General features: G+C 39.0%; 3 protein-coding genes and 1 long non-coding RNA gene across 5 annotated transcripts; 1 reads left to right on the top strand and 3 right to left on the bottom strand.

Moving 5' to 3' along the window:
• Positions 1-75,437: 75,437 nt before the first annotated feature.
• Positions 75,438-98,298, bottom strand: HTR7 (5-hydroxytryptamine receptor 7). Its single transcript, XM_053949093.1, has 2 exons — positions 97,696-98,298; positions 75,438-76,562 (listed from the first exon to the last, which is right to left on the bottom strand). Exons 1-2 carry the CDS (start codon positions 98,220-98,222, stop codon positions 75,812-75,814), a joined length of 1,278 nt encoding a protein of 425 aa, XP_053805068.1. The 5' UTR covers positions 98,223-98,298; the 3' UTR covers positions 75,438-75,811.
• Positions 98,299-99,461: 1,163 nt separating this feature from the next.
• Positions 99,462-102,362, bottom strand: LOC128791431 (uncharacterized). Its single transcript, XR_008432047.1, has 3 exons — positions 102,227-102,362; positions 100,739-100,824; positions 99,462-100,584 (listed from the first exon to the last, which is right to left on the bottom strand). It is a non-coding gene; the product is annotated as an uncharacterized LOC128791431 (long non-coding RNA).
• A 1,811-nt stretch (positions 102,363-104,173) lies between these two features.
• On the top strand, positions 104,174-121,361 carry RPP30 (ribonuclease P/MRP subunit p30). Of its 2 annotated transcripts, none has more exons than XM_053949596.1 (11): positions 104,174-104,370; positions 105,694-105,749; positions 106,067-106,123; positions 106,820-106,894; positions 107,448-107,519; positions 112,112-112,201; positions 114,301-114,417; positions 117,875-117,904; positions 118,323-118,360; positions 119,488-119,567; positions 120,906-121,361. In XM_053949596.1, exons 1-11 carry the CDS (start codon positions 104,352-104,354, stop codon positions 121,013-121,015), a joined length of 744 nt encoding a protein of 247 aa, XP_053805571.1. In that variant the 5' UTR covers positions 104,174-104,351; the 3' UTR covers positions 121,016-121,361. The 2 variants fall into 2 exon arrangements, with proteins under 2 accessions (XP_053805571.1, XP_053805570.1); XM_053949595.1 differs by lacking the exon at positions 104,174-104,370 and adding an exon at positions 104,384-104,697.
• A 2,796-nt stretch (positions 121,362-124,157) lies between these two features.
• Positions 124,158-131,880, bottom strand: ANKRD1 (ankyrin repeat domain 1). The gene is made up of 9 exons (XM_053949187.1): positions 131,795-131,880; positions 130,397-130,576; positions 128,855-128,992; positions 128,658-128,765; positions 127,947-128,045; positions 126,749-126,847; positions 126,507-126,605; positions 126,305-126,403; positions 124,158-125,105 (listed from the first exon to the last, which is right to left on the bottom strand). The coding sequence occupies exons 1-9, from the start codon at positions 131,822-131,824 to the stop codon at positions 124,995-124,997; spliced, it is 963 nt and encodes a 320-aa protein (XP_053805162.1). The 5' UTR covers positions 131,825-131,880; the 3' UTR covers positions 124,158-124,994.
• Between the last annotated feature and the right edge of the window lie 12,299 nt (positions 131,881-144,179).

Raw genomic sequence — 144,179 nt, 5'->3', positions numbered from 1 at the left:
ATAATAAATTTGAATGATCCTTGTTTTCCAAGCAACAATTCCAACTGTTTTGAAAAAAAATCTGGAGATAATGCTTTGAGCTTAATTTATCTCATCTTTTTAAGCATATAATGTCCATGTGTGAAATACTACATGGTATTTATTTCCACTAGCATCTCTTAGTAATGTCAAGATGATCAGATAGATGTTCTCATCACTAATATTGACTGTTAAACTTCTTGCTTATGAAAAAACACCCAGTGAAATGCTGACTTCTGCAGACACTGCTTATACAAAGCTGGAACACTGATTTCCCAGCAGGAAATCACTTGGACAGTCTCACACAAAGTAAGTTTTCTCTTCTTTGTAGATTAAATTTCATAAACATAGTCAGACTCTAGTGATGCAAATAAGTAATAAAAAATTAAATAGCAAGTACAGTCAGTCTCTTTGATTCTCATGACAGCTTTTGAAAGAAAAATCCTGGAGTTGAATTTCCCTTAAGGAGTAACTCTTGTTTACTAACGCAATAAACATAACTGATGAAAGAAATATCTGTTATACAGATATTGCCAAAATACAAAGTTCTTCGTAACTTAAACATTTCAGTCTTGTGGGAGGTAGAAATCTATGTTCCAGTGAAAAATATGCAAGCCATACTTCATGCAAGCCGTATTTGCTTATCATTTGTGATTTACAGGCATTAGATGTCCTGCTTGATTCAAACACATTTATAATATTTAATCCCCAAAGATATTAAAATTTCATTTTTAGTTAGAAAGAAAGTTTCAAAAACCTGAATAAAGTGACCTTTCTCACCTCCTCATTGCTTAGCATTATAGCTACTAGGGAAAGTGTAAATTAAATTAAAGCTGCTACAGCATGGTCACACCTGAAGTTTTGCCAGGTGAACCTTTGGTTCCTGAGATCACAGGGCTGATTTTGGAGCATCAGAGAGGCCAGTCCCCATTCAGCCAGGCTATGGCTGCACTGCTGAGCTTGTGCCTCTAAGCAGTTCCTGCTGTCTGCTCTGAGTGGCAGCAGCGCCCTGGACCCCTGAGCCTGGCTGATCCAAATAACCGCGTGGCTGAGCTGAGCCTCCCCTCTGCCTGCTAGAGCTGTCCCGTGGATCAGCTGCAGGTGCCTCACCAGCACAGATCTCAGCCTGGGCTAATGTTTGCTGGGTGGCACCTGAAATTGCTGCAGAGGCTGACTCGCTCCATGCTGAGGTTCCTGCTCCTGTAGATGCCTGTGAAATGCTGAAGTTGTGCCATCCTGAGAGCACAGAAGTCTCAGTGGACATCTTCTCTACCCTTCCTTCTTTTCCTCTCTTGCTCGTTTTCTAATATGTCACAGCATTTGAAGTAGAAGCAGTGTTATTCTGCTGTTTATCTATTCTCTTATAAAGATTTATGTTCTTTATCAGTATTTTGGTTTTACAGTTCAATAAAGTATCATCTACAGTAAAACAGCACTTGAGGGTCCATTTTACTGCAGCTGGAATGGGATGAATATTCTTAGTTCCCTTTTGATCTAATGTTATTTCACTTCACTCATTTTCTCCCAGCCTATGTACAGAATCAAAATATCAATCTTGGTTTTGTTTTTAACTTTACTGAGAGAGATTTTATTGCTAAAGCTTAATAACACCTCTCACTTTTTTTAAACATCTAATGTTTGATATTTTGAAGATTCTGTTAGTTAACAAAATTATCTTATTGTTTAATTCAAAAACTAGGTTCCAGATTCCCTTAAACAGTATTTTTTAATGTCAACACACAAATTACTGAAAGCTGATTAATTTATTACCACATGCACAGCACTGAATTGAATTAAAAGAGTAGCCAGAGAATTTCAAAACTACATTTTACTTTTTCTTTCTTTAGACATATTTTTCTCTTGGTTGCTGTCAGGTTTTTTTTGCATTAACTAAAGGCACTTTACACAGGACACTTTACTAAAACTAAGAACAAATGCTTGGGAACAGATTATGATAGATGCAGTGTTAGACAACCACTAAAACTACATTCAGAACTGAGATTCTGGAGACCACTAGTCTAATGACAGAATGGATCAGGGTGGAAAGGACCACAGTGCGCCACCCATTGTGTCCAACCTCCCTGCTCAAGCAGGGTCATCCCAGAGCACAAGGAACAGGATTGTGTCCAGATGGTTCTTGAATATCTCCAGGGAGGGAGACACCACACCCTTTCTGGGCACTCTGTCACCTGCACAGTAAAAAAGTTCTTTTTCCTATTCAGGTGGAACAGCCTCATCAGTTTCTGCCTGTTGCCTCTTGTTCTGTGTACTTGGATATCCTAGGTACTTGGATGTCAGCCAAGCACCCTGGGTTGGCAGAGAATACTGATATGAGAATGTAGCAATTGTAAAACTTCAGATAATGAAATCATTCTTTCATACCTCACAACTTTGCTTTCCACTGCTGCCATTCATGTGAGCACACACTAAGGACTAAAGCAGAAAGAGGAGACCACATCATTGTGTTGGGAATATATATCCCTTCTTAGAAAATCCTATCCCAGCCTGGAAACTGATTTAATTTGTAAATCAAATTGGAACAATTTGCTTGTGTGGTAAATAAAATGTCTGTTTTAGCTGCTATATTATTCCAGCTGTTCTGACTGACTTCTCACAGTGTGCCAAAATCTGTCCTTTAGTGCAAGTTTATGTGATTGGTTTGGCTTCCATGGACATTTGCCTGCAAGTAGAATTTATCCCTGTGGTTTCATAAGGGATTGTAGTAAGAAGAAAATGCCTTAGGAGACACAGCCTATGAGTTCTGAATGGAAAGTAAAAAACGTGCAGCTTGGAGTATGCCAAAATAACAAAAAGTTACGGTTTCATGGATGCTGATCAAAAAACAGCTCCTGAAGTACTGAATTACTTGCTGGTGTTAGCAGAGATTCATTGGCAGGCAAGTGCTGACAAAGTGATTTTATTTAAATGGGGAGCTGGAGAAGCTGTTGGCAGCTGCTATGAAGAGCAGAGCCTCAAACCAGCAGAAGCATAAAGCTTAGACTACCTCAGTTTTTCATTGAAGATGCTTAGTCTCTGCAGTGCTTCTTTGTAGAACTCCAAACAATGAAGGGATGAAAACGAAACAAATTAAGCTAAACTGCCACATTTCTAGCCTTCTGCCCTTAATGAACATCACAAACCTTTGACAAAAAGCAGTTCTGCAAGTCTGTCTCCACAATTTAGCATCAACCTTCTCTTGCATACAGTTATGGTGTCAGTGCCTTTAGGACCAGAGAAACCTCACAGAGCTCCATTAGTAGCCAGTGAGAACAAAAACCACCATGGTAAAATTCTGAATTTCCACTTCTCCCCAGTTTGATCTGTCTGTATTCTGTCAAAAACATTCCCTGAAAGCTATGAATTTATCCATGAAGCTAGGAAAGATAAAAATGTGAGGCTATACATCTGAGAGGGTATTTATCTAAGTTGTCCACCAGCAAAAAGACTTTCTGGAGTTAGTGACGCAGTTTTCCTGTAATAGAGATTAGAGTGTCTGCAGGCTGTCAGGTGCTGTCTCTGGTAGAGGGGCACAACAAAAGCACGGAAGAATAACACATCTCTGGAAGGGATAGAGCTAATTCTCAATTTCAACAGTAGCTGCAGTCAACTTTTGTGGGAAACAGTCAGTCCTCAGAAAATGCCCTACATTGCATATCTCTGTGAGATTTATTTTTCCCTTTCAAACAACAAAAACTTCAGAAAATATTCAGGCATAAACATTTCACATTTGTTTTGATCTTGCTGACTTCAAATGCCTTTCATGTACTTTTTTTTTTTTTTTAAAATTTTGACTGTTTCAGTGAGATTTGCAACAGAAAATTAAAGGGGAAATAGGGTGGATTACCTCCATGAAAAGTTAGGGAAAGGATTAGTGAGTGGAATCAAAACGTCCTGAATAAAGGAAAAAAAAAAAAAAAAAAGCTATAGGAATAAGGGACTGGAATAGGGTTTTTCATTATTCAGGTCTCTCTGCTGCATCCATAACAGACAGTAGCCCAGTTTGGCATCAAAGCCCTTCAAAACTAGAGTCCTGACCCTTCTGGAAATCTAGTCCAAGAACTCTTTACCCTCTCGATCTCTTTGCTGCAATATCAGTTCATTATTCCCTTTATAATACTTCAATGCATTTAAAGATGGCCTTTTCTGTTCTATGATGTTCAGGCTTTCTTGAAATGCTGTATATTCTAGATGTCTGCTCATTCCCTGTGCTCTCCCTTTGTTATCCCCAGTGTGGGGGGTTCTCCTGGTCACCATCCTGCCCCAGCCCCACCTGCCTCGCCAGCTGCTGGCTGGCTCTGGCTGGAGGCTGATTTGGAGGTGGCTGCCAGCAGGTTTCTCCCCAGGCTGCTCTAACCCTGACACACTGGGCTAGGAAGGGTGAGGAGGGTCAGGGTCTTTGGCCCTGAGAAAATCCATGTCTTGCCCTGTGGTGCAACAGGGGCACTGCCCAAACCTGGAGGGCGTGAGAAGAATTGGCCACTTCACAGGGGACTGGGGTAGATGTCATTTAGCTTAGATGTCATTTTGGCTCTGTGTAGCTTCTCGCTTTAGTGGAGCTTTTATAATCTCAGGGGAGGTTTAAATCTGTTTTCTCTAGAGACAAATATTTGCTATATGTAATGAGATTTATGTGCTTGTAAGGAAAAAGCTAACAAAGTAATTTTCATCTGCTTTTAACTATGAGACTTCAGGCTCTCCAGGGATAAATAACAGTAAATAAAATACATAAATGAACATAAAAATTCTCTCTATCAAGAGATGGATTTTTACTTCGTGTAAACTGGAGCATAATTTTGCTCTGTAGAGAGAATAAAAAAGAATTGTTGCAAGATGTGCTCCACCTGTAGTTTTCCCGTGTTGGCACATAAAACTTAAGGTAAATTTTTTCATCAGAAAAAAAGATCAGTTGTCAGGAAATGCTGTCATCAGACTCCTCTAGGACAGAGCAAGGTTATTCTATTAATTATAATTCCAGTCACTTGTCTTACTAATGTCAGTCTTTATCCACAATATTCCACCTCAATGAACAGCAGAAGACAAGCGATGGAGCAGCATTACAAGCTTGTTGTTTCTGCTTTCCAGCACAGAACACAGAATGAGCTAACTATGGATGTGTGTCAGCAGCTGCAGTGTGTCCTCCAGAGCAAATCCTGGTTTGTCCCTGAGATTCAGGGGGTTTCATCTCAGGGCTCCTGGGGGCACTGCTGCAGGAGAGGGGGTCCTGCTGATTTAGGGAGCAGGCTCAGGTGGTGCAGGGCCCACAGGTGATGTGAGAACACAGGGGCACAACAGTGGGTGCAGGGATGGATGGATGGATGGATGGATGGATGGATGGATGGATGGATGGGAGGGAGGGAGGGAGGAAGGAAGTCTAGTGTCTGGTAGTAATGTGCTCTGCTTTTTGAACTAAGGCTGGAGTTTCACAGAGACCACTGTAGTCAGAGGCACATCCAGCCAAATTCATCCAGTCTGTTGGAGGAGCAAATGGTGTGAAATGCAAAGAGGATGAAAAAGCCAGAGGTGAGGAGGAATGTAGGGATCACCCTGTACCAGTCATGTTTTCAGTGAAATCTAACATGCCCCTCTAGTGTTACCAGACTTTTCTTAGCATGGTGTATCAAACATAGTGGGAAGAATATTGCCCAGAAAAGCTATTATAAGGCTGTCCCATTATGCCTGCCCTTTCACCTTTTGCTTAGCTTTATTTAAATTCCTGGATTTATTTTTCTGTCTGTATGTCTCTATCTCGATATCTGGCTTGACTCACACTAGAATTTCATTTTCATTTTCACATAAAAATGGCAATAAAATTTTTGGTCCTTATTTCTTGGTGGTAGATGGCTAGTTGTGCCCTTGGACCTTAGGTGTTATGGGAAGAGTTGGAACTATGGGAAAGAATCCTAACAGGATGTTAAAGTGCAGCAATGGTTAATAAATTAATGTTTCTGAAGAGCTAATGTGCTTGTGGTGTACTTGGAACTGTAATACCCTTTTGGAGGTGGAGGTACACAACAGCATGTGTACTCACAATCTTCAGGTAAACATTGATATATTGATAAGTTATAGAAACACCAGAAACACAGGAATGTAACTATGAAACAATGAGAACTAGATTTGTGGTAAAGGATGCCTCTGAATAGCTTCAGACAGTTTATTGTGTGAGTAGAGTGTTTGTACTGCCTTTATAACTCTGTTCTGGGGAGAAGTCTCACGAAACCTGTGGTTTGCTCAGTTCCTGCAGCATGCTGAAATCTCAGAATTCACACAGCTTAAGCTTCTGTCCCTCTCAGCCTCCCTATGGAGATAATCTGAGCAGTTCTGTGAAAACACAGCAAGCAGCAGCTGACAGGCTCTGAGAATTTATCAGTGCTGAAGGCACATGCTTGTCTCTAGGGTGAGTGAGAACTGCTAATCTCCTAATGTTCAGCAAACCCTTCTGGGGCTCCCAGACAAATCAGTTTCTGTGCAGCCTGTCATTGGTCCCTTCCTAGATTCACACTGGCCATAAATCAAGAGCTTTCTCTTGTGCTTCCTTCACCACAACAATGCAAACAGAGGGAGAAATTGCACTAAATTCTGCACTGAAAAGCCTTCCCTTCAAATGCAGTTTTTGTTTTAGATGAAGTATCTACAAGGCAAAGAAACTCTTGCTGATGCTGCCTGATAACTCGGGGCTGAGGAGTTGCTTTCTTACAGTGTTTGGGGATGGGATAGACACTCCTTTTTCTTCCTGGTTACAGGCTTTGCTTCTCCTGGTTTAGACAGAGAGCCAGACAATAAAATTGATTAAGTGCAATGATCATTCAAATAAGTTGATATGACCAGGTATAGGTCATATCAAGGTATGACCAATAGATATGAGACAAGTTTTTATCCATTTTTAATATCAATGGAATTATCTGGTTCCGTTTTCCACATAATTAGGGAGACTTTTCTAGAAGTTTAAGTAGTCAAACCTTTCTCTCACCTGGCTCCAAAAGCCTATACACTGTCCAATTAATATTCTTTTCAGAGTCACAAGCTGTTGTTTAAGACCAGGTTGCAAGTAGAAAAGGCAAAATTAACAGATGACAAAAACCTTCTGATTTTCATTTTCATTGTTGTCCATGGCAAGACAGCTGTCCTTACTGAACCTCACTGACTAACTCACCAAACGTAGTGAAGAATTATGTCCTCAGTGTCTTATATGATCCTATTAGCTCACCCTCATCTTTTGAGAAAATGATAGTCTGACTAATTCCTTTGTTTTTCTTGAGATTTTTACAAGTAATTTAACATCTTGTAAAGATTAATGTCTCAGAAATGTCATTTTATTCTTTGCTCCAATCTGATAACTTCTATTTTCATTTTGCAGCAAGAGCAAATTAGTGAATTTCAGTTAATGCAGCAATTTGTCTTCCTGGATACAAATTTGCCTTTGAGGTTTTTCTTTTTAGGCTGAAGGATTTTAACAGTAGTAAATATTAATGTTGAAGGAACCCAAATTAAATCATATTATTTCTCTGCCTGGAGTACCCCATTACACAAGTTACAAGAGGTGATTGATTTAACTCTTCCATTAACTCTGAAATATTTCAGTGCACACTCCATTGGATTTTTAAGCTGAATAGTCCCCATCAATTTGACAAGCTCCTCAATGCTCTCAACAGATTTTCATGATGTGCAAATTTGTTTCTTGTCTTGAGTTTTCTTTGTTTTCAGAGAAATCTAAAATGTTGACATGAATAAAACTCATTCACCAACTGGCTTTAGGTATACAAGACATAAATCATTAAAATGTTATTCACTGTCTTGAAATAATTGTGATGCCTATTTTGGCCCAGGCATTAATTTCAGGTGCCTTAAACATTTTGTCATTCTTAATACATGAAATATTTTTGAGGTTTTTAAAATCATATTTTCATGTATAAAATCTGACATTTTCCCCTTAAGACAACACCTTACTCATAGTCACTCTTATATTATGGCTTTAATTCAAGGGACCCAAATAATTTCTAAAAACTCTCATTTGTTTTTCCTGTCCCTGTACATGGATGAAATCCTAAACAGAAGAAGCAGATGTTGCCTAGGTAACTGCAGTACTCACCGCTCTGATTCTAAGAGATACTTGACCTTATTGTTTCTACTGAACATTTATACTTCTAATTGACTCCTAAAGTTAATGTTTCTGGTTTGGCTTGGGTTTGGATTTTTTTTAACATTGCAGTTAGCCTGAGCTCTCTGCCTATGTCCTTTCCTCTTCACCTGGATACCCATATGCATCTAAATGTGTGTGACAGGAGTGCTAAAACAACTGATGGGCTAAAGAAAGGTGTCTTCAAGTGTGCTGGTGAGGTGGAAGAAGACACAGAACTTTAACTTTCTGATTATCACAATGGATGTATTCAATATACGTATGATTTTGCTGGGGATTGTTAGCAAGAATTAAGCAGGTGCACTTTTAAAATATTACTACTAAACACAAAATTAATCTAATTAAGTTTAGGAAATGGAATTATATTGATTGCATTTCCTCTTGGGATGGAGTTGCTCACATCCATATCAGTAACCCCTTTCTTGAGTCTTTCTGCAAATTAGTACTGTGTAAGAGCACTCATTTTTCATCACTAGCACCATTTGCAATAAAGCTGGAGAAAAAGCTATAAAGCTTATCAGCTGTGTGAGGTACAGGGAGCTAGAATGCCAAGCAGCTAGTGGCCAGGTAGTAATGATCTAAAATGGAGCAAGTCTGAAACTTTCTAAATGGGGGAAGCAATGCAGAGGGGAATAGGGGGTTGCTTTGTTTCTCCTGCTTGTGTCTAACCATAATCTCCTGGTCTTCTCAAGATCAAAGATGAAGCCTATGTGCATTAGTCTGTGGAAGAACTTGTAGGTGTTCCACCAATGTGATTCTGCTCCTGTTTCTCCTGCAGCAGCACCTTTCTACTGAGAGACCTGGTGTGCCAACTTTTGAGGTGTGACAGCTCTATACTGCCCTGAAAACTTCCTCACTGGACCTTCGTTCTGCCCCTAAAATATAACTCTCAAAACTGAGTTTTATCAGCATGATATATTTCTGGTCCAGAGGTCCAGCAACAACTTCAGTTGTTCTTTGTGTTCTCTTCCTCCTAAGTAATGGTTTGTTCCCTAATGAATCTGGTGTAAGCAACACAGCTGGTTAATAAAATGTAATATAAAATAAAATGAAACCACCTTGTACTCAATGTGTAATAGTTTAACTAGTTATGAAAAAAATAATAATTTGGAGTGTATCATGAAAACTGCTGAAGTAAAAATAAAAGCTCCCAATGAAATTTGGAGTGTGGTTAAAATAGTTGGCAATTTTGCACAAGAGTGGTTTATGCAATGAATACTCTAGCATTAAACTCAATCACCTCAGATTTTCAACTGGGTCTTACTTGATTAATTCTTTATTAATTTTTATTAAACAAAGTGGACTCTTGGTCTTATTAAAGTGAATGATGAAATAAGATACTTTCTTTTTGTTTCACGCCAGGAATAGCTTTACCCCATATCCTTAGGGACTTCTGCTGAAGGTCCTGTGCACATCAGGAGAAAGTGATGAGGTGGTGAAAAGGGAAGAAGCTGAAGGGCTGAGGCTGTAGAGTCAGGTAAAATGATGACCCCATGTCACCTATCAGTGTCCAGAGCTTACTTCTTTGGATGTTTGTCTCACCAAAATTCTGCTCTGCTATTTCCAGGCATTCTTAAACTTAGGACCCCTGCATGTGATAGGAAGTGCTTCTTTGCCTGCCAGTAGCAAGTGTTTTCTTATATTCTTCTGGACTCCAGACACGTCATACCAAGGGACTCTGTAGTGATGTTCATCTCCTCTTCCTGTGAAGGGTGCTCTGTATAATTGTGTAACATATTACTTGACTCATGTCAAGCTTTCAATTAAGTAATTTCCTATCATAGCTCTGGATTTTAGCCCTCTTGAGTAAGAGCAGCTCTGTCAGCCAAGTAATACCAATTTATAACATGGTGGTTCAGTTTGCTTTTGGCCTGGAATTCTCCTGGTCTTCTCCAATTTATACCCAGTCTTTGCTGTATTGAACATTACTCACAATCCTGTGTTTATCAGTCCGAAACTCACCTTTAAATCCATTGCTCCAATGCCATGGCAAGGGGTGGGAATGTTAGCCCCAGTCAGGAGACTGTAAATGATGAGTTACTACTACTGTATGTAAATTTTATGCTATTTTTTTCAGATAGCAAATGCAACGATTTGTACCACTTTTAAGATGAAGCACTGGAGTCCTGTTGGTTTTTTTTCTTTAGTAATGACTCATGCCTTTGTCATGCCAATAAAATTGTTGCTGTTTACTTTACTCTGCAAGACCCACAAGCTGAAAAAGTAACACTGCAAACATAGTTCTGACTCAGCCTGAGGCTTTGTGTCCATTTTCAGCAGGCTGGTAGGTTTGTACATTTCTTGCTGAGCTTTGTTTTCAGCTTCTCTGAGAAAGAAAGGAACAGGGGAAGAAAAAAAAAAAAAAAAAAAACAACAGCCTAAAAATATCCTCTTCAAAGCTCTTTTACCTCAGAGTAATTTGATGCAGCACACTGCCCCACTTGAATGGGGCACGCTGCTCCCGTGCTGCCAATGCCCTGTCAAGAGACTACGGGGATGTGACGTTGTTGGCACCAAGATGTGACACACAGCAGGCAGAAATTTCAACATTTTGCCACTTTGTCAATGTTTTCCATTCTTAACCTTAACAGAAATTTCCACCACCTCTGTTTCATCTTTGTGTAGGAGATAATAGCAGAAAGAGCCAACTTGCATAATTACCATTAAATGTGAATACTCATTTATTTTGTTCTTTTAGCTTGTTCTAAAGCACTTATTAGAGGGGCTCTGTGACTCAATAAATAAGTCATAAAATCATAACCCAAAAACTTCCATTTTTGTGTGTACCTATAAAAAGTAGAAATGAAAATAAGTTGTTGTGTTACCTATTTTTAATAAGTTTTATGTATCAATTGCTCTAAGATGTTCTAAGCATTTGTCATATTGCTGTTCCAGACTCCCTCTTTTTTTCACCTCCCTCCTACACATCTCATTATTTTAAGTCTTAAATCCTGGTAGTGAGAGTTAACTCTTTGGTACAGCTCTATCACTTCAAGGACAAACAGACCACATCAATGAAAACTGGAAAATGAGTGCAAAATAATTAGGTAGAAGAATGCTATCAAAGATGAGTAAAGTAATAGGGCCAAAATTTGTGTGAGTAATCACTCTGAGATAATAGGAAGCTACTACAGAATTTTTTCAGCTGTAGACAAGTCCAGAGCCAGCTGGCTCTGTCTGGTAGGATTGTAATTGTAATATGAACCAGAATACTAATAATAACGGGAAAAAAATCTTTCTGGTGTAGTGGTCAAACCTCTAACTCTCTGATTCCCCTGAGAAATCAAAGGGAATGGTGTACCTCTTTGTGCTGCTTGAGTTCAGGGAAGTAATGTCTCTGTTGTGGGGAAAATGGACCTTTTTTTCCCAGGCACATGACACAGATATTAGGGTTGAGCTTTTATTAAGTTTTCTAGTTACAGAGACTATTTTTTAAAAAATCACATGATGAATGGAAAAATTAAACATGAGAAAGAAAACATTCAACCAATGGAGCTCCATATACAACAGGCAGTATTGGATGTCTCAGTATTCCATCTTAAAATAGAGGGTCTGATAATATTCTCCTGCCTGCCTTCAGCAAATTTGTGGAGCTCCTGTAAGGTGGAAAAGGTCATGCAATTGCCATTTGGGGTCAGTCTTATTGTTTCACCTCTGTGGCAGCCCTATTTTTCACATTATGTCTTTTTTTTTGCCTTCTCAGTGGCTGGGTTCTGTCGTCTGTTCTTCCACCTCTCTCCTCCTGTTCTCCTCCCTTTGTCTCTTTGTGAGGCTTGTCTCCCACCCAGAATATTCTGTGATTCTATGAAACAAGCTGCTTGTATTTTTGCCATTGCTAACTCTCCCTTGTTGCATTTTGGTAGGTCTGAGTGAGACATTATTTACCCGGACAGTTAGTTTTATGTTTCCTTGGAAACAATAGCTGAAAACACAGAAGAATGTGACAAACTTCCTAGTTTCACTTTTTCAGTATTTATATTTAAAGTAGGCCTGGAAATACACCTTTTCAGGAGGCAGTGAAAGTAAAATTATTTCTGCTCTAATCTCCTGATTTTGGTTGGCTGTATTAAGAACCTTTCCCAGGCATTCTCCTGGGGAAGGCTGTGAGAAGATCAGAATGGTAAATAATTCTTATCTTCACTTGCTACACATCTTGTTGTGAACATTTGGAATGCATTATGGAGATTTGTTTACCAAAGGGTGGTTTCTTAATTGGCCAGTGGTGATGGTGTTTTAATTGAAGGACCAATTAGGTAAAACTGTATCAGACTGTCTGTAAGGGTGATAGGTTTCTGACTAATATAATAAAGCAATTGAACAGCCCTCTGGAATCATAGAGTCAATGCTAATTATTACCTGGCCAAGGACACCATGCTACAACAAGAACCCAATAACAGGACCTTTCCAAGAGAACCTACTCAGAGTGAGTGCTAAAACCTGAAAGTTTAAGCCTTGCCTTAAATCTTTCTGCCTTCATCCTCTGTGACCAGTATAACAGGAGATCAAAGGTCTCTGAAGTTATTGTTCATGAAAAAATATAGAGAAGGTTGTGACTGCTGGTTTAGGTTGCCTACAATGAACTTCTCTTTCAAGAACAAAGAAGTATATCTCTCTACTTGGCTTGTGGTGGTGTGAGGTTTTTTGTGGTGAAATTTGGTTTCGCTTTTTTTATTGTTGGCTTTCTCTTCCATCAGTCATTCAGGAATAGAGTGGGATGCTCTCTGTCTTCCACGGGGTATAGAAAGCTGGGCCTGCTCTCAGTGTGAGCTAAGGTCTGTAGTTTATAGTCTCCAGGTGAGATGTCAGGTGTTCTGAGGTGTGCTGGGCCAGTGAATGCATATGTGCACTGCTATGGATGGCAGCAGTAAAGTCACCTCTGAGTCTCTTCTTACCTCCTTCACAGTGGAACCTATGGCTATTGGAGAGCAGGCTCTCAATGCTGTAAGGGAAAACTTTGCAGCTTTATGAATATAGAAAATTGCAACCTATTGCCCACTGAAATAATTTCCAAAGCTACTGTGATGTTATCCTGCTTTTAATAGCTGTTTTGACATAGGTATCTCTTTTGTCTTTAGCTCTGAATTTTCTAAACAATTTGTGCAGAAGTAGTATGTCACATTTACCTCAGATATCCCAGTGTCAGATTACTACAGTCATCTGGAAAGTGTCAGGATGTACCCTCTGATTAGTCAAACCTAATGGCTCAGAATGCTTTAGCAAATGAAGTTTTTCCTTTGGAAGTGAATGGGAAATACACTTAAGATTTTCATTATCTGTGATATTAGATGAAAGCTTAATGCTCAAGAGTTGGGAGGTGGAAAAAGATCATGCTATGCTTGTCATCATCTTGACAAATATTCTTTGCCAAACACTTCCCAGCCTCTTATCTGGAGGTATGAAGACAAACACAGAATATTTCTGTTGCTGAAAAGAACCAATGAAATACAATAGATTTGCACAGCTGAACTGAACAAATGGTTTCAAAATTATATCCCTTCCAACAATGCAGGAGAAAGTGCTTTGGAAACATAGTGTGAAAATGAGTCAAATCTACATGAAGAATTTGAAGAAAATAAAAGGGATTATAGCCTATAGACCATTTTTTTTTCCTGGGACCTGATTCACTGATGAACAGAAATCTTAGTTCCATGCAGGGGTATATTTTCTACCTTTGAATGTGAAGACTAATTATGTGTTTGTCCTGGGTAGACATTTTACAGTCAATTTTGGAACGCTTTTATTGGCTTTTCTGGTCACTGTGTATTTTAGTGTGGTGGTTTTGTTTTTATGTTGCTTCACTTCATTTTTATTAAACAAAAAAGCAGTCTACAATTGTGCTTCCTGATGTAAATAAAAGGAGTTTGTGCGGCTGGATGTGGCTTTTGCTTTTCCCTTGTTTGAGGACAAAAGCTGCCCATGTATATAAGGCTTTGCAATTTGCAAAATGAATATATAAAAAAAGTAATAACAGATGTTCATCAAGACAAAATTATAAGGAAAGCTTTGGGTTGAACACCAGAGCATCTAAAAATAGATATAATCAGTGGTAATACGTTTAAAAAACAAACCAATTAATTTGAATTTAATCTATCATAATTACTATATATTATAACTTTAGAATATTATCAACTTTTAAACACTTTCTAAGTAATTGGTCTGTGGCAAGGCAAGAATATGACAAATTATAAAATGGCTGACTTTAAACTTTCAAAAATAAAACTCAAAAATATTACAAACCTGAAAAATAGAATGAGATGTTTTAATTTCATAATCAACATTTTCAGTCATACAGTCCTGGAAAAATCTGCCATGAAGTATTTCACCCTGGTTTATAATAAGCCTTTCATTTGTTTGAATGAAAAATCATAAATGATGATGGATTATCAATTCACGGAGCAGAAGAAGGAAGGTTCTTGGGGGATTAATTAGTAGATAAAGTTAACCTGTGCTGCCTAAATAAGATTAACTTAGAATAAGTTATTTTCTGCTCTATTGGGATTGTCTCTAAGGAGATGGAATTATAATAGGAAATATCACTTGCTATCTTGCTTGGATATCTGGTCAGGATATGCACTGTTCTGCAACTCACTGGAAAATTATTCTTCCTTTTCTGGTTCAAGTTTTCTACTGAGTCTCACTGTGGAATTAATTGATAATCTCAAACTCTATTACACAGGACTATTACCAAATGAGTTTTTTTATTAAGTCAGATTCAGCTGAGGCATTTGGAACACCAACGCTTTTGGTTGTGAAGAAATTGGTAGTTGTAGTCTTAGAGGATTTTGACATGGATATATATCTTTGGTATTTTAGTGATACATAAATAATGCATATGTAAAAACAACAGCAGCAATAAAACCTAAACCAATCAAACAAAACAACCAAAGCAAACAGCAAAATAGTAACTCTGAAGGTTTCAGCCGAGTTTGTGCACCTTAGTAAGGTAAACCTGGGCAAGTCTAGTTTGTTAAAAGCAAGAGAAACAAGCTTCAGAGTCGGCTGTTGTAAACATGATCTTTCAAATTATTTCTTTGGTTCAAAAAGTAGCTTGTTACTTAGCTTTCTCTTTTGCTTCCTTGATTTATATTTCAGCTTTAGTGTGTTCTGCATGAGAATGATCTGGCCTTTTCCTCTTAGTCATTTTTGTGTGTGTGTGTGTGTGAAGAGCAGTTAACCTTGATGAGTTATAAAACTTCCCTCCTTTGAAAAGGTGGACAGTAACTTCATGTGGATGGCATTCCATTGAAATAGGAAGCACCAGACACAATGATTCGTGTATGAAGTAGGCAGAGCAAAACTTATGTCCTTAGATGACTTTTTCCTGACTTGTCTGCTAACTGTTATTTCTGAGGAAAGGCTAATGCAGGCAAGCAGGTCTTGCTCACAGATGTGAAACTAGTTGGATTATTCCAGTCCCTCCACCGGGAGCTGTAGAATAGCAGGTTGATTGCAGGAAGAATTTTTTACCATTCTCATTCAAGCTTTAAAATTGGCATAGAAAATACTTTAATCACCATTTCCATTCTCTAGCTCTTGTGCGTGTGTAGGGTTTTTAGTTTTCATTCTTTATTTTATTTTGTGTTTTTCTCAGCAAAGACAGCAAAACAATGTTTGGGGTTTCAGAATTTAGGCACAAATGATTCTTTGTCTCTAGTACCATAGGCTGTAACCTGTTTACAGTTCTACAGCTGTAACAGTGAGAGGCCAGCAGTTCACGTCAGATAAGAAAACAGTCTTCATAAGGGAAAAATCTGTGGAAACTCTAGCAAAAATAATTGCTAGATTGGTGTTTAAATTGGTTCTCAAAGATTCCTAGTTTGAACAAATTTACCAAGCAATCACAGATGCTGTGAATAAACATATCAGTGGACTCTCAGTGGCAGCTCAGCAGAGGTGGGCTTGCAGAGATGTGGAGTGAGAGGAGATTAATATGAACTCTGGACCAAATGAGATTTAGCTTCTGTATGCAATCAAGTTTTACAGCCACTATTTGCAGTTTTATTACCCATATGTTTATGAGCTGAAGAATTGCCAGGAGTTGAACATCTCACCTTGGCTTCCCTGGCTCCCCATTTCCACCCAGCTGTATTCATTTCCCATGACTATCATACCTCTCAGCCACATCTAGCCCCTAGCAAATTCCAGTCTTGCATGTGTCATTTTTCATTGTATTTGTTGCTCTGAGTTCCTTTCTTTCCATCCCATTTCTCCCATATGCTTCTTGTACTGGGAGCACTTAAATATTATTTGCTGTTCTGTCTGTGATACCTCACACCATAGAGTTCTGTTTGTGGTTGATGCCTTGCCACTCTTGGAGTAGAAATGAAAAGTAACAGAGGCAGCAAAAATGTAGTTGGACTTGAATAGAAGTTTATCTTTAAAGAGAACTACAGAGACAATGTAGTTAAGTGGATGTGAGAGGGGGAAAAATAGGATAAAATGTGTCTCTTTACTGTGCTGACCCCAATCATGCCCTTTCCCTCTAAACAGAATACACCAGACTCTTCCAAAATACTTTCACTTATCTCTTAGTTCTAAATTTTTAAACTACTTTTCGTAGCTAGGCTTTATCAGATCAGTGTTTTCTTATGAGCTTTTTAGTTTTCTAATGTTTTTGTTACTTTTCTGAGAATGTATTTTCTATGGTACTGTTCAAATACTTCCATTGAGACTGCAAAACTAAAGTATCTCTTGCTGCTTTTCCATTTTGAACTTTGGCCTGACATAACTGCAGATTATTTCTACTTTTTTTTGCTGGGAGATTTATTTCTGTTTTTCTACCCCAACTTCACACCTCTCCAAGGCTGCAGCTCTAAAATGTGCAGATTCAACCTGGAGAAAATTTTTGCAGAGCAAGAGCAGCCTTGGGTGTGAACAAAACAAATGGGCACACAAAATCAGAGAGATGCTCAAGCATTCATGTACACTTTGCCTATGTTTCTTTCTGTTTTAAGCAGCAGTGTCCCCAGTTACTTGGGCACAGTTTGCTGAGAGAGTGTTTGTCTGCTCTAGTGGCACTGATATTGACTTTTTTGTAATTCACTGCTTCAGAGGGAAGCAAAGGCAAGATACTTGATTAGACTATGAGTGTGCCTTTTTTTTTTCTTTTTTTTTAGCCTCCTCTGTGGAGGGGAGCTGCAAAGGGAAGCACAACAATAGGCAAGGGAGATTGCCAGCTGGCTTTCATCAGTGCCCCAGACAAATTCAGCCTGGCCTTGAAGCCTGAAATAACCTGCCTGCCTACTACCACTAGATTGGAACATGAATATTTGTATTAAATGTAGGTCAAGACCTCAGTGAGGACACGAGAGAAGCTCTGCTGGCTCTGTTAATCTATTAAGTAGGCTTATATTTCTGCTTAAATAATTTTGAAATTCTAAATTAATCATGGATGTTCTGAAATTTGATGAAATTTTGCCTTCCTCCTCTTGCTGTTTCTGTCATCAATTATGGAATCCCAGATCAGTGTCTGGACACCTCTCTGGGAACAAGCATAGGAGCTGCAGACAAGCTGTGCAGAGCTAATGACTCCTCACACAGGTGACATTCCCAAGGACCATTTCAATATGGTTTGTTTGACTCTGATAACAAGTCAGGATTTCCAGACTAGACAGATGAACCCCAGATTTCTTCTTTTCACCTGCCTTTTCAAGGGTCAGATTCATTTACCGTGGAACCTTTTCTTGTTTGGTCCATCCCTTGTTTTTGTCTGGAGATTCTGCCATAAATTGTTATGGTACAGAAGGTGTGTTGTTCTTACCTCCTTGGCTGCAGTGCTTTGACCCTGTGCTCAGCAGAGTCCATACCACTGGCCATGGTGCATTTTAGGATAGAATTAGGCTGTGATAGAATGGGGATCATGCACTAGGAGATGTGCAAACACATTCACTGAATTAAAAAGAAAATAAATTTTAAAAGTGTATCTCCTTATCATGCTAAACTAGTTCCCATGCCAAATAAACCTTGGTAATTATTCTGTAGTCATTTTGGTTTCAATCAAAGCTGTTATTCTGGGATAACTATTCTGATAAGATTCCAAGTGTAGACAAGTGTTAATAAATACAAGTCTGTCATTTTGTTCACAGAAGTTACACTTCCACAATCAGTGTTCTGTTTGCCTTCTTGGCTGCTTTGTTCCATGTCATTATTGGTGTCATCAAAAAGGCTTTTTGTACTTAATTTCCCATGGTCTTTTGCAGATCTGTTGTACAAATGTTATGAAAACTTTCCTCAATTTTTGGAAGGGAAAAGAGTTAAATGTTAATAGTGAAACTAAAAGCAAAGGAAACCAACAAAAAACCCAAACACAAATGAGTTCAGTGACATCTTCATTTCTGTTAGAATCCAGATATTCTGTGAAAATTAAAATACCATCTAGAATTTAACTTCCATGTAGCAAAACTATTCTGGAAGTGTTTTCTACAGCTTTAGTGATCACATAATGACAACAGATGGTTGAGATGGTTTATAAAAGCTCTTTTGAAACAAAAAATGTCATTTTAATTCTGTGACTAATTTCGTCAGTATCGTGTGTAATATTTCAAATTGCTGAGAAGGGACCATTTTTCTATTTTTCCCAGTTTTTTCTTAATTGGTTTTTCCTTACATGTGTGTATTTTCCCCTTTTGAATTGTCTCCTAGAATGTGACTTTCAAACTGCTGTATTTCTACCTCAAGTGTGGTGTGGCTGTGGTGCAGCAAATGAAGCATTTATAATGTGACTTTAAGCAGGTTACACAGGGAGAATTGATCTGAGTGTATATATATATATATATATATATATATATATATATATTTGATAGTGATCCATATTTTTGATATATTTGCCTGTGTTTGCTGGTATTTCCCACAAAAAAGGAAGTGGGGGGGAACCCTGAAATTTCTCCCGTGTTCGCTTTGCCTGCTTTTCAAGAAAGAGAGAACATAATTTGAAAACAATAGTTCTTCTAGATTAACACTCTCTCCCTTCTGAGAAGATCTGAGCCAAAAAGCCTCAGCTGAGCTTCAGAATCAGGCTGTGAGCAGAAGCAAGCATGGAGTGAAAATTTACTCTTCTTAAATAAAATCTTTCAGATGCTTTCCAAACTGTGAATGTGTTGCAGGAGTTGTCAGTCTCAATATGACCATGTTTCTTTTTAAACACAATCACATAAAACTTTTACTGATCTTGGACAACATTTGGGTTTTTTTAAAACTGGGTTTAAAGAAGAGAAATCACGGCAACCACGACAAAAGAAAAAGCTCCAGAATCTTTGTTAATGAAGATAAATATATGGATTTGCTAAAACAGGGGAGGTTGGCAAAGCTGAATTCCAATCAAGACAGTAATCATGGTATATAGAGGGCTCTTTTTCAGGAAGCTGATTAGTCAATCAAAATGCAAGTAATTTACAATCTGCATAATATTTTGAAGTATTCAGTTTATGGATAGTTCTAGCAAAGTTCCCCTAAAACATTCACTGTTTGCATTTGAAAGCATGTGGTTAGTAAAAGGATTAGTGAACCAAAGCAGTGTGACGTGATTTGTCTGGTAGAGGGCAAGCTGTTTCTTTGAGCCTTTGTGTAGCCTCTGTGTGGACAGAACTTTTTAGCTCACAGGCTTGTGCCTGTTCTTTCACATAAAATTGTATTCACTGTGCTTGGAGTCCTTGGCTCACAGCACTCCTGTGAGACCTCATCAGGCTCAACTGGGAAATCTTTTTAGGTCCTGTGAGTGCATCCATGGGAATAAATAAATTTATTTTCCAATCCTATCACCACCCCTAGGTCTGTTGTGGGGTGAAGAAAAAGGAATCAAAGGCAGTCACTCAAAATAGATTTTAATCAATCTATGCATGTGTCCAGAGCTGGTGTGAAAAACACATTTTATAGCATGTGGGACAATTTATGTTGTTGCATTTGCAAGAAAAGACAACTAAAATCTGTGTTTGTTATGCTGGAGGAATGGGCTGCTCTGTTTTATAATAATCTAGTAGTGAAAGTGACTACCTGCCAAGTGGGAGATTTGAAATCATGTTCTTCCACTGCCTGGGAGGATGCCCTACCTTCCTGTTAGACCTGTCCTATCTTGTAGAGAAAAAAACAATGCAGTCAGATGGAACAAGAAAAGAATAGCTCTCCAGCCTGCCGGCAAGGATGTGCTCTTCAGCTAGGACACAGAGCTTTTATTCTCTGCTCCAGTAATTTTATTACTTATTTCATTTTTTCTCTACAGACCTTGGCTTGTGTACAGGAGAAACATTTCTCATTAAACTATATTGTATATGTTTGGAGAAGGTAAGCAAGCATAAAGGCAAAGCTTTGATACTGAAAGGATACTTTGCCAGGACACCTCGCTGCATTCCTGCATTCAGGGCATTTCTAGGATAAGGAAGGTGTGGGACAAAATCCAGCCAAATGCAGGAAGGAACTGAGCTTGTGCCTCCATTGCTAATGCATGACTGCCTCACTCAATGACCTCCATGTACCTGGGGATAGCACTGTTCTGGTGTCCTCTTTGGAAAAAGCCACCCCATGTGTTTGGAAAGCTTGCCACTGGCAGTGATCAGTGCAGGACTATGGTGAGCAAGGGCTGTCTGCTCAAAACTGACCACTGCCTATTTGTCTGTGGAGCAGATGAATTTATCATACAATTATAACAGTACCAGCATAACCCCTTGTATGTTTTTCCCTGCTTGCTTTGTCTCACTGAATTAGGTGCACTTTGTCCCTGTGTTCTCCTACAAGGGTAGTGACTGTAAGTCACTGAAAGTCAGGGCTGTCAACAAAGCCCATTTGTTTGTCTTTTGTTCTGGGTTTGTGCATCCCTGCAGCACCCTTGTGACAGGAGATGAAGTTAAGCAAGCAACACAGACTGGATCGAGGCCATTATTTACCTGTATAGGCTTTGTGTTGATTAAAAAAAAAAAAAATTAAACTGGAGTTTAACTTTTTTAGCATGTCAGTAGTTGTAATACACAAGACAAGTTATCTCATGTGCATTTTGTGGTTTGAAGCACATAAGTTGGAAGGTAATGAAGGGTGTAAGTTGCCAGTTTAACAGGATGGACACTAAACAAGCCAGCCAGGCTGCCTCTGAGGAGCACTATCTACTCCTGAATGCTCTCCCAAGTCCTGTGCGTAGGCACCAAATGCTCTCCTTTATATCAGCTGTATTACTCACTAGGCAATAATTGAAATGATGCATAAGTGCATATGTATATAAAACAGAAGCAAAGCATGAAAAATAATAGAAAACTCTTCTTCAAAAATACCTCTAACATGAGCTAACTTCAGCCCTTTCAGAAGTGCCAGCTTCTCTTTATTCCATCTCATTGTACAGATCACTGCTTGAAGGCTTTTGAAAATTGACTCTGGTGGTTCATTCATTATGCTTTCTTCTCTCTTACAAACAATGTGTTCCCATAATGCTGGGAATTACTGCCAGTAAAGTACCTGAAACCCTTGCCTACTTCTGCTGGAAAGAGAACATGATCAGACTCCCCTATACTGTGGCAATATCAATAATTTCCTTGCTCTGCAGCATGTTATAATTATTTATTTGTGTTAGTATGGTGGAGAAGCCAAAGTTTGGGGAAACTTATATAATCCCACTAATGAATGCTGGCATCGTGAATCAAACCCCACATTTGCCTGAGTCACCTGGGAATTTTGCCATTGAGTTCTGTCAGGCTGGAATTTCTGTCAATACTTGAAATTAGAGAAAATTTGTTTGAGGCTTTGTTTTAGCAAAGGATCTCTTTTTATAAAAAAACAAACAAACCCTATTTTAAATTCTTCTTGGGAAGATTGGCTATTGTTATTCTAAATATAACTAATTGCTTAAACAGAAAGCGCAGTCTAATGAGCAGATAAATGAGCATGAACAGAACAGTTTGTTTGGACAGTGCCATCTAGTTGTTGTAAAATGTAGCGTGTTTTTCTTTAAAATTTAATTACTATTGCAAATTACAGCTCTATAAAAAAACCTTCAGTGTAATTTAAGGCTGTTCTCACCCATTATCCAAGTGCTTATTTCTCTGAAAAAAGGCTACTAATGTAAAGTAATGACTGTCTTAATTAATGGAATTTGTGGACCTGACTGTAATGTGATTTTCCTGTGGTCCTCTGCATTGGGAATACTTTATTTACAAGGAAAAAGGTAATCTATGAAAAGATCTAATGGCCTTCTGTTTTTTCCAGAGTGTCTCCCCACCTCTTTCTAAATCTCCCCAGTAATCTCTCCTCGCCACAGTTTTCAGTGATAAAAATTGACCAAACCTATCTTGGGTGGATATTCTTAATATATCTGTGTCCAGACCAGTCAAGGTCAATGAACAATGTAGATTTTTCAGTTGCAAAGTAAGAGGCCCAATATCAATGACTTCTAGGGAATTTCTTTAAAACTTCATTGGTATTTCATGCTTCTTTGACACTTGCTTTTTTATATACCTTATTCTTGATTTGAATATTTAGCAAATATTTAATATAGTGCTTACTTGCTGCCAAAGACTGCAGTCCTCTCTATTAATAACTGAGCATTTTATTATTTTTTAATAACTGAGCATTCTTGCTTGTCTGAATATGGTGCCAAAGAAAGATTAGGAACACAACAGCTATTTATTGGGAAAGTATGCCCTGTGCTGGTGGAACAAATATTAAGGAAAATGTCAATATTATTGAATGTATTGGAAGACTGAGGCCTCTAAATTTTACTCACTGTTTATTTTCTATCACACTGTAACCGGATGCTTTCTGAACAGTGCCTTATGGTTGAGACTTTTACATAGAGTAAGCCTGAAATCAAGAGGTTGGTATTTAGCAACATCATTAGATCATCCTCACGTTCCCCACTTTCTAAAGTATCCACCTCATGCTTCTATAATCCCCTTAATTAAAAAAAAGCAAAGAATAATCACCATATATTCATCCATTACAGTTGTCCTTTTCCCCTTTACACTATAGATTGAACAATTTTTCTTGGAGTAAAAACTTCAGGTTAAAAAGTTTCAGCCATAACCTTTAGTATTCAAGGGAGTAATTGAGCAGAAAGATTTCTGGGATAATAACTGCTCAAATGAAAACTTCTTGCTCTTAAAAGAAGCTCTTGGTGTACCACTGTGGGCTTGGAGCAGAGGACCCTGCAGCTCCCTAGGGCTGTCTCCAAGAGCACTCAGGCATGGATATGTCAGGCAGAATGTACTGCAGTCATCAGCTCGCTTCCAGCAGGTTATAAAAGTTATGATTTGAGTATGAGTATGATAGAAGGCAGACTGAAAAATGGGACTGGTAGTGAGATGAGTCCAATCCTGAGTTGGAAGGAACAGCAAAGGTCACAGAATTCCAGCTCCTGGCCCTGCACAGGACAGCCCCCAGAATCACACCATACACCTGAGTGTTGTCCAAAAGCTCCTTCAACTCTGGCAGACCTGGTGCTGCTCTTCCCTGTGGACCCTGTTCCAGTGTCCAACCATGCTCTGGGAAAAGAAATTTGTCACAGCATCTAATCTAAACCTCCCTTGACACAGCTCACTGCTTTTATATAATGTGGGTTTGTTTGGGTATTTTGGGGGTGGTGCTTTTTTGTTGGGTTTTTTAAGGAACTTGAATCACAGTAGCATGCTGGGAAAGGAAATCCATATGCTAAGAAATTAAATCATTTTGCAACAATTTTATTCACACAGCTTTGTTAAGGTTGAAATATTCTTCCCTGAAAACAGTGCAATCTGTTTTGCAGGGCTGTTGTGTAGAAGAGATATAGGTTTCATCTCTTGCTTGGCCTTGGGGTCTTAGAGCTCAGGGCTGAAAAGGTTCTTAGGACGTCCCATTGAGAATCAGAGGGGAGTGCAAGAGTCAGCAGACATCCTTGCATGAAACTGCTGCAGTGAGTTCTGCAGCAACAGTTATCCCTTCAGCCAAAAGAGCTGTCTGCACATGTGAATGACACTGGGAGAATAATGATGCTCTAATCTTTAATTTCTGCTCCCAAGGGGAAACAGTAAATCATGAGCAATACTGTTGTGCTCACAGAACTCCTAATGAAGCTGCAAGTATGCAGACAAAACTGTTATTACCATAGCTTGGGTCTTTTTGATGGTTTATTTTTACAAGCCTCTGCAGCTTCCTTTATATTCCCCTCAATTTAATTGAGGGGACACTATTCCTGTCCCAGTATAGAACTCTCTCTGTAATGTAATTCCAGCCTTCCTGGTTCTGAAATATTGCTTTTACAGGCACTTAATTTGTAGTGATAGGTCCTGGAATTTGTTTAAGCTTCATGGTCAGAATTGAGATGTTTTGCAGGCTTTTAGAAGAGCCTAGAAATTACCGGGATGAATAAAAGAATTAGTCTGTAGTAAAGCTTGAAAATAAGACTAGTTTTATTGATGCTAATCATTTGGAAGAAGTCTGGGACAAAGAATCATTGTGCATAACTTTTTTATAAGTACAAACAGTACTTCTTTAGTACAGATAGAAATTGTAAAGGTATAGGAGCAGTTACGGTTTGAACTAAGTCACTTTGGTGGCTCCAAGATGAATTTATTACAGTATTCAGTCTTCAGTGTTTAAGAAGGTGATTGTTCCTATGCTGTAATGGCTTTTAGATAGAGCATAAATCTCCAGTGGCATTGCCCAGGAGTGTCATAACAGATTTCTCAGCTTGCTCTGATGAGATACAGTCATAGCATCATTAAAAAAAAAAATCTGAAGTATAAATTTTGTTGTGAACTAAGGGCAACCTAAGGTTGAACAATGTTTTTTTTCACACATCAGAGAATTTGCCAGCTGAAAGCTATTCACAGTATAATATTTTGTAGTCTTATGCAGAACTTGTATAGGAGAACATAAAAAAGAAGCTATGTTGTCATAGCTGAAGCATATGCAGAGAAATCTAGTTGCTTTACCAGAACATGCATAAGAACAGCTGATGCTGCAGAGTGCATGGGTTCCACAGAGGCATCAGTTGATAAATTCTGAATCTGATTTTGTATTTTTAGTTACTAATTGATTTGTCCTACTGCGAAGTAGCTATGATGATAATTTTTCTTGAGGTTATTAAAAATACAGAAGTGTCAAACTGTCTTACAGCAGGATTGAAAACTTCTCAGGATTGAAAACTTCTCAGACATTAATTTTTGGTTATTGACATGAAGATTGCCGAGCTGGGAAAGGATTCAAGGTAGGGCATAACTTTTTTAATGCATTATTCTTTCCCAGAACTGTTTTTGATAAGGAACATGATAACCCAAAATATATAATCGTTCCAGGCTCTGTGTGCCTATTTCAGTTTCAGATTGAAGTTTCTGTTTCTAAATCATTCAGGTAATTTCAAAAATCTTATTTTCCATGAGGAATACCAAAAGAATAACTACATACAAGGCCGTGTTTCACTTGGGAGTTGAGGCTGCTTCTAACCATTTGAGATGAGAAAAGACAAAGTGTCTGGAAAAAGGAATGTTCGAAGTATGAATAATTAATTTCTTGTTTCAAATGAATGATCATTCATCGTTCTATTGTAATTGACAAAATTTGTTTTCAATAGAAGGCACTAAGAATGTGCTTGACAAAATTTGTTCTTGGCTTCTGGGCTGCGAGGTGAGCGAGCCGTGCAGCCGGGGCTCGGTTTCTGCTGGTCCCAGGTGACCGTGCTGTCAGCTGGCCCTGCAGATGGCACAGCGCTCCAGATGATGACAGCCTGCCTTGTGGAGTGGAAAGTGTAATTGCTGTGTTAACAATGCATAATGTTGGATTTACTGTTGGTACTAAAGCAAGGGAAGTGGAATTCTACTTCACTAAAATCTCTCTCAAGGAAAGGCAAGTTTTTAATGCCGGGAGAATGGCTTCACTGTCATCCTGAAAAACTTTCAAGTGTTTCCAAAAGTGTATTTTCTTCTTACTTCCTATCCATCAGCACAAGCAATCATGCCCAATGGACAGAAGCAGATTCTCATCAATTCTCCAACCTTGTCATTAGCTGTTTTAAGTGTCAGTTTTGCACACAGCCATCTGAATGGCTGCTGAAGGAATAAAGGTGGCAAGAATGTGAAGCATGGTTCCAACTGATACACATCCAAAACCACTTTAAACCATTCTGAGGTACTGACAGCATGACCCAAGACTGCAAAGGTGACCCATGACTACTTAGCTTAGGTCACCCAAAGAATTTCTAAATTCTTTCCTAATCTCCTGAGCAATTTTTTAAAGTTTTTACATGTAAAGCAATGCATTTCTAAGGTAGTGCAGTATTTTATAACTATTTAATTTATATATAATAAAAATATAGACTATATAACTTATTTATTACTGTAATTTCTATCTTACATGTGCATATGATGAACATACATATATCAATACATCTAAATTTCAAAATCTCATGGACCTGTTTCATAAAAAAACCTAAATGTTCCTCTGAAACAGTTTTCAAATCACTATATGTTATTAAGAGTATCCTCACTGGAAAAGTTTAGCAAGGTTTTTGAAAGTAAGAACTGCCCTAGATTGCTTGGATTTTGAAGTCTTAAAAAATTTCAATGAAGTGCATATTGTGCACATGGAAAAACAAATGTATTTTGGGAAGCCTCTTGGTTTATGACATCATGTCTACATATTTTGATATTTAGGGCTTAAATAGGACAAATATTGAAAATAATAATAATTGTCTGTCTAAGGCAGTAGTGTCTATAGCTTAGTGAAGAGAATAGTGGACCTCAGGTGGCAACATCTCTTCAGTACTAATGGAAGTGTGTAGTCCAGGCTATTCTTGGTTATCAATTTGTACCACTTGTTGCCTATTAGAAAAGCTGAATGCATTTTTATATTCCTCCTCTACAGAGAAAGGCAGGCAGGTACCTTTGAATTTACTGAAGTAGAAGGAAGATGGGCAATAATTTAAATTTCATCTAGGTACTGAAAGCTCTTAACTAATGCAAATGTATGCTAAGTTAATGTGGCATGTTGACTACATTAATAATGACTGTGATGATGAATATGGTTATGGAGATGGGTTTCAATAGTCAGGGCTCAGCCTGATTCATGTCTTCATATCTGTATTTGCTTGTTTTTTTGCACACACCAATGAGACATGGCTGCACAGCTGGTAACAGGACCAGTTGTGTGCCTACAGGTGTATGCAGGACTGTTGCCTGAGAGCCAGCACCAAACTGTGTTATCACTGGAGTTACATTTCCAAATACATGGAGTTTTTGCAGACTTTGTGGACTCGTTCTTTGAAGTCATGGTCCTTCTTGGACTACCTGTCCTGGAGTCCAGAAGACACAGATTTTGAAAATGACTGCACCATATGAATAACCAGGGTCAAAGTGATGCTTCTCTTGTTTTGCCTTCAGGCAGCTGAAATTGTGTGCACCGTTTTGTTCCTACAATACAACTTGGTGTAAATTATAAGTAATGAATCTTTGCTACAGTTGTATTTTCAAGTACATAAATTCTTTACACTGACATATGGGAACTATGCCTCTCATGGTTATGAACTTGTCTTCAACTAGACCTTGTTGGTCAGATATGTTTATCTTTCAGTGTGTTGCCTGTGCTTGTACTGAAATGGAGAAAGCTGCCTGTTTTCAGGAATATCCTTAAGATTCTCTTCTTACAGCTCCTCAGTTTTATTGATTTGTGTTTGCTTTCTGAATATTTTCTCACTGCAGCACCTTCCACAACTGTCACTATGCAATGTGCAGGGTAAACTGAGTAGAGAGAAGTAAAATTCTGGGCAGGAGGTGATGAGCACAAGTGACCTTCTGCTTACCAGACAATTTTACAGCACTTTACTTTTTCATATGGGTTTTGGTTTAAAGCATTTTGGAAATGCTTTTGGAGATTATTTTCAAGCTGAAATAGCAGAATAAGAAAAAACATAAAACAATTCTGAATATTGTATGTCTGGTAGAGTTTTATGGCCAATTTCAAGCTGTAGCTGCTCAGTGCCAGGAGCTCTATGCCTCAGCATATTGTCTATTATCTGAACTTACCACTGCCTGTAGATGCACAAAAAATAGTGAGCTGTAAAGCAACCCAGTGGAAATTCATAAATCATTAACAACATGTGTATGAAGAAGATAGTTTAAAATTATTATTTTGAAATGCAATGAGTGTGAACTTGGCACATCGAGGGTAACCTAACATGGGCAGCCTGATGTATCCCACTGTTGGGGAAACACTGATTAGTTTAAACTTTGAACATGCTTGGTATGTGAAAACATTTCCTCCTTTTGTCATTACTCTCTTCTTCCTCCTAATGGCCTTTCAAACAAACCATAACCTTAAATACATTCAGAAAAAAAAAAGAAATCTGCAAGTAGGGAGTTTGTATAGAAGTTTCTATGTAACTACCTAGAAGTATCTAGGTAGTATAAAAGGACTAGTTTAGGTTGCAGGAATAAAAATCAGTAATCATGGAAATATTTAATAACCAGTGTAGTTAAAAATACTTTATAATCCTTTTTAGTTGATTGAACAGATAAGTTTGCATTGATCCACATAATTTTTTTCTCCCTTGTCCTTCTCTCAAAAGAAAAAGTATTAGGGGCTGCACTTAGGAGGTTTGAAGTAAGAAGGCATACTTGTGCTTTAAGTAGGAAGCGAATTGCATTTTCAAGCCAGGCTATAAATCTTGAAACCTCAGTATTAAAGCATTTATGATGTATCCATGGGGCAGAACAGATGTTGCCTTATGAAGCATGTATTGAATATCTCTGGCAGTGAGGCAGTGGCAGCATCACTCCAGCAAATGCTGCATAGCCTCAGGAGTTAATAACTATTATCAGTGCAAAGCTGAAACCCTGTACAAAGGGGCATTTTAACTTTTACCTAATTTTCAGCACAGTTTCTAGCACAATATGAGAATGCAAAGGATAAATTCCCAAAGCCTGGCTCACTGATATGTATCTCAGGGTAATTCAGTGTTTGACTAAACAAAAGGCTACAGGCATTAGTGACTTTTCTCTCCTCTGGGTGACATCTGACAGGCTTGGGCATCATTTGCATTTAACATAGCTTCTGCAGTTGACTGAAAAACAAAACTGAAAAGAATGCCTGTGCTAGTTAGTGCAATACATTTAAACCATGCTGTGTTTCCTTAGCTCCACTACACTTGAGCAAATGCATTTGGGATGCTTGTTTGTCATGATCTATCCTGACTGTGTGCCTATAAAATAGGAAGAAATGAAGATCACTCTTTTCTTTGGCCAGAAAAATAATCTCTTTACAATGTTTCTCTCTTATGTCCTTGTGCTCCATGTGTCAAGATCTGCAAAAATTATTGTTGCATTTTGATTAATTATACTGAGATACTTTTGTAAATTCACCTCGATACATTTACTTCAACATTTTCAGTATTTCCAATTTGCACAAAGCTCCTATTCAGATCAATTCAATAGAAACTCCTGCTGATCAGTTCAATACAAATCAGCATTTCCTTACTCATGAGAGAACTACCTATTTTTTATTTGGAATTGAATATTTGTGTGCTTATGTATATGCATTTTTCCCCAGCTGCTGCTTTGCTACTAAAGCCTCTGATTTATGAGAGCCTCGTAATGGCTCTGTTTTCCCTACATAAAACAGAAAATGCTGTTTACTTATTGAAATAAACACATATAGACATTGCCGGAGACAAGGGAAAATGATGTTCTGTAAATAGCAGTGACCCCAATAATTGCCCTAGGAGCTGACAGGCAGACACAGCCGTGGCAGGCACAGTATGCAGGAAGCAGAATATGCCCTTGAATGTAATAATAACATATATTGCTAACATATTTTGAGGCTGAGTTCAAAGATGCAGTTGACCTCCAACTTTCCACTGGGTCCCATGCTGACTAGAACAGTGCTGTAAAATCCAGCACAGATGTAATGATATTCCATGTTTTCTTTGTAGAATAGGCCCTGTTCCACCTTGAATATCTGGGAAGTTCAATCATAACAGAATGTGACCTTAAGGACTAGCAGGACTTCTGGCAGATGCTGCTGCAAGCTGTGGAGTGTCAGAGAAAGCTAAATGTGCACTCTTTTTCAAAGGCTAAGAAGTGCATCAACTATGGAAGTGCAGACTTAAAGCTCCAGAATACACTTCTTTTTCCAAGGCCTGCACTGGGCAAAACTTTCTTTCATGAAGTAGTTAAAGATTCTTTTTTTTCCTCAACCAGTGAATTTTCCATTAATCTGGTTTTCATGCGAAAATACTAAGAAATTGTTGATTTCAATAACACAAAGCACAGATAGTTTCCATTAAGTCTGATGAAAAACAGTTTCTAAGATCATATGATTCAGTGTGCTGTCAGATTAGAAGTAAAAAATGTTTTTTTCCCAGGCTGCATCTTCTAGAAATGGTTGTTGGCTAAACTTATCTGGAGTTAGATTTTTCCAGATGCTTAATGTCTGTTAGAACTGTGTGTGCATGCTCTTTTCCAAGATCTTCATTATTTAGAATTTTATAAGGAAGCTGAGTTCTCTGGATTTCAGATCTGATTCACTTCTAAACTGATCTGTAAACTTCTCCATGCATTCTTGAGCAAGTTACTTCATCCCTGTGTTTTGATTGTGGAGAAGGAAGTGATACGTGTTTGATTCAGAAAAGTCTAGATGTCCATGACAGACACTGGTAGAGAAGTTGCAATTTTATTTTTTTCCACAGCTGAAATTGTCCTGTAGTCACGGACTCTGAAGATTTCAGTCTCTCTAATTAATATCTAATTAATATTGCATTACCCTTTAGTCTTTTTCTGAAATCATACTTACACCATGCATTTTCAAAAAAAAAATTCTTTATTACTACATATTCTGTTCTAAGGCAAAATATCTCAATGCTGTTTTTCACTTCAATATCACTGATTTATTTTGTGTGTGTACAAAGTGTACTGCATATTGTTTAGAACACCCAGCTGTTGTTGCAGTCTATAGATGTGTACTTTGGCTACCCCATACTATCGATACCTTAAAATGAAGCTGTGTCTCCTGGACAATGCTGTGTACAAACTGGCTAAGCAGAGCTGTGCTAAGAGCATGGTCTGGAGAGATCACCTAATATGTTGCAAAAATCCATATATGTGCAGCTGTTTTGATAGGGAAGTGATTTCATAAAGTGTTCTGCTTAGCCTCTTTAGTTTCACCTCCCTGAGATGAAGCAGGGGTTGTCTGGTTGTGCAGAGGGACTGAGATTTACAGTGGATGAAAGGTTGAAAAGGAACCCACAACATTGTGCTGTTGAGAAAGACAAAGGCTACATAGAACTTCTAGAAAATGTCTTATGAAGAAAGGTTGCAGGAATTGATGGCAAATTTGTCCAGGGACAAAAAGACAATTTTGGTCTATGGCAGTACAGTTTTTAGACAAGTGAAAGGTGAGAAGGGATTAAACCTCTCTCTCTCTGTCTGTGTACAAATAATGAGTAGGTGTTTGAATTACAACAGGAGTAATTTTATTAGGCCCTGAGAAAAGCTCTAAGGAACAAAAGGAAAGTGCTTCATTTACCAGCCAAGGGAGACTCAAATCACAATGTCTAAGACATTCTTGAAGAACAACATCGTGCATCCATCTGGAATGGCATGGTGCTATTGATTTCTGCCTTATGACAGAGAGACAGTTATCTTCTGTCTCCTATGGAGGTGGAAAAAACTCAGCAGGTTAAAATTTCAAAGTGAAAATAGCTGCAGTATGGTGAAAGTGGAAGAAAGCAGTTATGAAGAAATGGGCAAATCTGCAAATGTGTGATGTGCTAAATCAGTAAGCCCTTGTAGCATCTGTTTTTTGTAAACCACGCACCAGATCTGCTACTGAGGCAACAAAGCAGTGAACAGAGTATTCCTGTGGACATGCACAATGAAACCAGGTCAAAATGCCCCAGATGTTGCAGTTATGCCAAGTAGCACACATCCTGGATTTATATTCTAGAAAAAACCCTGCAGAGTTCCATCAGATGCCTGAAAACTTGAATGCTGAAAAGGTGGCAGTTTGATAATCTGCTGCAGAGCTGATTAATTAGTGTCTTAGCACCAAAGCTGTGCGGGGGGAAAGGCTCAGACACCTGGACCCTGGTGCAGCAGGCAGAGAAGAGCTGGCTGAGAATGGCCACCGAGTGTTGGTCTGACAGTGACTGCAGCACACTGGGCAGGCCTTTGACCAAACTGCCAGTGTGCTGAGAAGGCTGGGAATTCAAAGTGCTCAGGGAGCTGTGCTAATTACTGTGTTACATTTACTGCTACAATGATGGACATTAATAAGGATATCCTCGGCATGCAGGCTCTTCCCTAAATACAAAAGGAAACCAGCCCCCATTTTCAGGATTTCATTCCACTAGTATTCAAAAAGCAAATGATTTCTCAACTTTCAACAGCTAAATTCTTCTAAGAGAGATCAAATGCTTTGGCAGAAATGGGCCTTAAAATTAGCAGATTTTAGTATTCTCCCCGTTGATTAAATCCTGCATATGCTGTTGAAAAGGGACTTCCATAGCATAACTCTTTAACCATGTATATTTACTGCATCTTGAGATAAATACAGAATCTGTTTATCTATATAATAATACGGGATGAATATAAAAAAAAGGATCTTTCTCTAAGTCCCCTGCTCAAAAATGCTGAACAGGGGCTAAACATTCTAACAAGGATTTCATGCTGTCAATAACAAAATCAAGAGATTTAGATTTTGGATAAGGACAGCCTTTCATAAAAGAACCTATTTGGCACTGGAGCTGTATCTGGAACTGGTGGGGAAGAACTGAGCAGCACAGTCCGCAGAATTTCACATATTAAAAGGCCAAAATACAGATTAGACTGGGAAAGCTACTAATTATTTTACTTTGCTTCAGGTGAGATTTGATCTGTGAATATTTGCAACACAGTTGTTTCCCTGGAATTATTGCACTTTTGTGCAAGTATTATTGACCAGCTAAATATACAATGTTCACAAGAGTGAATTAAGAATGTCCCAAAGAATCTTTAAATCCTTACTTAAAACAGAGAGTGAACAATGGTACATCTCTATAGTTACCATTATCAGTAGTTATTTTTTTTCACACTTTCACTACTCATTTCCTATGATAAATCAGGAGGAAATGCACTCCAGTAACCCCCTGATGTTAATAATTGCAATGCCAGTGACAAGTTTTTATATTTGGAAAAAATTGCTGCAAGAAGAAAATGGTAATTACTGCAGAAAATCCAGAAATGCTTATATTTGATGGGCACTCTGATTTGTGAGATAACTAATTTGCTAACCACACGCAATACAGCTACAGCAACTTTCTAAAATTGTTTTGTCATTGTAATTATACCTTGTGCCAGCAGTTCTAAGCAAAACTTGCTATTAGCTTAATTGAGGAAAGAAATGAAGTGAAAAAATATCTGATTTAGTGGTCCAAAAACTACTGCAGGTGCACAGCAAACCCAGGAAATAGGTCCCTGGAGAACACAGGCATCAAGTCTTGATCCTGGAGCACTAAAGATAAATACTGCCAGTTACTCCAAAGGCAGCTCAGGAATGGATGTACTCAATGTGTTTGCCTACTTTTGAAACAGTGGAGTGAATTCAGCTGTATAATATGTTACTGAATCTTTTACCAAGTAGGTGTCCTTGTTCAGGCTTAGCTGGGAGTTGTGAAGTGCATTTACTTTCTTATCTGCCAGAAGAGAAGGACTGAAGACCTGAGGAGCTGAGTGACAGACACAGGAGGACAGGGCTGTGGGCTGACCATCATGTCAGTAGAGCACATTCTGGCAAGCTTCCCTCATAACCCTGCAAGTTAGAGCTGGAGTTTGCTGGCAGAGAGCAGCAGTGCTGATGAGAACCCACTCCTTTCCATCCTGAATCCCTTCTGGAGAAAAGGCCAATACCTGAATTTGGTGACGTTATTCCTGACAGGGTAGCTGCTGTCATACAGAGCATGACTGGACCATACTGATTTATAGAATTCAAGAAAGGGAATTTTTTTTTTTTTTTTTTTCAGATGTAAGCTCTGGCCAGTGAGCAGAACCCCACATGATTTTACAGCAGTGCCTTCTGCACAAAATACTTCTGTCAGACTTCACCAGCAGCATCTTCTAGAGTAGCACAGTTACAGTGCTGAAGGTCCCTCTTGTGAGTAAAGATGCCTTCTCAGCAAGGCTTGTCTGGCTTGCTTTAGGCAAAAAGAATTCCTGCACTTTATGTAGCATTATTTATAAGTTGTGGTGGGGGCAAAAGAGACTCTGCTTTTTTTGACACCATAAACTCTGGGGGTTTTATTTAATTATTTTGCTGCTTATTCTTCAGTGTCTATGGTAAAGCTGATTCTCTTGGCTTCCAGTCTGCCTGCTTATCTACTCTCACTTGAAAATTAATGGGAGGTATCTTTGAAGCTATGTGAAGTGATCTGAGAGTCAGCAACTCAAATTTAAAATATTTGCTTCGTCTTGAAAGTCATTCATTTCTCCTAGAATGCTGTCAGGATTTTTAAGCTAATGAAAAGTATTATATTGTCCTGGTAAATACTATTTTGTCTATTGAGGGAAGAAAGTGGTGATTTTTTCCCAATTTGATTGGTTTTTGTTATTAATTTACATTATTATTAGAAAATTACAGAATAGAAGGTGAATATCCACATAGGATGAGACCTTCATCTCACTGGAAAATGTTCAGATGCATTTTGCAGTTCTTGCTCCAGGAATTTATCAGCAGTTACCAAAATATGAAGTATGTAAAACCTTATATATGCCTGAGGGAAAGTAATTTAATCATAAACACATGGTTTTAAGCTTAGCCCCGCTGATATCTGTGACCAGGTTAAAATTAATGATGTAATCTGGCCTCAGGTAATCTGCATTTTAAATAGCATGCTGAAACAAAATTTCCAAGGTCAAAGATGTAATGCCAGTTTCACTCACATGATTTGTCATTACAGTGCTACTAGAGTAAGGCTTAAAATGCTTATTAACAGTCATTATTCAGTGTGTTTAGCCACGAGTGTGTTTACCACTTGTAGCAGTAAATTTATATTTACAGACACTTTTGGGGACAGCTTTCAGTCCCAGTGCTCTCAGAAAATAATGTCTCCTATTTCAGTTGGTGGTAATAGCAAGGACCATTTCTAATAAAATACTTTTCCTTCCCAAAGTTTTAGTCATTGTGACTTTAAGGGACTTAAATCCTTGATAGAACTTATTTTTAACTGGGAAAATGCCATCTCTTCTTCTAACCTTTTAGTTTGACAGCTAATGTCAAAATGATGCCATAAGTAGGATTTTGGGTGAAACCATGGCCCATTCCTTGCATGAAATTGCAGGGTTTTTATCAAGAGCAGCCTTTGGAAAGTCAAAGGGAATAGTTAATTCAGAAGAGTGGTTCTACCTGATTCTTAAGGATTATAGGACATGGTTCTTTCTGGGCCAAACTGATAGCCTTGCCCCTTACTGATGTGTGCCTTTGCTCAAACAAAAGCAGATGTTTAAATAACTGTGAACATACTGAAGTACTCACAGTCTTATTCCATTAGTCATTAAGGGTATAAAACAGAAACTTTAATTTATCTTGATTTTTTAAAAAGAAAAACTAATTAAATTTGTATTTTAATAAATCTTAAAATACTGTCATGCACAAAGAAATCTCTAACTACTGCTTAGCAATAAGGGGTTCTGTGTACTAAGATTTGGGCTGACCAATGTTAAAGGCATTAAAACACTGGATTTTATTTTTTCTTATATCCTTATTAGAATAGACTATTATCTACTGCTGAGTGCTAATACCTATTTCAGATAATTTATTGATCTGATTTCATTATTGACACGTTAGGATGGGAATTTTTTTCATGCTGTGTGACTCAGCAAAATAATTTTATTTCTTCTGGAGAGCAAAACTTAAAAGAACTTAGATTTACAATGGTGCAGAACTCATTCCATCTTGAAATTGTCAAGATTTATAGTGTTGTTGTTGTTTGGTTGGTGGGTTTTTTTTTTCTTTTTACTAATTGCTGAAAGGAGTAAGTGATTGGTTGGTTTCGTTTTTTTCTAAAAGGTTTCAAACTATTTTAAAGATTAATTTGAATTGAGTAGCATCTATTTAAAAAGGGTGTCTCAGCTTTTTAAAGCAGCTGTGGCTATAAATGCATCTATAGTTCTTGAAGGTCCTGGGAATCTGTTTTGAAGCAAAGCTGTTCTCTGCACAGCCATGAAAGCTCTGAAATTTGGAAAATATTTATAAAAGTCTCATTCAACCTCTGAATGATAAATCTATTTCTAATTGTACTTCTTCTGCTATAAAGATACTAAATTCTCCTTTGCTTTATTATGCATATTTATAAGCCTTGTTTAAAAAAGAAATCATAAATCAGGGATAAAGCTCCCTTTAGAATAACAGGATGAGTGGATTAAATCTTCCACAGATGTTCAGTATGTTAATAACTGTTCAACACGAGTTTCTCTATAAAATAAATATATTTTATTTTAGTAGTAATATTCTTTTCAATTTCATCATCTACCTGGGGCCTACATGTTATCCAGACTGCATGTTCTCACACTGTGAATATACAGAGCAGTGGCATGAAAGCCAAAGATCAAGAAGCAAAAAGTAAACATATAATGGTGTATAATCCTATGAAATTGGTGATTAAATGAGTATTGGTCTAGGATACAGCATCCCAACTAATAGTGAATTTTCTTTTTTATATGTTCATTTTTGAAAGCAGTAGTTTCCAAAAGCTGTTTAATGTTCTGTTTAAGAAGAATGACACTATTTCATCTTGAAAATGAGGTGGTTAAATAGATGTTAAGAAATTGATTGAACTCAATTAACAGATGGAACATGGTAGGTTAAATGGGCAGTATTTGGACTTGCAGATATGCAAGTCTTCATTATCTGACAAGGAATGCAAGGCATTAATTTCCTTTTTTTTTTTTTTTTTTTTTGGATGATCAATAAAAGGTATACACACACTACACACACATATTAATAATTGCAGATAGTACATAAAAGTATGGTTGATTTAGCTTTGAGTTTGCTTGTTTGCTTTGGTGAGAGCCACAAAACTAAGAAGGAAATCTCAGGCAGATATTTGTTTACTTGAATATCTCTTTTACTCTCTGTGGAGATTTTGTCTAGCAATGCTAAAGAGGAAAATTTTCTCTGCCATGCCAGTGAGATTTCTACTGAAAGCCTTGAATTAATGAGAAGTTAATATCTCTTCCTTAGCCTTAGTAAACAGAGGTGCAAATTGAATATTCTGTATAAGCAGTTTAATTTAGTTAAACATTTGAAGTTGAGGTATAGCAGAATCAACAAAACATTTACTGAAACTGACCCCACTTCTAGAATTGTTTTTTAGCACTTGTGTTTTCTAGTGTTAGATTTTTCCTGATATTTTCCCAGTGGTCTTCCATCTGGGTATAATACATTATGCAAAGCCTGGTATTCAGTGTGAATTCTTCTATAATAATAGTTTTCAGCATATTGGTCTAGATCTTCCTGTTTTGATGCCAGTGGAAGAGTTCCATTAATTTAACTAAGATAAAATATGCCCATTTAGAAAACAACCATGTACTGGCTTTTGAAAGCTTTGGTGTAAAATTATATTAAAAAAAAAAAAAGTTAAAAATTACTTCCATAACCAATAATACATCACCACAATTCTCATATTTTTGTGGCATTAAGAATTGAATGGCCAGAACAGCTGGGCCAATTTTTTTTATTTTAGCTAATCTCCCACTTTCCCTTTTGTCTTGGGGGATGAGTTGGCAGTGGTGGTGTAGGTGTTTGGATATTGTTTATTGAATCATTATCAGTATTATCAGTTTATGTTGGTCCCAGGTTATATATCTCCACCTGGGCATTTAAATGAGTCTTTTATAAGTACATTTCAATGGTGATCAGAGTTGCTAGCAGCATTGGTTATCCATGTTTACAAACTGCAAAGGAGCTGTGTATTAGGCAGTTTAAATGTTTGCCAGCCAAGGATGCCCAAGCGCACACCTGGCAGCTCAGGAGAAGTGGAACACAACACGCTTTTGCCCTGCATGGCAGAGATGGATGAGAAAGGAGCTGAACTTTTGAAACTCCACACTGTTACTAACCCTGAGCAGCGTCACCTCTTAGCTACTGCTCAAAATAGAGCTTTCAAACCTTGGCCATTTTGGCCTTGGGTCATCCCCTCCAGCCTGGAGAGCTGCCAAGAAAATGTCTATTTTGCTTTGAGCCTGTTGATAACTTCTAGTGAAAATATAAAATATTTACCTTTTCCTTTTAAAAACTTAATTGCTGTTTGAGAAAAAATCACTTTGTATCTGCTAGTGGTACTTGCTGATGTTGCCAGCTTTTGTGAACAGTCTTCTAGAATTAGAACAGATTTGATAAAACCTTTAAACGGAATATAAATTGGATTCCATTGGAATCTAATTGCTCAGATTAGGAAACAAAATGGTGAAATCCTTTGCTTCTAATCTGGCTGAATATCTGTGTAAAAGTAGACATAATATTCTGTTGGATATGCACACACATGTGTGGTAATGCAAGCATATATACACTATTTATATAAAATCTGTATGTGCATACATAGTCTGTGTTTGTCCATTTAGGTGTGCATATGCATTCACTTTTTTGCCAGTATCCTTACACCTTCAATGTGCCATTATAATTTTATTTGTATTGATGAACACAGATATGATGATAAGCTTATGTGTAAATTAGTTTTGGCTTTTAAAAGTTTATTGAATTTATTTAATTTATTCAAATACTGTGTAAAAATATTTCCAGTGCATGATAAGCAATCATTACTCTTATCTCCCCATAACACAGGCATTGATGGATTTTTGATTTATGAGAAAACTTAATCCTTACTAAAATCCTTATCAGAAGCCATACTGAGTATGCAATATAATTGTGTGTGGGTTTAATCTGTAGTTGTGTAATACATATTATTACATTGCTAAAATTCAAGTTTCTCTGTGTGACTCCACTACTTGGGAGTTTGAGCCCATGAGTCCATGTATGTCTCTGTTATGCATGGCAAATAATTGAAGAGTGCTGGCAGGGGAGTAAGTACAAACATCAAATTACACCACTTCATCTTTATGTTACTCCATAAAAGCAGATCTCATGTTATGCAGTGGATGCTGTAAATGTCTCCCAGTAGCCTCCTCCACTTCCCCTCATTTACTTATCCCCTTTGGCCTCTAGATGTTGTAAAACTGCCCATGTAAGGCCTCAGCGTTTTCTGGAGGTGGCAGATTCGATCTACGCAGTGTGCAGATGGAGAACCTGCAAAGAATGGCAGGCTCCTGCTGCTGTGGGCAGGGACAGGACCTGGACCACCCTGATCTGACCCCCTAACTGGGAAAGTGCCTCAACTCTATCTGCAGTCTGTCCACTGCAAAATAACAACAGGAATGACAGTTTTCTGTATGCTCTGCAATAGAAGGGTTCAGCAGAAATACTTGTCTTTTTAGTAGGGGTCCTAACTAAAGTTCCTCTGAAAAGGAGAGTTAAGAGGAGCGTGAGTCATAAGCACTGTCACTAAGACCAAAGGTTAATTCATTGCATTGAAGAGATTCCTTCATAAACAGGAAAAAAAGAGACACATCATTCCCCTAGATTAAGCCTGCATATACAATTCCTGTTCAACATTAAGGTTTCCACTGTCACTTTCTAATGCTTTATTAACAATGCTGCACCCTTAAAGACTGTAAAGTTTCTTAAAAAATTGGAAGAAAATATCTGAAAATTCTTGTGCAGTATCAACTGTCTTATAAGGTCATCTTCTTGGATTCTGAAGAGTTACAAATTTTTGAATTCCTCATACATGTTTCTGGAGTCCTTTTTGTTTTCTATACTTAATAACAATTTATCATGTGTCAGAACCTGAATGTTTCCTTGCTTGGCTTTGTGACTGAATTCTGCACCATAAAAAAAGCCTTCCATCTGTTTGTGTTGCTCCTGGTTAGATTTTGTCCTTTGCAACTCAGGTGACAAACTGCAGTTATCACCTGATCCTAAAATTCTTGTTAGTCCGCTCAGCTCCAGCAGAGCAGGCTTAAACTCTGTTCTGGGCAAGGCTTGTCAGAAGGGGCATTTTGCCAAAATACTCCAAGCTTCTTGGAGTATTGCTCCTGTACTTCAGGAGAAATGTTTGCAAGGAATGCCCTTGCACACTGGTGACTGCAAAGGGTTGTTCAAGATCTCATTCCTGCAGCTGCTTGTTCTGCTAATCGTTGTGGTTCTCCTTGTGCCTGGATGCGAAATGGAAAATGCCAAGTGCTTCTGGACACATCTTTGTGCTGCTGCCTGCATCCTGCTTGCTGGCCACAAAGCCTCACCTTTCTCTCTTTCTTTTTTTCTTCCACTGACAAAGCTTCTCATTAGAAGTTGTTTCCTGAGCTTCACAAATAGCATTGAAATCAGAGTTTCTATTAAAACAGTTCTTTCACTCCCTTTTCATGTCTTATAATTACTTTCTTCTTTGTTACTCCTTCTGTTTTAGTAATGTACATTAGTGTTTCTGTTTCATAAGGGAAATAGGTCAAAAGAACTGTGTTAAACAGGCACTCTAAGCTTAATTTTTTAGAAGTAGATCTGCCTCTACCACAAATTGGCTTTTTCATTCTTCAGCTGAAAACAATATTTTTCAGTAGAAAAATAACTTCATGCTTCAGCACAGATAACTCGTTCAACCTATGGTATCAGACAGCCAATGGATTATTACCTTAGGCTGAAAACCTACTAATCTTGCTGAAGAACTGAGACTGTAGATAAGACCTGTTCTTTTCTCTTCACAAAGCTATTTCAGCTTGTTTCAAGCTAAATGAAAACAGCTGCATGTCTCAAATTATGCATTCCAAGAGAATTTTGACATGATACTCTTCAAAACACAATTAATTTTAATCTCACGCAATTTTCTGTCAAAAAAAGATTGATGGTGCTTTGTTTCTCCTCTTTTCGCTGTAATTTTGACAGTGAAATATCAGTGTATATTGAGTCCATTAGATACCTGATTTGAAAGTATGTAATTCTTATTCAGACTATGGCCAGGGAAGATGTAGCCTATCTAGTTCACATTAAATGTTTCATGAAGCAAATCCAAAATGTGATAATGTGACAGATATAGCTAAAAAAAGAAAAGGAACCCCAATATGCTGCCATGATACGTTTCTTTAAACAAAGGTCCTTAAGTATCTGTGCATTATTACAATGCCGTTCATAAGGCAACAGCTCAATTTAGACCTTTAAGTGATATTTCTAAAGGTTTTCTTATTTGGATCTCTGCTGATTAACTCTGGAGCAGAGGTAACACTCAACAGCAGTGCTGACTGCCTGAAGTGTGTGCTACAAAGCGTGTGTCTAAGAGCCATCATTGCATCAAATCCTCAGCATTTATTAATTATCAATAATGATATTAATAAATCAAAAGGAAAAATAATTGAACAGCAGTTGTTGTGAATGCATTCTTTTCCCTTCTCATTTTTCCTAATGCAGTGTTTGAAATCCACCAAGACTATTTGTTCAAGCTCCTCTTCAGATGTGGTATATCCTTCCCACTTTGTTCTTTGCTTGAATATGAGTGTATCAGCAGCAAAATTTTCTGTTTACTGTTGCCACTAGTAACCTTAGAGATTTGCAAAGCTTTGTTTTCCTAGTGCCTGCTCTGTCACTACAGCAAAAACCCAAGGATGTTTTTGCTGTGGAGATGACAACATAATCCTTGACATGGCAAAAGATGTAGGGGGCCTAAGCTATTGGACAGTCTTGACCCATCCCTGAATCTTAGTATCTGCTCATCCAATTAACACAGGTTTTTGTCATGATCAGTGAAAATTGTCTAGACTTCAAGAGCATTCTTGCTCAAACCTGCCAAAAAACACATGTTGTAAAGAGTTTTCTCAAAACTGAAATTTCATGTCAATAAGGGAAGGAGTTCAGTCCTGTTAGTATTTCCTTCAATAAAAAGGAAGTCTTGCTTGCACTGGTTTCCAGGTTAAGGACTAAGATCCATTAATTGAGAAACAAAAAGCTGCTCATTTTCACAGTAGGGATGGAGAGTGCCCTAAATCCCTTTTATTGGCTTTATGTTGGCCCTGGAGCCCCAAGAGAACTCCCAGCTGGGTGACTCGTGGTGGCTGCAGTCTGTAACTCCCTGCTGTGGAAAGGAACTGGGGGTGTGCTTTTAAGCAGCTGTACCACAGTTATTAAGAAGTGCAGAAATGAGATAGGAGATGCTTTTCACTTTTTGAAAGATGCACAAAGGACATGTCCAACTCTTGAAATCCTGGAAATGTTTCTTAGGCAGAAGAGTTGCACAGCAGTAGGTAGAAAAAGTCACTCTTAATTCAGTAGGCATCTTTAAAGCCAGATGTGTATTTCTAAACTATAATTTTACTTCCAGTTATTAAATGCAATAAAATTCTAATGATAAAGCAAAAACTCTGATAAAATCTTACATGAATTTGCAAAATTAAACCTTGTGATTCCTTTTCCTTTGATTGTGAAATTAAGACATTCTTCCCATACATCTTGTAAATTCTGTAAAATTACTTTTAATCATTGAGTTTTGCAGCTATTTTCTACCAGGTTTGCCCTCCTGATTTTTGCAATATGATAAGGGAGTGGCTTGCATTAAAGAAAAATTTAAACACTTTAATGGTACCAAGTAAAAAAAATTCAATAAAATTGTTATAGCCTAACAGTATTTCAGCTGATTTTCAAACTGTTCAGCATTTCTGAGCTAAGTGTTCTTCTTAATTTAAAAATTATATAGACTTATAAAATGTGTCTTCCCTGCACGTTATTGGAATAATGTGAAATGTGCTCATGGAAAAAATAAACTGAAAAAAATTAAATCATTTTCCTCAAAAATTACCTATCCAGAGGCACTATAAGGTGTCTGATGAGGTATAGTGGAACAATGTCAGAAAATGTACATCTTGAACAGGATTTATGAAAAACTGAGAGTGTTTTGTAAGAGATATATGAAATTTAATAAATTATTCTTCCCTATGGGCCCAGTATCATCTCTATTGGCATCCTATTATTATTCAGAATTGCTTGCAGTAATACCTCTGGCAAATAGATTTCCTGATGCAGCTGCAGCCTGTGTTATGTGGATAAATGGCATTTTGTTTTGTTTGCAACCCCTCAGGTCATTTGACACGGTCCCTGAAATTTTAACAGGCAGTTGAGCAGTGGTAATAGAATAATATTTACAAATTCAGCAAGTAAACATTGTCTCTCATTACATTTGATCTGTTCCTCTGTCCCAGCTCAGTATTCACTGGCATTGTGACTGGAAAGCAAAGAGCCTGTCATTCTGGCAGATGGAATGCTGCATGCCCCCTGAGCCTTGCTTCAAAATCACTGTTTGGGTTACACTTAAAGCATCTGTTGGACAGTGATGATTGTTGCATTTGTTGTTTCTCATGTGACTGACACATAAACTATGTTTAATGTAGAAGAGACAAATCTCAAGAGACTGTAACTTGACACTTACCAAAATTGTAGTTATTCCAGATAACACGATATTAGCAATTCTGAGGCTCACAGGAAGTTTTACCTGACTACAAACAGCGAAGTTCTTTGACACATCCTCTGCCCATTTCATTACTAATTCTATTTTATCTCATTATAGATATAATTATATATTTTTTATCTAATTATCTATATAATTAGATTATATATTGTTTTATCTAATTCTATTTTTATCTAATTATATTTTTCTTACAGTTATGCCTATACTGTCAGGAACAGATTTTTTTTGTCTTTGCCTTGTACATATTTGGTTTTCTTTCAGTTTTTACCTTCACCCAAGTTTCCAGTGCGTGCATTTCATGTAATGCCTAGGAAACTGAGAAACTGCACATGCTGTATTTGTAGAAAGAGGAATCAGTTGAACAGAATTTAGAAGGATTCCTCTCTCAATGTTTTGAAAGCAAGAACTCTTTTTTTTAACATATGCTTTAATTTCAACAGAGTTTTCTGTTTAATCCTATAGAATTTAGCATATTTGCAATTGATCTTATTTTGCTGATTGCATCCTAATTTTGCCTCAAACATTGGCTGACACTGAAAGTCTCTCTGCAGCCTTTAGCACCACAACAGAGGTTTGTGTTTGGCATGTCTGAGACAGCAGCACCCTGTTGGTCCCCTCTGTGTTTCTACCAAATTCTGAGAGATGCCATTTTACACTGTAAAGGTCGATAGCAAGAGATAATCACAGATTTCTGAGGTTTCTTATTTTCTGATATTTTCACCTAGAAATAGGGTAATGCATGGGAGACTATGGAGTTTTGAGAAAATTTCTGATGGATAAATTTTCTACTACAGCTAAATTGTGCTGCTTCTCTGCTAATGTTACTCTGTTAATAAAATGCAGAAAAAATTGCTATAAGCTATTTAATGAAAGATTTTTTTCCTTCACTTTGCACTGCAATCTTTTTTAAAGTAACAAGTTCACAATAAAATAGCTTTGTGGTTTCTTATGAATGATTTACCACAAAATGCATATTCATAGACTGGCACTCATATCAGTACCTTCATGTAGTACAGGAGTGCAGGAAGAAACTGTTGAAGGAGAGGTAATCAAAAACCAGGCTACTGTTCTTGTTACTGACTCATGATAAGACAATATATATTTATAGTATTTAAAAATTATTGTCAACTGTTAAAAACTAAAGTTTTGATAGAAATATTTTGTCTTCCATCTACTTGGGCTGCAATGAAATTCTGTGATACTGCTCTATGAGTGATATGGAAATACCTAAAGGAAGCTTAATTTCCAGAAAGAGTCTAATTGCAGCAGGATAGCAATTCAGACTGTTTCTCCACCAAAGGAGTCCTTTCAGCATGAATCCAAGCTGTGAGCTATGAAGATTGCCTGTAGAGTAGATCAAATTTCTGTCACACATCTTAGAACATTTCTGCCCTTTTCTATTTTTACTCCAGAAATAGGAATATTTTACATGGTAGGTCTCCCTGTAAAGCTAAAAGGAGAGGGAGGAATTTTCTGAACATCCTATTTGTTCCCTAGGATGTATAACTTTGCTGTACCGTGTCACTGGAGGCTCAGTTGCCTTTGTTTGGTGGGAGTTGCTGAGCTGGCCCAGATGTTGTGTGCCAAGTTTCAGGTGTAAGAGCAGTAGAGAACTCCCCTTTGTGTACCCGTGCAGCTCTCTGTACTACTGCCATTAAATTTACTCAGTAGTGTTCCAAAGGCAACCAGAGACAGATTTTAGTACAAGCTATTAGATCTCTTTCAGACAGAAGGCCAGGAAAAGAAGCTGCTGAAGCTGAAGCAGAGAAATTATGGCTTACTTAGGACAAAACAGGTTTCAGGAGGAAAAAATTAACATAATTGAACTCTACGAAGAGAAGCCAGGCATAAATGCCTGGACTAGCAGTGTAGAAACAATGCAAAGAACCCAGTCCTAACAGGAGCCAGTGGAAAAGGAAGGCTTTGTGGATGTTTTGGCCCTAAGACCAACCTTTTCTCATCTGAAATCAGCAAGAACAACTCTGAAAAGGATACTGATTCTTCTGTGTCGCAGAGTGTGTGTATCCTCCCCCCGGGCTTCTTAGAGCACTCTGCTGTGAAATGCTGAAATCAGAGGGAAGGTTCTCTAAGGCATTGCCTCATGAGAATGGGAATGCTAATAGCTGGGCATCTTTTTTAACTGTGAGGTGCTATAATATTTGCATCAGAGTTGAATTTCTATACACAAAATAATAAAACAAGCCAAAACATCTAAAGTTGACAGTTTCTATGTTTTTGGTAGTTTTAGTGGCTATAAATACTGTTTTGGAAAATATTATTGGGAACATGAGTGACTAATTCTGAAACGAGTTATTCTACCAATGTGGCATTTGTTCTGGTCTTTTCTGGAGAAATCTGTGTATAAAACTAGAAAGGAAAAAAAAAGCTGTGGAAAGGGAAAAGATGAAAATTAATTTCAAATGTGGATGAAGCTGACCCTGTGGAATAAAAAAGTAAGCCGTAAGTAAAATGTTTAGGTAAGCTTTTCAGAGCTCATTACTTGCCTAAAGACACTCAAGCACCTGAAAATCACCCTAGTTAGCTGTCAACATCTTCAGGCAGATAATGACCCTGAAAAAGCAAAGCTTTTCCCACCCATACTTCTACTGCACAGTCAGCATGTGCAAAGTGCATGTGGAAAATAAGTGAGATGTTCTAATTTTTTTCAGAGTAAGTTGTGATTGACCACATTTCCTAGCAAGAAAACCTAGCATGATATATTCTACTCAAGACCTTATTTAAGACAATGTTTTAGTGATAGATATTTGGTTTAGTATGGTTACTGAATGCACATTGCACTGTGCATAACTTCAGAAGTAAATGCTTGTAAAAACCACATTTAGGAAGTTAAATAATCTTTGTCTCTTGTGAAACTTTTTGAACAGTGGTGAGGGAACAAACTCCTATTTGCTGCCCATAAGTTCCTGCTGTCATAACAACTTCATGGTAGCTGCTTTGTAGCATTCTTTCTTGCATTTCAGCATTTCTAACACTCAAATTTATTCTGTAGTAAGAGTAGCTCTATATCTAGGCATTTGACAGAATGATCTGCTTTTAATTCATCCCTCTGTCATTTTCAGTAGTTTAATTAATATTTTAAAAATCTGAATGGGCTTTGAATTCTGATTTAAATAGAAAAGCTTGTCTTCTTTGATAAGGAAAAAACCCCAAATATTTAAATACCCACAGAATTACTATTGTTATATAAACCAGTAATATTTGTCTACAAATAACACCATGACTGTTTCCAGAAAGAAAACAAATGCTAGCTCTAGGTGTTATTACTCCCAGTTTCCACTTTTCTGGTTTTCAGACAGTTATGGAACAACAGAAACATGGAGTATTCTGGCACAATGGGCATTTTTGTTACCTCTGTTTCAGCATATGCAAAATATTACTGAACTGAATGTGCTACTATAGAGCAAGTGGGGAAAAGAAATAACTGACATCAGAAATGTAACAACAAGCCTAGGTTGCTCTGTAGGGTTTGTGTTTACAAAAAAATAGCAGTAAATGCCCAGAGCAGATCTGTCAAATGTTATTAAGCATCTTTTATTTACTCTGTTTTCCCATGCTTGGTCTTTCCAGAGCAGCTGGCAAATGATTGATGTCTGTGCATTGCTCATTTAGTTCAGAAGATCCAGATACACCAAAGCTCCTTGAAGTCTCATTCAAAGTTTAAGAAGAAAGCAGAACTCTCCTGCATGAGCTTTTTAAATAGCTTTTTTTTTCATGTCATTCATGTGTCATTTTCTCTTTGTTATTTATTCCAAATTCCCATGCTGGGACCAGTCCTCAGCTTAGTAAATACCAGTCAGTCATGGCACCTGACATCTCTTAAAACATCTTCTGTTAAAAGGTAGAATCTGAGTGTCCTTATTCACCAAAGCTGCCTTTCTGCTGCCCAAAGGATTCTCCTGTTTAGTGTCAGCTAGTGGTGGAATCCTCAGTGCAGCTTTCCTGCATGGCCACAGTTTAACCCAGGGATTCTACAGATATAAACCTTAGCTATGGTAGGAAGCTTTTAAATAGGCAGCACTATAAATTTCTTGGGAAGGTGCAGGCAGAAATGGAGCACAGAAATATCTGAAATGAGCCGAAGAAGTTATCAAGGTTTGCTGGGCAGGATGTTTAGCCGATGTAACAACCTTTCTGACTTGTGTTCACTGGTGTTTCAAGAGAGACTACTTTTGCCCTGATTTTCAGTAGCAAAAATGTAGGGAACCTTGAGCTGGAAGAGATTTACAATTGTGCTGACACAGGCCTTTTTTCATCCAGTTGATTAATAAATATAACACATCTCATGCATTTTTCTTGCACCCAGAAATACTTGTTTTTCAGGTGAAGAATGAGCAGTCATATAGCAAGTACATTCTTGATATTTTCAATGTCAGATGCTGTCCTAAGGTGACTTGGGAAGAATGTATTCTAAAATACTTGATGCCAGCTCATAAAATGTCATTAGGAGAACAATATGCTCATGTTACTGCAAGGTTTTCTGAGAATTTTATTCCAGTAATGAATACTTTAAAGTATATTAAGAGTTGTGGAACAAAAGTGTTTGAAAATTCAATTAAGTGGAATACTGGTCTCTAATTAGTATTTAATTAGAAACTGAATGCAGATTAGGAAAAGAATGTCCTTGTTTTACTGATTACCAAACAATATTTGCTGCTTCCAGTTAGCCTGGTGGTTTGTGAGCTCCTTGCACATGAAGGCAGTGAAATAAAATTGTGTGCATCCCATGCAACATGTTTGGTTTATCTCCTGACTTACCTACTGTGATGTTTATTTTTGGTCATGTGAGTGGTGGCCTTTTGTAGCCAAAAATGTATGCATGTAATACTTGAGAGGAGAACAGGTAGCATTTAATGTGTAAGTTTGCTTGCAAAAATGTAAAAATGTATTAGTGATATAAGTATTTAACACAATTTCTTAAAAGGTATTCACTAAAACAAAAAAAAAAAACCCCTGAATAATTACTTTTACCTTTCACCTGCTAAATAAAAAAGCTCAGGTATAATTTATAACTATAGAGGGGGAAAATAAAACTAAATTTGAAGGCCCCCTTTCCAATTTTTTTTTTAAATCATAGTTTTGACTAATTCAGGACAATCCCATGACTTTTAGTAAGTAATACCTGTAATCTAAGGGTTATATTTTTGCCCAGAATCCAGTTAGAACTCAATAGTCAAACTTCCTATTCCTTTAGCGATATTAACCTGTTCTTGCCAGTTTCCCATTAAAGAAATGTCTGTGCCTCAAAATGATTGGTGGTCAATTCATGTCAGGAAATTGTCATGAGTATAGGAAGAGATTAAAAATCTGTAGTACATTTTTAAATTTTATGCTATTCTAAGATTGTTTCTACAGACGATGTGATAAGCTGATCTCACCTGTAAAACCAGTACTTCTGGAGAGCATATTGTGCATATTGAAGCTGAACTGAAGGAGGGGAAATACTTGCTTATTTGAAATCTTTCATCGTTTTCCAAGGAAATGAATACTGTTCAATATCTGCTTCATCTAGGGCAATGATTGAGTGAAGCTTTCTAGTTGGTAAGGAGAGAAATTTTAACTTCATTTTGGAATCTAGGCACCTTTTTTTTTTTTTTTTTCTAAACACTTATACAATTCTTCAAGTGACCAATATTTTGGCCAAGTATTTCCAGTAGGAATTGGGAACTTGACATAAAGAGGTGGATTAGAACAAATGGTGCTTCAGCAGATCCAACGGTAGCTGCAACAGTGGGCAAATATAATCTCCAATTCAATTCCTTTAAAAGATTTGCTGTTTTAATATCATGCTGAAGGAATAATCTGAGTGAGTTGTTGAGGTGTTTTAAATCAATGTGTACTTCTGAGCTCTACTGCATTCTCTTACCTTGGAGTTCTGTTTAATTATGCATTTCCTTGATTTATGCTCTTGACTTCTGTAAATAGCTGCTCGACAGCTACACTGCTATTAAGCAACCTGCACATCTTGTAAAACCCAGCTTGTTTGCAGTTAGTTTGTTTTTGCAAATTATGATGTGTAATGGTAAAACTTATCACTTTGGTAATAGGAGGGGTTTTGTTTCTTAAGAGAGAGAAACAACTGATTACCTGAATTTTTGCAATCAGATTCTTTTTAGTAACCTTCACCTTGTTAAACAACTAATGAAGGGAACCAGACAGAAATGACAATGTAAATATAACATGTTTTTTCTATGGCTCTATGTGCAATTAGGCATAGGGATACCTTGCCTAAGAAAGATAGAGAAAGCTCATAATTAGGGGCTTTAAAAAACAAGATGAACAAAAATCTGTTGGGAGCAAGACAAGTAGAACTCATGCAACAGTTTCTTACTGTTGCCTGCAATTCCATAATTCTGTGATTAAATGGCTAATAGATCAATGGGAGTAACTGAAAATCTAGTTCTTCAATAAAAGTAAAAGTTTTTGCTTTGCATAAAGACAAGGATACATTTTTTTTCTATAAATTATAGTGAAATAAAGTATACTTTACTTGCAATATTGATAACTAGGTTTTTTTCTTCTTACTGCAAAGAGTACTGTAGTTCTTCATTTCTTCAAATGCTGAGCCCTAGGTTTTATGCTCTAATCAGAAGTAATAGGGGTATTTGCAATTTCCTGTGAAAAAAAGTCTCTTCTGTAATAGTCTGTTCTGCTGACATTTTGGTGGAAAATATCCTGGCTTTGTCAGATTTGCAATGCATGAAAGACATGAATTGATGCAGTTCATAACAGACAGCACGGAAAACTGCAGGAAAGAGCAGTGTCTGATACAGTTAATGTGTCTGATAGAATTCATGAGAGCCTTTTTGGGAGTGTGTCCTCAAGGGATTGTTTTCTCCCCTCCCTTTTGGCATCATGCAAAACTGTCCTGGTGTTCTGGCTGTGCTTAGACCAGCTCACTCAGGAGGATCTGTGGATTAGTGGCTGCTCCACTGTGCCCCACTGCCTGGGACTACTGATCAAAAGCAGGAGAATTTCATGAGTGGATCAAAAGGTCTGAGTAATGTGCTTGTTTAGCAGTTAAACTCTGCCCTTCAGTGTCCCTCTGCTGTGCAGTGCTAAATGCTGTGACTCCTGCTATGCAAAAACTAGAAGAAATGGTCAGTCAGAAATGGTCTCCTTCAGTGTGTTTCTTACGTGAGGAAATTAGCAACTCTTCTTTTTTAGTGCACTGAACCACTCATTCAGAACAGCATTTACTGAAAATCTATTTGAGTCATACCTTAACACCCTTTAACTAATGTAAGTAACCAAAGGTATTGTTAGCAACCATATAAAAATGCACAGCTCAGTTGTTATGTAGGAATTGAGAAAAACTGAACCAATGTAGGAACGTTATAATATATAACCTTATTGTAATCCAGAGGTGACAGGGAGATACAGATCTCTCTATTATATGTAATATGAACTCTATGGAGGGAGGAAGGAAGGAAGGAAATGGCTTCTACTGTCTTTTAAAATACAATAGGCAGTAAACCTGGATGCTGGGAATGATTCAGTGCATGTGTTAGAGTGTGTGTGTGGGAAGTCTGAAATTATGAGCAGATTGACAGTTGTATGCACAGTAATTCCCTTCTGACAGATAGCCAGAATGCTAATAGTGACAGGCATGCACAAAGAAATACATGAAGAATGGGCCAAGAAAATGTTCTTTTCCTGGATCTGATCCCTGTAACCAGGCAAGCCTTGTGAGTTACTTCCTATAATTAAAGCATTCACCGATTCAAATTTTTCTCCAACAGCTCTGGAATATTTTCATTTCTTTTAAAATTAGTCTTTTTCAACATCAATTTTATGATTATTTTTTAATACATACCCTATAAAATATATCTGGGTATGAACTTTCAAGGCTCGTGAATTGCTGGGCCAGAATTGGCAACACTGAAATAATGTTCTTTCATTTGGCCACAAAATCTTTATATCCTAGTTGTCACCAGTTTAGAGAGATGATTTAAAAGCAGTCAATTGGCCTTTAAATGCCTTCAGAGATCCCACATAATTACATAGATGCCAAGCTCTACCCACAGGCAATCTGCAAAATTTCCTAGCACTCATAAATTGCCTTCATCTAGACTAAAAAAGAAACTATTATCCTTGTTAATGGATCTGATTTCATAATGACCTGGATCTCGTGATAAATAAGTATTAACTTCCCTTCCTTGCTAATATTTAAAATGAGAAAAATTTTTAAATATTTAAGATCTTAGTAGAATTTATCTGTTAAGGTAATTTATTTGAAATGGATGCCAACTTTACATTATAAATGGCTCTTTATCATTTGAGAAGGAATTCTTGGGCAATGAGGAGGGCAGTAAGGACATATTATGCCAAGTGATTTCATTAGCTTTGTATGGAGCAGATGGGCTTTTCTATTACAGGAATATCTGTGGAGAATGTTTTGAAACCTCCTGCAAGAAGACTTGCTCTAAATTTCCTATTTCTTCTTGCTTGCTTTTTTGGATTAATGGGTGAGATGTTGCCAAATTTACTGTTATTTTAGAAATCTCTTCTCTTTTATCTGCAGGGTGGATGAATGATGGTTATCACTAACAGTTTAAAGGATGCACATTTATTGCTGATTAGTAAGGAGTAAAGCTCAGTCCTCATTCCCAAAGTGAGCAGGACTGAAAGAGGGAGCAGAGAAGGTATTTGGCACAGTGCCTAAGATGTGCAGAAAAGTCTTCTGCACTGGTTTGTTAATATAAAGGCACTTAAACATATGTGCATTTGCAAAACCTAGATATTTTAAATCATGGCTATGGAAGGAAAGACTTCAGCTAAGACCCCTATAGGTACATTTTCCAAATGTTTGTGTATCTTGCTAGGAAACTCCGTGTTGTATAGAAAAAGCACGAATCATACCTCACCTCTCTGGTTTGTCATTGCTAAACAAATGCATTAGAGGACTGCATATTGCCAACTGTGCCTTGGGGTTTGAGTTTTTGTTCCCAAATGATGTGGGGAATCTGGATAGTTGGTTGGGTATTTTTACAAAAAAAAAAAAAAGTAAGAGAACAGAAAGGAAAAACAGTCACTATATGTTTGTTTAGTTGAAAGTTTCAAGTTATTGAAAGGAATGATACAGTTAGTACATTCTTCCATAAAAGCAAACCAGGATAAGATTTTTCTCAGACCTTCAGTATTTTTTAAATATCCTTTCCTAATAATTTTTAAACATTCTCTTGTAATACTTCCACACTGTAGGAATTATTTAGTCACCTATTCATGTGTAAGGTTAAAAGACCAGTGAATTATATACCCAAGATATCAGTCAGTAACCCCTGGATTATGACTTTTTTTTGTAACTTTTTTCCCAAGAGCTGGGTTCTCTTTGGATGTAGAGCTGTCAAACAGGCATTTCATATTTTTCAACATATTCTGGTTGGTTCTCAAGAGCTGTGTTAGGGCTCTGCTGATTCACAGGTGTTTGAAGAGTTCAGATCTTGGGAGCTGCTCCTAAGATTTCAGGGGTTTGCCTTTGTTTGGCAAAGTGGTGTTTTGGTTTTTTTTATGAATATGTGCTCACCCTTCCCAATAAGCAGATAACAATATTCAATTCAACCACGTGGCACATTCCAGAGCAAGACTTTTTTCTGCTTATTCACCTCAAGTTGCCTAAACTGATCTTGGCATTAAGCTAAAGATCAGTCTTTCACATAAGAGCTCCAGTCTTTCACATAAGAGCAAGAATTTGAGACTCGTGATAAACCATGATTTCAGCCATGAATCTCAATGTCCTGTGTTACCAGGCCAAAACAAAAACTTTTTTTTCTTTTCCTCCTTGGCTATCTGCATAAGCCTTTGTATAGAGATTGACATAACTTGTGGTTTTGGAAGAAATACACATAATTTAATTGCAACATTTCTATAGTTTGTAGGAAGTAAAGCTTGGATATGTACCCTACTTTCCACATCCCCAACCCCAGAATAAATAGAGACAATAAACATATTGTGTTTTCTGAAACTCAAGGCTACTAATCTCCATTCCTTCAGAAACAGAGGCATCCAGGACACACAGATAAGCTCCAAGTCTTTTTCTGAGTTCACGAGGTCTGATGAGTTCCTGTAATAAAACAGTGCATATGGAATTCAAGCAGGTTAAATTGTCTCCTTCTGGAGTAGCTCTGTTCATTTCCCTGGGTCGCTGTGGCATGAGGGCACTCCTGTTTTCTGGTCCTATGGGTGCTGAAGGGTTGAGGCTGCTGTAGGGATGGTCACCCATCGACTGGTGTTACCTGCAGGCTCCCTGGCAGCCACAGGCAGCACAGGAGAACTGATAGAACTTCTAACAGTTTTGGGTGAGTTAACATAGGAAACAGAGAATTGTGTGATTTAGGATTGTTTTGAAGGACTTGGATGTGGATGATGTGTAATATAGTTACAGAGTATCCTTTCTGCTGTTGTCTCCCACGTGGATCAATTGCTTGAGCTTATTCTTGCAAATAGTTCTTGAAGTTCAGCTTAAAATAACACTTTTGTCATTTCTTACATAAATTTATAGTTTTCTCTTTGGTTGCTGCCCCCAAGAACATCTGATTACCAGTGTTCACTGCAATCTCTGTGGGAATAAAATCACAACCAGCATTGTGCTCTGACTGACTTTGTTTTCTTGATTACTGTCTTTGACTTCTGATTGCAAATGAGCTTTTAACAATAAAACCATGCAAAAGAAATTAGAAAAATGTCAGGGCCAGATCTACTAGTCTCTCCTGAGGACTGCAGGATTGACAGAAATACACAGTACAGCTGATGAAGTGAGGAAAATAATAGCTCATCTTTGACCTCTGAGCTATAAACCTTCAGCAGAGCTCACATTTACTAGAGTTGTTTGTTAAAGCATCTCTTATCTCTGATCTGTGTCTCAAATGCAGTTTAATCACATTTATCTATTTAATATTTTAGGAAGAGAAGTTCTGAACCTTAGGGAAAAGTGATGCACTGACTTTATTTGGCAGTTCAGTATATTGCAAAGGACATTGCATTTCATGGAAAGCCGACCCAGGGACATCAACAAGTGACTCTGAGTGCTAATTTAATGCTTCGGAGCTTCTCTGTAAGTGAAACTTTTCTAGCACAGTGTTTTGATTAATTAACAGCAATTCCATGCATGTCTCATCGAACTCCCCCTTCCCAAATTAAATTGCCTTGCAAGTCATTAACATTTTTACTTGATTTTTTTAGTGTTTTAAATGTATAGTGTGGTTTTCAGGTCTTGCAAATCTCTCTACGCATCGTTCTCAGAAAATACATTAAAGTCTGCTGACAGAACTGGGCTTCTCTCAAAACAGTATGAAATAGCATCCCCCTCCTTGCCTCCTATCATAAAATCCATTTTGTCCAGACATTCCTGAAGTTTCTAACTCTCATTCTGACCATTAATGTTTTATCCTGATAATGTCTGTTATTTTGGTTTGCCCTGAGACTAAAGCTGAATTACTATTGCCTGGGCAAATTCCTCTGGGGATGATTTAGAAATCTTCACAAAATCAAACTAATTTCAGAATGATCAATTAATTAAGCTCCTCAACATTTATTCACTTGGAATAATTCCCAGATAATAAAATATAGTAAAACAAATAATTTTGCTAGAATATTTTTCTTTTCTGAGTGTAAAAATATGAGTGTAGCTTCTAATTACTGGAGTATCTCTAACATAATAGTGTAGATCACTGTAAATGAGCTTTGTTTTGAAAGTTCAGTGATTTACAAGCAATATTTGAGGTCAGACTTTCTGTGGAGAGCAGAGGTCTCTAAGATAAGCAGCCTGTGAAAAATATGTTCAAACTGCATATGGCTCACTGTGGGTGTGTATGGGATCTGTAGGCCATGTAGTGATTCACGCTTTATATACAAGTACTAGTCATAATAACAAAGCACAAAAGGAAAACAAATTATTCAATTGCAGCCTTTGCGTATTAACTTCAGTTGCTACTGTTAACAAATTATTCAGTCTAGCAATATATATGCAAATAGAGGTGGGATTAAGGAACACCTGTTGAGAAGGACTACGCTTGTTTAAGGAATTAGACTTCAGCTGAATTTCCCAAGCATGAAGGAGATGAAGTCCAAATGATTCAGCTCCTCTCAAGTCCAGGACCTCTTGGTTAAACACACGCCAGAGTGGATGGCAGCCTCCCTGAAAGACACCGGGATCTGACTCTGCACTTTCCAAGCAAGAGAGAAACCAGCTGCCCCTCCCTTGCTGTAGATTCTTGTGTGGGAGGCAGGGGACCACCAGCAAGGGGGCAGCCCTTTCTGTGTAGTGCTGGAGAAACTGTAATTTTCTGACTATTTTATTCCCCAGCAACTGTTGCTTCTTGTGCATGCAAAAGGCTCCTCTGATTCTGCAAGCGGAGTGTGCTTTGTAGGAGCTGTATTCTACTTTCCTCACCTCTCCGGGGTTTTTGTGGCCCACGTAGCTGACAAATGCTCAGAGAGGCATTCCCAGATGTGTCTCGCTTCCTTTGCCATGTGCATGGAAACATAATGTGCATAAAGACTTGGCACACTCAGGATAAGATCCGAAGGCAGCCAGCTGTATTACTCAGGAGGGATCACACAACATTGCTGAATTCAAATGTTTGAAAGAGCAGGAGTAATATTAAGGAATCATGGAGAAGAGAAAAAGGTAGCTCTTGTTCCTTCCTGTCAGGCTTAGCACATATGAGTTCTTCTTACACCCAGAATATGGAAAGGAATCGAGGGGATACGTGGAGCAGAGCTGCTCGTGCTGCTGTGCCTGGCAGGTGCTGGTGGCTCTGCTGGTTTGCACCAGTCCAGTCTGGGACTGGGCTGGCCAGAAAGGAGAGTGTGCTTTGCTCTGTCCTCTGCTGGGCTAAAGGGGCTTGGGGCATCGGAGCATTTGGCCTGGTTTTCAGAATGAGCTTCTGGGAAAAGGGTGTAAAAGAGAAATCTTTGCACTTGTAGACTGTTGTAACTTTGTGACATTCTTAAATTTATGTGTGTTCTCTAATTTTTCCTTATGGAACAAGCAGTAAGTGCAAAGTTAGTTACTCTTACCTCTGTAAATTTCTGCCATGAGCCATTCTCTCGATTTTTGCCTCTCATTTCCAGGAGTACATTATTTTGCAACTGGTTGGAGTTTTTTCCAGTTGTGTTTCTTTGCATGATCTATCCTAGCTTTGCAGTGAAGCTCTAATATATTAAACAAATGTATGCTCTCAGTATTGTGTGAATTTGATGTGAGTGCCTGACAAATAACCAACCATGTCTTGCATGGATTTAAGACAGGGACAATCATGTAATACTCTGTCACTGGCTCTGCCAACCACTCACATTTTTTTACTTTCCAAAGCAGCAGTTAGTAAGGTTGTCTGAACAGAGCAGGACAGAAATAGTGCTTGGTATGTCTCAAATTTCCCAACATTTTAATCTATACCAGAAAAAATTGAGTTGGAAGCAGAAGTGTTCCTCTATTTTCTAAATCAAAGCTGTAGAATGTTGCATACTTGCTGTTTTAGGAGTGCACCTTCTTCAGGTGGAAGCCAGCAATGTGTTCTGTGCTGAAAAACCATGCCTTATTCACCTTAATCACATTGCAGCAGGTTCAGATTGCGCCTGAAAATATTTTCCAATCAAAAGAGCCAGGATGATTTTTAAAAAATGCTGATATTCTTCTGAAAGCTGTCAGCATCAGAATAGTAACAGTTGGGCCCTTTCCATCTGTACTTTTTTGTTTGCTGGATTAATTTTAGATGTGCTGCATATGGATTATGCATAAAATGTTGCCTCCCTGCTTTTGTTGTTGCTGCAATTAACTCCACAGGAAGTAACTCTTCTGGGGATTTCATGGTCCAGCACGTGAGCCTCTCTGCCAGGGCTGTTGGCTCTGGGAACAGACACGTACTGAAACCTAAGAAGCAGTTATAGGTGCTCTGAAAAAGGGTTCTCGTGGTTCTAGAGTTCCCTGTGGCAGGGAGCTGGAGAGGCAGAGCCCCCAGCACAGATTCCATCCGCTGTGGGCTCTGTGCAGAGCTGGGCGTTATTGGTGATGCGCTGGGCATCCCTTCCTCCACTTGTGGAGCTCTTGAAATTATCACACTCTGGAACTCAAATTAATTCAGATGCAAATAGCACATCTAGTTTGATTTGTTATATTTTTTCCCCATCAAATATTTTCTACTGGCATCAGGGAAATAGAAACTGATGGTTGTATGATAAAAATATGTCCTCTGGTGACTGTCGTCTAGTTTTTCAATGTAGATTTCCTCTGTTTTACAGCTGCTGATTGTTTAATTAATAATGGGGGGTCAATTGCCATTTGCATTAGTCAGTAATTCCTGAAAATAGGTAGTACAAGGAAACAGGGTGTTTGTGTTCTTTTGATTGAAAAAGTTGAAATCCTGCTTTAGAAAGAAAAGTACCCCTTGGTGATAATATTCATGTAAAGTCATGTAAGTGAAGCCAAAGAACCAAATGTAGCCTTTTTAATCTTGGAACCTTTTCTAGAACTGCACTATCCTTGTAAAATGTGTACCAGAATAAATATTACTGCTTTTTTTAAAAGCTCTTAATTAAACTTCTAATTTCTTAAATGCTGCCTTTTTTTTTTTTTTAATGGTTTTTACTGAATGTGACAAGAATAAATGGTTTTAAATGGTTAGTGGACTCACATTAGTGTTAGAGTTTCTCTTCTGGACTGTTCTCTATTCAGCATCACATCCACTTCAAGTACATTATTTTTCTCCCTGTTCTGCTTGTCAGTATTCTGGTGCTGCCAGTGAGCATTGGCATTTCAGCATAGATCAGTACAGCACAGAAGAATCACAAGCAAGAGTTAAGTTTTAGTACCATGGATAAAATGTTTATTCTGTGCAGCTTTTTCTATGTAACTAAATTTTTTATTTCAAATCTAAATTCTATTTAAACATTGTAAATAGGAACTTAAAGCCTCCTTTGCAAGGTAGCTCTGCACTAAGCTGAATGATGATTAGAGGAGATACACATTAAAGTAATCTTTCTGTAGTGTTTCCTGTTAATTAATGCCAATGTGTCTCTTCAGACACTGTAGCATTACAGTTCCATTTATTTGCCTTTTGGGAAATCAGAACAGGAATTAGATGGTGCAGCAAAGAGGATCTACAAAAATTTTTTCAGTGGCATTGTATTGAATAGAGAGAAAAAAAATTGGTAGAGTCAAGGTTTAGAAAAGAGAAATTTAAACATAATACATTGATGTCTTGGAGGTGTGGGTGGAATGACAGAAAGATGACACGGTCTGAATACTAGGTAAAGGAAATCAGCAGAATCTCAAAAACAGCCTAAAAGTGGGGTATTGCCCACAGAGGGCTTGTTGAAATTATTGAGTGGAGAGTAATTTTGAAATTCCAGAATATTATAAAATATTTGTGACAATAGTGAGACTTTTCTTCATCTGAACTAGTGCCCTTGGTCACAAAATGCCCAGAGTTGATCGTTCATTAGATGTATTCTCATAATCAGAAGATTTTTTTTTTGTCTAAATCAACGTTCTTGACATATAAATTAGTTTATTTCAAAGATCTAAAGGCAGGTCTTTTATCTGAACTTATTACTTACCAGTGAAAATAACACTAAAATTTCTGTGAGAAGAGCAGATTGTACCTGCAATTCACAAAATCAAATAAAAAAGTAGTTTATCTGAAATACTTTGAGACCATTTAATTTCAGTGCATGCAAGCTGCCTTCAAATACATCTAATAGTGAAACCTTTTTGGGAATGTGCTAATAGTAATACACCAGCTTGTCACCTTGATTAGAAACTGTTTCTTTACAGAAAACTTTCCTAGGAGAAATGCAAAAATCAAATTCCCAGTCATGGCTCTGGCTCCTCCTGACAGCCAGCACTATCACTACCAAATAATGTAATTTCATAGTCATTCCTGCCTAAATAGCTACATGAAAAATGGGCTTTCTGATTTTCTTTACATCTTCCTGCTTCTATATCCATTCTCAAATATTCACAAAATATTTCAGACTATCTCTTCCATAATTCTGCTGTTAGGATTCATGTATATTAATAAGTTCACTTTTTAATATTGGATTTTATTTAAGTTAATAATTAAAATTATTTCAATGCTAGTTAAATTACATCGAAGACTTCAGGTTAAATGAAAAACCTGAATAACACTTTAAACTACAAATGGAAGGTTTTCTGAAGTGAACTGGTACATGCAAAAAGGTCACAAAGAAAGAAAAATATTATGAAAAAAACTAAAGACAAAATATTTGCCGACTTTTTTTTTTTTTTTTTTCAGAGTTGCTTCTTAAAAATCCATTGATCAAGGATCAAAGCTTGAAGGGTCATACTATTGAGTTGGTTCAAACCACAAATCTGACTCCAGTGTGGTTTTAACTGCCAGGCCAGCTTTTAGTAAATATGATCTCAGATAAGATGACCTGGTTTTAGTGTTCTCAGCTGAATTCTCTGTAAAATTCTCTGTAAAAGAAAGCTTTTCTTCTTTGAATACATACATGAAATGTGCAATTATTTGTTACTAATCACTTCTGAAACACTGAGGAATAGAGGGACCGAGAAAATTTTCATTCAGCTCATTCAAATACTGGTCCTGTTACCATAGGTTATTAAAAGTTTTATTGTTGAATAAAAGTTTTTGAAGTGCAAAACACTCCAAATCCCTTTTCCTTTGTGTTGCTTAACAAATCAATTATAAAAGGTTGTTTTTCTTCAAATCCATTAAATTTCAGTTGCCATTCTAAAAACAACTGGATACATACCACTAGTTAAAACAGCTTTAATCTGTAGCTTGGATCTGCTAATATTTAATTAGAAATGTCATTCACCAGTTACAACATTTCAATTTTAAGATTCTGAGTACATGTGCATTAAATTATTTAACTTCTTGAACATCTGCATCATATCCTTTTGGTCAGCAAAGGCAAGTATCAAATTTACTGTAAAGGCTTAAAGTAAATTTATCTGTGAATCTGTATATATCAATAATTTCTAATTAATGAGAATTAGTTCTTTTCAAAGACAGCAGGAAGTATAAATGTAAAAACTAAAACTGGTCTGTTAACTTTGGGTTTATATTTTGCTGGCTTAAATGTTGAGTAAAAAGACTTTGAAACTTTCAGTTTCCCAGTATTGCACCACAGCTAAGAATTGGTCTAACTGCTGATTTTTAAAATAACTCAAAAGAGAAAGTGAACTTATGAGAGTATAATTTTTTTTGTGCCGAATAATCATCATGGAAGACTATGGAAGTATAGGAAAAGAAACTTTTCTGACCTTTGTGACCCTTCTGTAAGAATATACTAAAATTTACTAACTACTGGCCTGGTGTACAGAACACAGGGAGGCAGGGAGGTGCACCCAGACTCAACCATGCAGCCCACAGGATGCTTTATTAATCACAGACTCATCAACTTGAGCTGGCTGTGGGCTGGCGGAAAATCCATATTAAAAAAAAAAAAAAAATATATATATATATATATATATATATATATTCTGGCTTATTTTCCTATAGGGAAAAAATTAATCCTTCATTTTCTAATAAACAACAAATGGAAAAAATTTGCTTCATGGGCCCTCATGGATCCAAATTAGCCAGCCAGCAATGATCTTTGTTTGGCACCAGCAAGAGGCAGAGCTGCTTGTTTCCACTATAATCCACAAAGGGTCAATGTCTTCCAGTGCCTTTAAAAGCCAAAAAAGCAAAATCTGTACTACAAATTAGAAAGGCTGAATTATTATCAAATGTCAGTTGGAGGACAGAGATACCCATATGAGTTTGTGTCCCAAGTAATCTCAGGACCATTTTCTCCAATAAAGCCTTAATCTTTCTCTGTGTTTTATCACAACTAGTCAGTCTTTTCTACTACTTTGTTCACTAAATCACAGTTTAGGCTCTACAGACTGGAACATGAAGATAAGAGTTGGAAGTCTAAATGGAAAAATATTTATCTATGTGAGCTGCAGTTTATGGAACTATAGCAGATAAAGAGAAATATATTTCTGGAGCTCATTCAGGCTATTTTTCTTCTGCAATCTGCTGTGCCGCTTAACCAGTAAATTAGGTAGGCCAATTCATAGAAATAGAGGAAATTATAATCTATTCACCACCTCTTCTCGGCGATAATTTAACAAACAACAATTTTGCCCTGCCAATTATCTGGGATTGTTCTAAAGGGAACATTATAAAGACTAGAATGTACCTTCGTAGCAACAGAATAATTTTGAATAACATTTTAAAACTTGCTTTGATACAAAAGCTTTTATGCTCAATGATCTGAAGAACTTTCACTCAGAAAAGTCATATTGGATCAGAGGAATAAGAGACTGTACGTTATAAAAGTCATGTTAAATTCTCAGGTTTTCAATGTGGCATTTTGAGGGTTTTTTGAGAGTTACATAGGCTTCCCCTGCCAAATCCAAACTTATAGTATATAAAATATTAGTTTATTATATACAACAGGTACTTTTTTAGCTTCAGTTGTAAAAGTGAAAGTATTTCTGTCATCTAAACTTTTGTGGATAGCTAGGAATCAGGGGTAAATTCACTAGGACAAATCCAAATAATGGAGCTTGCCCAATTTCTCACAAATTCCAGCTGCCAAGTGTTAGGATGTCAAATGTCCTCCATAAGGCCTCACTGAGGCAGGTAATATCACATCAGTATGTTATGGCTGAAGAAGTGCCTCTGGTCTGAAGCCCTCCCTAGGGGAGCAGTAAGTTATATTTTCAGGATTTTCTGATTATGATTCTGTAGGATGATATAAAGCTCATATATGTGGATATAAAACTTTACCAAGAAACAGTAAACTTGAGTCTTCTTTTCTGCTCCAGGAATTTTATCCACAGTTTTGACTGTACTTCTACAATACATTCACTGGATAAAGAACTCCTTAAATGTAAATTAGCATCTGAAGTGGTAGGCTATGGAGTCATGCATTCCTTCAGTTCCCTTTTGATCTGATGAATATTGAATTGCTTTCTGCAAAGGCTCTTCCCAGAAGGGCCAGGCAGTGCTTCTGTCACTTGGAACAGCCTGCTAATACTCTCCAAGTATTAGTATCAGCCTGCTAATACTCTCAGTCTCCAAGTAAGGGGCTGTGGATCTGGTGTCAGCCTTGGTCATAGCTTTTCCATGTGCTGAGTAAGTGGTCTGAGCACTTTATAAGAAACATAGATACTGCCACAACATCTCTCAAAGCAGATGATGAGTGGCACGCAGAGCTCTGGTTCTGCTGGATGCACAGTCCACATTCCCAGGCTGTGCTGGATTGGTGACCTGCACAGCTGATCATATGGGCTGCCTCTGGCTCTGCAGACCTCTGTGCCTTGCAGGAGCTCAGAGAAGTGGCAGTTCAGAGGGACTCATACTGTGATGGCAGGTAGGTCGGGCTTTATTGGATCATAATTCCAGAAATATTTCATTCAATCCCACAAAACTTTTGCCTCAGGATAATTTTTTATTAGATATACCATATTTCTGCTCAAAATTTACTATTTTTGGTCATATATACATCAAAACAAGAGCTTTGTTTCACTTTGTTATCACATGCAAATTTGAAAACAAGCTTTAGCAGCATCAGGGCTCTTAGTGATTTGAAACTGGCAACAAATTTTCTACCATTTTTCTCTTTGCTTGCTTCTTGCTTTTGCTGTCCTTTTCAAGAAAATGATCATTCATCACATCTTTGCTTTCATAATGTTTTAGATGAGAGATAAGGTTTTTGTTGGGGGTCTGTCTCTAATGATTCATCTATAAATAATGATAATAAAATAATTCTATTTAGTTAATTGCCAACTTGTTGTAAGTTGCTATTAAAATTTAGTTTCCTACCAGCAATAACTCCTCAGAAATCATATTTTATTCACTCTGTAAATCTATTGCACTGTTCATAGTGCTATTATACCTGTGACATTGTAATAGCAACAGTGAAAATCAAGTCATCTTTCTGCTGACAGAATAAAAGCAGTAAATGTCAAACTAATGAATATAGAGTGGGCATATGTAAATGACCTAGGAGAGCAGAGAGGTTCTTAACATTTCTCATTTTAAGCATAGATCAACCTGAGTTTCACTGTGTGAAAGACTCTTACGTGGTTAATCGGCACTGGCTGTAACTTGATCAGAAATAATTTTTAAAAGGGCTTCATATTTTTGCTATAAACTAAGTAATGTTCAATAGATCTCCAGCTCGAGAAGAAAGCGTACCGAGCTCTTCCTCCTCGTCAGTCTGAGCTCTGGGGGCAGCCGTGCCCGCTGGTGTGCCCAGAGCAGGGATGTGCTGGTGTGTGCCACAGCTCACCCGGGCACTCTGCTCCTTCCCCACGGGCACAGCGGTGCTGCTGGGAGGGAGCTGCCTTGGGGCACACTCCCCATGTGCACATCTGCATTCAGGCACTGGGAAGTAGTGTATTAAATTACAAGTCCTCCGGGCTTCACCCGGGTGCCCAGCCAGTCCGGGGGAAAACCTTCGGCTGGCCAGTCTGCGGGGAGGAGGTGGCGGGACCCGGATAGCTCCACCGTAAGAACGAGAGGGCTCCAGAGTGGCTTTATTCCTAGAGGCTTTATTACAGGAGCTCTAGGAGCTTTATTACAAGCGCTCTAGAAGGGATTGAACGCCAGGAGCCTCGAGGCGAGGCGGGACCGGGTATTAAGGGCAAAGGAGTAGGCGTGGTTAGGGTACAAAACAACCAATGGGCAACGGGTAAAGGGGGGAGACAGAGTGGGGTGACATACAGAGAACCAATCGGGGTACAGAGGAGGAGTGGTATTCTAACAGTAGCCAATGGGGGTAACAGAATAATTGAACTTTCTGGAACTGGGGAGAGTACCAAGCATTGATGGACAGCTCTTCTGGGGCGGAGAGCAGCAGTTGATTTGCAACCTTTTCTAGACTGTTGCTGCCTCCCAGGGGAGAGCAGGAACCCCTCCCACAAAGTAGCCCCAGACTGAGGACACAGCTGGAACCTGCTTGTGTGCTTTGCCTTTGCTCCGGAGAACTGCACGTACACGCTCAGTGTCTCAAATACAGCTTTTCTCTGATGTGATTTCCCATCACGGCTCGTGCTGCTGTTTGTGCCTTTCATCTTTCCTGGATCTGGTAATTTAAACCAGAAGAGATGAGATTTGCTCAGAACAACTGAGATGTTACATGAAAAACTGATTTTTTGAGAGCAGTTTCAAAACACTCTGTCTCCTAAAAATCTCTTTTATAATATGTTTAAAAATAAATCAAAATATAATATCTGGCTTTCTTACAAATTAAAGAGCATTATTGGCTTTTTGATTCAGCTGCAAATAATTTCTGTTTATTTGGCCAAATACCAAATTTAGGTAAGTGATATTTTTAACAAAATAGTTCATATAGGTAGTCAACCATAGGAAAAGATTCTGCCTAAAGAAATAAGGATTGATTTAACAGATTTAAAAATAAAATAATAATTAAAAAAAACACACTAGCATGAATAAGTTACAAAACACCTGAATGTAATTTTCTGAGGATGTCCCAAGATGGATGCCCTCTGTGCATTGAAAAGCTTATCACAGACAAGGGGTTAGATTATATAATTCAAGAAATTGGACAAAATATGCTGGCTACTCTGAGCAGTCTTCTCTGGACTAAAATGCCAATAAAATCTTTTCACATTCACCCTTCCCTGAAAAGGCTTGAACAGATGAAATCAGCTTTTGTTTAGGAGCAGTCTCGACCTGCTCCATATGGCTCCTGCCAGTGCTCTTTGTAGCAGCATTTGTGCTGAGCAACCAAACCATGCTTTCTTCAGGAGAGTCATTAAAAATCCCTCATTCTTTCAGTTCACCACTCTCCAACAAGTATAGGTACTTTCTTCAACATTGAATTTAATACAGTAAGGATTTTCCATTAGTTGAGCTGAAAAAACGCAGACAGTTTTGTAGATGATAATGTCTTCCATATATCTAAATTAAAATCACTTAAACAAATGGATTCTCTATTTAATGTAGCATTAGTTCAAAAAAGCACATGAAACAGGGATTAGTATTCAGTTGACTTATTTTATTGTATAAAAGTAATTACCTTTTAAATACTATCCAAATTAACATTTTAATATTCCTCTAGGCTTATACATTTTAAAAGCATAATATAACTTGGTACCTAATACAGAAGAACCCTATTTCCTTTTCTGCTAAATTAGTCTGCTGTATAAATTTGAATAATTTGCAATGTAAGCGGCAGCAATCCTTTTTCTTACAAATAAAACTCATATTACAACAAAAGATGCTCAATGTTTTCAGCACAGGCTAATTAGAATGTGAAGAGCTTAATTTCATCGTATTTGGATTTCTTGGTAAGCTACCTGGGGAAAAGAATCTCTTATGTTACCCATCTTTATGTTTTACCAGACCTTTTCAAGCTAAAATATATGACCTAAAATGGAGTTCCATCTCAATCCTCTGGTGAATTTTGCATATTAAAAGTCCCAGCTGGCTGAAATAATACATAGAATTCACATTTATCTTTTAAAATTGAGACCATCTGACTGTTTACATAGTATATGTAGTTATGATTTTTGTGCTTCCACATAACTTTTTTATCAGTGTATATTGTGATAATAAAAAAAACTTTTTTCTTTTATCACTGAATTTATTTATTGCTCATGTTTGAAGCAAATGAACCACTTTGTCATATTGGTAAAGCCACATAATTTAGTAAGATCTTTACAGTAGAATCAAGGGGACAGCTAGGAAAAGGCTTTAAGTTTGTAGACTAGAAGATTAATCTGGAAAAAAAGGACGATAAGGGAAGTGCAGGAGAGCTATAATAAAGGTGTAGTAGGCTTGTCCACCAAATAGATCAGTGGTCTGTTAACCACTATGTATATGGGGGAAAGACAGGATCAGGTGGATAGTGAAAGATCAAGGGGTATGCAATTTTTTAAAGTCATTTATTTTATTAAATGACAATGGCAACTGATAAATGAAATGGTACCTACCATAAGGCAGACCTGTGAAAATGCAAACTGCTCACTGTCACATCCCAGAACAGGTTTTAGTGACAGAGTTACAGAAGCATCCTCTGCAGATCCAGGACAGTGGTTCTGAGCCTTGCTTCTGGCATCATCCACTCTGCTGGCATTACATCCACAGCCTGGGGACTGGGATTATCTCAGTGTGAGGCAGGTCTGTGTCCTGCCCTTGTAGTGGGGGCTAGAGGAACTATGGAAAGCTCCGCTTCTTATCCCACCAGGCTGTCTCATCTCCTGACCTCTATTGATCAGCCCTATTTCTTTCCTAATCCTATAAAATGTGTGCATTATTTGCTGGTATTGGGCATGCACTTAGCCTTGGGTCTCTCTCCTAGCTGCTGTGTGAGTTTGTGCATTGGTGTGAAAGGTGAGAGACCTGACAGTTACATCAGGAAAAAAAAAATGAGCTTCAACTCCTATTGCAAAGAATCAGAACTGTGTAGTTCCTAATGTTCTCTGTGTTGTTTATGTGTCTGAAAGATCCTGGGTGAAAAACTTTTTCTGGAAAAACAGGTAGAACTGCAACTTTATAGGTCTGCAATGCCACAGCCTGTCCTAAGATAGCCTCATAATTTCTGTGAGATTCTGGGAATGTAATAGGTAGCAAAACAAACAAATGTTTATCAGGTAATAATAGATTCACTACCTTCTTTTCATGAGGAAGTACCATCCTAAAATACAAGGGACATAAGTGTGTGTGTTATATATATGTATAGATCTGCCTGGAACTGTAGCTCCCTAGCAACTTAAAGCTCTTTCTGACTCTTTTGCCCTCTATTAAGTTCCTCTTAAAACACACATTTTCCCTTACACTTGAAATAATGACATTAAAAACCTTATAAATTTTCACAGAAAAATTTTACTGGTAGCTATTTTTTATTTGGATTTTTAAAAAATCCTTTAAAATATTAATATAATGTATAATTTTTCCATTTCACTTCAAGTTAAGGTTTTGACACAGCATCATGAACAAGGAAAATGACAGTCTAATTCATCAAAGTAAAATTGCTTCATTACCTTTGTGAAGTGGACATGCAACTGAGACCATAAAGCTTGAAAATGAGTTTCAGAGTATGGCCACTGCCCTTCATTTTAAGGCTTGTTTTTTTTTAAAAAAAGTAAACCCCTCCCCCCCTTTTTCCCCTTTTTTTCTTGTTGCATTTGTGAAACTATCATCTCCCTTTCTCACTAGGTTCAGTTATAATATTATCTGCCAATGTAGTTTTGCCTTCAGCTGAGTTCCTCTGAATGTATTCTCATAAAATGCAACCAGAACTGGTCCACTGGCCATTGCCAATAACTGTCCATTTTCCTGTTAAATAATTCACGCTAACCAAGTAAAAACCATTTCTGTCATTCCCTTTGGAAAATAAAATAAACTGTAAGACTAATTTTGTTTCAGATGTAGAGTTCACAGTGAGTAGTTATATCAGTAAAATACTGAAATGAGCCTTGCTGCCCTAGTGAAATGAAAATCTTCCCCTCTGGTGCTCTCATGTAACCACAGGAGTTATCTTAGAATGTCAGGATCGTGTGTAGAAGAAGGATTAGGCTCTCTGTTCTAGGTTTTACATAGGCTTAACATAGGTTTGATTTGCTTCATCTGCTGATTCCTCGCCAATAAGAAATTCATTGGCCTGTTCTGGTACGTCTGACTCCTTATTTAGGCAGCTGTGGTGAACTTTTACATTGATATAAACAAAGGAAGTTAAAGCCCCCATGACACATGTAGCCACTGGATGATTTACCAGCAGCATTTTGGTTAAACTGCAAGTAAGGGATTAAATTATCACAAATCCCACAGCTAGGGAAATAAGGCAAGTGCTCATCGAGGAGTACCTTTAGAGAAGACAGATTTTGGGAATGGGATATGCTTCTGCATTTTGCATTGTATAACTGTGCATAGTTTAGAAACCCTAAACATAGTTTAGAAGGGAAATGAATATGTGAGAAGCTCAAAAAAAATCAAACAAAAAATATTAAAAGCTATGCTTAAGGAACAATGCCTTGAATCCATTTTCCCTGGGAAAAATGGTCATTTATACTCACCTATTTAGTTTTTGTCAAGCCAAAGGGATCTGTTTTAATTGTAACAAACCATTGGCAGAAATAACACTTCTTAAACACATTGCAAAAAAAAAAAAAAATTAATTCTCTCTCTAGCTAGCCAGTAAGACAAAAAGCCAAGTGCTGTGGAAATTCTCCAGCCTTTCATACATATTTGAATTGAAATGACAGAAATTTATAAATTGGCAGGTCATGAAAATTACATTAAAGCAAAGCAATCATATTTGTAAATTAGCTGTGGTGTAATACATGTGCATTCTAATTTTGCCCCTTAACTTTCGTCACTGTGTAACTGAAAGCAGATTTTTACAGAAGTTTGGGAGAACCAACGACATATATGCTAACTAGTAACAGACATTTACTTAATACAACAGAAATCTTTAACAAAAATTGGTCTTTTATTGTCATTCTCAATCCCATTGCAGGTGTACAGCATCTCTTTAACACAAGCTCTGAAAGCATCCACAGAGACAGCATTTGCCTGAAAACCTCTTTTTTTAGTACAGCAAAATACATTCAGTATCACTGACAATCCCTGAATATGAATACCAGTGTTGGGATCCACAAGCATGGTAAACATACGAATGTTCTTCTACATAGTTAAATGTGGTGGAAATCTGTACAATGCTTTATCTTTGAGTTTTAGTGGCATTCCTTCCACCCCATGTCAAACTTATTGCTGAAATTATTTGGCTTTCTCAGGCAGAAGACTATTTTCATTTGTATGTAACAGCATTTTCCTCCATAACAAACAAGATGTGAGTACTTCCAACAGAAATATTTCTAATGTAATGTATTGAGCTCATGGAATATTTTTAGCACACTCCCATCAAAGGAAGATGAAGTACATTTTATAAATCTATCCAGTTCTTCGGAAGCCAACTCTTCATTTTTCTTCTTCCTGGTCTGGCTTGACTTTTTCTGGCTGCTTTGAAGCACATTTGGTCATGACTCTTTTTCCCTGGAGAAATCAGAACTCCTCCTGTTGTTAAAAAAGTGGATGAATTAGATGAGAAATATCCTTCAGCAACTAAAAGTTCTGACCAAATATACCATTGAAATAAATGGAAACATTTCTCAAGAGGCAATTAGATCATGTCTATTGAGATAACTCTCAAAAATACCATACAAATGAGGAAGTGGAGCATTCTGGGGGCTTTCAGTCCTTTGTACTCATCATGTTTTGGGTTGTTGTGAGAACTGAGGAAGTTCTCCGTCTGTTTTACACAATTCAGTGGCAAAAGCCCTAAATTCCTTTATTAAATACAGGTAACTTTTTTGAGAGCCCTGCATTGTGCAGCCTTCCAGCCTCTGGTGGCAGCACAAACCTCCACGTGCCACTGCTCATGTGAGAGAGAGAGAGAGAAAGGAGCCAGAGCAGTAATGAAGACTTCTTCCTTGCTTCCATCAAATTGTCTGTAGACTAAGAATTACTGCAAAGTCTTTGCATGGAATATACAAATTCCTGCCTCTCTCCTCAAGCTGGGTGAAGGGAAGAGCCACTCTTGTACTGCAACCAAATGCTGTAACACAAACACCTGCAAGGTTACAAGACAGGGTGTCAGGGCATCCCTCTCCAGTCTTGCAGCAAGGTTTTGTTCCATCTTGTTTTAGCCTCCCTGTTCAAACCATGGAATTATTCATATCTCTAATTGTAGCAGGAGCAGGCATTTTTACAGACAAACCTGCATTCTCACTTACTTCAAATATTTTATTACATGAAAACACATCCTGGTAAAAAATTATCCAAATTAAATGAAGGCTGGTAATCATATCCAAGTTCAAATAGATATGAACGAAAGATAAAGATACTTTAAATTCTATGTTTTATGCCACTCTAGACTTTCTTTTACTGCCAGAATAAAATTCTGGATTTTATATAATTTGCCCTAGAGAACGTTGTTTGTTGTTTCTCTCTTTTCTGGGCTGATAGGAGATTATTTCAGAAAAAGCATACTAATATTTATTAAAAAATGTTATTTTGCAGCATTAACTTTATGTGCATAATTGAACTTCTGATTTTTTTTTTTCTTGTAATGACAAATGAAAGGTCCTTAGCATGATTTTCACTTGCTGCATTTACTGCTTTCTTTGAAGACAGAAATAAAATTTATGGATTTGTCAGATTTGCAACTATTGTTGGGAAGTAAATGTTCATTTAATTTGCCTAATTTTGTATTTGCCTTGCAACCATCTTCAGGATGGTAGATTTGACTGAGAAATCCCTGTTGTTTTTACACAGACCTGGTTAGTTTAGCAAAAGATGCCAAGTTTTCTGAGGTAATAATGAGTTTATCCAGATGCATTCTTTTGTATTTTTCCATGCTTCAAAAGAGATTTTTCAAAAGGGCTGAACTAAGTATACTTCAGTGGCTTGCTTTCTCTTCTCTTGCAAAAGGTAAAAATAAATATACTGTCAACACAATTTCCTGGAACTAGCAAGACCACACAACTACTGAATTAATGAAATATCGTTGATTTTGACTCAGTAGATAGAAAATGAAAGGCAAAATATTTATTCTGTCTGGTATGTTGGTTTATAAAACTGGATGAACTCTTCTGGAAACTTTGATACTTTGATATGTTTGTACGCGATTTCTTTCTGAAGTAACTTGACTAGCTCTATGTGAAAGATTGCAAAAGAAGAAAGTATCATTTCAATCAGTAAAGTCACAAAGCTACACAAATCATCAAAATATTATCCTCAGCAATCACCATATATTAATATCTTTTAGAAGTAGCTCAATGGGGTTTTTTTAGCTTGCAGCACTGAGAAATGAATCTGGGAAGCATCTTTTCAGTTTTCAGCAAATAAAAGCCATTCTCTCCTTTTGCAATTATCCCTATGTGAGAAGGCATTGAGCACAAGAGCACAAGAGCAGAGCAGCTGAATTTTGGGTGTGGGGAATGACAGGCCCATTGGCAAAAGTTTAGAAAGTGGATATAGAAAATACAATTCACTTCAGACTCATGCTGAACCCACTCTTTAGTGGCAATAACAACCTTAGAAGATTTAAAACCATTAGGAGGGACCTAAGTTAGCATTTCTTACAAATTGTAAAGATTACTCTTCTGATTCAATTTTTCTTAAGCTATTTTTAAATTTACTTGCTTGAGCCCTTCTCTTAAAAAAAAAAAAATCTAGTCCTCACAATACCTCGTCAGCATTTGAAATAAGAGGTGTCTTCTATTCCAGGATATTAATAATATTGCATATTAAAACCATTCCCCAAATCTCTTAATTTTCTCCTTTCTCTTTCCCTGTGTCTTCCCGAGAACATTTTAAAATACAAGAATTACTTCTTAAGCAAACTGTGAAGAGGATTTGATGACACATTGATCTTGCACTTTTTTTGAGAATGCTGTAATTTAAACAGGTTTTTTTCCTGAAAGATTAGAAAACTTATATGAAAATTTAATAGCTAGGAAAAGCACAAAAATCAATGGCATTGCTTCCAACACCTTCCAGTTCTGTAACTGCAGCATCTTGGTCAGTAATCCAAAAACTTAACTCAATAATGTTATTTTAATAATGCTGTACTTTTTGGAGCAATGGCTGCCTGTAAATCTGTTTTTCTGCCAGGTATCAGGGACAAAAGAGTGAGAGGATTTTGCCTGCATTATTTATAGTATTAATTTGGTAAATAATTCCTTTCTTTGTCTCATTGCAGTAGATTTATTTGCCACTCTTTGACACATCTTTCTGCAGCTGGTGCTAGCTCTGAACAGAGCACGAAAAACAATGTTTTTCTTTTTATGAAACTGAAATGTGAAGCAATAGAGGCATAATAATAAGATATTATCATCAAGTCACATGTTTTACTACTCTGCTGTTTCTATTACTCCCCAGTAAGGCTGTTGCTAAACAGAGGAGTTTGGCAGGGGCCAATAGTTTGTTACAGTATTAGATCTACAGGCTGGTAGGTGGTGGGAGCTGGAGAAAGTGCTAGGAATCAGGTTCCTACCACAGACAGCCTCCTTCTTAAAAACTGTGCTAAGTGGGCAGGGGGAGTACAAATCTCACTTTTTCCCTCTTCACTTAGTCAGTGTTATGCCGGCCTGCCTGTGCTCCAGCTGGTTCCTGGAGTCTTTTATTTCCATTTTTTTCACAACCCCATCTATTTGATTCACCCTTCTGGCTTTCCTCGGGAAACATGGAGGAACACACAGACCAAGAGTGCAGTCTCTTCTTGGATTTGCTACAAGCACATGTTGACATAGATTTCTCATACACCCATTTTTGTATTATCCCCTTGTCAAATCCGTAGTGAATTATCTAAGTGAAAAATGTGCTATTGCTGCAGTTAGATATTGTGATGCAGTTCAATTTATTTATCTTTTTAAAAAATTGAAAGGTCCTGTTCACAAAACCAAACAATTATGTCTTTCTTATTCTTTTTAAATCCTCTTTCCATTAGAATTCTGTCTGCAAACTTTCTCTTCTTCTCAACTTCTTTGTGTGCTTGGGCAATGGGACATTCTTCTAATCTTCTCAACTTTTTTACTTTTCCCCTCAAATACAGCTCCATCTAGAAACACCTTCCATTTGTCTATATTTTGATTTCAGTGTATGAAGAAACTTTGCAGTGTTTTGGTTTTTGGAGTTTTTTTCCTTTGGTTTTTCTTTTTTTTCCAAACACATCCAGAAGTCAAATATGGCTGTTTATCTCCAAAAACTTCAAGAATTGGTATAAACACCATAACAACTCTTATTCCTTCCTGGGATCTCATTACCTGAAACAGATGGTAGAGGAAAGCTGGACTCCTGCAGGATGTTTTCCCAGAGGATAGCAATTGCCTTTAGTGACAGCTGGGCAAATGTCAATCTCTGACTCACAAGACACATGTTCCATTTAAAAAAAAAATCATCTTATTTGGAGGAAACACAGCTTCTCAGGCTTTCCTGCAGAATAAAAATACTGCAACTTCTGTCCAGAATTCTAAAATCACCTTCAGAGTTTTATAGTCCCACTTGGAGTCTCCCCAGATACACCTATTTGTATATTCCCATGTATGTCCTTATACAGGAAAAAAAACTTACAGAAGGCCTTGAAAACTTCTAATTTATGCTGGAAACAAACAAACAAACAAACAAACAAAGCTACTCTGATAAGTAATAAAGAAACAGCAATAATTCCAAGATTACTATTGAAAATATGTTTGAGTTAACATGAGCTCTTCTCCATACTTCAGAGCCTGTGGATCTTCTGGACCCAAATCTCTTCTTGTCCCTGTGCATAATATTGGAACATTTAAAAGAAATAGAACTGTCCCAAATCAATGTGAAACTGCTTTAGAAAACTGTTTTGAAGCTGGAATACAGCCTCTTATGCTACAATTCTGTTCTGAAAATGAGGCCAAAATGTACTCCCTACTGTCGTGTATGAATGCATCTAAAATGAGTTAAGCACGTTTCAGTACAGATGGCTCAGCACATCAGTCCAGCTCTTGGCTTTGTGCCAGTTAGAGGGTCCAGTGTTTGCAGCTCTGTCTGTATGCTGGGAACAAGGGGTCTGGCACAGACTGCTCCCTGCTTAGCCCAAATGAACATCACTGAACTCATTGAAGTCATTTTGCCTTCAGACTTGAGAAAGCAGGGACAGAAGTTAGCCTAAAGTGGGATTTGATGCTGAGGCAATTTGATAATGAACATGTCTCCTCACTGATGTCCCAATATCTGAAAAAGTAGATCAAGCTCTGAAGTTTGAAGTTTTTGTTCAGTAATGTAGCCTCGCTCTCTGCTTCAGCTGGAACATGGTGTGCAGTGCAGACTTGGGCCAAAGAAGTCATCTTGATTTTATGAGTTGTTTTATTATTATTTTAAGTTATTATAATAGTATCTTACAAAATTGCTGCATGTTGTATTAATACATTACTAGGAATATATTCATATAATCAATATGTTTATTATTAATTTTTAATTTAAAAATTGTTATACTATTTGGCCCTGCTACACTGACAGAAGAGGTCTGTTACCAAAGTCAGGAGAAGTAGGATCACATGCTTGGACAAACTGCAGTGATGGTAGAAAAAGCTAGAACCAGAAAAAGTAAATTATCTTTATTCGTACACAAGGCAAGACTTTAAATCACTTTAAGCACAAGTGATGATTAAAATCAGTTTTTAAGGATAAAGTCCAGATGTCTGTGAAGTCATAAGGTCTTATGTTTGTTTTTTCCTTACTGACTTCAGAAGAGAAAGAAGTCCCAAAAAGTAGAAGAGGTTTCAAATAGACAGTAAATTAACTACTGAAGTGGCACAAGGACTAGCCATACATCACAGAAATGACTTGTGCGCAGACAGCCTCCATCTAGATTAGAGAAGTGCTCAGCTGAGAAAGCCAAGAGAATTGAAAAAGGAAGAGATGGACAAAGACCAGACAGATCCTGAAATAAAGTGTAATCAGAGGCATTTGTTTTGTTAGAAATACAGTACCAGATTACCTGGTGTGATTTGCACAGCAGCACTGCAGCTAGCTTTGCTGCATGGCTGTATCAAGCAGCAGATGCTGGTCCGTATGACTTTACTCAAACTTTTAATCACATTGGAAGTGTTACATATTCTCTCAGTGCCAGAGTTGCTGTGCAAAGGCAATATTGAATTTCACAACATGGTTCATTTCCAGGCAATCCAGTAAATTAATGTTTAATGAACATATGGGGTTTTATAATAAAGAATATTTCTAAGGAATAGAAGTTCTTTGATTCAGCTTCGTCTTTAATGATTTATTTTTGTAAAACTGAAGTGGAAGGAAATTAACTTTTCACTATTCTCAGGTCTTTATTACAGCAAAGAAACTCTGGGACAATAAGCGGCATCCAACATTCAGAACTACTAAACATTTTTTGGGCCAAACAAACGGATTAGACCAACTATGCCTTTTCCTCACTAACAGCTCAAATATCCTGCACTACATTCCATTTCCATCCTTGCTTATATTCCTCTTACACCCAAATTCTTTAGATGGTGGTCTTGCTTTTCCAGGCTGATTAGGACTGGTGGGCTCTTGTTTCCTGATGACTGCATTAACAGTGCTCAACTGGTTCTTCCTACACTTCTTTCAAACCTGTGGGGAAAATGCCAATGTGATAAAACAACAAATGATCACAGGAGAGGATGAGTGACCTTACAGAACGAATTCTGGCTTTTCTGCAAGCTTCAGAGCCTCGTGCATCCCTGCGGCCGAGAGTTTGCGGTTGATATTCCTGTATCTGCACTGCAGCAGGTTGCGATAGGTTGTCCTCAAGTCCCGGTTGAAGAAGGCATATATAAAAGGGTTAATGAGAGAGTTTGCATAGCCCAGCCATAGAAATGTTCTCTCCACCCAGAGTGGGATGCAGCTGCACGCTGTACCACAGATGAAGGGCCTTGCAGTTGAGAGGAGGAAAAAAGGCAGCCAGCAGACTGTGAAAGCCCCAACAATAATCCCAAGGGTGGTGGCAGCTTTCTGTTCTCTTTTAAAGATGGAAATGTTTTTCTTGTCGTGCTTTAGGAGTCGTGAAAAATTAGTACATTCTTCAGATTCCTTGTGCAGTTTTACAAGTCCATTCACAGAAATCCCTTCCATTTCTTCCAGACGGGGAAAACCAGTAAACTTGTGTTTAGCAGCACTCCTCCTGGCAGCTTTATAAATCTGATAGTACATGAAAAGCATCACTGACATTGGAATATAAAATGCAACTGCTGTGGAGTAAATGGTGTAGCCAAAGTCTTGACTGATGAGACAAACCTTTTCGTCATTTACGTTCTGGGCCCAGCCGAAGAGCGGGGGGATGGTGATAGAGGCAGATAAAAGCCAGACACACAGGATCATTTTGGCCATACACTTCCCGTTCTGCCTTACAGGGTACGTAAGAGGTCTTGTTATTCCCAGGTACCTGGAAGGATAACACAGAGTTACTACAGAGGGCAGGGCTTAACTGCTAAAAGTTATTTCACTTACTCTGCCCTAGAGCAAAATCTTTGGCTAAGTTTTCCATTTCATAATTTTCAGTCTTCTCTTTGCGTGTACTTCCAATTTGTAATTCCTGTGTCTTTCATGTTAAAATTTATAGTGTTAGTATTCTATATAAAAGGTCTTTTATTCCAGAAGGAAATATCCCATTGGCCATAACAAGCTGTGATTTCTATGAATTTGTTCAATCTTCATGCACATAAAGCATATTTCGGCTTTTAAGGAAATTTTGAAACCTAAATTTTATTTTCCTACCTTAAGAAATCTTGGAGTATAGAAGAATGCTCATTCCACAAAGTCTACCACTTTTTGTATTGAGTGGATGGTTATAACTAGCAAGCATTCATCTTCACTCTTCTTATGTATTCAACAATTAGGAAGAGCCCTGCCACTAAGCTGAGATGATGAGTTGTCTTTCTTTCCTTCATGTTTCAGGCAGGAACAACAAACTGCGAACTTATACCACGAGTAGACTGTTTCAGTACTAAAATAATTCTTTTTATCATCGCTTAATTAGAAAGAAAATACATGTATTCAATGTCCAAACTTTTACTGAACAAAGTAAAAATCTGTCCCAGTTTAAGAAGACCTGGGGAAGAAAACACAGTTTTACAGAAAAGAAAAATGCTTATAATTTTTTCATAGAAAAAAAAATTAGGTCTGTTGACAACTTTTCTATTTCCTAACTTGTGGTATTTTAAATTAAGTATCTTTTACTTACAGAAGTATTACTATGGCTCTACATAGCTGGGTAAGAATATCCTAAATTTGAATTTACTTTCAACTATAGAAAATTTCTGTATTTCCTCTCTAACAATGGGAATTTTCTCTTATATGGAATCATATGCCTTTATTTAGACCTAAAATTTTTAGTTCCAGTTTTGGCTTCTGCTCAACTGGAACTTATCTATGAGTTACTGTTAACTTCTCAAATTGTTCTTTTTCACTTCCTCCAAAAAAAATGTAGAGAAAATCAGTGTGATTTGTTTTGTTACTTGTAAAAGAAATTATTTCTAACCAAGTTCCTGATTAATGTTTTGGTTTCAAGAGCTACCGGTGTTTAGTGAAAGTTCTGGAGTGTTACAAACAAGTGGCTCTGTGGAATGCATTGTTGATTTTACTGCAGTGCAGGAAATCATGGCCAGTGCTCTTGCTTTCTACAAGCTTTCTAGAAGCACCTGGATATGCTAGAGTTATGGAAGTAAAAGAAACATCATTTATTGATCTGTTCTGATGAGTACCAACAATCCTGTTCAATGATGTCGTTGGTTTTATATCGCTGTTGTGGCAAGTGTTGCACAAAGGACAGACTGGTTTATTGTGCCCTATTCTTGACAGGATGCAAAAGTAAATCACAGTATGTCAGCATTTAGCCAGTGAATCTGTGCCTGGAGGGACCATGAACTAAGAATTCTTACTGGAATTGTCTGGGATCAGATCAGTGCAATCCATGGACCATGCTGCTAGAATAGGCTGCTTCTTGTGCCCCCCACCATCAGCATTAGAATACAGTCACTGGCCCAGCAGCCCTGGGCATCATGCAGAGACCATGGAGATTTCTGTGTTACAGCACCATGGCCAAAACCATTTTCACTCCCAAGGGGCTCCAAGATAAGAAAAAGAGGAATTAGTGCAGTGAAACTTCAGTTTAACAAATTAAAATACATATCACACTGCTTTAAGCAATGCAACTGAAGCAAGAGTAAGCTCTCAGCTGCAGACTTTAGGGGACAAGAGTGGCCTACCCTAAAAATTTGTCTAAGAACAGTCTCATTCTTGTCATTTACAATGTGTTGTTTTTTAAAAAAATCCTTATCTGCCTTCCTGAAGTATGCACTCCTATAGCTGTTACCCAACTGGTCACTAAAAATAACACACTTTTAGGTTGAACTTTATTATGTAGCTAAAAAAGTTAAGCTGGATTTCTGTAAAAATTAAATCTGTGGGCTGCATATTCTGAGTGCCTACTGATGCTTTCTCATGCACCAGAATATAACAAAAAGAATTCATGAAAGCATGAGTATACTGAAAAGAATGAAAATTCATTAGTTTTGCCCTGGCATCACTTTTTTGGAGTGTATCTTTTCTTCAGAAATGCTATTTGAAATTAAAATATGTTAATTAGCATAAAAATACACCAGCATTGCTTCTGCCTTATTCATTTTGCTAAATGTGGTATGATGGGGGAAAGAAGTCAGCAGGCACAAATGAAGGAATGTTATCTTTTAATCTCTCTATATTAAATCCATTACCCTTGAAAACTCATTTACAACGTCAAAATAATGTAAATCACCACTTTTGTCTAATACACTAGAGAGTGCTCAGGGCTTAATAGATTCATGAACTTCAAAAATATTATGTCAAATTCAGTAGGAAAATATACTTTTTAATGCTTAATCTTAAACTAGTACTTTAATAAAAAAATACTTAAGGTAAATCAGCTGAACTTAACATATTCAAGTGTAAGTAACACCTTGAGGTCTTATTACTGGGAAAGAATGAAGTCAGAGTCCCTAAAACACCCATTTCATGTTTCTCAGCTATCCCCCACATGAAAGAAGTGTCTCAGACTTGTTATTCTGAGATTTGTTTCTTTCACATGCCACAGATGTTCATTTTGATCTTGATGGAGAAAAAACTGTGCCTGGGTTCTCACTTTTAAAAGAAGGGCAATACTATTTTGTATTCTTCCTGCTCTGAATTTCTTGACTCAGTGGTTCTGCCAGACAGGGCATCTCTCCATGTCACACCCAGCACAGTGAGGGCTGTATCTAGGTTACTCCCCAAAGGCAGATGAATGGTCTTTATTTCTTCTAAATTGGTCATGGCATTTTCCATTCAGCACTGCCTGATGCTGCATGCAGAACACTGAAGTGCAGGATGCTGTTCCAGCCCTACAAGAGGCACAACACACACAGCAGTCACGTTCTGCTGCCACTCCAAGGATGCTGGGTGAGTGCAAAACACTGAGAAGGAAAAATATGACACTACTGTCTAATGGATACAGCAAAAAACAATGATGTGAACACTTTTCAACTGCATCACATATGTGGAAAACAGACCCTTGCTTGGAGAGCTCAAAGTAAACAGTAGAGACCAAAAAGATGGCAAATGGTGAAGGGCAGAGTAACCTTGTTAAATGTGTGTGTATAAACACATGAGCACATCCCTGCTCTGGACTGGTGTCTTATTATTTCCTCAGTGTCTCTTAGTCCCCACTGTGGGTTCTGCTGCAGTCCCATTCAGGTGTGAGGCATACACAGTGTGCCCAGCTCTGGGGAGGAAAAATCCTTTTTCTGGAGCTCTGTTCAAACCTGGGAGGGGTAGAGGATTCCCTCCTTTCACCAGCCATTGTACACAATTGCCATTTGCCACACACGATGAACACCAACAATGGAAAAGGTAAACGAACAAATCCTTTCCTTTTGCTTTAGAGAAATCTGATTCCCTGTGACATAGAATTCTTCCCCAGTATCTCTAAATGCATTTAGAGACATTTAATGCCAATAAATTGTCATACACAATTTAATGTAAAACCATTATAACCATATAGGTCTGCTCCTGAGACAATTCAGTTTGTGGGCTTTTCCATGCTGGCTTTTCTGCTATCAATTCATTACAATGACCACATAGAATAGTTTTTATCCTACAGGGCTAAAAAAATCCCCATGATCACATAGGCAGATGGCTCTAATCCTCACACCTTTTGAAAATATCCAGGAAACAACCTGAGACTTAACAGCTACACTGACTTAAACAATAGAAGAAAAATAGTAACAGGATGGTCCAATTTGTGACTGTGTGTCCTAAATCTTTCTTTCCTAGCTCCATTATATGGCTAAAAGAAAAAGAGTAAAAGGACTTGCCTGTCACCATGAGCAAAGTCATAGAGCAATAGAAAAGCATACAGTTAAAAGAATTAAAATAATTTTGAAGCTTCCTGCCCAATTCAATAATAAATTGAATGCATCATTACACCAACATCATTTATGCAACTGTTGTACTCACATGTAATTCCTTTGTTTCTGGTCTCCATGAACTTTATAGGCAGATAGAATTCCATTCTAGTTAGTGCACATTTATGTCTCAGAATTCACTGACTTGATCTAACAGATTCCAGAATCAAATCAGATCTGTCACTGTCTGACTATGCTTTTGTGAAGCAGATTGGATTGCAATGGAGTAAGACTAGAAACATTTTACTGGAAATGATACAGATGTGTATTACAGCTGTTTCTGCCAGGAATTACAAGACATTTTGTTATCACTTACCATTTGATTAAAAGTTGTGCTTAATATGAGGTTCTGTCAGTTCTCCTACTGTTGTATTTTAAGACTCATAAAACTGCTTTATTCCAAAGACACAACAATGCTTCCTCCTTCGCTGCTCTGTTTCTCTAGCACAGAAGCTTTCTGTCTTCAGTATGTATCTCCATGCATGATTTCTTTGCAAACCCACACCTGTAGAAGCCCATCCTGTATTTCACCTGCAATAATAACTTATGCTGAAGAATTGTGCTGATCTACTGACATTTCTTCCTTGGCTATGGTTCTCTCATCATTTTTAATGATTTTTTTCTATTTGGTTCAGCTCAACATTAAGAGACACTTCACAAGAACAGGAGCAAAATGCCATTCCTAAAATCTATCCAGCATTGAAAAATATTCTCCCTAGTATAGTAATGTATCTCGATAACTTTTTTCCTTTCCTTCAAATGTAAATGTAGTAAGTTGAAACAAATACCACATCTATTCTTTCTGTTATGGCTATGTCAAAACACCTAGCAAATAGTGTTTTCTTTTCAAAGATGATGTGTTTACACAATGCAAGAGATGCCCTGTCCCTCAGACTTTCTTTTAAATAAAACAAGGTATACAAACATACAAACTGATCAGGGAAATACAATTCCCACCACATACTTAAGTAATTGAGACAGAAGTAAAAGAACAGAAGCATAGAAAGGCCTAAATGGGGGACACGAGTATTGCAGTGCACAGCTATGGTGCTATAATGTGACAATTACCTTGTTAATTATTCTACGACAGTACATTACCTTTCTGCAAGACAAACTGGGCTCATAATCACATCATGATCACTGCCAGTTTATTTCCTGGGAAGAGGAGAATATTTCAGAGGCAGTAAAATACTCTTCTCCTTAGCAGAATTGCTCAAAATTACTAATTTCAATGCATATATGAAGCCTTTCAGAATATGAATTGGGTCACTTTAAAACCTAAACAAAACATCATGCAATGATGATTGAGACAGCAGAACTAACAAAATTAAAATACTACTCAGTGGAGACAAGATCAAAACACTACTCAGTGAACAGTGGAGAGAGTACAAAGATAAATACTTTGATTAGTTCTGTGTTCTATGTAGTTAAATGTTGCATCTTTCCTGTGCTGTGAATTAGTACACAGTTTATAAAAGTCTTAGCACAGTGGTCAGCTTCCACATCTTAATTGCTAGAAATCCTAGAAAGCTCTACTTCATCCTTCTCAGCTGATGGTGAATAAACAAATATAAAAGATCTTAAACGTATGTTTTGATATCTATTCTTCTAGATGCTTATGCTTCGCATTTCATAAAATTTCAACATTATTATAATTGAAATGGTGATGTGTTAATTTTACTATTTGAAAGAATGGGAATGAAATATTTGTTTTGCTTTCAGTAAGGTTAACACTTTACATTATTCCCCTTTTTCTTCTTAATTCTCCTTTTTCTTCTCCCTTCTTACATTATTCTTCTTTTTCTTCTCAAGGTTAACACTTTAAATTATTCCCCTTTTTCATCTTATTTTCTTCTTAATGAAATGTATTTTCTTAATTTTTTTTCAATAATAGGATGACCTTCATTTCCACTGCTATAGTGGGCACATATTTAATTTATTCTACATAGTAAATGTTCTGACTTGATTTTTCTTTTTCTCAGAAGTCATTGTAGGGGGTTATTTTTGATGAATTCAAGAAGTGTAGGCTTTCCTGGCAGTGGGGGGAGGATTAAGTCAATCAAAATTAAATATCTTGATTCTAAAGGAATGTAATTTGCATAGTAGAGGGTTGTTTTCTCCTCTCTTACATTTCTTTTCATTTCTCTGTACTTTCCTGGGCTTTCTTCCTTTCATATTGTATAGCTTTACAGCTTCATATTTTTCTTATTTATTTTAGCTCATTTTTTGTACTTTTATTTCACTCATTTTTATTTCACCTTCTTGCTGTCTTATTTCTCTTTCTCTGTTAGCTCTGTATTTTTCCTTCTTCATTTTTGCCTACTAATCTTAGACATCCACCCCATAGATAGGGGGATGCATTCTGTACTCTTTCTAAGAAATACATAATACCATACTGCCAGAACATCTTTCCGTTCAACTTCTACTACCTTGCAATTCTGAAACCATATTACTCTTTATTTTCAGACCTTGGCAAATTTCTTTCACCTGCCCTCACCATTTGCCTTTCATTTGCACCTTGCATGTCTGTCAAAGCATTTATCACCTGTCACATCTTGTTCTCGACTTCATGACAAACCAGTTCTTTAGCCTTTCATTTTCCACTGCAAATTATATATTGCTTGGAAGGAAAGGTTCCAAAATGTAGTTGCTGATGTTTACCTTGCTGCACTGCCTGAATGTTAGATAGTATGTATTTTCTACTCAATACTTTGCAATTACCCTTATAAATATTCTAAATTATAGACTAAATGCTTTTATTAACTCTCTTTGAAGAAAACTGTACCTGTATATTTTCCTTTTTCTACCATCACAGTGACATTAATGTAGGAGTTATAAGGAGGGAGGTGGATTTCAGCCTGTTTAATCTTTCACCAGCCTCCTAGAAACCAGATACATTTGAAAACTGGAAAGGTTTTGGACACAAATTATTTAGAATTAAGTTGCATTCTGTAATGGAAGAGTTACTATTTTTAAATTTTTTCAAAATGTCTGAACTCCAGCTTTGTGGGTTTCATCATCACTTGTTTCCTGTATACAAGTGTGGATTGCTTACTGAGTGCAACAGGATTAATGATATACAGAGCTCAAAAGTGCTTTTCACCCCACTTCTTGATAGATAATTTGTAACACTTCAAAAGCTCTCCAAATCCGGGCAAGTCACACATAGGAAGAATAATTTTTCTTTACACTGTTCAACAATGTGGAAGGATGAGGGGAAAAAAATAACTTCATGCTTTTCTAAAAGAAAATGTGGAACTGTGTCAGGGACATACTACCCACTTCTGCCTTTTCACACACACACACCCCCTCCCAGATTTGCAAGCTCCTTTATTTAACACAGATATATTTATTTTTGTGGAAGAAGTGAGAAGAGAGTCAAAATGTTTTTCCTAATTTTTTTTCTTCTAAGCAAAAACTTATATTAATCACAATCTAGAATAAAGTATGATTTACAATGCATACTAGTAACACTTTAGGAATATTTCCTAGAGAAAGACTTCTCAGGATTTTTAAGAAATATCTAATTTGCTGAAAATTTCTTCATGAAATTCATCATAGTATACACATGAGCTGCTTCACAAGTGCAGAAGCTTGTGAATATAGGTTCATACCCTGAGGTACCATTCAGAGTAGTTGTTAATTCATTTTATCAATCAGGGAGAAAAAGGAAAATTGAAACATCTTCAAAGATGGCAGTTTTTTGCTATCTTTAATAAGGGGATTTATATCAGAAAACACTACTTCTATCACAATTCACATTTCAACTTATTCCACATTGAGACCCTCTTTATTATCCCAAAATATTGTAGATCCATAGAAACAAATGCAGTGCATTTGCATCATGTCAGCTACTATACCTGAGTATCTAATTACATGGGGTTTTACAATAATTTTTTTTCCTTTTGTGTATGATGCGGTATTTCATTTTATTAAGTTATTACAACATGCCTGGCCTCTTTTTGAGAGGGCAGAAAAGATATTTAATTAACCTTCTGGTATGATCTGGGAGACTAAGATAGGAAAAAACTCTTTTCTAGAAAAAGAATCAAAGAGGTATTGCATTCTTGTTTGTTTCTGTCTGGTTGTGATACAATAGTCATTAGCAATTGAATTGAATACGCAGGAAAATGGGTTGGAAAAAGCTAGAAAAGATGTTTTATCTCATATGGCCTTTTGTATGTTAGAGGAGATCTGGGTAATTCTGGAAAGGGAAAATGAATCTGAGTAAATGATGTGGCATGGCTGGAGGGAGGTTGTGCTGTCAGTGAGCTTGAAGAGCAGCAGAGTCCAAAAGCTACTGGGGAAGGATGAGGCTGGACTTGAAATTTTGCTTAATAGTGTTACAGGGGACTTAAAAGTTCTCTTTAAGGTTTCTTGGAAGACCAGCTCAGATGAAATCCCTCCTCTTTTCAACAGAGGCAGTTTCTGAACAAATAAAAATGGAAAAGAATATGTTTTGCAGATAGGAACTGGAAAATTGTCATTTTCCTTTTGTGTTCTCCCCATCTCAACCCTCTTGTCCCTCACACCCAGGGGAATTGTCAGAGAATGTGGAGGCTCGATTTCAGAGCTATGAAAAACTCTTTTGTTTTTTAATCAATCAGACTACCATAAAGCAGAAATGGCTAAGGTGATTTTCTCCAACTTCACTACATGAGTCATGCTTGGATTGATACCAAACATCAGCTTAAAAGGAATTATTTTGAAAGTTATAATAGTGTTTCAAAATGAAAGCCTCCCACAGCTTTAACTAGAAAATCATGACTGATGTCTTCAGTACAATTAAATTAAACATTTCAGACATTTCCATAGTATAAGTGATGAATGAAATGAAAAACCACAGCCTACTGAACTGCTAGTACCACTGTATTAAAACAAAGTATCCTCAGGGAATAGCTATTTCAATGTGCTGAAATTACGTCCCTTCTCTTCCTTCCTTGAATACAAACAGTTTAAACATAATATCTCCAGATAAAGCACTTAAGGAACAACCCCCTCTAGAATACTTCTTCCCTCCTCCCCCTTCTTTCTTTTCCTCTCTCTGAAGAGACAGGAAAAATGCTGGAAAGACCAGGTCCAAATTCTCCTCTTTGCTTCTTCATGACACTAATTTTGCAAGAGCCCTAAGGAACACTTGTACAGTCATTATGGGTGAATCTCAGTACAAACCCAGCCTACCTGGACATTTTTGGTTTTGTCCATAGTTGTATTGGCCTGAAGACAGATCTGATTTTTTTTTTAATCATACAAAAATTTTGCTGTGTTCCACTGGATCAGGTATGTGAAAATTATAAATGTTGACCTCAAGCTTTACTTGTTTGCCCAAGCTTGACCATATAAAAAAAATGTTTTAGATACACAGGAAAATCCAAGTCTAAAGCAGGTTTAATTAAGAATATTCTTTCAAAAAATTTGGGATATACAAAGTGTCTTGTATAGTGTTTATCTGTCTGTTTTTAAAGATGCACACTGGAGTTGCTTCCCCTACTGTTGTAAAATCATTTCTCTCTTCCTAGTACAAATAAGTTTTAACACAGGAACAATCATATCCAGGTTTGGAAGCAGAGGCTGTGGGCTGGGGAGAGCACAGCATGAGGGGAAGCTATCAAGGAAGGAAGGCAGGAGGTTAGATCAAATTGTGAGTCTACAATTCAAGAACATTTTAGAAAACTGCTGCTCACAGTCCTTTCCAGTGACTTATCATTAATAAGATGATTCCTCCCCTGTAACTTATATAAACAGTGATTTTGTGTAATGTCTTGATATTTGAGCACTATATTTTCTGCTCAGTGTGTGGTACAGAATAAGGTTATCATGTCTTACCATCTTTCACGCCAATGAATGTAAGGCTTACTCTAGCTACCATGCTTCTCAACCACATGTCATTTATTTCCTTAGCACTCATTTTAACTAACATATTCACTTACAGCATGCTTAAACACCCAGGCTCGAGTTCTCCCTTCACATGTAATTCTCCTGCCTGCTGTAATTTTCCTCACAAAATGTCTCATTAAGTGATATTTTGGAATTTAGTATCAATAAATAAATTTGTCAGGTTGAGCTCTCCTATATAAATGGGAAACAGAAAATTTTCAGGAATTTAATATTACTTTATAAATATTTCTTCCCTTTGCAGTCATTCAGAATCTCTAAATACAGAGCCCCAGGTGCCCTTTAACTGAAGGAGAAGGTTAAAGGAGAGAAAGATCTAGTGATAAGAAGTAACTGCAGCAAAACCCAAACTGCAGTCAGTAAAACTGTATGTTCAGCCTTTCCCAACCTCAGTATTTAGTCATTCATTTGTCATAATATTTATTCATTTTTGCCAGCAGCCTTTGGAATGAAGAAAGTAATGGCCAAATGGACATTATTTCTTTCTAGCTAACAAATCCTCCACTCTAATGACCTCTGAATCTCCTGGGTCTTGCTCAGAGCTGCCAGGCTGTGGTTCCACATGGGTGGCTTCTTCCAGCTTGCCCCAGTAACATTTAATTCAACTCCAGAATTCCATACTGTCCATTTAAGATGTCACCAGGTCTACCTTTGCAAAGGTAGCTGCAAGTAAGCTTCGAGATCACTAGACAGGAAACTGGGGAAAGATTAGCCAGGACAGTGTGCCCTCTGTCTAGATGAACAGGCCTGCCTACATCAAATTTCCACTACAGTGTATTCTTTTTATCAGCAACATCCTTCATATTCTTCTTTCTTTTTAAAATCATGCAAAACTTGCAACACTAAATATTTTTAAAATATAGATCACATTTCAATACAAACTGCTACCACCAACTTAACAGGCATGAAAATATAGTACATCCAATCTACAAAATGAACCTCTTGCTTTTATCTTGTCAAAAAAAGAGTTGTTGGCTCTCTTCCCCTGGGCTTTCTATATAGAATGACAAAATTTGAGGACAGATTCAGGTATTGATTTTTCACAAATACCCATTTTTCCAGCTCAGTGTGTGATTGTGTGGTCACAATACCTTCATAACATCTTTTCATGTTCCTCAGTATTTAGAATTACACATTTATGCTAAAACAGAAATACAGCTGATGATAGATCCTCTCCTCCTCCAAAACCTTTAAAGATAGCAGAATGTAAAGATTATCAAGGATTCCAGAGCTCTCTTTTATATTCATTTTACAGATGCTATACCACACAAGTGGGATCAGCAGAAAGCAGCCCTGCTTCCCACCTCTCAGTGAGTATGTCTTTCCTTTGCTTTCTTTTTTCCTCAGCAACAAGTTGGCAACTCTAAGGCAACTCTGAGATATGGTGGCATCAACTCTGTGTGGATAAAAAGTAAAATACCTAAGGCTTATTTCTGTGACTACAGCTTCCAATGATAGCAGCTTTCATTGCCAGGCAGAAAACCTCAAAGATTAATTTGAATTTGAGCAGAACGTTGACATCAGTGTGGGCTGAATCACCACAGCTGGACATCTCAGGTGGCTCCCTGCAAGCTGCAGGTGTTTGAGAAATTTTACAAGGTCTTCCCTGTATTTCAACAGTAGCAGTGCAGAAGCTTTGTGTTAAGTAACAGGCTTTGGAAATGTTAAGCTCCTTCTTGTGTTGGTTAATTTATAGACAAATGGTCCACAATGCTATTTTATTTTCAGTTGTTTTTGTTTTTTTTCTAATAATAATTTATTCTGTTAATGACCATATTCATTTTGCAAAAATAGCTTTTTCACATGGGACAATACACTCTTGAGACACAACAATCACTATTGTTGCTAAAACTGCTTGTGATAAGAAGTGGATCTTCAAATACAGATATTTAGGGTAAAAAGGAAACTGCAGTAAATAACAATTCAAAAGTTAAGTCTTTTGAGCCAAAGCTGTACCACTTTTAGCATCAAAACATCTTATTAGACTATTAAAGGAAAACTTTGCATCTTGTCAGCAGCTCTTTTGGGTCATGGGTATAAATATTTCCAAGTAATTTATGGCCAGACAAACTCTTTGTTCAGGGATTTAATATTTCAACTATTTGCTAAATGTCCACTTCTACAGAAAATAAACAAAATGTAACAACCCACACAGAGAACTGCTTACAAATAATTATTCTGCCAAATTGTACTGTATATTGGAAATATTTCATGACAATCATAACATCCTTTCATGGCTTATATTCAAGATGACAGATTGGAAATTCTGCAATAATTTTAGATAATAGCATAATAGCATATACCTCTGTTATCTTATGCCTTCCATTTTTACCTTCTCATATTTACTCTGATTGACAATTTCTGAACGAACACCTGCTATCAGAGTAAATCTATTCTTTACTTTGATTTAAAATTTCCTGTATTTTCTCACATGGGAACAGTCCTCTAGTGAACAGATGCTGCTGCCACAGACTTGGAATTTTTCCAGTTACCTTTTGTGTCCCTCTCTAGAGATCTGCAAAACATATGTTGAAATGCATTGTCCCCAGGCTCCAACACATCTCATGGAAAGCAAACAGTTTATTTATAAGGTACTTAAAGCTCTTTACTGGTGGCAGCAATTTCACTTGCAGCAGCAATAGGCCATATTTCTGATTACAGATACGTGTATGCTTGACTAGAAATTATGATTCAAATGCCACCAAGGGCATCAGTGTTGTTCAGTGGCAGTGAAGGTGCCACAGCTCCATGCCAGGTTATTAGGAAGAGGCCTCATGATGTGTTTGCCTGAATCTCCAATTACAGTGTTTTCCTAAAAGACTGGAGAGTTTTCAACCAAAAAAATCAAAAGTAAAAGGTTTGTACATAAGTCTTCCTCAAAAATAGTGTTCTTGCAGGCAAGCTTTTGCTGCCAATTCTGATTTTACCCAGCTTGGTGAATGTCTGAGATACAACGAACTCTGTCCATTCTCCCTTGGTCCCTGACCAGCTTTTCCACCACTATTAATACATAGCAAGCTGCTGCTTGCCCCTCAACCTCCCACACCCTGCAGGACAAATAATTTCTAATGTGAGAAAAATGTTACTTTTCATATGAGTCTGCCTCCACTTCCCACAATCTCCTTAAGAGACACAAGAACTGTACACAAAAATGGATTTTTGTCAGATTACAACATTTCCTTGTGGTTATACTTTAAACTTCTACAAGCTAAAAAACTTGGGTTTAGGTGTTTAACAGTACCAAAATCCCACCCTTTTCCTTGATATAGCTCAGGAAAAAACTCTGCTGCCAATTTTCTCTTCAAGACACAATGTACCTCTAAGAATAGATTTCACTCCAGTTTTCCTTAACTTAAAAAAAGCTATTTTTGTAATATCCCTCTTGGCTTTGTATTTTAAACAATTATGACAATTAGCAGTGAAATAGCTATCAGTGATGAAATAAACCCCCTTCAGTGGTGTCTTGTGCTAGCTCCCATTTGATAACAAAGGCCACGATAGACAGAAAGAATATGCTCAGTACTGATTTGGTTTCCATGCACATCTCTGTTCTGCACTACTAGAGAATTCATTCTTGTCTGTGCACTACCCAAAAGCCATGTTTATTGTTACAAGTGAATCACCACCAGATTTGCATACATGCTAATATGTACAGATGTATCAGATAATCTAGATTTCTATACAAAGCCTTGAATAAACAGCAAGGTACAAAAAGAAAATCAATTATGCTCACTCTCTAATTTTGCTCTATTCAAACAGAATAAAAACAAAATTTCACTATGGCATATTTAATCCTGGGATGTTTGAAAATGAAAATTTGCAGTAAGAGATTGTTGAAAAAAATTGAGCTGTTTTTTTCCTCTTTTCAGTATATATAGGAACATATATATATATATACACACACTATTCAATCTTTTAGAAATAGTTGGCTGTCCAGTACAACAAGAAAAACTAAAACTTGTAAGCTATCCAGGTGAAAGAAATTATCCTCACCTTACAGACAGCAGTGATCATTAGAACAGAACTGCAGTGAGCCCTGTTTCATGATACTTGTGCTTTGGGCATGCAGACACCAGAAGCTGTGATTTTGCTCCCCAGTCTTTCTTCCGACAGCTGCACCTCAGCAGACTCAACTACTTCTCAAGCTCTTTATTTTCATACAAGACCTACAATGGCCAGCTTTCTTCAAACTTTCTGGTCCACAGAGGAAGGACCAGATCTGTGTGTTATATATTGAGAGAAAGAAAAAAAAAGAGGTGTTTGTAGCTGACAGACAGTGCCATATGTATTTATCAACTGCAGATGAAGAAAGTTTCAAAATTTGCCACAAATATTTCCAATTAAATATTTCAAACTCAACAACAATATCAAATATAATACTGTGTTTCTTTAAAAGGAATATGTTATATAATTTTCAGGGAGTTTTAGAAATAATTTTCAGAGAAAATCAATTCAGGAAAGTGAAAACATTCCCTGATTAATTTCTGTTCTTCTAGATTTTTTGTGAGCATGCTACTACTGATATAGTAATCTTGCTTCAGTGTACAAAACTACAAAAGCTCTGATGTTTCATTCTATGATACTCATCCAGTTCAAGAAAAACACTAGGAAAATATATCTTGATACCAGTGTAATCAGGTTACACTACACATCATGCCAGTATGATATGCATTTGTATTTTTTTGATTATATTTGGAAGCTCCCTTCAAAAACAAAAAGAAGTGTTTCTAGAATTGCATTTTTGCTATGAATCTTGAAGCAAATCCAACTTTACTTATAGAAACTATTTTTGTTACCTTGATAGGAAAGAAATCACCTTTTGAATGTCTCCAGAGTGCCCTGCTTTGCAAAAATGTGAATTAATGTTCCCTTACCTCTGACTTATCAGGCTCCTTTGAAATGTCTGGATGAACCCCCAAGAATTAGAGACCCCAAAATCACATCTGAAAACTCATCCAGTCTTAAACCCTGGTAGGAGCAAACAGAAGATAGTTTCAAGTGTGGGAGGGAAATGCACCATCCAGTTTCAAGAAAAGGCATTCAGGTAAATGTGGTTTAATCTCAAATCTCCTGCTACTCGCTGAACTCTAAGTCCCCATTCATGCACCCTGAAAAATTCCCAATTGCAGTCCCCTCTGCACTGCCACCTCTGGGTTATCTTGGATCTCCACACTTCGGGACTCCCTTGCAGTAACACTGCTTAAATGCATCCAGTACAGAACAGCAAGAGAATAACCAATCTACAGATTTTTTTTTCTATAACATCTTTTAGTTTCCCGAACTTTGTCAGCCTCTACTGTGCAGACAGAAGACACACCCAGCAAACTTCAGATCTTATGCCTTTTTCCTCTGCAAAAGGACAAAACTTCCACTCGTTTTGATGCTAAAACTTTTTTCCTGTGTCAAGTTTTCACAAAATAGTCCGTCTGTTTTATAAAATATCTTTTATTTGTTAATTCTCACCTGCTTATTATGCATCTGGCAGTGTATTCATGAAGCATAATTTCTCTGCAAAGACAAAATAAAACAGTACTTGTGGCTAAAACCTGGTTACTCTGTAAGTAACTCTGTAAGTAAAAGCATCTCTTTCCTGTGCCTGTGACACAGGAAACAATACTACCCAAGGATGTCACAGAAAGGTACCTAAAGAAATGGGATCGTGTTAATGCAACAAATCCCCCCAGATCAATTTACTCTTTTGGAGTGGGTTCTCAGTGACAGATAAACACTGCACTGCCTTATACTACTTAATACATCCAACTTGCAATTGAATTTCTTCATCTCTGAATTTTGGACCAGAAATTTATATTGTACCTTTTTTACACATAAATAATGAAATGGAGATTGCATAAGTGTTCAGTAATAAATTCTCTGCAAAAAAATAAATTACATCAGCTTAAGGAACACTCTTTAAACAGACTGCATTAGAAAAACTACATGGAAAGGAGTAAGACCAAATCTGTTCTTATTCACTTTAGTTTAGTTTATCAATGCTGTGTCTTTCATAAGCTAGACAAGTTATTTACAGGCTCAAAACGAGTACTGTTATTTATCAGGCTAAACAATGAAAAAAAATGGCTCTTGTGAGGGTGGCTGTTGTCAGCAATTAGTTGCCATACTGATCTCAAAACTTTCTTCTGCAATATAGACCTTAACTGCAATAACTTCATCACACACTTTTCCTATAGTTCCTTTTAGGTTTTTCCTCATTTCTCAGTTATTTCTGTGTAAATATACATATATATATATATATTAAACAAAATCTCATGAGTGGCACTACTGGTGGCTATGTTTATTCTAGATCCAAAATATATTACAGAGAGGATTTTTTCATAGCTATTTCCGCATATATATTCTATATGGATTTTGTGAATGATGTGAGCAGGGTTGGCAGAACAGACTGCTGCCTTTTCCACTCATGGCACTGAGGCAGAAAAAGCCTTCATACCAAATAGGAAGCTTCACAGAACTACTAGCTACCATTAGGTTTAGCAAACTGCTAACAGTTTTCAGGTCGTATTATCAGCTTGGGATGTAGGTAGAATTTAGACATCTGGATTCTATTGAAAGTGCCTAAATCTTTATTTAAATTTTGTTCCAAAATCTTCCTCTGAGGAAATTTGAGGTCTGCACAAGTCCTAGACATGGAATGAGGACTCAAGAAGCCAGTGAACTTTTGGGACTGACACATTCTAAGGAGAAGCACAAGTACTCATACTTAGAGTGTGGCAACACAGGCAGGGAGAGAGAGCTGATCTTTGTACATAAAAATCTCAGGATGAACAAAAAGGCCCACTTATTTGCATAGAAATTCTAAATCCTAATCAATTTAATGGAAGCCTGGAATACTCGTGAATTGTTGGCCAAGATACAGACTGGAAAAGTTCCCAAAAAAGTGTTTCATTACTTGTGTGGGTGTGGGGAAAGTGTTATAATGCTTCAACTGTAGTTGAGTAGTTATGTTTCTTTATCACTTTCTAAGCCAAAGAACTATTTTTAAATTGAATTAAAAATTGCTACTTGTGCAGTTATCTTGTGGATACTCTCCAAAACAGCATTTCTGTAGCTATCTTGGGTCAGAATAGCATGATGAATCAGCATGAAAACACCACTAGTTCAAACACAATTAATTCCCTTTTTTTTTCATTCCCCACCAAGATGTGGTTTATATCCATCCCTCATAATTTACTCATAATGTTTTCTCACTCTTAAATGTAAAGAACGTAGAGGAAATGTTATGTGATATAATCTATTTAATTCAGAACCAGAAAAGTGGAGCCTTAAGAGCAAAAGAAAAAAATATGCCAACACACTAATAGGAAATTCTTAATAGAAAATTCTGTTCAATTATCCTGCAAAAGTCTCTCTAGCTCCTACCTTTCTACACAGCTAATACCCATATCATGGATGGAGAGACTAGTAAAGGTGATCATTGACTGAGTATTAAGTTGTCTTGCCTGCTTAATCCTTAAAAAAATTGAAAAGGCATAAATACTCTTGTCCTTCCATCATATGTTTTAGTTCCGACACACCTGCCTGTAAGCAGATAGCCTTCCTCCAAAGTGAGGGCTTAAATAAAGTAGAGATACCTAAAATATATGTTCATCTCAGGTCCCCCTGACCTTTTTATGTTGTGAAACAAATCTCCGCAACTTTAGATTTTTGTGGATAATCAAATGACCTTTCCAATCTAGCTGCTTCCTTGTGCACCCTGTCCAAAGTTAGATATCCCCATAATAGCACACTACCATCTACTCTGCACCCTTATAGTTTGCACAACTGAGAACAGAAGCAACTTAAAACATACAAGAAGTGCTTGGTGTGTCTAACTAGGAAAAAAACAGAAAGTTTTCCAACAGAACGAAACCAGCCCATTTGTATACTCTATGCTAATATGCTTCTTTCAGTAGGTGATATATTCATATAAAAACCACATCCACCACTAAGGGCTGTGCAGCAAAATCTCTCTGTGAGCAACAGGCTTGCCAGCTGCTGGCATTTCAGTGCTCTCAGTGGCATAAGCTGAGTAGCACATATTTGTGCAAGGGAAACAAATCAAAAAGCCTTTTCAATTTACTCATTTTATCCTTCTTGGTAGCTCCTCAAAGCCTCTGTTTTACTAACTAAATTGTTTGTTTAATAAAAGGTATTATTTCTCTTTACAAACCCTGCCTAACAGTTTGTAACAAATTTGGTTCTTTGAGATTAATTCAATCGTAATATAATTTCAGCTATTTACCTGATTCTCATATCTGCTTCAGGAAGAACCTAGAGATTTAACAAATTTTAAAATTAGCCAATTTATTTGCTCTCTCTGCACTGCTTGCAACAACCTCATCTTTTACTTCAGGAGAGATGTTACTGGATCACAACAAAAGTTTCCTATAGTGCCCTAAAGAGATAGGTGACAGTGTAATTCCTAATTATATTTCAAAAATGTTTCTTTGTCCTGCCTTAACTCTTCATCCTAAAGAAATGTGTCCCATGTAACCTCAGGATCTTCAAGATTTAAATACATCTAAATGCCTCTGAGGATAGTGGCCAACTTGAAGGACAGTGAATTTCATCCACACTCTCTGCTTCTGGAATTTCTGATTGAAATTTCCTGGTCCTGTATTTGCATTAGTTGCCCTGAGACAGTAAGACTATTAAGGGAGGTATCATTGGTAATCTTCTCCTCCTACATAAACATGGAAGTGGTTTCACCAAAGCCTTATGAAAATGGTCTGACCCTCTAATGCACTGTATACATTGTGATTTGCAGCTCCCGTAGCACAAACACAATTTAAACTGGAGGTATGTGTTTTCAGAGATAAATTTTCCTCAGTGATCATTCAAGGATTTCCTAACTATATATGTGTAAGAACAACTGCAGATATGACAGCACCATTACCACCAATGTGAGACTGGCAACATTTCATCATTCACATTTGATTTTCATACTGCCTCTCTGCTTTGCATATTTTATAGATATGCACTATTCAAAGATTTCTTAATATCCAAAACTAATGTTTGTCTGGCTTAGCAGTACTACAGAAGTATAAGATTAATTATTTTTAAATAGGATTACAAATCATGGGGATTTTTTAATTCCTTATTGCTGAGTAGTAAAGATATTTTGTTAATGAATTACTGGCTTGTCTCCTTTTATTTATGATACCAACTATCTCAACTATGTAATGGATTTGGGTGACAGAGGTTAAGCATCATAAGTCACAGAATTTTAATTTCAAGTAGGCAGTAGACAACAGTATAATGAATTATGAAGAGATGGTGTTCAGTAAACATTCAGTGAAAGAACTGAGAACACAAAGACAAGAGAATAATTCTAGTTTAAATCAGCACTAGCTGGTGAAAATCAGTCATTTACAAGAGGTTATATTCTTTCTCAATACAGAGATATATCTCTTGTTAGTATTTTATGGGGAGAGGGGAGTGGAGGGAGAACTGAGAGAACAACAAGAGATGCAGTCATCAGTGTGACCAGTTCAGTCAAAGCCCCTGTTCAGCACACAGCAGTGACCTCAAATGTTAAACTAAGAAATAGAAAAGAGCAAAAGCCCAGTGCTACAGTGTGAATCATCACATGTCCTTAAGAAAGCTTAATTATGTTAACCTGTTTTCAAAAGGTTGGTAGCAATTGAGATGGAGAGCTCAGAGATAGACATAAGACCAATCAAAGAATAAATATACTTTATGGGGAAAGAGTGTAAAAATGAAATCACCTATCTTACAAAGAGAATAGAAAAGCAGAGAATAACATTGGGAAGGTAGATAAGCCTATTCATATTCTCTTCCAATACAGGAATTAAGTTTAAAAATTAACTTAGATAAACTAAAATTAAGCAAATATCAATGTAACAGCAATAAAAAAAAAAAAACACCAAAAACCAACACCAAAACCACAGATCATTAGATACTGTAAAATGTGGATTTCATTGCTACAAGATGCTTTGCAGCATTCAGCTAACTCCTGGCCAATATAGAAGTCACAAAATAAAGAGTACTAGAACAGAGGATGCTTGTACAGAAATTAAAGTTCTGAAATTAATACAAACTGTGATGCTCCCTGATATGAAACAACCTCCATTTACTGTAGGAATCTCTTTAGAAATATTGTTGCTTTGCAGAAACCTAATGCAGAGCTTTTCTTAAAACTTTCTGAAGTAAACAGTCAAGGCTGCTGTTGGATATCAGAGTTGGTAAACTACTTCTAAAATCTACTTACAAGGTTTTTCAATTTCAGCCAATTGTGTAAAGTTTTAATGAAATTTACTTTCTAGCTGTTAAAATTCTTGGCATAGACTTTAGGCTGTGGAAAAGGGAAGCTACAGGCTGCAGCTTACTTTAGAATAGAACCTGCATGGAAAAAAGGAATCTGACAGCCTTCCTTTGTAGAGGACTGACACAAGGAAATGTGGGCTCTTTGGCATGGTTTTTACATCAGAACTGAACACCTAAGATGTACACATCTTCTGCAGTGTGTACACACCTCCCTGTTGCCCCAGTGACGGGATCTTTTGGAAGAAGCTAAATGTCAATGAGCATAACTTGGTTTTTAAGACAGCAGATGCAAATTTTTAAAAAGCAAACATTTGAAAGTAATTTTTCCTTCAAACAAAACATTATTTGTCAAAAATGAAATTTAGCTATTCTGGGATTGTCCTAGAATAAAGATAAAACCTTAGGAATCTATAAGTACTGCACCTTCTCTAGTCTGTTAAAGCTCCACTGAACCCAGTGAGGTTGAACTGTCACTTTGAAAGAATCAACTCAAATCTACCTGTGGTATAAAGCAGTTTAAAGACATATGTTCCAAATTTTAAAGTAGCTGGAAATGCCCTATTTGTTTGCACAGAGCCATGGTAAACGTTGACAGTTTAGGTCCGGTTTTGCTTTGACACCCTGGCTCCCGAGTGGCGCAAGTTACCCAGAGGGGCAACCAGGCACCTGGGCTCGCATATGGGCGGCAGCTCACCCTGCTCCGGCGGGCTCCTTCGAACAGAGAGGCTGCGGGCTGGCACTCGCCTCGCTCCCTGCTCTGAGCACGGCTCATTTCCAAGGGACCCGGAGGAGGAGGCAGGAGAGCGCTGGTGGGAGCGCTCAGTGCGGCTCCCCCGCGCCGGGGCTGCGGGCAGCGGCGCGGGCCGGTCCCCCGGAGCGGCGGGAGGCCAGGGCAGGGCTCGGGGCGCTGGGCTCTCTCACCTGTCGATACTTATCACACAGAGGGTCATGATGGAGGCCGTGCAGCACATGACGTCCATGGCGATGAAGACGTTGCAGAAGAGGCGCCCGAAGATCCACTCCCCGCCGATAAGGTCGGTGACGCTGACGAAGGGCATGACGGCCAGGGCCACCGAGAGATCGGCCAGGGCCAGCGAGACGATGAGATAGTTGGAGGGCTGCCGCAGCTTCTTCACGAAGCAGACGGAGATCACCACCAGGCAGTTGCCGGCGATGGTCAGCAGGGTGATGAGGCAGAGCACGGCCCCGATGAGAACTTTCTCCGCGCTGCCGTAGCTGAGGATCTGCTCCCCGCACTGGGAGTCGTTGGCGGGGAGGGGGCTCGCCGTGGGCAGCGCCGACGGGGGGGGCGACGGGCCGAGCTTGGCCAGGCTGCGCGGGGGCCAGGAGCCGGCGATCATCCTGCCGCCGCCCAGCGCCCGCGGCTCCTCCAGGACCAGGGGCCGCAGGTTACCGTAGAGGTGGCTGCCGTTGAGGGCGAGCACCATGGTGGCGTGAGCAGCCCATGAAGCCTCGCCGCCCGTTCTCCGGCTGTCCCCGGCGCCGGGATGCTCGGGCTCCTCCTCGGGCGCCCGGCGCCGCCCGCCCCCTCGCAGCCGGCCGAGCGGCCCGTGGGGGCCCGGCCTTCAACTTCCCCCGGGGCAGCCGGGCTCGCCCGCGGCGCATCCCGGGTGGCCGCGGGGCGGGCCCGGCGCTATCGCCCCCAGCCCGCGGGCAGAGGGGCGGGCGGGGGTGGCGGCCGCTCCCTCCCACCCGCGCCCATCGCCCGCTCCCAGCCGCGGCTGCTTTCCGAAGGCGACAGGCGACGGGATGGGAACCGCTCCGCCTCCCTCTCCCTCCTGCCCTCTGAGCTGCAGGTGGGGGTGCGCCCCTTCCCCGCAGTCCGGGGAGCCGGTTCCTCCTGTGGCTTCTCCTTCGCGGCCGCCCCAAGCGAAGGGCGCTCTGGGAAGCCCCTGTACACGTGTGTCTATGTATATGTGTATGTATGTATATGTGTATGTATGTACGCAGGTCTCACCCGGGAAGCTGCGGGCGGGTGACCGCGGCTGGCGCACAGGCGACCGCAGGCGGAGGTGCCCCGGCCCGAGCGGGGTCCGAGCCTCTCGGTTTGCCGGCTCTAGCACAGCCCTGTGGCACGTCCTGTGTATGTAAGCACTTCTCTGTGTATCCAAGCTTGCAGACTCTTCTTCATAATAAGTTGATGTGAATACTATCGCCTATATTTTCTCTTTTATTCATATTTTTATACCCTGATTTTGAATTTACTCAATGTTCCATGTGTAATTCCTTCTGTAATGCTAAAACCGACAAACTCCTATTGCTTGAATTACCTGCTTTTCTTGTAAGTTCCCTGGACTCTTAGACAAGCCAATTTCTGTGACTCACTAGCTTTCTCAATTCTTTAAGTCCTATTCTTGCCTCCAAGTGGGGTGAAAATTAACCGTTTGAATTGTGAGTTACCCATGGTATGAGAGCAGAAGATCACACCCCTTGATATAGTAACATGCCAAACAGTAAGGACTAAAGACAATAAACACCTGCTCCTGAGTGTCCCTCACATTTTCAACATGAGACAGAAGCCAGATGAACTAGAGAAGGAAATAAAATGTGTTGGTCCCAGATGTATCAATAATCATGAGGTTAAAATGAGGGGAGATCTTGCAACAACATAGAAAGTTTTATTTAAGTATGCACGGGACAGGGAAGAACTGTTTGTGTGGCTCAGTAGTAAGAAAGGCTGCAGGATGGTTGCACATTATACCGATTTTAAAATCTGCTTTGAAGACAAACGTAGTAAGTATGCAGTTATTGGGAAAAACAAACAAACAAACAAACAAAAGCCTCAACTGACAGTCCTACAGACTAGTGAAACACAAATCCATATCAACTGAGGCTTCCATACTTGACTCACAGAACACAGACTGAGCACAGGCAGAGCCTCCTGTGGTCAGAAATGCAGGGTTTGGTAGTTCAATTGCTGCCCTTCCCTACCACCCCCACATCTTGATTTGACTAAAATAATAAAACAAGCAATGATAAGAATGAAATCTTGTTGGGCAGCTCCTGGACCATTACCAAGTTGAAAGCATTTTCCTCTTTAGTCAATTGTTTCCCTACACTTTGCTAATTGCTTTATTGTGTCCAATCAAAACAAAAGCAATGAAATCACAAAATAAAAATCCCTGTTAACCACCCAAAATGTGTTCATGAACCTTGAGCTTCAGGTGAGTTACCCCACCAGGTGATAAATGAAGTCTTTTTTCCTCCTCAGTTAAGCAAATATTAGGAAGAAAAAGGCCTTTAGAAATGGCAAGGACATACCTAAATTAAAACATTAAGGCAAAAAATGTTGGAGAGGGAGTGTTTCCTTATTGGTTGAACATATTTTTTTTTCAAAAATAGCATCTGAAGTACAGCTAAGGAGTTAGGAACTTAGTAAATTTTGTTCAAAATAGATTCTTATCACAAAAGCTGATAAAATTGTACAGTTTAATACTCCCAGTAAAAGCAATTTTTCAGTTGCTTAAAATGTCACTAAGGCAGAACAAATTATAATCTGGTGCTTCCTGCAAATGTGTTAACACAGTTCATTAAATCAGTCATTCTTCTCCACAGCTTTTCAGTCCCCTTCTGGGATGTGACTCTCTAAATGTTCTCAGTGGATGATACACAGGATCATTTGGTAGGGTACAGATGACTCCTACCCATTCCAGTGCAAAAGTAGGACTGAATTTTGTCTTTTGTTCTGTATCCTAAATTCCCTTACAGTTCATTCCAAGTTAATCACCTGATTTCTTTCCTTCTCAAAGGCCATGTTACCACTCTTTGAATTTGCCGTTGTAATCTTACCTTTGAAGAAACAAAGCAATTTAAATCAATTTATGTACCATTATAGAAAGGGATTTATGTACTATTGCAGAGAAGATGTGAAAAACCCTGGCAAGACAAAGCAGCTGACACATCTCTAAAATATGTTCCTTGAAAGCTTTTTCCTAGGACGCACCTAAAATAACTTCTGGTTTCCCAGGCTGGGCTGAATCCGGTGAGGTGCTTTCCGTGAGTGTTTAGAGGGTTTCACATGGCCAGTGTCTGGAAATGCAAAGAGAATCCATCATTCCATGAGATGACATCTATTCTAGGCACTTAAAATAACAACACATGAAAATAGGACTCCATTTTTCCAAGGGTACCTCCCAGTTTTGTCTTCAGTGATCATATTTTAAAATTCTAACATGTTGTTCCAAACAGAATACAGAAGTGAAACAAATGTCCAATTAGGTGTCAAGAATTACAAGCTGACATTTGTTCTCTACCCAAGAAATTACTTTTTCACCTTCCATTAGGCTTCAAAGAATATAATCAAATAATTTTTCTGACTGGGCTTAGTAAAATCCTGTCCTTTGAGTAATTTAGGCTCTCTATGCATAAAAGCCTCTTAATATTTCCATATACCTCCAATTCTCTCCTAAGTCCTTTCTTTCTGCACTTAGTGAAGTTAAACTATTTTGTTAATATTTCATAATGTACTTTATTTGCAAATCTCACCTTTGGTATTTTATTATTGTTATATAGAAAACTTTCAGATTATAAAAAGAAAAAATTGCAAGAGAACTTTTTACTTTGATATTTTTCCCTCTCTCAAAGTAGTTAAGTCTTCTTTAATTTTTACCCCTTCTCCAGGTCTGTGCTAACTTGGAGGATCCTGACTGAAATGGGTCAAGGAATGTAGTGCAAGAGCTTCAGCAGCAGAGGAGAAAATGCTGACAGCCCAGCATGATAACACCTTCCCTCACACAGCTGCCTCTAGGAAACAATAGCCCTGCTCGTCTTAGCTGAAAAAGTTGAAGGTTCCCCTTTTTAAACCATTCAATATTGTACACATGGCAGGAAGGTAACATGAGTATGCAATGCAATAAATAATCAGATCAGAATTTTTTCTTGTTCTTTTGTTCTTTCTTATCATCCCCTCTTTTGTCCTTCCTTGCCTGAGAGAGCTTATCTCCTCGAACTGTTGTTTTCATTTGTCTGTAATATTTCCCTTTCCTTTCCTTTCTTTCCTTTCCTTTCCTTTCCTTTCCTTTCCTTTCCTTTCCTTTCCTTTCCTTTCCTTTCCTTTCCTTTCCTTTCCTTTCCTTTCCTTTCCTTTCCTTTCCTTTCCTTTCCTTTCCTTTTTCCTTTCCTTTCCTTTCCTTTCCTTTCCTTTCCTTTCCTTTCCTTTCCTTTCCTTTCCTTTCCTTTCCTTTCCTTTCCTTTCCTTTCCTTCTTTTCTTTTTCATTTTCTTTTCTTTTTTCTTTCTGAGGTATTACTGAAACCTTGATTTTTATTCCCAGCATGTACTGTTTAGCAAATAACACTTGTCTAATTTCTAGCAAATATGTTGCAGCTGCACTTTTCTTTTCTGCCTTTTCTTGTCTTTGTGAAGATAAATCATCATCACTCTGTGGCAGTAAAACAGAGAGGTAACTATTCCCATATTTGGCCATTTCTTACCATTGTCAAAATAAATACTTTCATCTGTGCAACTTAAATATGAAATTATGTCTTCCCTTTTCTGGAACCAGCAAATACTAACAATGACAAGCTGGCATCTGAAAAGAAAATGAACAATTAAGATGACATTTATGCTTAAAATTCTGTATCACTCAAAATGAAAGCTCCCAACTCTGAAAACTCCATCTGTACCTTTACACTGGAGATTATGAGGTTATGATGAAAGTGACTGTGACATTCACGTTACTGAGTTGCTGAGGTAGATAGTAATAAATAAAATCTTAGCACCCAAAAAGTGCCAAATGCAGAACTAAAGCACAAGGCTACCCATCGAAAACCTATTAGAAGAATTGTGACAGTTTCTGCATTAAAATTTACTGAAAGGACTGTCTTGAGGTCTAAGTGTATTGGAAAGAAACACTTGGAGTGAGGAGATCTGTTTTCACCAAGGAGAACTTCAGGACTGCAATGAAACAAAGCATGTTAGAAAGCTTGCAGTTTAACAGTGAGGACCATAAGGAAGCTCGCCCCAGACCACTGGGTCTCATGTAAATAAAAGCAGTAATATCTAAATAATATATAAATAATAAAGCTGTGCAATGCTCTGAGTACGATTCGTGATACCTGGTGCCAAAAGTGCTTCGTACTTGGATTCTTACACCACTACAGCAAGCAGGGTTCTGCAGATCTTCTGCGTGAAGATCTGTTTAAATGTCCTCCATTTTAAGCACCTCAAAGAAGGGTTTCTTTTGCTTGTATACTGCCAAACACAAAGGCTGCTTAATCTTCTTCAAGTTGAGCTAAATGCTCACCAGTGAAAGTCTGTATATTTCTGAACACTGCTGCAGTAGGGCCATTCAGAAATAACTGATACGTGCTTCTGGATCACTTTTTACATTCATTAAGACAAGTTACATCAAACACTAAGCCAAAGAAAACCTGGAATAATATCTTGAGCTGTTCCATTTTCACACACATCGAAGACAAACCTTGGCAATACCATTCAGGCTGTGCTGCTTGTTCAAATGGCTGGCAGAGAAGCAGTATTGGCTGATGTGATGTCACAGGCAAGCACCTTACAGATGCAGATGGACTAAAACAGAGCTTCTTTACTGAAATATCTTGAGCTAATATTATCAAGAAAAAAAATGCTGCCATAGATGTGGCATGAACAACAATGGTTTACCAGCTGGGGGTTTTTATCCCATTCAGAGCGATGTGGATTTTTCCTGCCATACAGATGTGGGAGCTGTTTTCAACTGACCGTCAAAGCTGCTTCAACTCCTAGTCCAGTGTCTGCAGCCACAGGTAGCTTCTCTGCTACCACCATCCCAGTATTTGCAACACAGGAAGTCCAGAAACACGCCAAGAAAGCACTGTTGTTTCTCAGCCATACTGTGTTAACCAAGTGATCTCTTTGGTAGAAATGAGTCCCAGGTCCCCACAATTCCCATGTACACAGCTTGCACAAGCTGCATCAAGGTCAGACCCTGTAAGGAGGGATGTTCAGGGTTTGGCAGCAGCCTTGGCCTTGGTTAGAAGCATTTTTACCTTATTAAGAATTCAGGGCTCCAGATACTCCATAGACTTCCACTGGTGAGCATTTAGCTCAACTTGAAGACAGAAAAAGGGAAGCACCCCCCGGTCTGGCCACCTGAAGTTGGACAGGAGTTGCAGACCTGTTTTCAGTGGCTGCTCTAAGTCACCAAAAACCGCTTACTGAGGATTTCCATTTGTATTTTACACATTCTGTGCTATTTGTCAGCCTTAGAACAGTATTAGTACTTTTTGTGGCAGTGCTACACAGTGAAATTGTATCTGATTAATCGGTCTGTGAGAATTCCTCTGTCCTTTCTGGTGTCAGGGGATATCTTTGACATGGCAACTCGGGCCTTTGTAGGAAAGAGAATAACTGTAAAACTATAAATAGAAAAGACTGGTTATGATTTTTATTGGCAACGTTCAGACAGAGCTGAACCAGTTTCATAGGGGATAAACACGCCGCTGGAGCAGGGCTACCGCTCCACCTGGTGGGCAGCCGGCGGCTCAGAGGGGCGCGCCGAGCCTCGGCCGGGGCCGCTGCGGCGGCGGAGAGCGGCAGAGCCGGGCGATCCAGAGCCGGGGGATGTCCCTCAGAATCCGGGGTGCGTTGCCTGGGGACGAACCACGGGGGATCTTCGGGCCCCCGCCTGAGGCCTAAGCCATCACCCCACAGCCTTTCCCCGGCCACCGCAGCCCCGCGGCGAGGCAGCCAGGGCCCCGCGTGGCACGGCCCGCCGGCCCGGACGGGCGGGACTACAGGGCCCAGGCTGCCGCGGGCGGCAGGGGCGGTGCCGCCGCCGTGCGCCGCTGCCGTGCCCGGCCTCGGCCCGCCCGCCGCGCCGTGAGCATGGCCGGCTTCGCCGACCTCAACCTGCCGCAGGGAACGGACAAGAAGTCCCTGCAGAGCCTGCTGGAGGCCGCGGCGCACCGTGAGTCCTGCGAGCGGGGAGGGCGCGGGGCCGGCCCGGAGCTCGGTGGGGCTGAGCTGGGGAGCGCGGGCCGGCCCCGGCCAGGAGGGCAGCGCGACGCGAGCGGCGGCTCCCCTGGCTCGGCAGGCACAGCCGGAGCCTGCGGGCTGGGGTGGGCACAGCCGGACTCCCCGGGACAAGCCTTCCCTTCCCTCCGGGCAGGCCGGCCCTCGCCACCCGCCCCGCCGCGGGCGCGTTTCTCCAGCGCCGCTCCGCTCTGTGCGCTCCGCCCGCCGCTTTCTGCCAGCCGAGTGCCCGGGTCTGGGTCTGCCCGGGACTGGGTCGCAGGGGAAGCTCCTGATGCGCCTTGCAGCTCTGCCTCTGCCTGTTTACCGCAGTGTAACAGTTGTTTTTTTCCCAGCGTGGACAAGTTTTTCCGCCTGCAGTTTCTTAGGGCTGGGATCTTTCCCTGCAGAGCTGTTCAGCCACGTGCTGCCTGTCCGGTGTTTGGGGCGGGTGGTTTAAATGCCCCTGGCGAGTCTGTCATCTTCCTCAGAGCCCTTTGAACGATACCTTCTCCTCCGTGTAGTCGGCATCGTTTTGAATTGCTCGCTTTGCCTTCTCCGACAGCTGTATCTCTGCCGGCTCTGCGTTGTCTGCAGTTTTAACAGCTGTCCTGAGTAAACTTAGCAGTTTTCCATAGCGAAAGTCATAAACAGGGCCAAACTAAGCTAGACCTTTGGGGACACCAAGGCCATGTATTTGTGTTCATAAAGCTCTGCCATTGAGTAAGAGTAGACAGGCCTGGGCTGTGCTAAAAGCCAAACAGATTTTTTTTTTTTCTATTTTAAAGCATTTTTTGGGTGAACCAGTCTTCTTAAAAGATACTGTGAAATCTAAACATGCACGTGGTTATTAACTTTAAGGCAGTTAAGTAATGAGTATTTTATGGTTTTCTCATTGGATTTGTTTCCTTTTTGTTTACTGGACAATATATTCTTATTGTGTGTTTTTCAGTGGGGTATTCTGCAGTTGCACTCAATCATGTCATCGACTTTAAAGAAAAGAAACAGGTAATTTTTCTTGGGGTTATTTGTTCTTATTGTGTTTCATTTAGTAAACTTGCTGCCTTATTGCATGTTTCTAGCTAGCTTTAGCTGCAGAATGCACATCTAGACACAAGTACAAATCTCTCTATTTGTAACAAAACTCCCATTTTATATTTCAGTAGAACTGCCTTTGGATTACTTTTTCATATGGTTCTTGTACTGTCCCACAAAAAAGTTTTCTTAGTGTGGTAAATTTCTTCTTAAGATTGGAACACAATTTTTGTTTACATGTAAACCTAACCCATGACATTTTTAATAACTTTGTTCTGTTCTCTTTCAAGGAAATCATCAAGCCAGTATCCCCTTCAGAGTTGTTTCCATCTTTACCTATTGTACAAGTATGTCTAGTTAGATTCTATATATATACTGTTATTCTGAGTTACCCTTTTTTACCTTTGTGTGTTTGTCTATGTGATTTTGTGTATGAGGTGTTAATCAAAAAAGAAAAATTTGTCCATTATTTCATGGTTAAAACTCCAAGCATTGGAAGAGTAGTAAACTCACATCAGGATAAGCTCTATTCATTATTTTAGAAATTATTAAAGAATTTGCTTTGTGTGAATTTTGAATCTGCTTGTAGTTTAATAAATAACAGTACAATTCTTGACATTTAAGTTTTGGAAATAACTTCATGGTTTTGATGGAGCAAAATTTGGATATAAAGAAATACAATAATATATTTCAGGTCACTGACATTCATTAATTCAGGAACTGCTTTTCTTTGCAGTTGTGGCCTGCCTGGGGAATCATAACAATAGTAAAACACTCAATTTTTCTGCATGGTTGTTTTTCTTTTTTTTCCATTTCTATTCATCTTTCCCCAGAGAAACTCAGTAAGTCATTCTTTGTAAGGACAGGTATAATATCAAAGAGATAATGTAAATTAGGGAAGTGTAAATACAGACTTTAGAAAATTAGTATAGCAAGACTATAAGTATGACACCATTTTCTTTTTATAGCAGACTGGGTAGAAATTACCACAAATTTTTGCTTTGGGTTATTTAACTGTTTTTATATTATTCTTTTTTCTATAGGGGACATCTAAAAGAATTAGAGTGTTGACCCGGCTAACACTTGTTGTTTCTGATCCTTCCCACTGTAATCTCTTGGTAAGTATACTCAGCAATCAATTTTGCAGCTCTTATTTCCTTTTCTTAATGAATGAATGAAATTTTGGAAATTCTATGGTGACAACATCCTGGAATTTATAGGGCACTCAGCAGTGATGTCTGAGATTGCATCTCTAACACAAGAGATGCATGTGATCATGTGGAGTGATCATGAGGAGATGCAGACTTATAAGACTGCATATGGCATCTGTCGATCATTTCTCAGTATGGAACAACAGTTCTGTTCCTTGGTTTCTGGACTTCTGTGCATAAAGTAGAAGACCATGAGCAACCCTTGGTTTTGGTTATGTTTTCGTGCTACGAGATCAAAGCAAAAAATGTGAATGTCTTAGTAAATTGGTGGGACAAGCCTCAAATTGAGAATGAATGACTTCATTGTAGAAACCTGCTGTGTAATTGGATGATTACTGGCTTTGTTTTAGTACTTGATAGGGAAAAGGGATTTTTCTTCTCATTGTTTTGGTTGTAATCATTGTGTATGGCTTTGACATCTGTCGGAATTCAAAATAGTAATTATTTGCTCCTTTTATAGAGGTCAACATCTGCAAATATAAGGTTATATGACATCATAGCAGTATTTCCAAAAACTGAGAAACTGTTCCATGTAAGTACAATCATCTCATCAGTAATGCTCATTCAGTAACCTTTAGTGCCTTGTGCTAATTTAAGTAGATGCTTTGTTTTGACTTTATTTCCCATTTTATAAAGACCTCATGGAGTTAATCAAACATTATAGGCTGCCTGGTCAGTTGATAGGCTGAGAGGTTGGGAGGATTTGCAGAGGGCTGCAGGACCCTGAGGTGACAGGTTAAAGTCTGAAACATCTACCTTGTCTCCCTGATGAAGGGACTTGTATGCCCTGCACTGTGGTTGCCTTTATGTGCCTTGTACTCTAGTGAGGAGAGAAAACATCCTTTTTTCCCCCCAATATATGTGTACTATCATAATGTAGAAAGCTTCTGTCTTCAGCTTCAACTTCTCAAACTCTTGACAACTTCCCTAAAATGCACTTGTGATCTTCTGTTAGAACTAATTATTCCTGGTCTCAAAAATGGTAGGAAGGGTTTTAAAGTGGAACTAATGTGGTTCTGTGAGTTACCTCATAGCTGTTCACCTTCATTTTTTTAATTTAAATTGTTCTCAAATACTTGATAGCAGCTGACATCAATATTCTGATTGGGTGGTGCACCTTGAAGCAAGTTATGTTTTTGTCAGAATTTTTCTTTCAAAACCCAAAATTGTGATGTCTGACCTGTTGTAAGCTCTTAAATATTAGCATTAAGTCTGAATTGGGTGAGTAGGTGGAAGTGTTCCATCTCTCTTAGCCTTGGCAGGCAGTAGGCAGGCATGCAGTTTAAAGCAGTGTGAAGAAGGGATGGGGACAGCAAAAAAAAGTGAGTTTCTTTGAAGAATTTGCTTTCAAAGGGAGCTTCTCAGTTTAAAATTGAGTCTGGTGGTTGTTTATTTTAAATAAGTTAAAGCCACTTTTTAGCACTGCTCAGTACCTGTTTTGCCATGTTAAAATTGTATTACTCTGTTTTGTATTTCTACATTATTTCACCTCCTATTTTAAGTCTTGTCCAAGTAAACTACAAAGCAAGAGGCTGTCAAATATGAACTTTGAAGAATTTTTCAGCAGAATTCAAGCATTAATTATAATGAGTTACAGCGAAATGAAACTAATTTCTGAATTTTATTTCCCTTGAAAGATTTTAGGACTCTTTAGGGTGTGACAGAGGCAAATGGTTTAAAATATTTTTTTGCTCCACTCTCTACCTCTTTCTTTTGATCTCTGGCAATAGTATAAAATCTCACTTCTCAAGTGAGCTCAATCAGTTTATCATGTGCTTAAACAAGCACCTGAAACTAGGTGATCAGCCAGGATGTGCTGTGTTGTTTTTTTTTGGGAAAAGGGTATTCTCACTTAAGGGTTATTATTGTTTATTTTCAGCCATATCATGCCTCCTGCTGCAGTTGCACATCCAGCTGTGGTGGCATTTAAACTGGTATAAGCAGCCACTCCTTTCTGCAGGTCCCTGTCTGCTTTGCTGCTGAGGCTGTTTGCTTGCTTGGCAGTTTGCTTTGAGGAGCCTGCTTTTGGCTGAGCAGTAACCAGAGTTTTTGCCAAGCTGTTTTCCAGGCAGATCCCCTTTCCCAGAGTGATTCAGCAGCCAGCCACGTGGAGAGTTGTGCCAGCGCAGAGCGGGTGGCTGTGCTCTGGCAGCCCAGTGCAGACAGTGCCTGGTGAAGCTGACACTCTGGCAGGTGATGGACAGGGTGTGAGGAAAGAAGCAGGATTGTCAGTGAGATTATCTTCATTGCTTCCATGCTGGCAGCACTTTGAGCTGGGGATGGAACCCAAGCGCGTTTCTTGCAAACTGCGTGAGGTGAAAGACTTCATCCTTCACGTTCAGGGCAGGTTTGTATGGCTGCCTTTTCTTTAGAGATTTTAGAATGTCTTGCTGTGGAGAGCTGATTTAGTTTCACAGAGGTGTTACACAGGTGAAAGGAACTTTATACAGGGGGTTTCAGCACATACACTTTGGCTCTTACAACTCATGGATATTTCATTATTAAGAATAAAGCCTTCAAGAGTGGATCTTGCATGGCAAATGAACTTCCTGTTGGCTTTTGGTAACTCAGCATTACCTCAAGAGCATCATATTTCTCACCAATAATTTGGCACTTGTATTTTCTCCATTGAACAAGATTTTTCATGTTTTTGTGAAAAAATTACATGACCGTTGGAGATGTACTCCAATTTTAGCATGGCCTGAAGCGAGTCTGTGCCCTTTTGTCACAAGCCAGGGAAACTCTTTGGTGACTGAGTGTGGCAGGGATATGTACTAAAAGATGTGCTCAAATTTTTCAAATAATTTATATCCTTAAGGGGATGAGGAAGCCATATTTGCCAGTTGGACTCCTTGTTTAAGTCTCCCAAAAAGATTGTTTTGGCCTGCAGCAGGAATGCCCACCAATAGGTAATAGGGTCTGTGCTTGCTGCTTTTCAAAAATTTTGCTTTCTAAGATTTCTGATTCTTTTAATGATATTAGTTCGCTCTGTGTGCTGTTCATAAGCACTTAGCACATCACTAGTATGTTAAAAAAACCTACATATGTATCTCTGAAGATTTAATGCAAAGTCAAATTTCAATGTTTATTCCCTAAAACCTTTGCCAAAGAGCAAACGTTCAGAGCATCCAGACAGTGGCAGATGTATTTATTAATGGCTGGCTGGAGTTTTCCCAGCAGATGGGGCTCTTACCCACAGTGCTGCCAGACAGCTGCTGGGCTGTGCAACTTGCTGCATGTCATTTTCTGGATGAAGTTGTTGCACTTCAGATCTTTTCAGCAGGCAGGGTAACCTTAGCTTGACTGCATATTTGATTTGTCTGGGAGCCAAAGCATGGCTGAACATTAGAGTTCTTGGAGAAATCTACTCTCCAGTTTTTCATACAGTGCAGGAATTCCTCATGTGTGAGGAATATGACTCGCAGTTTGCTTTTCCTTGGTGGTATTTTCTGAAATGTTCATGTCACTGGAATCCTGTAGATATCCTGGCTTTTGAGTCACCCCCTATCCCACTGTGCTTAATTTGCAAAATGGTAAAGAGTTTTCCAGTGTTTCTGGAGCAGATTAGAAAGGCTTGATTTCTCATCACATAGGGCAACTTGCATGCGTCTGATGTCTATTCTTGCTTTCCTTAATTTTTGGCATAATCTCTTCCTGAATTTTTTATGACCTCAGTGACATTTTCTAGGGCTTGATTTGGAGCTATTTGTTCTGTGCATGTTCCCATAAATCACCTCTATGTAGTAGTTTGTACCTCATGTAAGAAAAGGAGGGAAGCTGACTGTAGTAGGGTTGAACTTCCTCTTGCAAGTGTATTTCTATGCCATAGATTCCACAGGCAGCCCATGTCCTGCCTAATGGAGGGTAAAGATAAAGGTAGGGCATGAAGAAAAAGTTTAGTCTGAATGTCCTGGCAGAGACATTTCAACTTCAAAAACCTTATGGTTTGCTTGCATGTGTACTGTGGCTGTCTTGTCTAGGAGAGAGTGCTATCAACAGCTAAGAAACATTCCTAAAGCTGGGCCTCTGCTCTCATCTCCATCCAAATTCCATGTGAACAAACTGGTAAAAGACCAGTTTGCCAGGCAGTATGTGCCTTGTGTTAGAGCAGCCCTTACCCCTGGGGCTCCTCACAGCCCCCACTGCTTTTGTGCTGGTGGGAGGAGGGATGAATGGTTGGCACCTGGCCCAGGTATATTTGGAGCAGTTGCTGCCAGGTTTCTGAGTGCAGAGAGTTCCCTTACACACAGAAAATTCCTTTTCAACTTCTCCATCCTATCTTACCTTCCTTGTTACAACACTGCTTACAGATGTTAATCTGGTCCTGTGTAATCATCCTTACAGAGTAGGCATATATAATTCCTACCTTGGGTGCATGAGATTAATGTAAATCAAAGACTCCCTTTTAGGTCCCCTTAATTTTCCCTTTATCTCAGTGAGGAGCCTCTGCCCCTTGTTCATTTCCTCCATCTCTTAATACAACCTGTAAATTGTGGAGTGAATTCAAAGCTAAATTCTTAAACTGTAGCCTTCAGTGCTGTCTCCAGACTCTGCCAGAGGTGTGGCTGTCAGGAGGAGCTGCACCCAGCCAGGAAAGGGAGGCTCTGAGGATTGGTCTCCAGTATATGGCATGCAGCACCAACAGTCACATTCTGCTTTTTTTCTTTCTTTTCTCTATTGCTTCTGGTAAAAGTAATTAATCCTGAAAACGAACAGGTGCTGCACTGGAAGCAGAGCATAATGGGATGTGGGGCAGTTCCTGGGCTCTTCCCTTTCTAAACTGGGGTTGGTCTTTGTTATCTGTGACTTCTTTTGTCAAAAGCCAGCATTGCTTCTGCATGCCCTCTGTCAGATAAAAACAAAGAAGTAGGTACTGCTTTGGGCTTGACCATTATTTTATTGGAAAATTAGTTCTGTAAGAAAGGATAGACTTAGGTTTTAAGTCTCAAATGCTGCTGTTGTATTGGCATACCTGCAAGGCATAGAACCTCTTAATTTTAAAGCTGAACTCACCCTGGAGAGACATTTGTTGCATTAAGAAATGAAGGAGAATATTTGTGCACCTCAAGTTGGTTATGCATTTTTTGGCATATCTAATAATCTGTTCCTATTTCTTTGCTGTAGATTGCTTGCACAACACTAGATGTGGATCTGGTCTGCATCAATGTAACAGAAAAGCTGCCGTTCTACTTCCGAAGGCCCCCTGTGAATATGGTAAATTTACATCTAAATTGTATTCTTGCTGTTAGACTGACATTAAATACAAAATTTGAGTCTAATTCCCTATTGTTTTCCACCCACCATTCCTATCCAAGTGGTTCTTTTATTTTCTTGCATAATGTATAGTTTTGTTTCAAATGTCCTTCACTTCAGGGCCTCCACTGCAGCACTTAATACACAGTGATGCATGTCCTTTCTTTTTCTCCTCCTGTCCCCCACTTAAGAAGGCAGAAGTGATGTTCCCAAGGAATGGAAACTGAGCCTTAAGGCCACTGTGCTGCTAAATGGTGTGATTGCTGACAAAGCTGCTTCCCAAACCAGAAATGGTACAGCTGTGTCAAAACAGATAAACAGCCCTTTGATTTAAAAGACAGGAAATGTGAATGGCAGTGTTAATTTAGGAGAAGGATGTTGTGCTGGTTACTTGAAAGACAACTGTATTGAATCCATACTTGGACAAAAGAATGTCTTGGTAAATGAACCAAATGTAGCATTGCTAAATATGTGCTGTGGGACCCAAGATGGCTATCAGTGTGGATCAAATATAGTTCTGCCTCCTGTTGGTAGTTTGCCAGAAAACTTAATCTGAACATACTCTTACAGGAACTTGTTTTCTCCTCTGAATATATGTAAAGGTTCATTCCACGTGGGCATTCTTGGCTGATGTAGAACTTAGTTCTCAAAAACTTAAATTTGGAATTGGCTAGTAATCCTACTTCCTTTTCTTATAAAGTTTGACCTAGAATAAAAATTCAAAGTGAACTATAGTTAATTCTGAGACAGAATAAAAATAATACATTGGCATTTATGGTAAACTGAGGATTTCAACATTCCACTTGGAATAACAATTTTGTATGAAACACTGTATGAAAGTACCCTAGCTGCCTAGAACTACAGCAGCTGGCCCAGGTAAGGAGCTCTGTGGCTCTTAGAGGCCTGTGTTAGGAGACATTTTCCTTGCAAGCTGCTTCTCATCTTCCATACTCCCAGCGTCAAGGCAGTCTGTCTGTTGGACTGGTCTGTGCGTCCTGGGGCAGTCAGTTTTGGTTGTTACGATGCCAGACAGATTGGCAGGCAGCTGAAGTGGTAGGGATGAGGTTAAAAGCCACCTTGACTGGAAATTGGTGTATTGCCATCATCTGTTTGGTTTTCATAAATTCAGGCTTCTCTTGTTTGCAGCTATCAGGCCACTTCTGTGTAAAACATTTGATACACGTATAGCTTCCGTTGTGCTTGCATACAGAGGTCATGCTTGGGTGGGAGCTGGATTAATTCCAGCTGTATTCAGTTACTGGACTCTCTTACAGTATTACCACTGCAGCATATTTTAATAATATTTGTGTAAATAGAGAGTATAATTTCAGGCAAATGTAGGACTGCCATGGAACAAAGAACTCCTGGCTTTACGTTGTGTCTTTATCACCAGCACACTGTGTGCAAGTTGCTTAACCTTTCTGGTGTTTGCAAAAACAAGAATACTAGGCTTTTGGTGAGGCATTTTGACAGATAGCAAAGGGTGTCAAAGCAGCTGAAAATATAACCAGTATTACTATTTGGAACCTCTTCTGTGAGTCACTGTTATTTAAAGTTGTCACAAACACCAGAGTATGCTGTGAGACAGGAGAAGAAGGGTCCTCGTTGCTGCTTTTGTGCAAGGAGGAATTCTTCATCTGCCGTACATGGCTGCTGAGGGAAGTGGTGAACTTTCTTACAGCACAGTGTGGGCTAGGGGAATAGGGTCCTCAAAGTTTCAAAGACAGTGATAACCAGCAATGGTTATCTGTGTCCTCAACTCTGTGACAGTGTGTATATATTAGTGATAGCCAATTGCAGCAAATAAGTGGTTGGTGTTTGTTTGTTAAACCTCATTTATCTGTCGTGCAAGATTTATGCACACGTATCTGGTGTACAGTGAAGCCTTCCCCCACTCTCTTTTCATGCTATGCTGTGTTCCTACTGGAACAATTCTGCCTTATTTTATTTTGTATGTGACACAGTTAAACTGAGAAGAAGCTGCATCAGTAACAGACAGCAGTTGTCAGATCGTTAGGCTTCCCTCCTTTTGATTTTTGATCACTGTCTTTCATGTGAAGGCAATAGATCGAGGCATTTACTTTGAACTTCTTTACACGCCTGCCATCAAAGACTCTACTATGAGAAGATACACAATTTCAAATGCCATCAGCCTGATGCAGATCTGCAAAGGAAAGGTAAGCTCTCAAAATGAAAACAAGGTAATTAAATCAGTTCAAATTTTTCTGGAGTTGTACAGACTGAGCCATTTTAAATGAATTTGATGCTGGGACATCTGAAGCTGTAACTAAATCTTGGCCTACTAACACAAGGACACAATCATTGTAGCTCCAGATACTTCCAGTCTTGCACCACTGCATGCTTTCTTCTTAAGCTGTCAAGCTGTTAGATTCTTTTTCCAGAACAACCCATGTGTTGTTACGGTATGCAATTCCCAAAACAAAGGTGGGAGGGGATGGAGGGAGATTAAAGTGCCAGACATCTAAGGTTTGCACTAGAACTGGTGTTCATGTATTTCTTTAAAATCCTCCATTTCATATTTCTCATAGACCAAAAGTTCTTTTGACTGTCTACTTTGAATATGGGGGCTAGAAAACAATAAGAAAAGAAGTAGAAACCTTGTTTTGTTAACAAGTAAATTCTCTGTGTCCAAAATAGACCAAACAGCTAGGTGGCTGTCAGCCAAGGCTTTGCTCTAGTCAGATGAACTGCATTCTTCCATGCTACTGAAACCCAAGGAAGAAGTAACTTTGAGATGTCTGTAACCCATTGCTTTCATAACTTACCTCCTCCCAGGCTACCACATTAAGCTGTCTGTTATGCTGTGTCCTCTCAGGCCATGCTTTTTAATAGGGGGTCATATCAAATTTAACAGAAATTGTAGCTCCCCCTTCTGTGTTGTAAATGGCCTCTGCCACATGTGGCTAGTCCAGAGAAGCTGGATTTGGAAAATCTGAAGTGGGATGTAGAGCTTGGAAGGTAAATTAAAAGTAGATCCATTATTACCTCAGTTCTCCTCAAGCATGGCAGCTTTTATAGAACAGCAGGGTGGGCCAAACGGATTCATTTCCTTGGTGCTACAGATGAGGTAGGTATTTGCACAGCCTCTCCTGAGAAGCCCAGCTCTGGCAGTTAATGACATGAAGTACTGACTTTGACATGACTTCTGTACACACCAGACCACTTTCCTTGGAATTCCCTTTTTGATATTGCTCCTCTTTCCTCTGTGCAGTTCAGGATGTGCTTCTCACGTGGTTGTTGATGAACTGGAGAGCCCCAGCTGAGTTGATGTCATGGATAGGGCAAGTGAGATGTTCAGGTGCTCCGTCTGTGCACGGTGCCCTTTCGTTCTGCATCTGTCAGTCTAGGGTTTCATCTGTGACTGGAAGGTAAATCAGCTGGAGCTGCACACGACAACTTGCTGTTGGGCACTGGAAGAGGACTGCTAGCTTGTCTTTGTTCTTTGCCTCCAGATTCAGTAGGTTGTGAACCAGCAAAGATGGTTATTAGCCCTTACTGAGAGTTTGCCTCTGTCATTGAGGTAGAGGCCCTTGTTTAAATGAAACATGGGATGGTTGGGCCATAGGCTGCTTCTTTTGGCACCTGGCACTCAACGCTCATGTTCTGTAACATGTATTTGCTGAACCTGTACTAGCTTTTGGATCCTTTTATTCTTCCTCTATTATAGCAGGGAAGACAAACTTGTGTTCTCAGAGCTGGCATTGAGCAGTGTCTATAAAACATTAAAATGTGCAGGGAATGAAGGAGAAACTCCCCTGCCTTGCCAGGCAGAAGGTGTTTATAGCCACAGTCCCTCACCTCCCGTGTTTTGGTAACTGAGTTGGTGGCTGCCTGGAGCAGTGTACTGAACAGCTGCTGTCTGCTTTACCTGGGGAGATAGTGTTTTGCCTTTTAGATTTCCCTCTAGCTCTTGCCTTTTCCTGCTGCTTCTTCATTTGCCAGCAGTGCTTTTCTTATCTGCTCTTGTCTTCTTCCTCCATTTTACCCCTCCCGTGGTGAAAGCCAGTTGTCCTTGAACCAGGCAGAGCATATCTCCAATGCACAGCAGTGATCCACAATCCTGTGCTGGCTTGAGATGTCTCATACAGCTGCTCTGGGAGCTTCTCTGGGCCTGGGTGACAGGCATTAGTTGCTACAGTTTGGGGCAGGAGACTTGAATTTTCCCAGCAAACTCTTGCAGTCAGCACCACTTAGGCTCAAAAGCACCTTTGGGATCCATAGTGTGGTCGTTTTAAAGGTGAACTATTCAGAAAAAAAAAATGTCCTAGGCTCCATCAGGATGTGTGCTGTTAAGTCACTTTGATGTGTATATTGCTTCTCCTTCTGGCTTTCCTAATGGTGAAGCAGAGTCATCTGTCCCATCCTCTTCTCCTCAGCACATGAGGAAACCTTGGGCACACTGTGAACATGCAGTCAGTCTTACACAGGTCTTTCAGCTGTTGAGATCTGGCGTTTTCTTCCAGTGCCTGCCCAGCTCTTTGTGCTGAGGAAGTGGCAGGGGGAGCAAAGCAATGTGGGGAAGGGATCTAAAGCCCCACCCTGAAACCAGAGATGGTGTGATGTGTTGGTGGTACTGATGTCAGAGAGGGAAAGTCTGTCTCTGCCTCAGCACAATTCTAATTCTCACCCACTCAAGCAGAAATTCCCAAGGCCTTTTATTCAGGATAATAAAAGGTGCAAGGAGATTTTGCTGCTGCAGAGTTACCACCTGAGCTAAACAGGCTCCCCCCAGGTGAGCATCCTTGGAGCTTAGCATCAGAAGAGCTCTGGCAGCTGAGCTGTGGGATCTGCCAGCCCCAGTGTAGTCACATACCTGTTCTGCAGAAACCTTTTGGGAGAGAAGGGAGAAAGATTTCTCTGCCTGGTGATTTTCATAGGGGCGTCAGTGTTGAGGGAAATGAGTGTGTGGCACAAAGTGGCAGCCACTGCCTAAGTGCAGATACATTTTCTGAACCAGTATGGGTATGGTCAAGGCTAACATGAATGCTTAGGATTGAGTGGTACTGAAACAGTACAGGCTGAAACTCTGGGAGCACCAAACTTGTCTGAAGACACAGTTGCCTTCTGTAAGCTGCTTCTGGGGGATCCTGGACTCCTGAATCCATTTCTGTTACAGCTCAGGGTGAGTTGTTGTTTATGTGGGGCCTTTTTCAGCTGGTGTAAATAAAGGGGACACTTCTTAACACAGTGCCTGCAGCTCTGCATTTTTTCTTTACCCTTAAGGGCACTTTGAAGTCCACTATGAGAGATACAGGCTGATAGGTGATTGCTTAATGCCATCACTCTGGACACTTACGCTGCTTAGCCTGTCCCTCTAAAATGTGATGTACCTACTAATCTCCTATCTGGCTGTTAGAGGTTTGTAATTGCAAGGGAGGGCTTGTGCCTGTGCCCCATCTGTGTAGGGGACAGGACAGTAACTAAGTTTATCATGTCCCCAAATTAAGATTCCCACCCTGACAAAGTTCATCTGAGGGCATCAGAGACTCTGATGTTTAATTTGGCTCTGAGCCTGAACTTAGCTAATGCTCAAAAGGTTTTTGCATCTTGCTGATTTTTTTCATTTCTTGATGCTGTCTGACAGATGAATGTTTGTTCTCTTTTCTTTTCCAGAACATAATTATATCTAGTGCAGCTGAAAGGGTAAGTCCCAGATTATTTTTTTTAAGTCAGAACAATTTGAATATTTATCTGTGGCTGAAAATACAGCTTTAATTACACATTAAACATATAAAAATTGTAAGTTTAAATATGGTTGCCATTAATAAGGAATTGTATTGTGGGTTTTGGGACTTTTTTTTTTGGTTGGTTGTTTTGTTTTGTTGGTTTTTGGGGGATTTTTTTTTTTTTGCTGCTGCTGTGGTATTTTTCATGACAGTTTTCTCCCAGATGGAGACTGTTTGCCAAAATAGTGGTATTTGCTTGATTTGCTGTTATCTTCAGTAGCTTGCTGTTATATAGAATTTACTATTGCCTATCTGATAGCCTTGCCCTGCCTGCTCACACTGTCAGCTTGACAGCAAAGGCATTCACCAATCCAAACTTCTTTGTTTTGTTTTAGCCTCTAGAGCTCCGAGGTCCTTACGATGTGGCTAATCTGTATCCTTTCCCAAAGTCAAAGGCAGCAGTTAGTAGTAACATTGGAAAGTTTAAAGTGCTTTTGAAATTCTTTCCATCCTTTACAGTCCTTGAACTTTATACAGTGGCACTTGTTGGTGACCCATTCAATGAATCAGGGCTCTGAGTGTGTGTGGAAGGAGCAGCAGATCTTGGTCATGGGCTGGCATGAGAAGTCACTGTAACTAATAATGTTTGTGTTCAGCTACAGGAATGATTTGTTGTGATGTGCATTGATGTTGTGTGGATGTAAATGGAGAAATTAATAAAACCCATAAAAATCTAAGGACACTATGAACCAAATGAGAAATTATTACTTAGTTCGGATACTAAGTGTCACATTTTTAGTAGCAGAAGCTATAAATTGTTTTTATGTAATGTTAGAAGTTCCTATCTGAGCAGTAACTATTTCTGTTCTGGATTTTCCAGTCCTTAGTTACACATGTAATGTTAAATAAGTGATTGTGTTCTAGAAACAAAGGAGAGTGTCTTTTCTTCCCTTCTATTAGGAGTTCAGATGCATTTTTATTACTCTCCCCACCCCAGAAGCACGTATTTGGCCTGTCCCTGGAAGGGAAAGGAGCGTGCTCTGAGTCATGAGAACCACGTGGGAGGCTGTGTGGTCTGGAAGGATTTGATGCACCACGTTTTCTTCCCTCTTAAAATGAGCAGTCAGGCTCAACCCAAATTAACATAGCTAAGGTGGTGTCATCTCTGCTAAAGGTGGCTTGAAGCTTCAGCATAATGCTTTTGTATCAGACAGTGCCCTGTCCCCAAAACTGAAATTTTCTGTGGGGTAATTTCTTTTCTGAATTATGCATATCTAAAATGTTTCTGCATTGACAGACTTTTATTTTCAGAAGTACAGCTTCTTGTCTGGAAAGAAGCAACATTGCCAGGAGCTTTCCAGGAGGGCTGCTGGGAAACTGCAGCCAGGAGAATTGGGTGCCTCATTTCTGCTTCTGGGTAACCTTATGCAAAATGTCACTTTGAGTTACAGCTTTGCTAATTCCCGGTTATTTGTAGAGTAAGCAAGACTATCATGCAGAGAGCCTTCCCTGTTGTGTGTGTTGCTTCCTGTGTGTTTTGATCCTGAGCAGCAGTGACAGAGGTTTGCTGTTTGGCCTGTCAGAAGGCGAAGCAAAGGCAGCTGTGTCCACCAACTGCAGAGCCACCATGCTGCATGGAGGTGAGCACTTGTAAGCTCCTCTAGGTAACCTGCATTTCTTAAACTAAGTTCTTGTTGATGTATATTCTCTTAGACCTTACAGAACAAGTCAGATCAGGGTTTTACTTCTTTGTCCAATGCATGAAGAGGAGCTTGTGTGGCAAGGCTGTTTGATTTTCCCTTGTTGCCATGTTGGCAAATCAGTGGCTGAACTGATGGTGCTGTCTGTGCTGGAGGACTCATGCAACCACATTAATGACTCATAAATGGTGGAACCAAAGTAGGGACCTGCTGCTGTGCTTCATAGTGAAACTATCCCATTTCAGAAAGGTTTGAATGCTGATCCTGGTGATGCTGCCAAAAACTAAATGATTGATGTCAAACAAACGGGTATGCATGTGTTTTGCATTTGCCTTTTGCATTTGCATGTGCAGAAGCAACCTTAGTCATGTCCCTCCTGATGCTTTCATATGTGGATTATTTCTGACTCACTTTTCAGTGTGGATCATTTCAAACTCACGGCAAAATCAACAGGTTCTCCTCCAGCCTGCTGCTCATCTACATAGCAATATAGAGTTTATCAAATTTATGTGGAATTTCTCAAGCCTGTCATCTATCTTACCTGTGAAATTAAATAGCAAGTGTCATTTCCCTTGTCCCAGAGAGGATACTAGCTCAGAATAAGTCAATATATTTTGTCAGGGTTCTTGCAGAGCCTCTGTGCTAATAGAGTATTTGTAGGAAATCTCTTCTAACTCAAATTTTGCAGAGAAGCTTCCCACCAGTAATTACAAAATTGGATTGGGCTCAGTAGGTTATTTGACCAGTATTTCATGATAATGTTGAGAGTTTGGTAAATAAAATTCTTGAATACCATAAAATACTTCCTTGGTATGTAGGAGATCCTCTGCCAATACAGTTGTGCCCACATAGTCTAAGAATCCTGGGGTATGTGAATGCATTTTTTAGTATTTTTTTAAGAACAGTATGTTTGGCTAGAAGTGCTTTTGACAGTGCTTCAAGAATGTGTCCTGTGATTATTGAACTGACTAAGCCTGGTTTCCTATGGTTTTGTGTCTCTGCAGCTCCTCAGCCCCTGCAGACCTTGGTTTTCCTTGGTTTGCTATAATTCTACACCCACCATTTTATTTCCCCTGGTAGTTTCTCCACTCTGTAATGCAGTGAATCCCGAGCTCCTGCCCTTGCAGCTTGCTTCCCTGCTGTGTGTGCTGACTGGCTAGTTGCTCAGCATGTCCAGCTCTGGTTTGGAGCATGGACACCTGAACTGAGTATGCCTTAAATGTATTTTATTTCAGTATTTGAGGTACTGGTACTGCAGCTTCTGCTTGTGTATTCCAGAAACTCGAAAGAGTGCCTGTGGCGTCGTGTACACGGTGAAGAAGCCTCGCAAGGTTGAGGAGGAAGAAACAGCAGTGCCAGCCTGCAAAAAAGCTAAGACTCAAGCTTGAGGACTGAACAAGCTGTCAACAGAAGCCTCCATCTCTTCTTTACCCAGGGTTGAGTCTTCCTCCAACCTCCAGCCAACCTAATTTTTCCTTTACTACCTTGCTTAGCCTGCAGATGAATTATTTTTCCAGCATTCAAGTGAGGAAAACTCTGTGAATGAGACTGCTGAACAGTATTCACCACATCTCATAGGTCATGCTGGGCTTCTGGCCAAGGGCAGGAGACTGACTCTTCACCCTGCCTTAGGTTTCCTGGAGTTAATGCAAACTCAACAGAACATTTCTAACATGGACATTTTCACTTGTACACGTGCATTCCTTTTTTATTAAAAACATTTCTAAGAGCACATGCCTTCATAGTCTAGCCCTTCTGGTTTCTCAAGTTTAAAACACATCTCTCTACAACTGTAAGCCAGTAGATGAAGTTTACCTTCAAGTGGCCTGTGAAGAAGAATAATAATAGAGTTTAAGAAAAATTCCTTCATATTCAGTTTTATGATGAATGGGTATAATGAAAATACCAGGATTTGTCAATTACTAGGAGGTATCTTGGATTTGGGTTACAGTAGGAGTAACTGACGTGATTTGCCAGATGCGTATCCCAAAGGCCATCTGTGTCCTCAGCACTTCAAATCAAACAGTACCATTAGATGTTTGCCAGAGGTGGGCAGGAAGAGCCCCAGGTTACACTGAATGTGTGCTCAGCAGGGGAGGTTGCAGTGTTGGAGCTGTCTCACCTAGGCCTGAGCAGCCTCCACCTTACATCATCTTTATTGCGCCTTTTCCTTCTTTACTTCCTGCTCTGAATTGTTATCTGTGCACGTGGTCATTTTGCTGCCTCTAGCTTTTCTCTTTTCCTTCCTCTTAATGGCTCAGTAAACCTAATTTGGCTGCCAAAAAACCAGTCAAACAGATATAACCAGCAGAGCATTTTCAGAGCTCTTCCTAGTGTTGCCTGAAGTTTTTTTTTTCATTAAATGAGTATAAAATCACATAAGGTACTGTACTGAGATACTGTTGAGCCATTTTTACTGTGATTGTTCTTTACTGGTGCCTAACAGCAAGTTGAAAAGTGGACGTTGTAACATGTAAAACATACTGCAGAAATCTGGCAGTGGGTCATTTCTGAGCTCTTGGTAACTGGACTGAGCAGAATACATGAAGTTCTCATAGATTTAACAGTTCCATATAATTCTGGTGTAAGTCGCAACAGCTTTCCTTCATTCAACAAATATGAAATATGTTTCTTATATGTTATTACTTGTTGACTTTGTGACTTGAGTCCATTTTATTATAGGTATTGGGAATATTTTATATATATGTGCGTGTGTATATATATATGCATAAAGTAGTTGGTAATTTATAGACTTACCTCTAAAATGCTCTAACCAGAGAAGAAGCAAAATGTGTTTGGTGCAGTTTTCTGAATGACATGTTAATCTTGCCTTGGCCAGAGAATAACCTACCTTGAGTTTGGCAGTTCTTTGGTAACTAACATATGGAAGGAGGCTTTGAATGCTTGAGATCCTTCTTGCTACTTGTTTGACTTCAAAAAATTTAACTCTTCATCTTTGCCCTTTATTAGATACAGTGCTTCAGGAGCTGATTGAAAAGTTTCTTCTCCCCCAGTTTCCTGAAGCACATTGCCATGGCCACTTGGGTGCCTGAATGATTGAACTGCTGCTCAGTTAGGTGATGAACAGACTGACTTAGCCAGCTCTGATGTCATTCCTGTCTCCTGCCAGGCTTGCTGCCAGTGTCCAGGCAATTGGCCAGAAACAAGCAGGGAAGTTGTGGCTTGCAGCGAGAGCAGCCAGTGGAGGCGAGCTGTCATTTCTGTGGATGTTGCACAAATCAGGCCTATGGCTGGCAAGGTGGCACTCGTGAGTTATGGTGCTTGTGTGAGGAAAGTCTCATCTGTCTGAAGCTGTTGGCCTCAGTCTAGGAGAGCTGCCTGCAGACAGAATAGGTGGTTCTTTGGCTTGCTCCTTTGGGTTTTGTGTAAATTCACTCCAAAATTGGCATACCAGGAAAAACCATTCATTGCTGCCCGCTTCTGACTCCACCTCAGGATATTGCCCAGGACATTGCTTTGGCCAGACTATAAAGCCAACTGACATGGGTTGGTGAAGGAGCGTAAGAGCCTCTGGCATATTTGTCTGTCAGGCCACCCAATGGATAATCAGGAATTTAACTGAATGCAGCATCTAAATACCCCTCTACTCTGCTCTCTCCCACCTGGAGTGCTGTGTCCAGCTCTGGGGTCCTCAGCACAGGAAGAACATGGAGCTGTTGGAGTGTGTCCAAAGGCCACAAAGCTGGGAAAAAAGATGGAGCACTTCTGTGTGGAAGTGCTGGGAGCGCTGGGGTTGTTCAGCCTGGAGAATAGAAGGCTCCAGTGCCACCTTATTGGGGCCTTGCAGTGTTTAAAGGGGACTTACAAGATTTCTCCAGAATTTTCATCACAACCTGTTGTGATAGGACAAGAGATAATGGGTTTAAACTAAAAAAGGGTGGATTTAGTTAGGATACAAGAAAGTCTTTTACAATGAGGGTGGTGAAACACCAGCACAGGTTGCCCAGAGAGGTGATAAATGTCCTGTCCCTGGAAGCATTCAAGGCCAGGTGGGACAGGGCTCTGAGCAACCTGATCTTGTTGAAAAGGTCCCTGCTCATTGCAGAGGGGTTGGAATAGATGAGCTTTAAAGGTCTCTTCCAGCCCAAACTCTTCTGTGATTCTATGAAATGGGACATCATGCCCTGGCTGGCAGCACAGAAGGTTGTCCTTCTTCTGCTAAAGCAAAGGGAGAAGTGTCTGCCTTTCCTAACAGGACTTGGTATCTCTCTTGGCTTGGATAAATGGAGCTGTCTCGTGCTCCACATTGTAGTGACTAACTAAGAAATTATATTTTTAAAATCAAACTCAGTAATGGAACTGTAACTTTGTTTTACTAGCTAGTTGAAATTCTGTCTTTCTGTTTTCACATGTGCCTTCATTTAACAAAGTAAGTGAGATGGGGTTTATCTAACAGTGGCAGGGAGGTAGTGTTAAGGGATGGCTCCTCTTGGCAGCTGAGACTTCTTTTACATTTTTAAGAATTTTATAGCAGACACGATGTGAACTTTCTTTAAAGAGAGATAGAATTACGCCATGCATGCTCACCACTCCATCATCCACTCCAGCAAGTAAAAAGAACCACTCAGTTAATTTAATCTGAAATGGATCAGTTCAAAATGTACAGAAAAAGCAGTACAAATTTACAAATATACATAATCAGATTTTGCATTCTTCTATCATACTGTGTAGTCTAGTTTTTAAAAAATTCACTTCCCTGATACAGTCTCCTCTCACCTTCACAACATTATATCTGAATCTTTCAGTCCAAAGAGGTACATGGTGGTTGGAGCTCTGTCCTCGAGCTCGTTATCAACCACGATTGCCAAACCCTGTGTAAACACCATTGCTCAACTGCTTCATTAAATCCACTTGGCACCTCGGTATACCTTCTTCCAGTGCTCTTCCACATACCGCCACTCAATTCACAGGTTATTTTAGTAGTGAGACAAGGCAACAGTTGCAAGTATTTGCTATTTAGAGCTATTGGAAGGCTTGAGAAAACTTGCTAATATAGTTGAAAATTCTGCCATTTAAGACAAAAGGATTTATGTTGCTGGCAAAAATTGCATTTAGACCAATTGCATCTATTAAAAAAATAGCTTAAATAATGAACATAATTAAAAATTACTTTTAAATAAATAAATAATAAATATAAATAAATAAAGCCATTTTAGAGCTAGTGGAATTTTAACACTCAACCTGTCTTCTAAAATAATTTCTTGCGGGTTTCTTGCAGTTTTCAGTGAAGGCACCTCAAATAATCCAGTGCCATAAATATTTTCAATAGATGTTCAAGGACATTTTTGTCCAGGTTTGTGGGAAGCATTTCAAAGCAGCAAAAAGACCGTGGTCTGGTTTCTCTCTTCAGAATTTACCTAGATGGGCACTCTTTTTGGAATTGTCTTTCAGGCTGTTGAATATCTCTTTGGTGCCATTCTGCCACTGAAGAACAAGATCCATGGGGGTTTTCCCTTCCTGGTTAAAAGAAACAGAGGAATATTTAATTTCATCCACTGATGGCCAAGTCCTTGTTTTTTCCTAAATACATGTTCAGCACCTGCATGATGTGAATTCCTTCTGCACACACAGGCTTAGACTTACTCTTGCACCCCTGGGGTCAGTGTACTTTTGCTGTACAGATCTAGTCCCAGTCCTGCTCAGACCCATGATGAAAACTGCTTGGGTTTCAGTGGGTTTAGGCAAATGCTGTGATCAGCAGAACATGCAGGTCTTCCTTTTGTTCTAGTTTCAAGTGATTAGAAATATATTTAGATGCAATCTCAGTAAGACACTCTTCCATTTAATGTAGACTTTAGAGAAGAGTTTAATTATGGTATGAACTACAGGAACTAAGTAGGACCAACTTTTGTGTGCAAAGTCTGGGAGGGCAAGTCTCTGTCCTTTGGGGCTGTACCTTCCACAGTTGCCATACTCTGAGGGATAATGCTGGGTGCAGCCACACTTAAGGGTGGGCAGAGAGTAGGGAGTACAGAGTGCTCCAGTGACTGCTTTCCTCCTTGTCCCCTGGGGTTTTGACTGATTGTCAGTCAAAAACATTGAGTGGCAATGGTAAAACCCGTGCTACTGCTGCTGGGTTTGGATTTGGGAGAAAAGGTCTGTTAAGTGCTGTATTTTAACAAGTGGTCACAGAGCTCGAGCAGTGCTGCTGCTGCAATGGCTCTGAGCACAGCCAGGTGTGGGACTTGTCTCTGCTCAGCCACAGGGATTTGTTGGCCGGCAGTAAGGCTAACAGCCGGTCCTCCAGCTGTAGTGCTGGGGCTGGCCCTCACCTGTGAGCTTAACAAAAATATTTTTCTTACAAGCTAAGGTCTTTGTTGTCTCAGTGGTGGTTGAAGCCCAGGAGTTGTGCAGAGTAAGTGTCCGGTCTATTACATCTTTTCATGATATGAGTAATTAAAATAAATGATAGAAAGGTGTGATGTTGTCTAAGTAGCAGATAGTGGGCTCTGGTTTCAAAAGAGGTACTGGGTTTTCCTCTTTTCCCTGACCTCCCCCAAGTTACTCTTTCCCTGTCTCAGCTCTGCTTTAATTAGCTCTGAAGTGATCTAATTAAGCCTGTTCAAAATAGTCTCTCCCGGTCTTGAAACCTTGCTCTGGTGGGAAACTTATTTTAAAGCATTTTAAAATTTCTTGGATTTTGTGCTATTACTCACGCAGTTCTTTAGAGTCAGATCTGCTCCGTGCAGGATCAGCAGCCTGATGATTTTGTAGCGGTTCAGCCTCACGGCGTCGTGCATTGGCGTGTCCCCCTCCTAGAGCGGCGGAGCCCAGCGTCAGTGCCGGCGCTGCCGGCCGGGCTCCGCGGGCGGCAGCGCCGCGCTGGGGGAGCTGCGGGGGAGAGGCGCTGCTGCTTACCCTGTCTCTGGCGTTCAGATCCGCCTCGCAGGCGATGAGGTGCTCCCCGCAGTCGTAGCGACCTGTTCGCACAGCCACGTGCAAGGGCGTGCTGCGCAGCTGAGGGTCAGGGGAGGAGATGGTCAGTGGCATGGAACAGGTGAGAGCGGCTTCAAAAACAGCTGCCAGAAATTATCTACTGGGAGCAAGGGTCAGCTTTTCGTCACAAATTTAAAAAGCTGCAGAGTTCTAGAAGCACGTACCTTGTCTCTTGCATTTATGTTTATTCCTTTGTCCAGTAAGAATTTCAGAACATCCAGATTTCCACCCCGGCATGCCCAGTGCAGAGCTGTAGAATGAAGCTTTAATAGGAAAACGAAATTAAAAGTATTTTAATACATCATTATATTAAAAACCACTATTTTAACCAAATTTCTAAATTAATCCAAATTAATTTTATGTGATTTAACCTAGAGCACTTCACTGTGATCACACAGTGATCACAGTTTCTAGTAAAAAAAAATAACATTGTTTCTAGTAACAGCTTTTCTTATTTTGCCCTAATTTCTACAGTACTGTGAATTTCTCATTCTTCATATTCAGTGCACGTTACTCCTAAAGACAGAGATCTTGGCAATGCTGCTGTGAGAGAGGATGTGTTTTGTCTATTCCTTGAGCTTAGAAGTTACCTTTAGCCAGGTATGTGGCTGGTATGTGCTAGTTAATATTTTTTATTTAATGCCTTTTGGATTCTAAAATGCATAGAAAATTAAGCTCAAGGGAGAGAATAGTTCTCTTTACAAAACAAACAAATCCCCAAGTTATGCAAGTCCACAAAGTGAATTAAAACCCCTCTCCTCTACAAGATTCAGCGTCTGCCCTGAGCTGTGCTGGAAGTAGTCCCTTGATGCTCGCACTCGTCATTCCTCCTCTTCCTCGCCCTCTGTGAGCCCCGCCGGGTTAGCGAGGGGAGCAAGGCTGGCCAGGGCCAGCTGCTCGGCCAAGGGAAACGAGCACAGGAGCAGCTGCAGGAGCTGTGGCTACTCGGGAGCCCTCGTGGCCGGCATTGCGGAGGGGCAGGGGGCTCTCCCGGGCACAGCCTTGAAATCCTGGTGCCCGTGCTGACCCCGGGGGACAGCGTGGCACAGCGCTGCCAGCACCTGCCGGCAGGCTGAGGTGGGAGCCTGACCTCAGCTCTCCTACCCTACCCCAGGCTTTCTTGCTTGTGGCACTCTGCTGGCCAGCACTTCCTGTGGTTTCCAACAACCATTTTGGCACAGGGAGGCAGACACTCCCTCCTGAAACCTCTTCTCAACAATGTTATTTTAAGGATAAACTTCGAAGACATCGCAAGGCCTTTTAGTACTCCTCCTCTGTAAGAAGCACTTCTATAAATGGTTCTCCTGGCACGTATAAAGCAATGAGCCGCTTTTGGGAAGAGGTGTGAGTGGATGTGCATACCATGTCTTTCTGTTCAAGCTGGGCTCCAGCTTCCACCAGCTTTTTCACCACCTCTAGATGTCCTTCAGAGCATGCCCTGTGCAGCGCAGTGCGTTTGTACTGGCAATTGAAACAGTGCAAAGTTACATATTACATATGACACAAAACATCTTTAATGATGATGGCAAATACATACTCCATGCTGGGTCCTTTTAAAGAGCTAATACTTTTGAGACCTGAAATCTGCTAAAATTTAGTGGCAACCTAATAGCTGAGAGCTGCCTACCCAGCATTTTAAAGGATGGGAAAGTATCTGCAATATGGCATCCAGATTTAAAATGATGCCTGTTGAGTTCCCCATCCAACATGCTACACTGTGTCTTGAAAGTGCAGGTCCTGCATTATGGAGTATGAGGGCAGCCACTTACTTCTGTTGTTCTGCAGAAAAATTTCCTATCTCTTTTTCCATAGCATTGGAAGATCATCTTTTACAGAAAATCAGGTTCTCCTGGGCACCAACAGCCTTCTTTTAAATATAGACTCTTTTGAGGTAATATGATTTTGAAGGGTCTCAGTGGCCTCTAGAAAACTTGATGTACAAAACTTCCAGCATTTATTTACTTTCCCCCACCCCTTTTTGCCTCTCATGAGGGTGGAATCTACAAAACCTCATAGTAAAAGTTATTTTTGTTCTCTTCTCTAGCAGGCTTTGCATTAGGAAGCAGACTGTACCTTATCACAGACATTTGGATCCCCTTTGTCTGACAGGTATTTTTCAATTACTGGCAACTTATTCTCCAGGGCAGCTTTGAAGAATGTGGGAATATCCACAGGTCCTGTCTGAAGGAAAGAATATGGAGAACATAAATGTGTGTGGCATAAACCCCGATTAATACTTTCCCAGAATAAGCTACTTTGAAGTAACTTACAATAACTTCTGGTTCAGGTTTCTTTAAAACAGGCACTTTCACTTTCTTGCATCTTTTCTTCTTCTTCAGCTCAATAATTTTTTCAAGATCCTCCAAATTTTCAAGTTTTGACCTGGCCTCTAATTTCTTCTTCTTCAGCTGGAACAAATCAGGGAAAGCAGCAAGTTGAGCTGTGTGACCACCTCTCCTTTTCAGAGTGGCAGGACAGCAATGTGATACTATTCAGCTGAATTCAACTAAGACTGGATGAACTTTGAAATAAATTGTTTTATTTTTTTTTTTTTTCAGATAGGGCTTCTCCTGATTGTAAAAAGCAGGAGCAGGACCTGCTTGTAAAAAGCATCTGGGCATGAAGTCAGTGTGGGGCACTGCTGACACCAAGGGCAGGTGTGTTGCCTGAACTGAGATCCCACGAGGTGTCCCTGGCTTCAGGAGATTCACAAACAGGGGCTGACTCAGGGTGAATACAGATGACAGAGTCTGTCCCATGGTGTGGTTAAGGGTGAATACACTGGTGACACCCTGTCAGATGGTATACAGTTTTGTCAACTGAATTCTTACTCAAGTTATTTCCACCTCTTCTTTTTATTGTTCTCTGCGTTTGTGGTTTGGTCTGCTGGTCATTGGCCTACTGGAAAATAATAATGCTGACTGTGGATAACTGGAAACCCAATAAGTTCTTAGGAACCTGCTTTGAAGGAATGCAAAAAAAACCTCTGTAGCCAGTAATGTTTCTGTTGAAGTTTAAGAAGTAATTTTTATTCAAACGTTTCTGAGACGGACTTTCTTACTCTTCACGTTTTAGAACAAGGTCTTATTTCCCCTGCTACTTAAACTTTATCATTACCAAATCACTTTGAATTTTTAGGCCAGTCGATTGCTTATTCACAAAAAAAAAAACAAACAAACAAACAAACAAAAAACCACAAACAAACAAACAAAAAAACTCCTACTTTGTTACTGGGGGAAAAAACAAACACCAGTACTTAAGGATCTAGGGAGAATTGTTGTGCTCCAGGAATTGAAATTGGTACTTTTCTGTAGACTAGTATGAGTTTAATTTGTAGCTGTTCTTCCCAAATGGGCTAGTAAGTGTAATGCCTTGTTTTCATAAAAAGAACCTTTTCATGTTAATTAAGGCTTCTGGCTTCAGAGATGCACTCTTCAATCTTTTGTGGGTTAGTTATTTTTGGTAGCAGTCATTAGGTGTGCAAGCTGAAGGTGTCTCTCTGGCTCTGACTGCTCCCCCCCACTGACAGCCAGCAGCAGCTGACCCCTGGGCAGAGGAGCTCTCAGGGTTTCAGGCAGACAGTATGGGGTGCTTTAGGTTCTGCCTCAACTGTTACTGCCTGCACCCACAGGCTACAGAGGTGAGCACATCTCCGTGGTCTTCAGTGGACTTTAGACCAGCCTCCTTTCATGGTGGTCTCCCAAGGGTTTTTCTAGCTCACCATGTGTTTCTAACTTAGAGAGAGGCAGAACTTCAAGGACTGCAGCAGGAAATGCATGCATGATGATAAAAATCCAAGCAGAAAACCCTACCTCTGCTTCTAGTTTTTTCTCCTTCTCATAAGCCAGATCACCTCGGGTCAGTGAGTGCTCAGGGATTGTCTTTAGGTCCTCCTGCTTCTCTAATCTTACTGCAGCTTCATACTCTCCATTTTTGAAGTCCTCAGGGAGGAAGCTGCCAGTCTCTTTATCATCCACCTTCTTCCCAGTCACCTGTAAATGCAAACATGATATAATATAATCAGTGAATTCCTGACTGTAGCAGCCACCACCTGGAAACATGCATTGCTTAGGGCTGATTGCACCTCATTCCTGCCCTCTCTCACTGTGTGACAGCCAGGACAGGCCATTCTGCCTGTGCCTGGTTAGCTGGGGATGCAGCTGGCTGGGGCACATCTCCCATGCAGTTAAATTGGGTTGCTGAGGGATTTCAAGGCTGGTTTTATCCATTGCTGTCAGCCAAAGTCCCATTCATAGCAGAATGGCAGAAGCTATGTGGTGCTGTGCAGCAGCACAGCTTTCAATAGTTTTCAGAAATATTTCTGATGCCAATTAAGTGTGCACAAAGAGATAACTTGTTAAACTTAGCAGAGGCAGATGTGTATTTTGAGAGTGGTTCATGTGGCCTAGACTGCCTTTCTGTTTAATTATCTTGTAAAATTCTATTTGTAATAGAGTCTAATGCAGAAGAAACTGTGAGAACCTTGCCAAAGAATTTAAGACAGCATCAACTACTTGGGCAGTTGTATCTTAAGCAAACCATCTGGGAAAATAAGTGCAGTCTTTTACTGAATCTTTCCTGTTTTCCCAGTTTCTCCATCAGATCAGACATTCTTAGTCTGAATCCTGCAGTGGAATGTCCCATTACTTGTGGTCTAGACCTAACTTTTCAAAGACTTTTACATCATGAACAGTAGTAGCTGTAGGAACTGTAAGTTTATTACTAGAAACAATAGTATTATTAAGCTGCTAATTTAGTGTTATAAAATACTGTAGTTTCCAAGCATTAGTATGTTGTCCCAGTCCCTTATTATATAGGAATAACTTAGTGAGATCATAAGATCACTGGCTTCTAAAAGTATATATGAATTAAAACCAAGGACAGAGTCAAATAAATAGCTACATTTTGGTTGGTCTTTGCCTGGTAAACTGTGCTGTGATGCCAAATCCAAACAGCTGTATGGTTATATCTGTGGTGAGACCCTTTCCCAAGGAAAACTTAAAATGAAAATTAATATATAATATAATATAATATAATATAATATAATATAATATAATTAATATAACAGTATATAAGGGTTTGCACCTAGAGCACAGCAGTGCTGGTAACCTGCTAAATCAGTGATCCACAAAGGACTTCTTTCTCTGCCTGTTCCAATGACAGTCTAGAAGATAATTAATTGTGAGTAAATGAAAGAAGGTTGCACCTACCAGCTCTTCTACTTTCATCATCATCGTCATATTTGCTGGTGATCAGAGGCTGTGCTCCTGTATGGCTGAAACCTCCCAGGGCTCAGGGCAGCTCTGCAGGGACCACCACGCTCACTGCACTTATATATCTTTGGGAGAACTGTGCTTGAATGAGATAATCTTCCAACCTGGGAATCCAAGTATGCCCCTTGTGCTTGCCAGCTGAGAGGTGGCTCACGCTCATTCCAGACACGTTAATGAGCCAGATCTGGTGTCGAGGCAGCGAGGGGCGTCAGCTGGGCCAGGAAGGGTGAGAGCCCCACAGTCCCACCACAGTATGGCAATCAGAATGAAATGTGAGCTCATCATTCCTTTGGCAATGACTGCACTGCTCAGCAATGCGAGCCATTCTGTGCTCCCAGTGCCCACTAGGACAGCTGTCTGTTGATGCAGCATTATAACTTCATCTTCTTCTTCTTGCTTTTTTTTCTTTAATTGACATTCAGATGACTGTAAGACACTGGAAAGGCTAAATGGCTTATGTACAATGCTTATAGCACTATCTTCCTGGTAAATGGATTGTTACCTCTGAAGTCTCAAAAAGCCATTATTTTCATTGCTATTTATTCTTGGATGATAAACACTTTTAGGGGAAAGGCTTTTTCTCATCATGATGACAGTCTTCTATATTTGTTGGAAGGAATTCTCTGAAGGGATTACAATATCAGAATGATGTCTCTGGTGCTAAAAGGGCCTATGACATGATGAGCTGCAATCAATGTAAGATATCAAAACAGTAAGATTTGCAATTTTTTTTGGACCCTTGTCAATTATTATAAGCCAAATAATAAATTACGTTTATGCAAAAGAAAAAAAGAAGGGGGGGGAAACTTAATACTGTTTTCTCAGGCAATATTTTCCTTCTGGATATGAGAGAATAGAAGTCCAGAAGTGATTGTTTATTTTTTAGGATAAGATGAGATGAGATACACACAAATACATGCAGATAATAGGTGGGTTTTGGGGGAAAAGGGCTATTGAATCCTTTGGGAAAGGATTCAATGCTATGAACCAGAGTGGTCTGGAATCAGGAGAATGATCACCAGCAGAAGGCAGTTTTATAGGAGGAAGAGGCACTAATCTTTGCATTCAAAGCGTGTGGGTAAATGCCAGGACACACTGGTTCTGTGACAGTGCAATGCCTGGAAGTCCTGTCCTGTGAGGCACTCAGGTCACCTGGCTGAAATGAATACAGCAGCTCAGGTGCTTCAGGCACAACATGTACACAAGTGCTTCACCAAATCGAGACCTGTCTCGGGTGTTGTTTATACCATTAGCATCATTAGCATGCTGCATTCCTGACATTGACCTTTCAAGGTGTCTCTCCTCTGAACTATCCCCCAGTAATCCGAGTACATCCAAACACGTCTTCTAGTGCCCATCATACCTATGCCCTCCCTTTCCCTGAAATGAAGCTGGACATCAGGTGGTTCCTTACCACTCAGAATATATATGACATTAGAGAATGAGTCCCAGAACTGAAATAGAGTATGTGCTAGCAACACAACCTTTCAGAACATCTTTTTCTAAAGTACAGCAATGCTATCATTCCCCCCTAGTGGTATGTTCTGAATCACACTGCCAGGTTTTTTTTCACTGCAGTTTTGTACTCCTGTTAAATGTCTCTTTGACAAGAGGCAGCTCTGGCGTTTTCTTGTGTTCTAACAGCTTATCTCAATCTGTTCAGTTCTCTGATTTTTATTTGGGAGATTGTCTTGAAATCCACAATTCTAACAGGATGGCTGCATAGAATGCTTCTAGTTTAGTGGAAACAGATGACAGCAGAGACCTGATGGAAAAAGAGAAATGTAGAGGTTTGCTTTTAGAACAAAAACTGTTTAAGGAACTGTGAACTTCCTCTGGACTCATTTTTTTTGAAGCTTACTTTTCCCTTTTTTTTGCTTTCCCTTTTTTTTTTTCTTTCTTTTTTTTTTTTTTTTTTTTTTTTTTTAAACAGCTTGAGGTATAAAACTGACTCAGCAAGTGTGGAAGCTTCCCTAATGTGGAAGCTTTAAGGAGATAGATCTTCCTCTGCAAATGGTACATAAATCCAGAACTAGAGTAGCTTTACAGGAAACCTCAGTGCTCTGAGGGGAAACAGAAACCAATTCTCATGAGTGCTACCAAAACACCACTGTTTATTCATCTTTAAAGCATCCCATCCATGATGACTAAAAGAATAATAAAAAATAGGATATTCCTTGATTATCCCAAGTTTCTATTTTGAAATAGTGCCACCCAGAAACCCACTTTAACCAAAGACTGGGGTCTAAATTAACCTAACAGTAAATGCTTTTAAGCTAAATGTCATGTAAACAAAGGCAACACGATTGAAATAGCAGAAATGCACCAGTTTGTATCAGCTAAGACTCTTGGCTTATCACTATTGCTTAATATTGAAGGCAAAGTAGTATAATGAGCTTGTAACCTTGTACTGGACAGTAACCACTCAATCACCTTTCATCAAGTGATTTCTCGTTAAGGTGGTAATAACAGATGGTCAGTGGGCGATGTGTAACAGGAATCTAAAAAACTCTTGCCACTCCACTGAAGGATAAGGCAGAGCAATCATCTGCAAGGTGTGAGGCAACTGGATATTGTCACAAAAATCCTCCGCAGAGAAAACATGAAAGGACAGTAAGCTCAGCATGACAGGCAGAGAACTGTGGCACACCCTGTTCCCTGCTACCAAAATTGAACTGACTAGATTAAGGAATGTTTGTAATTAATTTTTCTAAGTGATTAATGGTAGTGTGAAAGTATCATGTGTGATAAAAATGATATTGCCACCTCCTGTCAAGCATGCGACGGTCGCGTTTTCAGTGGCGTCATTGCCCAACTCGTCTGTCTTACATTTTCCAGCACTCTGCCTTGGCTCTGTCCATGCACCCAGAGATGCTGCCCTTGGATGCCACTGTGCCTGGCTGCCTGTTGTCCTTTTCCTGCTTCTAAGTAAGGAAGGTATGAAAAAATCAGTTGCGAGGAGTGGTAATGCACCTAAGAGGTTATTGAGCCAGCAGACTGTTCCACATGTGTGCAGTCAAAGATAAATTCATAACCAAGGTACACAGAAGCAGCAACCACAGGTTACTCCTCCTGGATCAGTGATGTGTTAGTGTGCAATGGCTTGTTTATTTTGCAGTGTGTGTGTGCACCCAGCACACTTTATATATCCACGTGCAACAGCAGTATATAACTGCATATTGCAAGAAATGCATTTATTTCCTCATCTTTCTTTTTAGCTGTTGGTTTTCCATAAAAGGCAGGATACACTTTTATTTGTCTAATATATTTCTCTTCAATACTTTTGTCAAGAAGTTAACAATGATTTTACATCATTGTTTGGACACGTGATGAAAATGCTAAACGATGTTGTACCAGGAACTGATCCTTGTGGGAATCTGCTGGAAATAGTTCCACTCGTTACTCTCACCACTTTGCAATCTGTCAGTGAGCCAACTTTTAGTTCTTCCAAAGTGCATCCTTTTAATTCCATACAATGCATGCTTTTTAATCATACCAACATATGCCATGAAATGAAATGCCTTTGGCAAGACCCAAGTAAACTGCATTAGCATGAATGCTACTCTCAACCAGACCTTTAATTCTGCAAAAAGACACTTTAAAAAAAAGGTTTTCTTTGCACCTAGGCCTACAGATTGGCATCCATTCCATGTAACTTGTCTGATTCTGTCTTGATAAAGCTTTGATAAACTCTTCCCCATGTTTTCCCAGAACTAAGTCATGTCAGCCAGCCTGTTGTTAACTCTTTCATCATTTTCAGCCAGTCAGAACATGTTGGGAGCTAAAAAAAAAATGAAAAGGAGCTTCTCTGCTTTACTGGCACTGAAGCTGGCCTGTGATATCTTTGGATGAAGCCCAAGTGGATGCTCTACCTGAGGGAGATTCCTGCTTCTTGTGAATAAAAAGGAGCTCAGGGAATCAAGGTGATAAAGAATTGGATGGATTTTGCTTTAAAATACAAGAATGTTTTCACAAAGCATTGATTTTGTAATCTCTTAGCAAAACAGTAGTGTGTCACAACTCTGTTATAAGATATGCACTCAGGCAGCCTCTCTCTCATTTATTGGAGTCAGATCCACTATAATGTTATAAATAGCTTGAGGAGAATTTTAAATCACTATTACCTGGAAAAAATAACCCTTTTGTGTTTTAACTTTGGGGGGAGAGGGTTTATTGGTTTGGGTTTTGTTTTTGATTTTAACATTTTGCAATTAAAATGGAAATGCATAAATCTGCTTCACATTAAATTTGCTGAAAAGCTATTTCTCCCCTTTCATCAGGTTTCATTGGCAGTAAGATATCACTGGATTTTTATCCAAGCTATGTTTAACAAATATCTCCTTCGATTCCAATAGTACCAGAGAGGGTGGAAAAGCATTGATGCAAATTTTCAATTACATTACATCATATGTTGGTCGTCCTCTTTGGGCTGGAGGATAGATATTTCCTTGGCTGCAAATAGGATAAGAAAACACTTTTTCTCTTTTTTGTCAGTTTATTATAGGTATATAGCATATAATATAAAAGAAGTTTGAGTTTAATTTTAGAGAAGAGAGTAAGTAAAACACCAACAGAAAAAAAAAAAAGACAAGCAAAAACCTTGAATGCACCTTTCCCCCTGAAGTTTCATAATAAGAGACAAATTTATGTTTGTGATTAATTTGGAGAAAAACCTTGTGTCCTTTTGTAACCCAGAAGTTTTACAGGAGTCTGTTATGACACTGGCATGGAGTTTCTGTATTCTGTTTCATTTCAGGTTCAGAAAGTGTAGGGAGTACATGCAAAGGGAGGAAAGAAGAGTGAATGATCTAAGCTGGTTTCTCTGGGTCTGCAAACTGTAATTTATTCATCTGCAGACACTATTTTTAGGAAGTTGCTGTTTCACAAAGGTAAATACTAAAAATCTCCCCCATAGCTATTTTGACTCAGCAAAGGCATCTGCACAGCACAGCCAGCTGGATAAGGAGACCATGGGGTAGGCCTTTTCCCCCAAAAATCTGTTGTTATCCAGAAGAGCTAGAGAGATGATTAGGCTGTGACCAGGACCAGCCAGTACTTCCTGAAGCTCTGCCCATATCCAATGCACATATCCTGTGAGAAATTTGCTATGAGCTCTGCTTCTTTTTTCATGTTTTTTCAACCACCTGTGTGGCAAAGACAGTGTAGGCATAGGCTTTTCTCACTCTAAAATCATAGAAAAAGCTAAAAGATCCCTCTTTTTCCTTCCCCTTGGGCATCGATAGAGATGGCACTGTTAATGCAGGATGGCATTAATCCAAATGAAACACTAAATTTCATGGTGAAGAAGTGTAAAAACAAATACGTACTTTACTTTTTTCTCATGAATACCAGAAAAAAAATTAAGAAACTGAGATGCTGAAGGTCATTGTCATTTTTCAGTGCCCAGTTTTTCAGATGTCCAAGGGTTGTGGATGAGTGACCACAGGAGTGAATACATTCCCAGAGGTTCCTGCCTCAATGGCAAAGAAGAGGCCACTGCCTTCTCTGACACTTGGATTCAGACCATTGGGTTGTCTTTATTTCAAGTGAGTGGCCAGTAAATTCTGTTGAGTAACCTTATGTTTTCATACAGTGGTGTGTGATGAGGAAGGGAAAAGGCATTGCTATCCCACTAAGCAGTATGAGTCAGAGAACTAGTTTGGAGGAAATGAGAAATCACCAGGGGCTTTGCCAAGAAACTGCAGCTTGTGAGACACGGCACAGTTCAGCCAGTTACTTTGTTTTCTTCATACAGTGTCTCTGCAATTCTTAGTTTTGGCAGAAAGTGGAAAAGAAGTATTGAAACATCGGATGTCTAAATTCCACCGGGCTCCTGGCTTTCCTGAAGCAAGGAAGTGTTGGGCATTTCTGACTGACTACAACTTTGTCTGAATTCCAGCTCAAATAGGTATGGAAAAACTGTTTCCTTTTCTTTTGCAATATTCTTAAGCCCTATTTGTCAGAGGCCAAACACATGGTCACAGTCTGAACTCTTAGGTTTGCATGTGCTGGCTCAGAATGCCAGACTGAGGTTAGAGCCAAGTACATGTGAATTTGTGATTATCCTTGCAATTTCCTTTTGGGCTTTCCTCTTTTAGTGTTTGATCACAGAAATCAGTAGAAATGTTTTCCCTGTCTTCTGGGGGGAAAAAAATTCACTTAAGACGTATATGACATTTGTCACCTCCTGTCAGAAATCCCTACCAGGTGACCCAGAGGCTTGCACAGATGGAAGAAAAAAAGAGATGTTGCTTTGATCAAAAGTCAGTCAATCAATAAATCAGGAGCAAGAGAAAAACTGTATTCCAAAAAGAGCCAAAATATAGCACTGTCATGTATTTTGAACATCTACCCAGCACTAAGATCACTACAGCTGTGTTCTGTGTCCAACAATGCTCATTTGATTTTTGAGGGCTACTCAAAACTAAGGGAAAAAAAGTAGTACCTTGAGTATGGGGTTAAAATGTAATTTTATTTGCTTTTAATTACAGCTGTACATTTGAGAAGGACACTTTTTAATCTCTTATCAAAGCATTCTATTTTTCTTTGATCTAACTAGAATTTATTGTGTGCAGTTGCCACCAGCATCTGTAATCCTTCTTAAAATCCCTTTATGCATTCCACTTTCTTCCAGGCTGGCCTTTTTCTGTCCATCATGAACCTATTCTCCCTTTTGTTTATATGTGCATCTTCCATTTGTCTCCATTGGAGTTAGACACACACACATACAAATGAACAGTCCTTTGAAGTGTATGTTTTCTTTGTATTTTGTTTCACATGATCATTAATTTATATGTTTGTTTACCACTCAGGGAGATCTCAGTTATCTATATTAAGGGAGCCTTTAGAATGAGGGGAAAAAAAAACCCAAACATTTTCTTGTTTGTTACTGCCTAGGAATAATGGCAGTGACATGTAGCAGCTTTCTTAGATATAGCAGCACTCTATCACCCAGTGGTAGAGTTTCATTGGCACCCTTATGACATTTTTATGTAAAGAAAATCTAAAATGGAAAGTTTTGAACCTCTGAAATGTTGCCTCTGTCACCTGTAAATGCCAGGGTAAGTGGCCTTAGTAGTTTGAAGCCATCCCATAGCTGTTTTGTACACTCAGTGAAGTCCTGGTCTTCCTCACACACACAAGGCATTCTGCATTGATGGACTGTCCCAAAACCACTGACTTAGAAACCCTTCAGTGAAGTGTACACCTCTGAAAATGGTATCTAATACACTCTGAGACCACAGTACCAATTTCTTACTGAAAATAAAACCAAGCAGAGTAGGCTGTAGCAATTACTTAGCCATCAGAAATCATGAGGGGATTAGATACCATCTCAGAAACAGAATCATGAAACTTGCAGGCTCTTTGTCTGAGTGTATCGCCGTGCTTATTACAAAGTTGCTGATGGGTGGAGTCAGTCCATGCAGTGCCTATAGACTTTTTTTAAGTGTAAGCCTAAAAATGCAAAACTGAACAGATGAATATTTTAAATTTTTGTACTTCCAACATTTCATTCAAGCAAATAATTCAAAGGTTTTGGGATGAAATGGTAAATTTTCCCTGTGCATTTTAGAATGTTTTACCTATTTCTCTTTCCAGGTAGTATAGGTTTCAGTTGATAACTTGTATGAGTTGAAGTCTATTGCCTAAAATTCATAGTCTCCTGATATGTCATAAATGAGTTTGAAGCTTGCTCTTACCTTCAAGCAGCTAAAACACAGTTGGCTGAAGCTAAAATGTCAAAAAAAAAAAAAAAAAAAAAAAAAAAAAAAAAAGAAATTAAGCTTACAGAAGAAGCCCGTGACCTATTCCATTACAATGTAAGAGCACCAACAGTTAAAAATGAGAAATCCCAAAATCATAGGTTAGTCTGCCTTTTGAAAACCTGGTAACCACAAAATAGGTGCTACCTTCAGCATCTTTGCAGAAGGTCGTGCCATAGTTGTACTGGACTTGACCCTGGTTGCCTTGGTTCTCTCAAGATGAAAACCAACAAATTCACCCTCTCTTTGACCAGTACCCAGCAAATTTATCTCATGTTTGTTCTGCCAGCTGTGTGCTGTCAGCCAGTGAGATGTTCTTCATGAAATGTCACATGAATCAGATCATCCATATGGAAATCATCCCTAGATGCAATAAAATTACCACAAATCACCATGTTGAAGTTCACAATTTGTGCCGAGACTTTTCACTTCTCTTTCAGGACAGTGTTTTCCTAATTCAACTAAACACAAAAACTCGACGACAAGACATCCCAGCTGACAAGAACAAGTTAGTAATACCAGTCCTGCTCGCAAGAGAGGAAATGAAACTTCTCTGAAGTTTCACAAAGTGCTTCTTGCTCTAAGCATAGATTAGTTTCCACAATCATCTCTTCCCATCTTGCAAGAACAGTCGTCTGTGAGATTTCTGCTGGGCTGAACAAGTGCAGAGTTCTCTTCGATCTTAGCATACTTCCTCCCTCATTAAGATGGCTTGAGCACAAGGGATGAAAGTAATAGTATCTTTTAAGAAATGACAGGATGTATTTATTAGTCATAATAGTTGTGAGAAAGAGGAGCCAAGTAACTATCAGAAGTGGACAAACTCAGCTACAGCAAGGAGCTGAACATGGAGCTACAAACACACTTCTTGATCAGAGCAAGTGCAACACCACCACCACAGCCTCTGGAGCTGCAGGTTCCTGGGGCCCCTAAGTCCTGGGAAAACATGTAGGGTCAGAAGTTTGCAGGGTTTTGGTTGAGGACTAAACCTCAGCTGCTGTTGACTACCCCTTTTACTGTGTCTGCACATGGATCGCAAGACCTTCACACCAGAAATGATTTCCAGTTGCAGCTGCTAGATATTCATAACAAATGTCTAATGGCTAAAAGTGTGTGCTGTGGACAGTGTCACCTTTCATGTCATATGGGGACAATTGTGTATTCTCCACTGTGGCTGGGATGTGTCATCCTAACATCATCTGGAGCTGTACTCCCAGACCAGGAACTGCTGTCACCCAGCAGTAAATTCAGACCCCTGCTGATGCTTTCTTTGTATCAAGTTACTGTTTTCTAACATTGTAGATATACCAGAATTGAGTAGCTGCCACTCTGTCTCACTGGAAGAGGGAAAGTGTAACTCTAGTAGCCCTGTCTATGAATTAGAATCAGGTTTGATTCCAGGTTACAGCAGGACAAGGGACATGTGCATCCTGTTCCAGATGCAAGTTTGTGTTCCAAAGGCAATGTGCCTTTTGTGCTAATATTGGGGATCACCAGGAGAAAACACAAGGAGGATTTATTCTGTTGTTGAACAGAGGCAGATGATGCTGCTGACCAACATGAAGTTTCTGCTGGATTGCTCTGACACGCCTTCCTTCAGAATCACAGAATCTCTGAATAATCTGAGTTGGAAGGGACCCACAAGGATCACTGAGTCCAGCTCTTATGTGAATGGCCCATACAGGGATTGAGCCATGAGTTTGGCATTATTAGCACCACGCTCCAACCAGCTGAGCTTCAAGTAATCCGGAGTCAGTCTTCTGGGAAGAACATGCCTGTCTACTGGTTTACACTGTAGAACTAAGCAGAAATGGTGTTTCCATGAATCAATCAATTTTCTGACCCCCAGAACCTCTCAATCTTACAAAAATCTTCCTTTTGTTAAGATACAACGAGGTGCCACAAACAGCCTGAGGAGATGGAAAGCACAGAGAAGCTCCTGTAATGTGTAGGGGTGCAGTGCTGGCCAGTGACCCAAAGGACAATGCACCTCACACCTTGGAGCTGGTAAGGACACACTCTGAACCAGCTCCATGTGGGCTCCAGTGCCTTCAGGGCACTTTGCTCCTAACACAGCTGATTTTACATCCTGTTCAGACACATCCTGCATATGCTGGGCTTAGGGAAAATACCTGGAACAATTCTGTTGTGTGCACAACAACAGCTTGTCTGTGTTTAACAACCAAATAACCAGAATTGCCCTCTTGAAGTGGTAAGTTGCATATTGCCATTCTGAATCTGTAGAATTGGTGCACCTGATAATCATATGTGATTATCTGTCTTTTTTCAGCTCTAAGTCTAGATTTGACAGACAGAGATTTGAACTCAGTGCCAAAGGCTCAGACAGAAGACAAGGAAACATCACTTGCTTTCTTCACTTTGTAAGAGAAAAAAACATTAGAGCCCAGTGCGTTTCCTGTGGAAGGACAGGACATATTACATTAGATGCTATCATCCTTTAACAGGTTCTGGGATTATTTTTGAAATGACAAAAACAACCAGATGAGTTCTTTCTTGTTTACAAGACAACTGTTCTCACAAAATAAATCCAGCAACAAAGGGGAGTGGCACAGAAAGATGGATAGTATTTGGTTTCACTAACAGTCTAGTCAGATGAAAATATCCACCCTATATCTGACCCTCAGGGTGTGTTGCTGGTCAAGTGAAGCCAAGTCGCATAATGTTCAGCCAAGAGAGCACCAAATTTGGCCTGATGAGGTGCTGAGGATGAGATTTATTACACCATATTTATGTGTATAGAATCAGTTTAAAGAAGCACTGCAATATTTGCCATTGTGTAGGTAAATGGCCTCACCCTGAAATGCACTTGGATCTCTTGCCTGGTGCTGAGTCACTACACTCCTGCAGGAGTTAATCAGAGCTGGGAGCTTTGGATGTCTTAGGATTTGCCTCATACAGAGTGTGATGTACAGGATCCTGCTGACAAACCCTCCTTCTCCACTGCAGTTTAATTTTAGGATTTGGCACTGATGTGTATTTTGTGTCTTCTTTTGTCATGACACACATAAATTAGGGTGGAATTCTTACAGAGAGATGAGGGATAAAAATCTTTTTTTGGGGAGTTTTGTCATAGCTAAGAGAACGTTTTCTTATGCAAAGCAGAAAAATAGTGTCTGTCCCACAGCAAAACCAAAAGTTAGCAGAACTTTGAGTCAGTAACACCTCTTCCTCTTCTCTGTTGTTCATCCTCCCTCTTGACATGTATTAAGTTAATCTTTCACTTCATAATCAAGCAATCCCTGAAAACATTATGGTTTTTTTTAACATTTGCAAGAATCTTGTCTCTGAGTTTGACTTGGGTTTTGTTGAAGAAAGCTATCTTTAAAAACTATTGGATTCAATCTATCACTCCTTTGATCTGGATTTCTAAATTCACTTACATCTGTAACAAAAGAGCACCAAATATTTTAAGGAAAATTTTAGCTCAAATTCACGCTCTGAGCTGCCAAGAAATAGACACTTTACATGAAATGATGCAGCTGAGAAGGGAGAAATAACCTTAAGGATTAGCAAATTCAGGAACTTGTTCAGAATCTGAATACATAGGTTTTGGCTTTCATGTGCATTATGAGCCTTCCCAGGCTCATATTTTGGCATCATGAGCCTTCCCAGGCTCTCTAATGGTGGCATTTTGTCTGCACCTCAGAATGTCATAAACAGATCATACCAAAAAAATCATTCAGAATCACATTTCTTAAAATTACAATCACAATATGATTCACGATAAATGCCATTACACTAAAAATAAGAGGAATGATAAACTGTATTAAATGCATATGTGCACTTTGCTGTTTCCTATATCTCTGCTATTCCTTCAGTGTTTCTTTTATACCCTTTCTAACAAGACAGTGAAAGTGAATCTCTAATTCATAACCTCTAATCTTGATACTATATTCAATCATATTGAGCTGTTCCTGAAATAAACCCCTCTAGTTTTTTATGTCATTTGTATTCTCCAAATCCCACCCACGTAATTGGAAGCTTTTGAGGCATAGTATGTGTGTTCACAACACAAAAGGGAGCTATCCACAGGCTGCAGAATTGTGGGACATTAATTTACATAAGGTAGGAACTTATAAATCACAAGATACTTCTCTATGATAGTATGATTTAACATCATTTATTCACATTCCTACCATATCTTCTTAAAGCAATTGGAAACACTTCTATTTGCTTATCATTGTATTTTCAATAAATGGTGTAAGAGCTTATTAGAATATTAGGAGGCATTGATCAAGTAAGCTGTTGTTTACCAGAAAAATGCCCATTGCAGCTCACAGATAGTTAAAAGTACAATAATCTTTATAAAGAATCGTTAACTGGATCCTTTATTTTAAATCCCAGCCACCCCTGTGCTGTGCTAGCAAGCTGTGCTGAACCAGGGGTTTCTGCTAAGGACCAGGGGTTTCCAGCTGCCCTTCTGGCAGGTAGCTCACGAGAGAGCAGAGGAGACCAGACCATCTCCACTGAGAAGGCAAGCAGGAGTGGAGCAGCTCTAGGTGCCAGCAGGCTCCTTTTTAACCCCAAAATGAGGTAAG

Source organism: Vidua chalybeata, chromosome 8 (genome assembly GCF_026979565.1).
Source record: "Vidua chalybeata isolate OUT-0048 chromosome 8, bVidCha1 merged haplotype, whole genome shotgun sequence".
Lineage (NCBI taxonomy): Eukaryota > Metazoa > Chordata > Aves > Passeriformes > Viduidae > Vidua > Vidua chalybeata.
The sequence above is the reverse complement of the archived record's forward strand: the minus strand, read 5'-3'. Positions and strand labels throughout refer to the sequence as shown.

What these genes read in the sequence shown, in the direction of transcription:
- HTR7 (XM_053949093.1), bottom strand. Translation starts at nt 98,222, where the DNA reads ATGGTGCTCGCCCTCAACGGCAGCCACCTCTACGGTAACCTGCGGCCC. An exon ending in TGTGTGATAAGTATCGACAG is followed by an intron (nt 76,563 to 97,695) that starts GTGAGAGAGCCC and finishes TTATCCTTCCAG; the next exon opens with GTACCTGGGAATAACAAGAC.
- RPP30 (XM_053949595.1), top strand. Translation starts at nt 104,616, where the DNA reads ATGGCCGGCTTCGCCGACCTCAACCTGCCGCAGGGAACGGACAAGAAG. An exon ending in ACTTTAAAGAAAAGAAACAG is followed by an intron (nt 105,750 to 106,066) that starts GTAATTTTTCTT and finishes TTCTCTTTCAAG; the next exon opens with GAAATCATCAAGCCAGTATC. An exon ending in TGCAGATCTGCAAAGGAAAG is followed by an intron (nt 114,418 to 117,874) that starts GTAAGCTCTCAA and finishes TTTCTTTTCCAG; the next exon opens with AACATAATTATATCTAGTGC.
- ANKRD1 (XM_053949187.1), bottom strand. Translation starts at nt 131,824, where the DNA reads ATGACGATGATGATGAAAGTAGAAGAGCTG. An exon ending in AGCTTGAACAGAAAGACATG is followed by an intron (nt 126,848 to 127,946) that starts GTATGCACATCC and finishes TTCCTATTAAAG; the next exon opens with CTTCATTCTACAGCTCTGCA. An exon ending in ACATAAATGCAAGAGACAAG is followed by an intron (nt 126,606 to 126,748) that starts GTACGTGCTTCT and finishes CCTGACCCTCAG; the next exon opens with CTGCGCAGCACGCCCTTGCA.